The sequence below is a fragment of the Nuphar pumila genome, chromosome 2 (assembly GCF_984573655.1).
Source record: "Nuphar pumila chromosome 2, dmNupPumi1.hap1.1, whole genome shotgun sequence".
In the NCBI taxonomy this organism is placed as follows: domain Eukaryota; kingdom Viridiplantae; phylum Streptophyta; class Magnoliopsida; order Nymphaeales; family Nymphaeaceae; genus Nuphar; species Nuphar pumila.
In genome coordinates, this window is record NC_143250.1 from 39335749 (window position 1) to 39479927 (window position 144179).

Consider the following 144179-nt stretch of genomic DNA (forward strand, 5'->3'; position numbering starts at 1 on the left):
AAAAATCAGTGCCCTCCCGTAATTATGAAATTTCCTAAGTTTAACAAAAAAAGGAGAAACCACCTTTTTGTAATTATTAGAAAAGTTAAAATATTGTTTTTGAAAATTTCAAAAACTGAACCACAGAATCAGTAAATAACTTAGGTTCTTAAATATAATTTTTGATAATTAACTAGACTGAAATGAAATGGAACAAAATATACTTTATGAAATTTATTTTAAGAAAAATGACCCTTCTTCTTTATCAAAATCGAAAGCCCTAACCGCTCTTTATCTTTGAGTAGGGGTGGCAAAATTTGACCCGACCCGCCAACCCGCTTCTTTAGTCGAGTTAGGGTTTGGCTTAAACGGGTTCATGTCGTAAATGGGTCAACCCGCCTAACCCATTTATTAAACGGGTCGTGTTTGTGTTAGGGGTATGCCGCCAACCCGTTTGACTGATTTAATAAACGGGTTAGGCGGGCGGGTCAACCCATTTACATGAACCCATCAACCCGCAACCCGTTTATATATATATATATATATATATATATATATATATATATATATATATATATATATTAACTTATCTAACCCTAACTCCTAACTTTACACTTTAGTCACCCACCTAACTTCTTCCTACCCAGCAGCAGCCGAGAGCCCAAGACCTCTCCTCTCCAGTGGTGGTGTGCGCCTATGCGGTTATCGTGTCTATGTTATCAGGTCGACTCGTTTAATAAATGGGTCACTGTGTCATGTAATCGTGTCGTGTCAACCCGGCCCATTTATTAAACGGGTTAACCGTGTCATGTCGGGTTACCCGTTTAATAAATGGATCGTTTTCGTGTTTGCCACATCTGACCCGTTTAATAAACAGGTCGTGTTCTTGTTGAGGTATTCTGACCCGCCAACCCGCCGACCCGACCCGATTGCCACCCCTATGAGAGAGAGGAGAATCCACGTCGCTCTTTTTCTCGGCAACGGGTGGCAACCCGATGTTTTTTTCTGCAACGGGTTGCAGCCGAGTGCTATTTTCGGTGAGCCGCCGGTTCCTATTCCGTTTGAGAAAGCGATAGCTGCCGTCTTCTGCAGTTTTTCGATAATGACACGCCGGAATAGATGAGTCACCTGCATGACGACGACCCGTCGGAGCAACCCGTACCAGCATCGGCCTGGCGTTCTTCAGCCGCCTACGACGTTTGGGTTTTCCGGGAATAACCCGACGAAGTGGAGGAACCCACTAAATCGATTTAGGCGCGCTCAGTTTCAGCATCGGCCAGAGTTGGTCTGACGTTTGATTTTTTCTGGCGAGAGGAGCACTATCCGGTCGGTCTGTCGAAAAAACCCCTTTCTGAGGTAATTTGTTCCTTTTTTTTTTCAACGACCCATCCCCCGCCCTTTCGCCTCTGGAGGCGATCTCCGGTGAGAGTGTTATGGGTGAATGCCTCTCCGGCCCAGTCGAAAAGGAAAAAAATTTGTGAAAAGCCCTCTTTTTGGCAGCAAACGAAGCGGCTTCCTCTTTTTGTTTTGGTTTCTGATTTGTTTTGTGAGCAACAAAGGACTAAAAGCCCTTTGCTTTTTTTTATCACAGAAATCAGACACTGGGGGCTTGTGTCACCGGACACGACTTTACCGATTTCTGGTGACGGGTCTTAATGATCGTCGTTCACCAGAAAAACTAAGGTATATATATATATATATATATATATATATATATATATATATATTTTATTTGAAAACTTTTTCCTGATAAACCGGGTTTTCCCAAAAAGTGATTTTTGATCATGTTTGATAATGCAAAAACAGAAAAGTCTGACTAACCTTAATCGCTTATACTCGCGTGCACACGTTCACCGACAAGGATCTGTCGAACCTGGCTTTGATACTAATGATGGGAAGCGGCCTTGCACGGGACCAATTTTGCAATGGGACTAAGGCTTCACAGTTACTCTAGAAATTGCCAGGGTGTCCTAACTCTTAACTCATTCACAAACCAAAATGCTTTCTCACTAAACTGTGAATGCTTGTATGACTTCTTGTATGTCATTTCATATGTTGTTAATCATATCCTTTCACTGCATTTTATACTTAGTGAAGAGTTCTAGTTTTGAGACATAACCCCTAAGAGAAATCCCTTCATCCCTCAAGAGACACGTCTCTTGAATTTGAATATTATGACTGTTGAAGCCTCCGTGTCCGAACTCTTAACTCATTCACAAACCAAAATGCTTTCTCACTAAACTGTGAATGCTTGGATGACTTCTTGTATGTCATTCATACGTTGTTAATCATATCCTTTCATTGCATTTTATACTTAGTGAAGAGTTCTACCTTTGAGACATAACCCCTAAGAGAAATCCCTTCATCCCTCAAGAGACACGTCTCTTGAATTTGAATATTATGACCGTTGAAAAGCCTCCAACAATTACCTTATGGCCACACGACCTTACATAGTGCACCTGTGTGTGTTGGGGGTGGCAGTGCCAATTTCTCATGCATAAAGATTTGGAATGCAACGGTTAAGGGTGTGTTTGTTTTATGCCCTCTCCTGTAAATGAGAGGGGGTTATACAAACATCTCTACTTGTATGGTAGAAACAGTTAGTGCATGTCACCTTATGTTGGGCGGATGCAAGTTCAAATTCCAATGGTATAATTGTATAATTGGTAGGGGACCATCGAAAAAAAAACATCTCTACAAGAAATGTGTGACAGGGCCCACATAATAAATGAAAAAGCATATTTCTTATGAAAACGGATTCACAACTCTCCCTTTGTGGAGACACTTTCCATCCTGAGCATCCTTTCCAAAAGAAGTAGTTGCCCTTGGGTGGGACTAACACGTACCATAAGATAGCTTAAAATATAAGCAGAGACAGTTTTAACTTTAGCTTCTTTCTTAATGGAGGCGGGTAGCACAAAGAAGGTATAATAAAACCAATGGCATTGATTTTTTCCCGGCAACCTCTCACAACTAATTCAAGCATGTTTAATGTTATCATTGTCGATGGTACATCTCTTGAAATCAAAGGAATAGGGAATTTTGAAAGAAATCTTCAAAATTCTAAAAGTTAGATATATTCCTAAACTAAATTTGAATCTTCTATCAGTATCTCAAATATCTAATCATGAATGTAGTGTCTCTTTCTCATCAAATGGTTGTTGGGTGCATGATTGCTAGTCAGGAAAGCTGATTGGGGATGGTCATAGAAAATGAGACCTCTACTACATGGATTTTTTGGAAATACCCAAAAATACATTTTGTTGTAATGTCGAGAAATTAGATCACAAGTTTATGGTGTTAAAGTATATGGATGTCATATATATATATATATATATATATATATATATATATATATATATATATATATATTGTAATGCCCACTAGGGGTAAATTAGTCTTTTTTTTTGTAAATACGCATCTCCATTAGGGACTTCTCTTTTTGTATTTTTATTATTTTTGTTTTCTTGTTTTTTCTTTATTTTTGTATTTTGTTTTTGAAATGGGCCCACATAGAGCCGTTGGGATCCTCTCTAACGATCACAAATGTGACGGTTGGAGGGGCTCCCAACGACTCTATTGGAGCTCCTTTGCTTCCACTTGTTGTATAAATAAGTGGACTTGTCCCACTACAATGCAATGCTTTTTAGAGCATTTTCAATAAGAAGATTATTTATATTTTTAAGCTCTCTCTCTCATATTATGTGTTGGTCACTTGCCACTTTGTAGCCTATTGTATTTTGCCCATTAGTGGCTTCTTGCTTGTATGCTTGTGCATCTTTTATAGTCACTTTGTGACATTGTTCTTTGCCTAGTGTTTCATTACATGGTAACAAAGCCACTAGTTATTGGAAGCATTATTGGGACTACTCTCTCTTATTTGGAAATACCCAAGAATACATTTTGTTGTAATGTCGAGAAATTAGATCACGAGTTTATGGTGTTAAAGTATATGGATGTCATATATATATCTATATATATACTGTAATGCCCACTAGGGGTAAATTAGTCTTTTTTTGTAAATACGCATCTCCATTAGGGACTTCTCTTTTTGTATTTTTATTATTTTTGTTTTCTTTTTTTTTCTTTATTTTTGTATTTTTTTTTTGAAATAGGCCTACATAGAGCCATTGGGATCCTCACGTTAGGATGTTATATTTTACTGTCAATCTTGTTATGCTGTGTAGTTTTTGACATCTATATAATTTGTTTCTCAGTTATATATATATATATATATATATATATATATATATATATATATATATATATATGTGTGTGTGTGTGTGTGGAAAACATATATATATTATATTTAATTAATTATATAAATTTATGTGTATTTGTGTGGAAAATAGATATACATACACGTTAGGATGTTATATTTTGTTGTCAATCTTGTTTGTTTCTGTATGTAAATATGTGTGTTTCATAGTTTTTTTCATAGCTATATAATTTGTTTTTAAGTTATATAATTAGTTTCTCAGTTATATAATCAGTTTCTCAGTTATATAATTTGTTTCAACTTGCAATTTTCACGTCTTGTTTCTGGTGCCAGTTGAAGAAGGCCCTTGGTACCACATTAAAATTTGGTACAATATTTCACCCATAGACTGACAGGCAGATAGATCGCATAATACAGACTTTTGAGACTATGCTTAGAGCATATGTCTTGGATTAGGCAAGAGAGTGGGATAGGCATATGAAGCTTGTTGAGTTTTCGTATAACAACAGTTACCATGCCAGTATTGGTATGGCCCCGTACGAAGCTTTGTATGGCAGACCATGCAGATCTCTAAAGTGTTGGGATAAGGTTGGAGTATGAGCCATCCAACACTACTCGGACCAGGTGTGGTTGATCCGGCAAAGGTTGGTTGCGGCACAGAGCAGGCAGAAGAGCTACACTGATTAGCGGCATAGGGATCTCAAGTGGACGATCACATTTTTGTTCAGATATCGCCTACGAAGAGTATGTTCTAGTTCGATAAGAAGGAAAAGTTGAGCCCTCAGTATGTTGGACCTTTCGAGATTCTTGAGCGTGTTGGCGAGTCAGCTTACCGTGTGGCGATTCCTCCTCACTTTTCCTAGATTCATGTCTTCCATATCTCGATGTTGAGGAAGTATGTGCCTAACCCCTCACACGTGATATACTATGAGGCGGTCGAGGTACAACCTGACTTGACTACAGAGGAGAGACCCATGGAGATCATGGATCGCTAGGAAAGGACATTGTATAGTAGAACGATCTCGTTCATGAAGGTGTGTTGGCAGTATCACGGACTAGACGAGTACACCGGGGAGCCCGAGGCCGATATGCGTGATCATTACCCACATTTATTTGATACATTCTAATTTCGTAGACGAAATTCTTTTAAGGGGGTGGGGATATAATATCGTGTGTGTTTTCATAGTTTTAAATTCTGAATTTCTAAAATTTTGGCTAAGTGTTTTATAAAGTTGATTAAAATCATAGAAAATATTCTCAATTATAAGTGATGTCAGCTGGGTTTGGGCATGGCCCAGGGCCCACTGACAAGACAAAAATGAGGCAAATAATATTTGAGAAACTTTTTGTTTTTAACCTTTAAAATCAAGCAAAAATTGAGTAAAATTCAGTTTAAATTCAGGCAAAATTTGGAGGCAAAAATCAGGTAAGTATACCGTTAGATGCATCTCTTAATTCTAAGAGCATTGATATTTCATTTTTCTAAAAGCAAGTTACGGTTGGCTCCAAAATCCTATTTTTTAAAAAATGACCCGCCGCTATTTTTATATTTTCTAGATTGGATCAGATCGGATCTAAGCTGTTTGATCCGAGTTGATATGGATCTAGACCCAGTCCAAGATCCATATTAACTAGCATCTGGTCTAGGTTATGATCCATATAGATTTTGGATATAGATTTGGATCTTGGGTCCAAATCCGGATCTAAAATCCAAGAGTAACCAATTTAAAATTTTAAATTCAATCTAAAGGTTAAATTCAATAAGAATTCCACGTTGAGAGGACTTCTAGAGGGGAGAGACACCGTCTGGAATATTCTAAAAAATAATTATTTAATATTAAATAATTAATAAAATTATTAATTAATTAAATTTCAAAATTTTATTTATTGGATAAGTTGGAGTTCTACGTGGAGTAGAACTCTACCTAGATAGGTGTTCTAGATAGATTCCAAATTAGTTAAAAATAAATAGAATAAAATATAAAAGATAATAAGTAGGAATTGTTAGAGAGAGATAGAGTTCTACATTTTGTAGAATTCTATCCTCTATAGAAAGGACTCTAGAGGGGACGTCACCCTCTCTCTAGATGATCCTAATTTTTTTTAAAGGATCTAACTCGTCTCTCTCTCTAGATTTCATTTTCTACAGAGAGAGAGGGAAAAAAAAGAAAGAGAAAAAAAAGAGAAGAGAGAGGGAAAGAGAGGAAGAAGAAGAAAGGAGGAAGATTCGTCATTTCCACCTATTATTTGATGATTTTTTTGATCTATTTATGTTTCTAATCTAAGGTACGGGTTCCTCTCTAAGTGTTTATGGGAAGGAATAGGTAGAAATCTGATTCATGTATGGATTTATGGGAGAAAGAAAAATCAGAAATTTAGAACTATATATATATATATATATATAAACATTTATGATGCCAAGTAAATATATATATTGGTTGAATTCTTGGTGAAAATTGATTTCTCTAAGTGCGCAATCTGAAAATACATGTGAAAATATTTTCAGATTTGTTGGTCTTATGTTTTTAATTTTTTTAGAAGAAAAATAATAAAGGAAGCATGTAGATAAGTTTTGATATTTTCGTTCATGATATTATGCTTGTAATCTATGGTTACCGAATGTATTTTGCTGAATATGTATATATATATATATATAAGCTTTGGCCTTGCTAATTTCAGCATAGGCGTATTTTCATTCATCATGTTAAAAAAAAGGAATATTGACTGGTGTAATATGTTGTTATTTTCTGCATATCAATATCCTTGTTGAAAATACATTGCTTTGCCGATTTTTCTGTGTTCAAACTGCTTGTTGTGTCATGTTATGCTATGCAGGCCAGATTTGCATAAGTTGATCTCACATCATTAAATCTGTTTTTTTTTGTCATGTGGACTGCTAACAAATTTACCTTTGCGTCATTTTCTTGACTGTTATCGAATTCAGTTACATGTTGGTTTGTTGTCTAATATCACACGTGATTATATGTCATGTTGATGACTGTCATCATATTTGACTCTGCATATTTTTTTAGAGGGTTGTTCAGGGCAGCGCATTGTTGTGCACTTGTGCAACAATAGCATACTGTTAACAGCATAGCATATGGTTGAGCACTTGAATGCAGCCGCAACATGCTGTTGTGCAGCAATAACATGCTGCTGACATGTTGCTGCCCTCTCTAGTACAGTAACGACATGCTGTGAACACATGTCAATGGGCATGATTTTTTTTTTTATAAATGTCAGCTACCAATATGTATATACGTGCATGACAAGATCTGCTCCAACATATGTGTATGCAGTCTCGACAAATCTGCTGTCCCATTTATGTGCAGATCTGAGCCAGACTTGCTGTAATACGTATGAGCAGATCTGGATCAGATCTACTGCAATACATGTGTATTTAGTCGGGATAGATCTGTTGTGTCCAATTTGTGTGCAGATCTCATCCATACCGTTGTAATATGTGTGGGCATATCTGAACCTGATCTGCTGCAACATAGGTATATACTGTCTAGATCGAACTGTCGTATCTCGTTAGTAAGCAGATCTGATCCAGATCTACTAATTATATATGTATGCAGACTAGATCAGATTTGCCATATCATAAAGTTGAAAATCTGGTCTGGTTTTGCCGAAATATATATTATTTTCGTTATGATTTAAAATTTGTCTTGTTACATACCTTAATAGCTGATTTTGTTTGGCATTGATTCAGACTTGAATGTTTATGCTCATGCATCTGAATGCATTATGTACTAATTGAACTACATGTCCATGCAATTATAAATATTTTTATGTTTTGGCTTTATCAGTTATGCAGCCAACTTGTTGTTTAGGATACACACATGTATTCTGGGGGTCTGGTTGACCCATGTACATGATTATGTTCATGTACATGGATCAACTAGCATATTGAAAATACGGATTTTTTCGTAATGGCCAATCCATGTACATGAATGTGGTTATGTATATGGGTCAGTCTCAATGGTTGGACTTGTAAAAAAAAAAATCTGCATAGTTGTCTAAGTGCATGAGTTTAGTCATGTACGTAACAATTTGAAGTAATACGTAAAACTGATTATGATTTGATCATGTTGGAATAAATGTGCATATCATACGCATGAAAATTCTAAAGTTATTTTGATGTTTGCATAAATATAATCATGTACATGTTTGAATGTTTATGCATTAAATGGATCATGATAATGTATGTTGCAAGTATCTATTCGCATGCATATGAAAATTGTTTTATATGTGCATTCATGTTGTGTATGATGAAATGTGCATTGTGGACATGTTTTGAACCAGTGTGTGCATGCTCACTAAGAATTTTGCACAAGATGTATATATCACTTGAGATGCTTTTGTAGTCAGATGTGAACCACTACAGGCCATGTGGGCCAGAAGCATGTGTTGCTCAAAAATTTGTTTTTATGCATTGTAAAATTCATTTTAGAATTATTGGCTTTCTAATTTAATTGTACTATTAAAAATGGTATCGGGTCAGGTCCCGAGTTAGGTTTTGTATGTTATTTGCAAAATGATTCTTGTGTAAAGAACTTGAATTTGTTAAAAAGTTAAAAGAGAAATAATATAATTAATTTTCTTCTTATATGTTCTTTCTATAATATGAGAATCTTAGAGAACAATTTTGAGAAAATTGTGAAGATACTAAAACTCCATATGCGATTGTACGCCTGAATCCGATATAGTGGTTTACCTCTCGACCATGATTTTAAAAAGATTTCAACTACTTTGCCTTGGGGTGGGGTTATTGACACAACAATTATTATTGGTATACCAAGAAAGTGCTATCAGTGAATGTTGATTTTCCTGATGTCGCGACATTAGATGTTGATTTTTAATGTTTTGATTAATGATGTTGATTTTTGATATTGATCGAGGAACAAGTGTGAAACCCAATAATAAAATACAAATTGTGTGTTAAGTTATAACTAATAACATATCTTGAACTTCAAAAATTATTGTGCCTATTTTGAATATCTACAGTTTTGATGAAAAGTAAAACTAAAATTATGTACATTTAATAGGAACATACATAAAAAAAACTGATAATAACTTAATAAGTTATTCATGCATGTGCATTAAATCATTGATCTTTACTGTTTTGTATTAGTTCATGCATTCATACTTATTCTATTTTGTATAAAAAATGTTATTGCATAATACTTTTTTAAATGCTTGAATGGTAAATTAATTATGAAATTGTTGTTATATTTATCTGTTTGCATGAATTTGGTTTATACTCTTTCCTTTCTGTTTGAATTTTTAAAAGAATTTGTACAAAGAATCTCTAGTTCTTACCCTCAATTCAAAATATTTTTTTCAAGACCGAAAGCTCAATGATGTGAGTGAATGCTACATGTGGCCTGCGAGTTTGCATGACATGTTCCTGATATTCTTGAAAGAGTGGTTTTATGTTACAAATTATTTATTTATTTCTGTTTTCATGACATTCATTTTATTGGTTAATAAAGTCGGTTATTTCCTTTATTGATTCAATGCACTATCCCTGTGGTTTGGTAATTATTAAATCTGTGAAACTCCGAATCCTTGGGTTTGATTTTCGCAATTGTTTAAATTTTTTTTTTTTACTTTTCACAAGGATAAGTTAGGGTGTGAGTTTCATCTTACATGCTATCATTAGAAGGTTAAAAAGAAGCTTGGCAACTTGGTACTTGCATTACATGCCTATGATAGTTTCTATACAACTTAATTGGAGAATAGGTCAGCACCCCCGTTCATAAAATACATTGGACCAAGGATTCAACCAAGATCATAAAATCAATTTATGAAGGAAACACAGCCCATAGTTCAACGATTTTTTCCGCATTGACCCAAGTATCGAACCAAGATCATAAAAACTGGGGTATAGAGACCCCAATCAGAGAGCATTTTCCTATCATATATTAGACAAAGAGAAGTTGGGGAGGGCACCACCTGCACCTATGTGGCAATACATTCACTTCACAATTTTGAATGCTGCTACCAACATCATCTTCACAATTTCAGGTGTTGAATATTGACTCTGGGAACCCATATCTTCACAATCTTGAATGCAGCCACGATCGGTCGTCTTCACAATTTGGAGTGATGTCTCCATGGATATCCACCTTCAAAAGCTTGATCAAGCACATCTTCCATCCGCTTGGCCAGCAGCACCTATTTATCATAGAAAAACATTGTCAAATATAAAAAGAAACGGAAGCAAAGTTGCAGAATTTTGACCATAATTGATACAATGTGTAGGCAAGTTCGACTTCAGAAGTAACTCGATCCCAGTTCTAGGCCCAAAATACTTCTTAAGGCTTGAGGTGTCTTTTGCCAAGTCACCAATCATCAACAATATATATATATATATATATATATATATATATATATATATATATATATATATATAGAGAGAGAGAGAGAGAGAGAGAGAGAGAGAGAGAGAGAGAGAGAGAGAGACTTGGGGGTTAACTTCAGATAAATATGGTTCTCAAGGTCAACTACATAAATGGGACAAGTTTAGATACTATCATAACAATTAAAAATGTCTGAAAATAAATTTTGGAAGAAAATATCATCATAATATTGTGAAATTATCCTGAATCATTTTGGAGATTTCCTTTTTATTATTAAAAATGGCATACCTGTAAAATTGGTGTGGATGACTTTGCAAGGTAGATCACTCTTCAAAAAATGTATTTTCCCTCTTTAAGAAAAGCTTAGAAAGCGATCCCAAGATATGCAGGATTATGACAAAGCTGGAAGTTTACTTTCTCCTCCAAAAGGTAGATATGCCAAAATTCTCCATTTCTTACCTCTTCCTGTTTTATACTTTTTCCTTTCCTTGCAACAAGGCTTACAGGGGCTATATTAACAAAGCTTGAACATGAACACAGAATATGTGGAGAGATAAAAACTCCGTGTTTTATATTTTATGGGATTTGTATCTTGGCAATTATCCAAACCTAAGATTATAAAATGGTGTAGAAAACTACCAAACACTAAAACTGATTCTAGACACAAAAGAATGGCCTCCAAACTCCTCTATACAATTAAGGCAAAAAGAAGTATACCTCCATGGAAGCAAGAACAGCCGATGGCACTTCAACCAAGTCTTTGACGTTCCTTTCTGGCAGAATAACTCTTTTGATACCATATCGATGAGCTGCCAGAATCTACAAATTGAAATAAAAAAAAGTTAAAATACTTTTTATCATAAAGAAATGAATGTTTGTGTGTATGGCTTATTTTTGTAGCACTATACTATCTAGCGGCCCATTAAGTTTCTACTATGCGCTTAATGTTGTGGGTCTGACTGCACAGACTTAATATCCATAACCTTTTTTAGTGGAGAACATATCAAATTAGGAGATTTTGATGTTTACACAGGTTTTTAAAGAATTGTAACCCACAATGCACCAAATTTCACAATTAAAAAGAATGAATCTTTACATCAAAACAATTAGATTCAGACCATACTTCTTAGAACACAAACTATGGAAAACACATACAATATTTGATTGAGCAAACAATACCAAGAACCTTGACTTTCTATTATATAATATAGTCTATCCATAGTACCAAAGAAAAAGCGTGCACACACAACACACACAAACTATTAGCAGCACTTTAGCCTGAATTTTCACACCTTTTCAAACATGCAAATAATACATAATACAGGAGACTGATACAATAATTAGTAAATGCAACCACCATGTTGACTGTATATATACTAGGCTCCATAAACTATTTCCTATACAAAATTTGATGCAATGCAATGGAAACTGTTATGCAATCATACTGCTTTGACAGCTAAGGAAAAGAAAAACACACCTTATCCTTCACGCCACCAACAGGCAACACTAGACCCCTAAGGGTTACTTCACCAGTCATTGCAGTATCAGCCCGGACTTTCTTCTGACTAAAAAGAGAAACTAATGATGTCACCAAAGTAACCCCTGCTGATGGCCCATCTTTGGGAACAGCGCCAGCAGGAAAATGTATATGAATGTCTTTCCCCTCTAACAAGTTGATTTCAGATGCTGCTGCAAATGAAAGATCAGCTGCCCTAGCCGTGACCTACAAATGAAGAGATAAACTGAAAAAGGTAAAAATCTGAATAGGCAATTAATTGTAAGCATTCAAAGTAAATGCACAACGAGGATCACCTAATTTAAGCTATGTTGAAAAAAATCTATTAACTGGAATGACTATGATTATTCGATGTCAACCACACTGAATGATAAATTAATTACCGAATTAATTGAGCTCTTCCAAAGTGAATAAGAACTCAGAAGTCTTGATTAGGCACAAGTGCACGTACCACCATTCAAGTATTCCATAAAGTGAACCACGTTACAAACAGAATAAAAATTATGGTCTGGTTGAAGATTAATCATGATTAAATAGCATTAACCATGATGTATCATTTCATTTACCCTTTATCATCAATAATTCTGGCAGATAAAAGCAATTTTTCCGAAAAGAGTTTTTATTATGACAGTTACACTTGTTAACTCACTAATAAACGAGACCTGTTATCTTATGAGAACATAAGCATCTCACACCAGTACACCCATGTTGGAATAACTCTTCCAACCTTAGCATGCCCAAGAGAAGTGACGAAACACATCTATGATGTGTTGGAGAAGCATGCAGTGGCAGTTTTGTAATATCACCATATCACAGTGGCAGTTTGGTAATGTTACGGCTGGTGGTATCATAAGTCTCATGTTGCATTTGGTTCCATCCTACAACTAGAGTATTCTATTTCATTGTGATAATTAGAGTGCCATTTATATCGCCAAAAATCCTAAGCCATGAGGGTACTAAACATTTTTTAGATAAATTGGCATTTTATGTAACAGACATATTTAGACAATGCTATTTCTTTGTCTTATTTGAGACCTGTACATCAGATTGCAAACATATTCACAGAGCCAAACTCACCATGATTTCTCTTTCATCTTATGTTTGAGGAGAGTATACAAATATATTGTATCATATACTGCGTGTACTATGTATATATTAGGTAGGAGCATTTTTGTCATTTTTATTTTACATGGGTATTTTCATCTTTCTACCTTTTTTGTTGTTTCTGTTCTTAAGTAATCTTTTATAAGGGTATTTTCATCCATTAATGAGTCACGTGGATCAGAAGGGTTAACAATGTAACTTGTATATATACACTTGAGAAATAAGATGAAACCCTAATGGCCAACACCTTCCTCATATTTCTTCTTGTTGCAGCTTGAATACTTTTCACTTCTCATTTCATTCTCATTTGTTTCCCGCTCACTTCCACCTTGCTTTTCATTTGCTTTCTATTATTATATATTATTTGCAGTCATAACAAGGCTTATATTCGCTTCCATGAGGCTCCTTGCTCCCACATTGCTTCCATGAGGTTACGTTATCAAGGATGAAGATGAAGATGAAGATGAAGTAGAGAGGAAGCAAGAAGTTCGTCATATAATAAAAAAGATCTCTGATTGAAGAGCATCTTTTAGAACATTAATGATAAAAGAGGTAATGCCAATCATACTGATGTAAAACATGGATGAAACAGAGAAAGTAAAGAAATAGATACCCATGTTAATGCTATCTGTGCTGATTCCTTGATAACGTCGCCAAGTTGCCCAGTTAAGTGCAAGTCACCCTTTCCTACCAATGCCGTAACCTCAACAAACTGAACTTCACCACCAAATGAGGTCCAAACAAGTCCAACAGCTACTCCTGGAGTTGACACACGTTCTGCAGTTTCTCTGCCATCAAACCTAGGAGGCTGCACAAGTAACGTCACAATATGGCATTAGTGAATGACACTCGTGTCTCCACAGAAGAGCATGAGAGACTAAATTCATTAGTTGAAACAAGCATGCACAGAAACATCTAGATAATGCTTCTGTAGGAATAAAGAATTACCCCCAGCACTTTTTCAAGCATTGGCTCATCTATTATCATTAGGGGCGAACCCCTGAGACTATTTGATATATCATGACCTTTTACCCCCATGGGCATGATTTCCAATTCTACTTCTGCACCCTCTGCAAATCTGGTTCCTTCAAGCAAGGATGTTGTAATTGGGTGAACTTCATTGCCAACTGGAATAGAAAAATCCTGCTCAGCTACTCTGACAGCAGCTTCACGAGCCAGGGCAGCCAAGTTTCTCTCAAGGCCTCTAACACCAGCTTCTCGTGTATATCTCTCAATGATAAGCCTGACCATATCCTGAAGAACAAGCATTATCAAAACCATGACCAAAGCAAGCATTATAAGCACATATATCACTTGATGGAGTCAAGAAAGTAATTGATATATTGTCAATGAAATAAGCATTGTTAAAAATAACTTTTTTTTTAACCTTGTTTAGGGTCATCTATGCAGATCAGGAACCCTCAAAACATAGAAAAGGGATGAACTGCTAAGGAGAATGTTAGTACAATTTCTGAAAAACTAAAATTCCAAGTTGCAGCCCAAGAGAAAAAAACCCTGAAAAGCAGTTGGTTTTTGGTACTATATTGGTAAGTATAAACTTTATTCTTTTTTTTTTGGACAGTCCAAGGGAAAACACATTGGCTAGCCTCCTGTTGGTAAAACCCTTTGACGTCCCTCCTGCCCACCGGGGAGTACACCCAGCTTCGACCTTGTGGCAAAGGACACCACCCTTGGGTTTCGAACTTGTGGTGTCCCGTCAAATTGGTGACATTCACAAGTAGGCCCTACCAGATGAGCGGAACCCTTTGTTGGAACGTGATGATTCTGGACCAGATCTGGTCCGATATTTGTAATTTCTTTTTTAATGTGCGACCATATTACCCTTTTCTCTTGGTTGTATATTTTATTTGTTTAAAGGTATTATTGTCATAATGTACAATTGACTGTATTATAAATATTTGTGATTAATGAAACCCACGTTAAGCAAGGATTCAACGTGGGATCGCTGCAGCCCTAAATCCTCTTCTCTTCTCTTCCTTTCTTGGGTAACATGATTGAGGTTTGTTCACGATCTGATATTTATGTTATGGTATCAGAGCAAAGTTTATCGGGATCGTATTGTTTCGACAAAGGTGACTAGATCGATCGGTTTGATTTCTTTATTTGTTCTTCTTCTTTCTTTTTTTTTATTTCTCCCTGTCGGTTCCTCTTCTTTCCTCCTTTCTTCTTCAAGATCACCATTCGTGGTTGATCAAATCTGACGACAATCAGATCTGAATCAAGATTCAAGATTGTTATTCGTAGTTGATCAGATATAACGTCAATCAGATCTGAATTAAAATTTATATATTTTGTTGAAGAGAACTGATCAGATCTTAATTAGATTCAGGAATCGTTGCTTATTTTCTATTAGATCTGACGTTATTAAAAAAAATTGTTCAATCTGACGTCGACATATTGGAATTCCTGTTGCATTATCTGATCCTGTTTTATTTTCTTGAATTCTTCACTCATGGATCCCACTTCTAATCTTTTATCTGTCAATTTCCTTGGGTAACTTGTGTCTGAAAAGTTAACAAATTCTAATTTTTTCACCTGGAAATGCCAAATAATTCCTTTTATTCGGAGTCATGATCTTTTAGGTCACCTTGATGGAACAATTTCGATCCCACCTCAAAATGTGATCCAGGAACAAAAGGATGAGAAAGGGGTTGTGGTGTCTACCTGTAATAACCAATTTTTTTTCGTTTATTTCCTTCATAAAATAATGCGAAAACATGCAAATGGGCCTAGGATCCGTATTTCAGATCCAGGACCCATAAGGGGCATATATATATAATTAATATCATATATATATATATATATAAAAGAAAGAAATAATAAATATAAAAATTTAGTGCAGGGATCCACAGTTGGATCCATTTGGATCCAACTTGTGGATCCACATTGTTGGTAAGACACGGATCCACACCGCAATGGGGTGGCATGGATCCAGACTGTGTCTGGATCCCGGGTCTCGGTCTCGGTCTCGGACCCGGGCCACGCCCCCCGTAGCAAGTAAGTAACGAAAAAAACAAAAACAAAAACAAAAACAAAAACAAACGAACATATAAGGCAACCCGATACGGGTTGCCTGATAAAAATGACAGGGGTAGGGTTCAGAGTGAACCCTAACCCTCGCAGGACGAAAATCGCAAAGAGGGAGGGGAGCTGGAGCGCAACCGTCGGATGATGGAAGGGGAGCTCCTTCCTTTTCGGGAGACCCCCCTTCTACAAAAGGGGCCTCCTTGTTCCTCCTCTCTATTGTCCTGTCCTTTCCCTTGTGTGCAGCAATCACTGATGCGGGCCGACGAAGCCAGTCCCCCAGCGGAGCAAGGTCACCGACGCCGGTAACCTCTCTGTCTCTGTCTTCTTCCCTCTCGATTTCACACGCAACAGCGGGACCTCCGGTGTCGGCGACCAACCACCCGCAGCAAACACCTTTTTTTTTCCTCTTCCTCTCGGAATCCCCTCCACGGCGTCGGAGCAGTCGAGGCCAGTAGAATCGCTCTCCTTCTCACGATAGCCGCAACCCTCAAACGCCGATTTTGAGGTACGGGTTCTCTTTTGATTTCAAATAAGAATGGGAACATAGGTTTGTATCCCATGCAATAGTTTGGTAGGGTTTCGGTGTTCTTACAAATGTATTATTTTCAAGCTTGCTTTGGGTTTTCGTAACACCCAAATCGACAGATTTGGGGAATTTCGGTTGCTGTGAATTCTAATAAAACAAAAGAGTTAATAAATTTTTATTTCATGTTAGGGCCCAGGCAGTTAGTCGGCTGGGTTGAGGTGGGTCTGGTTGTGTGCTAGACCCAGTTTTGGCTGGGCCACTTGTTCTTAAAAAAAAAGGATTTTTTTTATTTATATAGATATATGTGGTGTGTTTCCTAAATTCCCAAATTTCATTAATTGTGTGTATTTCAATGCATGTTAAGAATGGGATTTTCTCATGTTTTAACTAGGTATCATGTGCACGAACTGTATATCATTTTAAGTCTTGGTGTCAAGTTTGTTTCAACCATACATAGTACTGGTGTATTTATGTATTGAGGATAGGTGTTTCAGAATAGTCGAGTTTTATCTGAAATGCATCGTGTTGGCAATTTTAGTATTTCCAGTTTTCCATGGGTAGTCATGTGGTTGTGTACTGTGCACGTGTTGTATGTGGGTAGAAATTTCTAGTGATCCCACTTAATGATTTTATTTCTCAAAATTTACAAATGTTGGTTTTGGTGTTTATTATTCCAAGATCTATGAATCCTTCAAGACAATAAAATTTATGGATAACTAACTCAAGCTCTAACTTTTGTTGTTTCTGCTGCATAGGACCGCTTTTCATATTCCAACAGGCATATAAATTGTGAAAAGACTTCAAAATTTTAATTCACAGTAGAAAATATGTACTTCACTACTGTACTTCATGATGATTTGTTGCTGGATCTGGTTCCAAGCCAAACTCAGAACAAAATTTATAATTCTCAATTCTTAACTCACTGTAAATGATTGGCCGTGTCATCTGTGTTGCTAAGTAGACTAAGTTGTCCTCAGCTAGTGTAGCCTGAGAGTAATATTTGTCTAAATCAGAGGTTAAGTAGTCAAGATTCCTCTCTAATTTTTTTTATTACTTCTTTGATGCTTCACCTTCTACATATAGCTAGTAGCGGAATCCATCAGTCAGAAATCGTTGGTTTATGGAGATATTGCCAGACAACTTAGGTTTGGATTTCTAAACCTCTGGGTTAACCTGTTGATCCAACTAGCATATTTTGATGCTTTGTGTATAGCATCTTTTCCAGTTAAAGATTTATGCTTGTATGATCCTTGTTCTAACAAATATATATATATATATATATATATATATATATATATATATATATATATATATATATATATATGCATGGACAGTATGTATGCACATGCTAGAAATACGCATGGGTTATTCCAAAAAAAACATAGTCCATTGACAGATATGTGTACGTGTAAAGAGATCTTGCATTGGAATATACATGCAATCTATTGTGATTATACAACATACATGATTATGCATACGTGACATTATTCAAATCTGAAATTTTACCTTTGTATGCATGATAGATTTCAGATTGTGGTCATGAACACAAGTGTTGATTCCAATACATGTTATGAATGAAGAGTTTTGGGTGTAAACCTTCTCTCTATATGTTTATGTCTATATTAAATGATGCCTTTGGCACGTGCACTATTACCAGAATGCTCACAGGTGTGATTAAAGTGCGGGCTATGCAAAAGAATTACATTTAACATGAATATGTGAACTCATACGCATGCATGAGAATATTGTTGTTTAATGCACATTTCTATATTGACGTACATGATCGTGCATGAAAAAGGCATGTGGAATGAATGCATATGGGCATATGATTGATGATTTTTGCTTGTGAATGCATTAATGGTCAATTGGATCATCAGGGGTTGGGTGAGCCTCGAGAACAAGTTGTTCTCTGTTTTAGTTATTTTGATGCATTGCACAAATCAGAAGTGATATTATGGTTTTTACTGCATTGTTCTTTGTTGCTACGGACTATGGTCTCCTAAAGAGCTTTACATGTTGTTTTACAAGCTTATGTTATTAATTTTTGTATGTTGATTTGCAAATGTAAAAGAAATTAATTAATAACAAGATAAAAGAAAGTAAAGAACAATATAATTCATGTTCTCCTTGATGTCCCTTCTTTATTGTGAGAATCTTGGAGGTTGCAGTTTGGGGAAAACCGTGAGGATATAAAAAACTCCGTGTGCGTTGTTGTTGCTCCTGGACCCGATATTAAGGTTCTTCTCCGAGCCACGGTTTTAGGGAGAGTCTGCCACTGTACTTGGGGGTGGTGTGTTTGACACAATTGTTGTTGTTTTGGTATACCAAGAAAGTGGCGCCATTGGATGTTGTTTTTCATGGTACCCCCGACATTGGATGTTGTTTTTCAATGTTCCGATGTATGGTGTTGTTTCTTGATATCGATCGAGGGCTAAGTTCGGAACCCAGTAATAAAATACAAATTGTGTGTTAAGCTACCTTGGGAACCTAACTTAACCTCGGGGATTTTACCCGTTTGGTGTATCCGCAGGCAATGATAATTTATTTAAAAAGATGAACTTAAATTGTATGCATTTAATAGGGCATGCATATGGAAAGATAAAACTTTAATGAAAAATAATAAAGTATTCATGTATTGCACATAAATCATGCATAATCCTGTTATGCATTAGAATATGCATGTTTTACCTGTTCTCTTAATTGTTACATGTTGGTGGATGGATGATGTTTAATCTCTAATGTCTCACTTATTTAAATTGTGATCTCTGCTATTGCTTAAATGATCTTTCATTGTTCCCTGTTATATGAATGCTTAAATCGAATTATGTATTTGTCAGCATTGCATTTCTCTAAATTATTGTGTGGATCTTATTTATGTTCTTTTTTCTTATTTGATTCATTTGAAGAACCTGTACGCATGATTCTTTGAATTCTGGCACCCTACTTTTATGGGTTTTTTTCGCAGCCTCAGGTGATCAGTGAAGTAGACTCGCTTCTGAGAGGATACGAGAGTCACATTTGTTTTAGACTGCTTCATTTACGGACAAAGTGACTCTACTTTTGTTTCTTTTAGTTCTTTTTATTTCCTGCAGTTGTTACTTCACTTTTGAATTGAGTATGAGACTTTTATTAATTCATTAATAAAAGAGTTTAGTTGATTGGTTATGGATGATAAATGTAAGTTTGTTTGTGGTGTGTGGTTATCCAATTGAAATTGAAACTGTAAGGACCCCGGGTCTCTGGGAAGTTTTCCGCAACTCTTAGGAAAAAAAAATCTGTATTTTTCAAAGGGTATGAGTTGGGGTCGTTACACTACCACTACCATTCGGAATACAGAATATATTTTGTGGATGAAAAGGGATAAAGCCCTTGTTGCATACATTACGTCAACATTATCGCAGGAGGTACTTTTCGAAATTCCAGATGATTGCACTACTGGACAGTTATGGGCACACCTTTCCCATACGTATTCTCAAATTTCTGAGGCACGCATCAAGAATCTCAGAAAGTAATTTCATGAAGAAAGGAACAATCAACATTATGGAATACTTCAACAAGATGAAACATATTAGAGATCAGTTTATATTGGTAGGTGTAGACGTACCAAAAAAAGAGATTATGGAACAACTTCTTAGTGGCCTCCAGAATATCATGTTATCTCCACTACTCTGCAAGGGCATGATGAATTACCCAAATTGGATGTTATAAATGTTAAACTGTATCTCTCTTATATATATATATTTATATATATGTAAATATATATGTTTCTCTCTCTTCTTGTAAAACCCGCAAGGGTATTATAGTCATTTCCCCTCTTTTGTGCATGTTCATAATTATGAATATGCTGTAATGTTTTTGTACTTTTATTTTTTTCTTTTCCTTTTTTTCTTTTCATTTTCTTTTTCTTTTTCTTGTTTGTTGACTAAAGTCAACTTGGAGGGGGCTCAACACTAGCTCTTGGGCCTCTCCAACGGTTAGAATTCTAACCGTTGGAGGGACTCCAACAATAAGTGGAGCCCCTTGCTAGCTTATAAATAGGGGAGTTCCCCCTTTGTAAAAACTACTTCTTGGAGCTTTTGTTCTCCATTCTTCTCAATAAAAATTCTTTATATTTTATATGCCTTTGTGTTTCTTTATTGTACCTTTGTGTACATTTGTTCTAAGTGTTCTTGTGCCTTTGTGCACATACCTATTGGTGGTGGTGTGCTTATAGCACACTTTATCTCATTTTGAGATATTTTCACATGGTATCAAAGCAAGGTTGAAATTTGAAGATCGTGTGATTCCTCGTATTTGCTAGTGCCTCAAAAAGCATGCCTTTGGTTTCTTGGTGAAAGGCGTGGGGGCTTCTCTTCCTTCAATATTTTGGAAGGTTTTTACGTCAAGTAAGAGTTGAAAGTCTCTTTGTGGTACCTATTTTTTCTCCACTCTTCCCTCTCTAATGGGTGAAAAAGAGTCTCATTTTTCACTTGGTTTTAAATTGAATGACTCCAACTACCATGTTTGGGCCGAGAATACGGAGGCTCACATTAAGGGAAAGGCCTTTGGGGATACATCAAAGGAACCATTCCCAAACCCGAACCTAAGATTACCATTATTGAGAGGGGTGAAATCAAAGTTCTTGATGGTGAAGAGAGAGAGAGAAAGCCTTTGAAGAATACAACAAAAAGCATGAAGAATGGGAGATGAAGAATTACAAAATTCTTTCATGATTATTTTCTTCCGTTGAAACGAAAATAAATGCCAATATTTTGAAGTGCAAAAAAGCCTTTCAAGTATAGGAGTATCTTGAAAGAATGTATACTTCAAGAGATTTGTCACATAAATACTATCTCCAAAAGAAGGCTTTAATCCTTCAACAAGGAGTAATGTCCGTTAGAGAGTATTTTGCCGAGCTATCCACTATTTGGTATGAACTTGCTCTCCAAGAACCTAAATGGAGTGAAGAGGCTATTGAATTGAGGGACAAACAATTAGAAGAGGATCATTTCTTCAACTTTTTAAATGGGCTTAGACCCGAGTTCAAACAAACTAGATCCTCCCTCTTGTCTTCTTTTTCTTCTTCTCCGTTGGAAGATGTGCTTACCAAACTAAGTGGAGAAGAAACTAGATTGGGGATTAATAAAACCAATCTAAATGTGTTGGCCGTTCCCTCTAAGGATAAGGATGAGGGTGCTTATGCCGTCTCAAGACCGGGAAATAATGTTAAAACTTATAAACCCCCTCATTTCAACAAAAATCAAGGAGGAAGAAAAAATGGTGAGCATTATGGAAGAAGATATTATAGTAAAATCATATGCCACTTTTGCAAAGAACCGGAACACATTAAACCGGTATGCCCTAAATGGAAAAAGATGGTGGCTATGTTTACTACTTTCCAACCAACCAAGGAGGAAGGACCATCAACTTCCAACAATGCTACTTTGTCTCTAAATCAAATCATGGAAGCTCTTCAACCACTTCTCAAGGAATCCGTTTTCGGAGCCTCCATGACCACCTTCTCTCCTCCCGGTAAGATTCTTTGGCTCTTAGATTCAGGTGCATCCTTTTATATGACTCCAAATGTTTTTGCACTTTCTAAATACTCAAAAAATTTGTCACCCTCTTTTGTCTCTACTGCGGATGGGGCTTCTCTTGAAATAAAAGGATTTGGTGATTTTGAAAGACAAGGTTTTTCTATTCCAAAACTAAATTTAAATTTGCTTTTCATCTCTCAACTATCGGATCATGGGTGTGATATCAAATTATCATCAAATAAATGTTGGACACAGGATCGCTGGTCCGGTCCGTGAAGTTGATTGGGGAAGGCTCTAGGAAGGGAGATCTTTACCTTATGAAATTTCTTCAAATTCCAAAACCCTCTTTTTGTAATGTTGCCCAATATAAAGATATAAATGTTTGGCATAAACGCCATGGGCATCTAAATATTGTCAAACTTTCTTATTTACATTTTGCTAAAACTTTATGTAAAGACAACTTCAATTGTAATGATTATATTCTTGGTAAAATGAGAAGCTTACCTTTTGGACAAAGAACTATGTTTTCAACTAAGCCTTTTGAAATTGTGCATTCGGATGTTTGGGGATCGGCACCCGTAGTGTCTAAGGGAGGGTTTTCGTATTATCTTATTTATGTGGATGATTTCTCAAGATATAGTTGGATATACTTCCTCAAACATAAACGTGAGGTTTTCTCTACTTTTAAGGTTTTTTATATGATAATACAAAATCAATTCAATAGTAAATTACAAATTCTTAGAACCGATTCCGGGGGAGAATATCTCTCAAATGATTTCAAAAGTTATATTGAAAATAATGAGATTGTTCATCAAAGGTCTTGCCCCAAAACACCTCAACAAAATGGGTTGGCCGAACGAAAACATAGACATATAATTGAAATTACAAGGACTTTGCTCATTTCTCAAAAAATTCCAAAAAGATTTTTGGCAGAAGCGGCCCTTGCATCGGTTTATCTCATAAACCGACTTTCATCCAAAATTTTGAATCAAATATCTCCATATGAAACCTTGTATAAAAAAGAACCCGATTATAATAGGTTAAGAATTTTTTGTTGTAAATATTTTGTTCTCACCGACAAGAATGATAAACTATCTCCCAAAGCTATTCCATGTGCATTTTTGGGATATTCGAAAACACAAAAAGGTTTTAGGTGTTATGATATTAAAAATGATAAACTATATGTTTCAAGAAACATAACCTTTTTAGAAAATATGAGTGGTTTTGAAGAACACAAAACTCATGAAGATAATGCCGATTACTCTTTCTTGTTTGAACTATTATCTAGAAATGAAGACTTTTTTAGCGATGATGAATTGAATGAGAATGAGGATATCAGTGAAAGTATTCCTCAAACCATCCAACATGAATAAGAAATGATAATTGAACCAATTACCTATACACATAGAGATAATACTTTTAGAAGTGCGATAGAGAAATATAGTGACCCTAGTGAACCTTCCAACCACTCTCGAAGAACCGAAAGATCTAGAAAAAATTCTTCTAGATTTATATCCTATGAGTCTTTTTCTCCAAAGCATATGGCATGTCTTAGTGTCATTCACTCATATCAAGAACCTAGAAATTTTGAAGAAGCTAAGAAAATGATAGAATGGAGGGATGCCATGGATAACGAACTTAGAGCCCTCAACAAAGCCAAAACTTGGGTTTTTCAATATCTTCCAAAAGAAAAGAAAACAATAAGATGTAGATGGGTTTTTAAAGTCAAAACCAAGAGTGATGGCACTCTCGAAAGATATAAAATCCGCCTTGTCGCAAAAGGATATAGTCCAGAATACGGCATCAATTACAAAGAAACCTTTGCCCTCATTGAATGAATGATTACTGTAAGATGTTTGATCACCATTGCATCTATTAAAAAATGAAACATTTACCAAATGGATGTTAAAAATGTTTTTTTAAATGGGGACCTTAATGAAGAAGTCTACATGGATGCACTTCCTGGTATGGACATACCAAAGGGAAAAGTCCATTTGTAAAAAGTGCTTAATGGTTTAAAACAAGCCCCTAAGGCTTGGTATGATCGATTTAATGAAGTAATGGTTCAAGATGGTTTTACTTCATGTTACACTGACACTGCTTTGTTTGTCAAAAAGTCTAATGCAGGAATTGTGATTTTAATGTTGATAACAGGTAGTGACATAAAGGGCATCAGAAACATTAAAACCACTTTAAAAGAAAGGTTTGAAATGTCAGACTTGGGGTATCTGACTTACTTCCTTGGTATCGAGGTAGCCTACTCTCATAGAGGCTATTTTTTGTCTCAAACTAAACTTGCAAGTGAGATTCTTGACAGATCAGGTATTACTGACGCTAAAATCTATCTATGAGACCCCTGAAATTGTGGGATAAAAAATAAAGATCGATAATGGGATACCTTTGGAGGATCCTACCCCCTACCGGTAACTTGTGGGGTCTCTAATGTATCTTAGCATCACAAGGCCAGACATCTCTCGTGCAGTGCATACTGCAAGCCAATTTCAGCATGCTCCTACATCCGTCCATATGAGCGTCGTTCTCCGAGTTGTCAGATATATAAGCGAAACTTTAAACAAGGGAATTTTTCTTTCCTCATCTTCTAAGTTAAATTTAATTGCATATACTGACTCTGATTGGGGAGGTGACCCAAATAATCGTCACTCCAATACAGGATTTTGCATTTTTTTAGGTGAATCCCTGATCTCATGGAGATGCAAGAAACAAAAGAAGGTGTCTCTATCATCTATCAAAGCAGAATATCGAGCCATGGCTTCTACAACTATGGAGATTATCTGGATTCATCAGTTGTTGCAAGACATGAGAATTCAAATTCAAGAACCCACAAAGTTGTGTTGTGATAATAAGGGTGCAATCTATATTGCTAAGAATCACACTTTTCATGAGCGGACAAAGCATATTGAGATGGATTGTCATTATGTCATAAAAGCATATCTACAAAAAGTCATCGACCTTCCTTATGTGACTTCAGAATATCAGTTGGCAGATTTCTTCACCAAGGCGCTTTGCTCTCCAAGATTCAACATTCTCCTTGGCAAACTTTCGATCATTGCGCCCTAAGTTTGAGGGAGGGTATTAAACTATATCTCTCTTATGTATATATATTTACATATATATATTTACATATATATATCATATATATATATATATGTATATGTATCTATCTTTATATATATGTAAATATATGTCTCTCTCTTCTTGTAAAACCTACAAGGGTATTATAGTCATTTTCCCTCTTTTGCGCATGTTCATAATTATGAATATGTTGTAATGTTTTTGTACTTTTATTTTTTTCTTCTTTTCCTTTTTTTCTTTTCATTTTCTCTTTTCTTTTTCTTGTTTGTTGACTAAAGTCAACTTGGAGGGGGCTCAACACTAGCTGTTGGGCCTCTCCAATGGTTAGAATTCTAACCGTTGGAGGGGCTCCAACAGCTAGTGGAGCCCCTCAAACTTTCGGTCATTGTGCCCTAAGTTTGAGGGAGGGTGTTAAACTATATCTCTCTTATGTATATATATTTACATATATATATATATCATATATATATATATGTAAATATATATGTTTCTCTCTCTTCTTGTAAAACCTGCAAGGGTATTATAGTCATTTCCCCTCTTTTGCGCATGTTCATAATTATGAATATGCTGTAATGTTTTTGTACTTTTATTTTTTTCTTCTTTTCCTTTTTTTCTTTTCATTTTCTCTTTTCTTTTTCTTGTTTGTTGACTAAAGTCAACTTGGAGGGGGCTCAACACTAGCCGTTGGGCCTCTCCAATGGTTAGAATTCTAACCGTTGGAGGGGCTCCAACAGCTAGTGGAGCCCCTCCAAGGCCCCTTGCTAGCTTATAAATAGGGGAGTTCCCCCTTTGTAAAAACTACTTCTTGGAGCTTTTGTTCTCCATTCTTCTCAATAAAAATTCTTTATATTTTATATGCCTTTGTGCATTTGTGTTTCTTTATTGTACCTTTGTTCTAAGTGTTCTTCTGCCTTTGTGCACGTACATATTGGTGGTGGTGTGCTTATAACACACTTTATCTCCTTTTGAGATATTTTCACAACAAAAGCCAAGCTTCTTGGATATAAGAATACCCTGAAAATGATGATGGATGAGACAGGTAATACAGAATCTTATAAAGTCCTCTCTACTAATGTCAGCTGTGGAAGAGTATGGGGAGGATGGATAGGAAATAGAGACCATGGTCGTGCAGGGAACCAGGGAGGCAATGAAGGTCGCGACTTGTTACTTCCTCCCAACGCACCACCTTTTGCAGGATCCCAGGGACGTGGTCCATCCACTTGTTTTCTCTGTAAAAAGCCTAGACATATTAAAGCTCACTACTGGTACAACAATAAAAAAAATCAGATTCCTGCTCAAAACAATAAGGGACAGCGAGCAAATCAAGAACTGGAAGGTCAGTCCTCACAATCAAAACCTGATCTGAATTTACTTTTGACAACACTTTTTGGGCTGAATTTAAAGCAAAATGATCAAGGAGTTTGATATATTGATTCTGGAGCTGCTAGCCATATCACAGGAGATGAGGGTAAGCTTTCTATATTAGTTCCTTATTCTGGAAAGTCTAATATAATTGCGGGAGATAGTACTCGTCGTCCAATATCACATATTGAAACTCTTCTATACCTCTTTCTCATTCTAATACTCTTAATCTCTCTAATGTTTTATTAGTTTCCAATATTACAAAGAACCTTGTCGCTGTTTCCAAACTTGTTGATGATTTTAATCTTTGTGTTATTTTTACTCCTGCATATGTCAAGGATCTTCACGTGAAGAATACGTTCGCTGAGAGAGAATGTGCTGGTAACATGTACATCTTCAAAAAACAACCTCAAGTATTCACCGCCCCTGCAATGAAGATTGTTTTTGTATCTTGTTTCTTATCCAAAGAAAATAAGCCAATTGTTTGGCATAGTCGGCTAGCCCATTATGGTTGTCCTTTTATTGAAAAGTTAGTTTCTGACAATTTAATTCCTAAACAAAGTCTTAGTTTTGAATTTATTGATTCTTTTTGTCCTAGTTGTCAACTTTCAAAAAGTCATGTTTTACCTTTTAATATTCTTAATAAAATAGCCTTTAAATTGTTTGAGATTGTTTATTCCGATGTTTGGGGGCCTGCTCCTGTTAGTTCTTCTTCTGCCAGTCAATATTATGTTACCTTCATTAACGGTTACTCCAGGTTTACGTGGATTTATTTCATGAAACGTAAACATGAAGTATTCCAAATATTTCGTAAATTCCATATCATGGTCAAAAATCAATTTGTTGTTTCTATTGTTAACTTCCAAAGTGATAGAGGTGGCAAGTATTCATCGAAGGAATTTGTAGACTATCTCCAGTATAATGAAATTACACAAAGTGTAAAACCCATGTTTTTATGAGAAAAAAACAAACAAAAAAACCTGGACCGGGTCGGATCCGCGTGGCGAGTATTCATTGAAGGAATTTGTAGACTATCTCCAATATAATGAAATTACACAAAGTGTAAAACCCATGTTTATAAGAGAAAAAAACAAAAAAAAATCGGATCGGGGCGGATTCGGATCTGACCTGGATCCAAACCCCTTTTTATCCCCCCCCCCACCCGTGCTTATTTAAAGCATGCAGAGGAGGGTTTGCATTACCCAAAACCCTCCCCTGCCCTTTCTCTCTCCTCATTCGCCCGACACCCCCACTCACTCTCCTCTCCCTTTTTTCGGCCATCTGACGTCGGTAGCCACACCCACCACTAATCCCTGCCCTCCCTTCCGCTCGTGTTCTAGCACCCGACGCCGGCGACCCCGAGCACACCCTCTCTGTCGCTCGCTCCCCCTCTCCTGTGCATGTCCCAGCTCCCTGACGCCGGCAGCCCCTTGTTCGGTCTCCTCGCAGGTAATCTCTCTCTCTCTCTCTCTCTGCATTGTCTTCTTCTTCTGGCTTTCTGGTCAGCTGTAGGGGGCGGAGCCCCTGCCTCTGCCTGGGGGTCTTTTCGGCAAGCAGGGGCGGAGCCCCTACCTCCGCCTCCTAGGTTTTCCCGGCAGGCAGGGGCTTTGCCTCTGCCCCTTCTTGTTTTTTCGACAGGGGCCTTCTCGTATTCTGTCAGGTAGGGGCTTTGCCCCTGCCGCCCTGTTTTTCGGCAAGCAGGGGCGAAGCCCTTGCCTCCGCCGCCTCCCTTTAGAGAGGGAGGGGCCTTGCCCCTGCCTCTATACTTTCTGGCAAGCAGGGGTGAAGCCCCTGCCTCCCTCCCTGCTCCCTCTGCTCTCAGTCTTCAGGGAAGGGGTTACGCTCCTTCCCTTTTGCTCACTGAAGTCGGGGAAGGGGCTGTGCCCCTTCCCTTTGCGCATTTGTGACAGGCCCCTTCTTTGTTGACCATCAGGGTGCGGGAAGGGGCACAACCCCCTTCCCTTTTCTTTCTCTTTTTCCGGTCAGCGGGTAGGCAGGGTCGATGCCCCTGCCGTCGCCTTCCTTTTCGATCGACAGGTAGGGGCGATGCCCCTGCCGCCCCCCTCTTTGCTGATAGACAAGTTGTAACGATCCCAACTCATACCTATGAAAAAGTCGCATTTTTTTTATACAAGTGCGAAAACATTTCCAAAGACCCGGGGTCTTAGACATACTTAATTAAAAGTAAAGAAAGCAAAAAGAAAGACAAAAGAAAAGAGCCACGTCGTCCAAAGAATTTGTCATGTAGTCGTGTGGTCCTCTCGTGACTTCTCAAAAGCAGGTCACCCCACTAGACATCTGAGGCTGCGAAAAACACAAAAAGTAGGGTGTCAGAATCTAAAGATCCTACGTACAGGTCCCTCTAATGAATCAAATAAGTAAAAAAACATAAATAAGATTCATGCAATATTTTAGAAAGACATAAATATAACACATTCATAATTTAAATAATCATTCATGCAATAGAAAACATTTATTAAGCATGGGGGAACATTTAATAACAACAAAGATCACAGTTTAAGCATTAAGACATTTAACATACATTAGGGAACAATATCATGCATTCACCAATATTGCACAATTAAGGGAACAAGTAAATATGCATGATCTAATGTATAACAGAAATATGTATGATTTCAATGCAGTGGATGCATAATTTATTATCTCTAATCAAGTTTTCTTTTATATGCATGTCCCTATTAAGATGCACATACATTTAAGTTTCACTTTTTATTACCATTGCCCGCGAATACTCAAAACGGGTAAAATCTTCGAGGTCAAGTTAGGTTTTCAAGGTAATTTAGCACACAATTTGTATTTTATTACTGACTTTCAAACTTAGCCATCGACCGATATCAGGAAACAACACCATCAATTGAAACATTAGAAATCAACATCTAATGTCGGGGACACCAGAGACATCAGCATCCACAAGTGTTACTTTTCTTGGTATACCAAAACAACAGTTGTGTCTACACACCACCCCCAAGCAAAGTGGCAGAAACTCCCTAAAATCGTGGTCAGGAGAAAGAACCTCAATATCGGGTTCAGCGGCAATAACAATGCACACGGAGTTTTTGTATCCTCGTGGTTTTCCCAAAACCGCAATTCCAAGAGTCTCGTACTCCAGACGAGACATCTTAGATAGTACATTACACTGTTCTATTATTTTTATTAAATTATTATTATTTCATTTCTTTAATTTGCAATTCAGCATGCAAACAAAGGCAACAACTCGCATCTACCCGTGCAAGAGTCATCACGGGACTCCCGTCTATGGAAACACCTAAAACAGTGCAATGCAGTGCAAAATATTAATGTGATTTTTGCGATGCATTTAAACTAAATAAAGGAGCAAACCACAACTCGAGGCTCACCCGGCCCACGATGATTCATTTCAATCATCGATGCACCATATGCAAAAACCATAACACTATCTCACATGTCATGAATAACATATCCCAATGCATTACTTTTGAATGCTTTACCATACCCATTCATATATACAAATTTAAAGATGTACATGAATTAGTAAAGTTCACATGCATGCGCATGAATTTACAATTTCATATTCGGTGCATGCTTTCATTCAATACAAATGTTCATGTCCAATGCATGATTTCACATACAAATCATTTTAAGTAAACTTATGAACCCATCATACAGTCATGTAATGCCATATCAATTCCATGCATTCAATTCCATGCATGCTCATGCATAAGAATACAACTATGTGTTAACACTTTTTAACTCAGCATAGGATATTCAGTTTAAGCATTGAAAACAGCTTGTACGACGACAACCGAAAACAATTATATGTTGAGCTAAATCATGGCAGCACTCTTACATGTCTCTGTCATACTAATTACATCGGTGTATGCCTAACAACTTTGCATGTCCATATGCATTTTAATCACCTTGTTCACAGGTATGACCAGATGCATAAACATTGAGCAGGTACGCAGCTAAACAATCAACATATATGATTCACTTAAGCACTTACACATGTGTAGTTATATATTTATAAAATCAGAGAAAAAAAAGAACCTGTGCAAAAAAAATCTGGATTAACATATTATATATATATATATATATATATATATATATATATATATATATATATATATAATGTGTTCTTTATGTTTTTTTTTTTCTTTTTTTGAACAAATGACTCAACCGACTCGTTGGCTGGACCGGACAGGCCCATCACCTGCCCAGCCGAACCTGGTTCGGCTGGGCTTGACAGATCATGCTGTCACCCAGCTGAACCCGGTTCAGCTAGGTCGACAGCACCCAGCCCGCGCTGTCAGCAAACAATAACTTCTCCCTTTTTTTTTTAAAGAAAACATTCAGCTACACCTAGCCGAGCCATTCGGCTGGGCTGCCGAGTGCCTACCCCAAACCAGGTCCGGTCTGGTCTGGACCGACCAGGCCCCCAGCCGAACCTGGTGGGGGCTGGCAAGTCATGTCAGTCGATCATGGTTCGGCTGGTCCGCCAGCCAGCCCACCAAACTTATTTATCATTTTTTTGTATATATAAAAGGCACCCAACCGAACTGGCTGGGGTTGGGGTTCTGCTCCAGCCCAGCCGACCCAGTCGGCTGGGCCTGACAGTCACTACACAGGCCCAGCCGGGCCTGTGGGTATCCTGGCAGCTAGCCAAGCACCACTCGGCTGGGCTGCCAGCCAGCCCAGTACGCTACACTAAGAGTTTAGTTGCAGTCTTATATATATATATATATATATATATATTTTTGAAAAACTAGGCAAGCTGGGCTGCCAGGGCTGCAACAGTCTAGCCAGCCGAGCACTCAGCATGGCTGCCAGACTGTCCAGCTGCAGTGTACCTGCATACCAAGTATGTGCTTATATATATTTTTAAACCAAATGTGGTCATAAATCAACACATATAAATATTGTTAAAACAGCAGATCCTTGGTTTGGCTAAACATGAAAGCAGTATACAGCATTAACGACATGTCTCATAATACCAGTAAAAAAAAATTGATTGGTCATGATCTGCAATACCTAATGGTAACTCATAAACAACCAACAGTTCCACTACATATACTTTTAGATCAAACTTTCCAAGTAGTATAATAAATTTGCTGTCATATCACCACACACACATATAGCTAATATATATACATTCTTTTGAAAAGCAAAAACCTGGCTGGGCTTAGCCGGCTGTCGGGCCTGCCCAACCGAGCCTAGCTCGGCTAGGCTGCCGAACAACCCACTGCTTCCTACCTCTGCAGAAAGCTCTATATCTACTCATAACCAGCAAAATCATGCCTCTCACGACCCATAGTTTAGACTATTCGTGGGGATCAATTTTTTCTTTTATAATAAAGCATGCATCCAGTAAGTAAGCAACTTTTATCATAAATAACATTCTGTTTTATTATAAAAATAGACATATACAAAATTTCAAATGAAAAGAAAAGTGAAAAGAACCATCAACACACATGAATCCTCTTTTATGTATGTAAGGGTAAACATCCATATTTCCGCATATTATATGGAGTTCCATCAAAATATCGCACGGAAATTCCACCTATATTCAATACCTAACTCGATTCAAGAGAGGAGACCCGTATCTTATTGAAAATTGGAAGAGACAAAAAAAATAAAGGTTGAATGGCTGGAGAAGAAAATTCTTCTTCTTCCTCCCTCTTCCTCACTTTTTCTCTTTTCTCTCTCTCTCTCTCTCTTCTTTCCCCTTTTCTTTAATTTTTTTTTTTATAAAGTGAGGGAGAGGCCCCTTCTACAGCCCTTTTTAGATGGGATGGAGAGGGAGGGTTTCCCCCGTGGGACCCTCTCTCACCTTCCTTTTCAAAATTTCCAAACTTAAAATTTTTTGACTTTTCTAAAACTTTCCATTTTTTTAGAGTCCTTCTTAAACTCTCTTAGCTCTTTATAGGTAAGTATGAGGACCCATCTTAGGAAGCCCTAATTTCAAACTCGGAATTAATAAAAATTAAATAATTAATTTTTTTATTTATTAGTTATTAATTGTTTAAAAGCTTCCAAAAATAGTCAAATTGACTAGGAAGACTTTTTTATACTTAATTAACTCCAATTTAAGCTCCTAACTGAATTTAAAGCTTGTAAAAACGTTGGGCATTGGATTCGGATTCGGATTCGGATTCGGATCCAAAATCCAAACCCATACCCATACTCAAAACGAAAATGGATAAAGATCTGGATTAAATCCAGATTAAAGTAGGTCTTAAATAAGATCCAAATCCATAATAATTCGGATCATACGCATTGGATCCAACCCGATCCAACTCTGGATCTGTTTCGATAAATTGCTAAATTTTTGAAAAACTGCGATTTTCAGGCCAACCAGAACTCGAATTCAGAAAAGTAAAATATCGTTGCGTTCAAAATTCCGAGACGCATCCAACGACATATTACACGAATATTGAATTCTGAATTTTGCCCGAAAATATCCCGAATTTCACTCGCATTTCGCTTGCATTTGAAGGTCGAAAATAAAACTCTTAATCTCGCTTTGATTGGCTCGTTACGACCTTGTCGATGGGACCTAGGCCAAGCCCAGACTCAAAGACATCATTCTAAAAATCGAGTCTCAAACGATTTTTCTCCCAGACTTAGCCAAATTTTTAAAAATCTTATGAAATGACTAAGTACGAAAATACGCGATATTACACGACCAGGGGCTGCGTCCCTGTCCCTCTCCCTTCTGTCTAGGCGACAGGCAAGGGCTGCGCCCCTGCCCCTCCCTCTCTTTTAGACAGTGTTGCGGGCAGGGGTTGCGCCCCTGCCCCTTTTTCTCTATTGATCGGAGGGCATGGACGTGCCCCTGCCCTCTTTTGCGGGCTTGACCCCTTTCCTTTTTAAAAGCTTATATGATTCTCACAGGGACGCCGACAAATGATATTTTATGTAATGGGTTGCTTATTTGTATTTACAAACTTACAGTGAGTCACTGGAAGTTTGAAGGGGGTGTTAAGATTAAATGTATTTTTTTTGTATATATATATGTATATATGTATATTGATTATTTGTATATATACATATTTATGTATATAGTATAGAATATACGTATACATTCATATGTATATGTATACATATTTCTATATATGCACAATATATATATATATATATATATATATATATATATATATATATATTGAGGACTAAGTCAAACAAGTTGACTTGGTCCCAATGGCTAGAATTTTAGCTCTTGGGAGGCTTCTCCTTGTTGGCTATTGAGAGGACTTCCTCTCTTCCTCTCCTTTACTTCCTTCTCTATTTCTCCTGTATAAATAAAGGGTATGTGTGAATGTGTAAGGTTGAGAGAGTGATAGGCAGTATTAGGGTTGTGTAATATTTTTCTTTAAGTGCATTGTAGTAAGGTTTGAATGTAATTTTATTTTGTATTTCTTTTAATGTTCATTATAAATAAAATTGTTTATTTATATTTTGATGTGTCTTTTAATTCTTGAGTCTTGGAGATCGTCATGGAATACATTGGAATCCGCACCATTTCGTGACAGTTTTGATATCGACAAAAGATGCATTCGTGTTTCTAGAAATGTTGTTTTTGATGAACTCTCATTTCAGCCCATTGCTAAAAATCTTGAAAATGATATTCGAAAGTCCCTGGTTGAGCAATGATCTTTTTGCCAATGGTGATCGAATATTTGAGGACTTTATACCACCTGATTCAACTCAGCACAATACAAGAGATGTTAGTGATAATCCAATCAATATTGATGGTGCCATATCAAGTAATAGATCATGGGAATGCGATACAAAGATGGCATGGTATATCAAAGAAAGTCAAGATTGAATCAGATGGAAACTAAACAACAGGATCAGCAGCCTTATGATAATCAAAGTTATCACGTCTCTCCATGAGCTGATGTCAGAAAGTCTGTCAGGGTTCGACATCCAATTCAAAGGTGGGTAAGTTATGAGAACTTCAGTATAGATCATCAGATTTTCTTGACAGAAATTCAAAAGCAAGTTGAACCTAGATCATTCATTGAAGCTTATCAAAATAAGCGATGGATAGAGGCAATGAATGAAGAAATGAATGAATTACATGAATGTGAAACTTGGGATATAGTGAAACTTCTACTTATAAAGAATGTTGTTGGATCTAAATGGGTCTACAAAATTAAATATAAACCAGATGGTAGCATTGAAAAATACAAGGCTCACTTAGTGGCAAAAGGTTTTACACAGGAACGTGGTCTTGACTATGAAGAAACATTCAGCCCAGTTGTTCAAATGGGGACAATTTGAATAATTTTATCCCTAGCTATAAATCATGGATGGTCCTTAAGCTAACTTGATGTCAAGAATGTCTTTTTACATAGGGAGCTCAAGAAAAAAGTATATATAGAGCAACCGTCAGGGTATGCTGAAAACGATGCTAAGAAATATGTATGCAAGTTGAAGAGAGCGATTTATAGGCTTAAACAAGCATCTCGTTCTTGGTTTGAAAGTTTTTCTTATGAGATTCAAAAACATGGTTTCTATTGGTCACATTTGGATCATTCTTTGTTCATTTACAAAGGCAAAGACTTCATTACTATTCTTCTCATATATGTGGATGACATAATTGTCACAAGTAATTCAGATTCACATATACAGACGGTGAAAGACCTCCTAAACAAAAGTTTCAAAATGAAAGATTTAGGGGTGCTGAAATATTTTCTTGGTGTTGAAGTCGACAAAAAGGAGAATGAATTAGTTATGACTCAGCATAAATACACTATTGATCTGTTGAAGAAAACAGGTATGGCCAAGTGTAAACCATTGTTAACTCCTTGTCCAATTCATTAGAAACTTAGCATGTTTGATGGTGAGCCATACCAGAATCCTGCTGAATTCAGAAGCATTGTTGGTAGTTTACAATATCTGACTTTCACTAGAGTAGATATTGTTTACACTGTGAATCAAGTATCACAATTCATGCATGAGCCTAAAAATGTCCATATGCAAGATGTAAAGCGAATTCTAAGACATCTTAAAGGAACCCTGGGTGATGGTTTAAAATATTGAAAACGTGAGGATGAAGGTATGTTAATTGTTAAGGCGTTTTCTGATGTTGATTGGGCAGGAGATCCAAACGAGCGCATGTCGATTTTTGGTTATTGTATTTACATTAATGGTAATTTAGTTTCTTGGTTCAGTAAGAAACAAAAAAGGTTGTGGCTAGATCAAGCACAGAGGCAGAATAGGTCCATGGCAACAATTGCGTCAGAATTGGTTTGGATTAGATATTTGCTGAATGATGTGAGAGAAAGGATTTCCAAGTTTACTCTATTTTGCGACAATCAGAGTGCAATAAAAATATCTTTAAATTCTATCTATCATTGTCGCACAAAACATATTGAAGTTGATCAATATTTCATCAGAAGCAAAATTGAGGATGGAGAACTAGAAGCACAGTTTGTTAACACTGAATTTCAGATTGCAGATCTATTTATAAAAGGGTTGTCAAAGCACAGGTTTTGGTTACTCAAATCCAAGTTGTCCATGGAAATAGACATGTACAACTTGAGGGACACTATTGGAACATGATGATTTTGAACAAGATCTGGTCTGATATTTGTAATTTCTTTTTTATGTGTGTTGAACCATATTACCCTTTTCTCTTGGTTGTATATTTTATTTGTTTAAGGGTATTATTGTCCTAATGTACAATTGACTGTATTATAAATATTTGTGATTAATGAAACACACGTTAAGCAAGGATTCAATGTGGGAACGTTGCAACCCTAATTCCTCTTCTCTTCTCTTCCTTTCTTGGGTAACATGATTGAGGCTTGTTCACGATCTGATATTTTTGTTACTCTTGTGGGCAAGTATAATTTTGTTCTCATTCAATAATTTACAACATTCACACTTAAAACCAAGTGATCAACTTTGTAGGGTTCGTGGATGAGCTTTTAAACATAAATAAGAAGAAAAAAGGTTATCCTTTATGCATGAGAAGGGTTCAAGTTATTCCATATGAATATAGCATTGTTACATGAATATTTTAAAATAACCACATTAATAAATAACTAATACCTCAGGTATCTGAAGGACTTGAGAGTTCAACCCATGGTTATCCAAAACACGTGGAATTAAGTGCCGAATGGCTATTTTTAGCTTTTCTTCTTGTGTATATCCAGGCAATTCAATAACCTCCATCCGATCCAAGAGTGGGGGAGATACAGGCTGTACCCTATTGGCAGTTGCAATAAAGATCACCTTTGAAAGGTCGAATGGAACATTCAAGTAGCTGGTAAAAGTAGATCAAGGAACCACCACAGATTCTAAAGCATCAACAAATTCATAACATACCGTAGCTAATCCATAACGACTATGGTTAGAAACAATGGAACATGCAACAAACAGCAAAACCAAGAACAACCTTGAACCAAGTGCACGGGGGAATATACTACATGAACTAATGGCTGGGTGAGTCAGCAAGTTATAGAAGCGCGATGGTCAGACAATAATAAATTCTAATATCTAGAAAAGTTGTGACTATAGCAAAAAGGTTTATGACCTTTGAAATATCAATAGCAAAAAGGTTATCGAAACACATTCTCAGATCACCCAATGACATCATAATCTTAAACGAGGATACTGATCATTGAAAGTCTGGTTCTGCTCTGGGTCAAGAACTTCCAACAGAGCTGCAGCAGGATCTCCCCTGACATCAGAACCAGTCTTGTCAATCTCATCCAACAGCATAATTGGATTATTTACTGCTACTCTCTGCAAACATTGTACCCAAAAAAAAGAGGAAACAACCACTGAGCTAAACCCAAGAATAAGCAGTCAGCATATTAAAAGTTCAACATGCTATACAATGCAAAGAAAAAAGAAAATGAAGCAAATTCATGTGAAATTAAGGTATATGAAAACTAATGAAAAATTCTGAATGGCCAACAAAAAATACATACAAAGAAAGCTCATTTATTTTCCAAGTCCTAAATTATTACAAAACACAAGGACATCACACAAGAGAAAGTGAAAGTTCAAAATGATGCATATAACCATCAAGGATTGGAAAATGACAAAGACTAGAATCAAAATGCCAAAAATAGATAAAAACAACAAAGACAGTCATGATGATCATGATGAAGGTTACAAATTCAATATATATGTGTAAAAGTATCTTCAACAAGATACTTTAGCCGATAACACAACAACCTTAAGAATAAATGTGTGAACATACACACCCAAGAACACTTGTGCACAACAAACACAACACACCGAATCACAAATGTGGACTTGCACCCATAAGTTTCATAAACACTAAAGAGGTTGGGCTACAATCCCAAATCCCTTAGGGAAATACAAGAGGAGCTGCCCATATAAATAGGGCTTGGAGGAGGCCTTGGGAGGGGCTCCACATAGTCGTTGGAGCTCCTCCAACGGTCACAAATGTGACCGTTGGAGGGGTCCAACGACTAGTGGGTTGGGCCCCTCCCAATGCATGTACAATGCATTAAATGCAAAAAACAAAAATACAAAAAGAAAAAGAAAAAAAGAAAATACAAAAAAACATATTCTTGAAAAAGAATATGTGTAAAATTCCTAAACTACCCTTACTATGACTATATATGTTTTATATATATAATTGGTAAATACATATACATATATTATATATATGTATATGTATTACCTTATATATATAAAATATATATACGAAATTACAAGTTTGATTACATAATTTAACACCCCCCTCAAACTTAGGGCAAGATGATCGATAGTTTGCCAAGAAGGAAGTTGAACCGCGGAGCGCACAGGGCTTTAGTAAAGAAGTCGGCCAACTGATATTCGGACGTGACATAAGGAAGGTCGATAACTCCTCGGAGATATGCTTCACGAACATAGTGACAGTCCATTTCGATGTGTTTTGTCCGCTCATGAAAGGTGTGGTTCTTTGCAATGTAGATTGCACTTTTGTTGTCGCAGCATAGCTTGGTGGGTCCTTCAATTTTGATCCCCATGTCTGCTAGCAGTTGGTGAATCCAAACAATCTCCATGGTAGTAGTGGTCATGGCACGATATTCAGCTTCAGTTGAGGAGAGCAACACCTTTTGTTGCTTCTTGCATCTCCACGAAATTAGTGAGTCTCCTAAGAACACACAAAAACCAGTGGTGGAGTGACGGTTATTTGGGTCACCTCCCCAATCTGAGTCAGTATAAGCAATCAATTTTAAATCAGAGGAAGAGGACAGAAAAACTCCCTTATTTAGAGTACCCTTTATGTATCTTACGACCCGTAAGATGGCACTCATGTGAACGGATGTAGGTGCATGCTGAAATTGACTTGCAGTATGGACTGCATGGGATATATCTGGTCTGGTAATACTCAGATACATCAGGGACCCTACAAGCTGTCTGTAAGGTGTAGGATCCAATAGGGGAACTCCATCATCAATTTTCATCTTTGCTCCTACTACCGCAGGAGTTTCACACAGCTTCTCATCTGTAATACCTGACCTGTCAATGATCTCAGAAGCAAGCTTAGTTTGAGATAAGAAATATCCTCGAAGAGAGTAAGCCACTTCAATTCCCAAAAAATAAGTTAAAAAACCCAAGTCAGACATTTCAAATTTATCTTTTAAGATAGATTTTATACTTTTAACCCCGTTAGAATCACTCCCAGTGATGAGCATGTCATCAACATACAGAAGTAAAATAACAATCCCTGCATTGGATTTTCTAACAAATAGAGCAGTGTCAGTAAAACAAGAGGAAAAACCATTCTCAATCATAACAGAGTTAAATCTATCATACCAAGCCTTAGGAGCTTGTTTTAGGCCATAGAGTGCTTTCTGAAGATGAAGCACCTTTCCCTTAGGAGTCTCCATTCCAGGAGGAGCATCCATGTAGACTTCTTCGCTTAAATCGCCATTTAAAAAGGCATTTTTCACATCCATTTGATAGATGTTCCATTTGTTGATAGAGGCAACGGTTATAAGACATCGAACAGTGACCATACGAGCTACAGGAGCAAAAGTTTCTTCATAGTCAATACCATATTCTTGACTATATCCTTTTGCAACCAAGCGAGCTTTATACCTTTCAAGGGATCCATCACTTTTAGTTTTTACCTTGAAAACCCATCTGCACCCTATTGTTTTCTTGCCTTTAGGAAGATTTTGGAATTCCCAGGTTTTGGCTCTTCTCAGAGCCTCAAGTTCATTGTCCATGGCATTAATCCATTCAGGGCATTTACGTGCTTCTTCAAAATTTCTAGGTTCTATATAAGAGTGGATGGCACTAAGGCAGGCTCTATATCTTGGTGAGAAAGAGTCATAGGAAATGAACCTAGAAGGAGGCCTTCTACTTCTCTCAGTTCTACGAGGGATCACTTCATTCTGAGAGGCACTGGAACTGACATCATTATATCTGTCAAGAGCACTCCTAAAATTGTTTTGATCTCTATGAGAGTAGGTGATAGGGTCTCTAGGTAATTCAATAGGTTGATGTGACGAAGGAGACACGGAGATGTTTTCCTCGGTTTCAAGTTCATTTGGGTTACCTTGATCTGACTCATTATCACTAGTATCATCGTCCTTATTCAGTAAATCAAATAAAAAAGAGTAATCCATATTCTCATTATGGGGGTCACAGCTTTCAAATCCACTAACATTTTCCAAAAAACTCACGTTCCTGGAAACATACAACTTATCACTTTTGATATCATAACAACGAAACCCCTTTTGGGTTTCAGAATAGCCAAGAAAGGCACAAGGAATGGCCTTTGGAGAAAGTTTGTCATTCTTATCAGTAAGAACAAAACACTTACACCCAAAGACCCTTAACCTGCTATAATCAGGTTCCTTATCATACAGTTTTTCAAAGGGAGAAATTTTGTTTAAATTTTTCGATGGAAGTCGGTTTATGAGATAGACAGAGGTAAGAGCTGCCTCAGCCCAAAGATTTTTTGGAATGTTTTGAGAAATGAGCAAAGTCCTAGTTGTTTCAATGATGTGCCTGTGTTTTCGTTCGGCTAACCCATTTTGTTGAGGGGTTTTTGGACATGATTTTTGGTGAAGAATTCCAAAATTTTCAAGATAACCCTTAAATTCATTTGAGAGGTATTCTCCTCCAGAGTCAGACCTAAAAATTTTTAAACATCCATTGAATTGATTTGAAATCATCATGTGAAAATTTTTAAAGGTTGAAAAAACTTCATGTTTATGTTTAAGGAAATAGATCCAACAAAACCTAGTATAGTCATCCACAAAGATTACATAATATGAAAAACCTCCTTTAGACATTACCGGAGCCGGTCCCCATACATCGGAATGGACAATTTCAAATGGTTTTGTCGTAAACATGGATCTTTGAGGAAAGGGCAAACATTTCATTTTCCCAAGAATGCATTCATTACACAAAAAGTCACTTTTACAATGATGTTTAACAAAAGGCAAGTACGAGATTTTAACAATATTGGGATGACCCAATCTCTTATGCCATACATGAATGTCTTTGTTTTGGACGACATTGCAAAATTGACTCTTGGGAACTTGAAGAAAATCTACGTAGTAGAGGTCTCCTTTTCTAGAGCCTTCCCCAATCAATCTCCCGGACTGGCGATCCTGTATCCAACATTTATTAGAAGAAAATTTTATATCGCAACCATGGTCCGAGAGTTGGGAAACGGAAAGAAGATTTAGGTTAAGGTTTGGGATAAAACGAATTTTTGGAACAAAGAAGTCTTGTTTTTCAAAATTACTTATTCCTTTAATCTCAAGAGATGTACCGTCCGCGGTTGATACAAAGGATGGAAAAGCACTTTTAGAAAAATTTGAAAGAGTGCAATAACTAGGGGTCATGTGAAAGGATGCCCCGGAATCTAAAAGCCAAGATGTCTTACCGGGGGAAGAGGATGACATAGCGGCTCCGGAAGTACCTCCCTTGAGAAGAGGTTGTAGGGCTTCCACGATTTGTTGAAGAGAAAGAGACTCACTTGATAAAGGGGGTCGTTCTTCAACTTGAGATGCCATAGCCGTTGCAATCAATTTCTTCCATTTAGGACACAAGGGTTTGATATGTCCGGGTTCTTTACAATGATAGCAAGTTACTTTGCTATAGTCTCTTTTGCCATATCGATCATTTCCTCCTTGACCTTGATTCTTGAAATGAGGAGGTCTATAGGTCCTCATGTTATTTCCCGGTCTTGACACGGCATTAGCCATTTCACCATCTTCTTGAGTAGAAGAAGTAACAAGAATGCTAGGGTTATTTTTGTCAATCCCCATACGGGTTTCTTCACCACTTAGCTTGGTGATAACATCTTCGAGTGAGGGGGATGTGAAGGCGGAGAGAAGAGAGGACCGAACTTGTTCAAATTCGGGTCTAAGGCCATTTAAAAAATTGAAGAACCGGTCTTCTTCAAGTTGTTTGTGCCTTAATTCGATAGCCTCACCACTCCATTTAGGTTAAAGGATTGCGAGCTCGTCCCAAATAGAGGATAATTCGGCAAAGTACTCCCGAATGGTCATGTCATTTTGTTGGAGAGTCAAAGCTCTTTTTTGAAGAAAGTACTTGTGGGATAGATCTCTTGAGGTGTACATTTTCTCAAGATATACCCAAGCTTCGGAAGCCCTTTTAAATTTGATGATGTTGGCATTTATCTTGGTCTCAACAGATGAGAAAATCCAAGATAATATCTTGAAGTTCTTCATTTCCCAATCATCATGTTTCTTAGAATACTCTTCAAGGGCCTTTTGTCTTTCATCCCCTTCAAGAATCTTAATATCACCTCCTTCAACAATGGTAATTTTGGGTTCCAGTTCCGGTATGGATCCATAAACGTAACCCCAAAGCCCCTTTCCTTTAATATGGGCTTCCATATTACCGGCCCAAACATGATAGTTTGAGCCATTAAGCTTAAACCCAAGAGAGAAATGGGAGTCTTTTTCGCCCATTAGAGAGGAAAGAATGCAAGAGATAGTATGTACCTTAATTACTTTTTGCGTATTTCTTGACAAAAGAAGCTCCTAAAATATTGCTCGAAGAAGATGATCCTCTTAGATTTCAAAAAACTTGAAGGCACGCTTCCCGAGGAATGCAAAAGAAGGCGAGTCGCAATTCTTCTTCTTCAACGAGGCTCTGATACCATGTAAAAGTATCTTCAACAAGATACTTTAGCCGATAACACAACAACCTTAAGAATAAATGTGTGAACATACACACCCAAGAACACTTGTGCACAACAAACACAACACACCGAATCACAAATGTGCACTTGCACCCATAAGTTTCATAAACACTAAAGAGGTTGGGCTACAATCCCAAATCCCTTAGGGAAATACAAGAGGAGCTGCCCATATAAATAGGGCTTGGAGGAGGCCTTGGGAGGGGCTCCACATAGTCGTTGGAGCCCCTCCAACGGTCACAAATGTGACCGTTGGAGGGGTCCAACGACTAGTGGGTTGGGCCCCTCCCAATGCATGTACAATGCATTAAATGCAAAAAACAAAAATACAAAAAGAAAAAGAAAAAAAGAAAATACAAAAAAACATATTCTTGAAAAAGAATGTGTAAAATTCCTAAACTACCCTTACTATGACTATATATATTTTATATATATAATTGGTAAATACATATACATATATTATATATATGTATGTGTATTACCTTATATAAATAAAATATATATACGAAATTACAAGTTTGATTACATAATTTAACAATATGAACCCCTTAGGACTTGGTAGTACTGTATCTTAAACAGTCTAACAAGTATTCACAAGTGTAATTAAAAGTAGCCAAAAGTGTATGTGCTACATAAAAAATGTCAACATGAGACCAGCTGATTAAAAAAGTGAGCACTTGAGGACTTAAAACACCATAGCAATAATTGATGATCCTCCTCAGACCTATCCCCAAGTATGAGGCAAACAAAACCACTCTGAGTTTTGTTCATGTAAGGCTGATCATGGTCCAGTTTGATCTAGGACTAGCTTGCTCCGATCCTAACCCACCACCAGAAAGATAGATCTGGGTAGGCACACTGCCAACATTAGTCTAAGAATTCCAACAAAGCCAAATACTCTTCGCTAGCCTGGCATCCAAATCTTAATATAGGAACAGGGGAAGCACTAAAGCCTTTTAGGAATGATAGATATGTGAAAAAGTGTGTCAGTTTAAAATTTCATACAAACTACAAAAATCACAAAGGTTATTGTATCCTATAATAACATGATATGACTATTCCAATACAACAATAAGAACATGACTTCTACTTTTGGAACAAAACCTCCACAGAAAAAACTATTGCACTGTATGTGAGAAATCACACCAGAATATGTCAATGCAGAAAAGAGAGAGAAGAGAAGTTGTGTAAGGTGCGTCGACTGATGATTCAATTCTGTCATAACAGTCGTGTCCTACAATCTCAATATATATATATATATATATATATATATATATATATATATATATATATATATATATCCAAGATACAACGTGGGTCGGGTCTGGTATGTTACATTAGACCCAAATACACCAAAATGCGTGGGTCGGGTCTGGTATGTTACATCAGACCCAATAATAACATATACACGATATGGATCAGGTCCTAGACCCGTATTCGAATGAAAACAATACACAATCTCAATACCCTCCCTCAAGTTGTGCATGGTGTTGCACCATGGACAACTTGCTCTTTAAGAACCAAAATTTTACACTTGTAAGGCCCTTGGTGAACAAATCAGCTACTTGATCTGCTGTCGGGATGTAAGCTGGTTCAACCTCTTTGTCTTTAATTTTCTATCGAATGAAGTGCTGATCAATTTCTATATGCTTCGTGCGACTGTGATGAATAGGATTGAAGGCGATCTGTATAGCACTCTGGTTGTCACATAGGAGAGTGGTGGGCAGAACATTCTCACCTAATTCAGTTAGAAGATGGCTCAACCACGTAGCCTCGGCTGTGGCTACTGCCATAGATCGATATTCAGCCTCAGTGCTGGATCGTGCAACTCACTGTTCCTTGTTGCTCCAGACCATTAGGTTCCCATCAATGAAAACGCAGTACCCTGACACCGACCACCTGTCATCCGGGTCTCCAGCCCAATTTGCATCTGTATACACAACTAGTCAGTGCCGTTCACCTTTAGTTTTAGTTTGATAATAAACTAGACCATCCCCAAGAGTTCCTTTCAAGTATCGAATAATCTTATTAACGACATTCATATGCTCTGTGTGTGGTTCGTGCATGAACTGTGAGACTTGATTTACTGTATATACAATGTCTGGTCTAGTGAAGGTGAGATATTGAAGCATACCTACAAGAGTGCGATAGTATTTGGGATCTCCATATGTTTCCCCGTCCTGGAACTGAGCTTATGGTTGAGTACACTAGGGGTAGAAAGAGGTTTGCAATATGTCATTCCTACCTTATACAATACATCCAAGGTTGTAATATCGCGTATTTTCACACTTAGTTAAAATTGAGATTTTCGAAAATTTGGCCGTCTGAAAGAAAAATTGTTTGAACCTCAATTTTAGACCGATGTTTTTCAGTTTGGGCTTGGCCAAGGTCTCACCGATTAGGTCGAGGCAAGCCAATCGAAGCGTAAGAAAGAGTTTTATTTTCGACCTTTAAATTCGAGCAAAATTCAGGTTATTTTCGAGCAAAATTCAGAATTTGATATTCGTGTAATATGTCGTTAGATGCGTCCCAGAATTATGAGTGCAACGATATTTTATTTTCCTTAATTTGGGCTACGGTTAGCTCGAAAAACACATTTTTTCAAAAATTAAGTAATTTGTCGGTTCGGATCCAGACTTGGATCGGACCGGATCTGATGGATCTGATTCAAATTAATATGAATTTGGACTCTATCCAAGACCCATATTAATCTGGTATTGATCCAGCGCAAGACCCATTTGGATTTGGATCTTGAATATGGATCCAGATCCAAATCCATGTCCAACAATTTTTCTAACTTTAAATTCATTAGAAATCTTTAAATTGAGGTTTATTAATGTTAAGAAGCCTCCTAGGTTAATTTGGTAATTTTTGGAAGCTTTTGAAAATTTATTTAATATTTAACATTAAATAATTAATTAATTAATTTAATGTAATTCCAAAAATTTAATTTGATAATTCCAAGAAAAAGATCATGAATTTGTATTCCATGCAATGTTTTGGTAAAAATACATGAGAAAGGAGTAAATCTAGATATTTACTCCATTAAGGGTTTGATTTCTCTCTTTTTCAAAGTTTATTTATGGGGAAAACTTATATTTTTGTACTTGATATTGTGGATCCCTAAATCGGAATAGATTGTCCATAAGAGTGAATGTGTTTGTACATTTATTCCTAATTGAAAATGTAATGCCCTAAAATTTCAAACTTGCGAACCTTTCAGAAAACAGGCAAAAGACTAGAAAAAATCTTTTTCCTTTTAAAGTTTATTTATGAAATCAATGGAAGACTATTCTTTTGTTGAATTTAGAAAGGCAAACTGACAACTTTGGGCACGTTAGCTAAAAGAACCAAAAAGTACAAAATTCGGATATACAAAGAAAAACTCGTGACAAAACCCAAAAACGTCCAGGACGCTAGCTAAGAGCAGAAAAAAGAAAATCTTGAAGTCATCTTGCCATCGCGTCATCGCCCGTAGTGTACCTAATCATCACCTATACCCATAGAATGAGTTAGTTTCGCAAAAAACTAGTAGGTGCACAAGAGAGACTAGAGAAAACTGAATTAAGTACATTTAATTCAGCATGCTACGCAGTTTAAAGCAGATCAACAGTTAAACAGGTAAGCAGTTCAAAGCAAGTAAGCAGTGCAACTGTAAAAATGTAGCATGACGATTCATTTGATCGAAAATTGTAAACTATTACGCAACAAGCTTGTTTTCGTTCTTAGAACGGGATCTCTACATTTAATCATTATCAGGTCATCGTTTGTCACTTTCACTATTTTTAACAAACTCTTTGTCCTGAACAACCTTAATTTATTCTCATCTCTCAAGGCCTTACGCGGCCAACTGTCACCTGTCACGACTCGCTTAAGGCGTCATACGTTCTTAGAAAAAGCCCACACTTCTATAGAAGGTCCAAAACATGATCTAAAATCAATAAAGATCTGATTCTCACATCTGAGTCTTGCATGAAATCATGCTAAAACAGAAAGCCAAATCTATAGATTCATAACTGACTATTTCAATCAATCTCAGAAGATCATCTCAGCTCACCATAACTTTTTATGGTAATCAAAATTCACAAGTTCCACGTCGGATCGCTTAGTCTGGGAAATGTACGATCTCACAAGGAATTACCACCGCAGATGGTATACCTGGTCTTGGATAATACACTTCTTCGCAGGAGTTCACCGTCTTTACGACTACCCGCTTTTGGACAGGGTACATCCTCACAGAGAACTACCACTCTAGCCAATTTACCAGATCTTGATCGTACATACCCTCACAGAGAATCCTTTGGGAACCCGGTCCTCAACAAATGCCATATCCAATAAAAATTATTATGATGCACGCATCAACACAAATGACTGCTCTCAGGGTCGATAGCCACTATTATAATTAACAAGATCAACGCCGAATCACCTTGTCTAGGAAATGTACAACCTCGTAAGGAATTACTGCCCAAGATGGTATACCAGGTCTTAGACAATACACTTCCTCACCGGAGTGCATCGTCTTTGCGGCTACCCGCTCTTGGACAATATACATCCTCACAGAGAATCTATCACTCTAGTTGGTTACCAGATCTTGATCATACGTACCCTCGCAGATAATCCTTTGGAGATCAGGTCCTCAACAGATACCATACACAGTTATACATGCATCAATACAACCGACTGCACCGAACAATTGACCGCTCTTGGGCTCAGTAGCCACCAATATGGGCACAAGCATGCATATCAACAATATGCATCGTATTACATCACATGGTAAAACAGATCACAAGATTACACATTCCTCCAATAAGGTTCCATGAACCATGAACATTTATCGCATGCTTTCAACATTTCTTATCACGTGGCATTTCAATCACATCATACAGAAGCATATAATACTACGCATCGTATCATTGCTAAAAAAAACATTGCATTCCTCAAATAGGACCTCAAAGCATGCGTAAACAACACATGAGAACACGCAGATATAAATCAACTAAACATCAACATATATAATTCCTACGTAGTTCAATAAATTTACGTAGGATTCAAGTTATATGTGCAAATATTTAAATCATTGCATCATCATATGCATTCACAATTTTTAACTCAAAGCACATCGTATTCGACTTTTCTAGCATGTAACTCACGCACATATCTTCAAGACATTTTAATCAAATATTCATAGTACTTATCAATCATGTTATACAGTTATGATATATTCACACAAACAATCATAATGCAATATTCTGCAATACAACTATATAGGCGTGACATGTTATTTACCTGCATAAGCATCATAATCATAAGAATCTCAAAGACACCAAAGTCATACGTAATTTCATCGATAAGCTTTTACTTGACAAAAAATACGTATCCAAAACACATGAAAGTCTCATGAGCAATCAACCAGTGTGAACAAACTTTATGTTTCGATATTACTGGCCTGCGGGTACACGCAGACAAAACGTAGAAACAACTGAGACTAGTCCAGGCGTCTGTTATTCTATGTATTTTCAATAACTCGAATAGCTAGTTGAGTCTGCACCTAAGGGAACGGCTTTCAGCCGAGAGAAGATTCCCCAAAGGCAGGTAAGGGGCAACGGATGCATCCAACTTCTGCAGAAGTCCATAGGATCTACCACTTAGGATAATGTCTGATAATCCCTTCCTCTAACTCCAATGACTGAGGAGGCCAGATCTTTGACCGTAGGGTGGTTGTTAACAACCTGTCCATTGGAGTATTGTACCGCTATGTCCTCTCCCTTGACAGACAACAAGAAGCAAATGGGTGCATTAGGTGTTGCTTAACTAACGACCCATTCTATGCCGTGGTCTTTCAACCACTCGAGCATCTAGCCTGTGAAGGTGATCAGTCACCATTTTATGTGATTACAGCATTATGCATTTAGCACTATTCGAGGTCGCATGACCGTCTCATCCGATCATCGCAGTACTAGTGTGTACTGCACGACTACAAGTACTCTAGGATGAAAGGGGTGTAGTTCCTCAATAGGAACCTCAACAAAAGTGTTTCACAAATATGCAACGTTTCTCAAACACTGCTTTGCAGGATTGCTCACTCGAAAAGCCAAGATCCTTGCTAGGGATCCCTCTCCTAAGACGATGATGTATCGTTAAGCCTCTAACTCAACTCTTATCGCAAGAGGGAGAACGGTAAATGCTCGTTACATCCCCCACAAGGATGCCTTTAGAACCTGCAATGAGCGAAAACTTGAGTGACATCTGCAATAGCAAGGCATTAACGAAACATTTGCAAAAGCAAGAGACTGGGCGCAAAGCGCGACGACAAAGTAAAGACTGACAAAACGTAAAGGACAAGGATCGCAAAACCGCGTCCTTGAGTTAAATGTATACTAGTATAAATATATATAGCTATATATATTTATTTAATTGCCCTTTTTAGTTAATTAAACTCAATTCAATTGTCCAAGTCCTCCGTGCAATCTTCCCCTACCTTCAAAAGTTACAAGCTTGTTGTCGCCTGCGGGTGTAAACGATTGACGGCTCGGGTCGCGGAGGGCGAGCGGGATCCATCGTACGAGCTGCAAAAGCGACAGTCTTAGCAAGCTAATACCAAAAACAAAAGGTCAGAGGCACTGTCGCACCTGCTATAAGCGCAAGAAGCAAGGGCAGGAGCAGCATGCCTCCAGCGAACCTGCTTTACGAGCAAGAAATAGGGGTAGGGGCTGCGAGCCCCTGCTGACCTGCTGTCAGCGAAAAACAGGGAGGCAGGGGGTTGCACCCCTGCCTAAAGAAGATAACGAGGGAGGCTTCGCCCTGCCTTCTGAAAGAGTAAAGAGGCAGGAGTGAGGCTCTTGCCTGCAAGCCACTAAGGGGGAGGCAGGGGGCTTCGCCCCTGCCTGCTGAATATGCAACACTAAAAGATGGAGTAGGGAGGGGGCTCGACCCCTCTCCTGACCAAAAGAGGGAGGAAGGGGGTCTCGGCCCCTTCCCAACGAAACACGGAAGCAGGGAGGGGGTTGACCCCTTCCCTGCACAACAAACAAGCAGGGAGACGGCAGGGGCTGGCCCCTACCGACCCATCCGAACATAGGGAGGTGGTAGGGGCTCGACCCCCTGCCCACCCAACGAGAAAAAGAAAGGAAGACGGCGACAGGGCTCAGCCCTAGCCGTCGTTCCCGAACTCAGGCAGGTGACAGGGGCTCGACCCTTGCCAACCTACCGAGAACCAGAAGAAAGGAGGTGCCAGGGGTTTGGCCCCTGCCGACCTGCCTGAACAAGAGGCAGGCAGGGGGCCCTGCCACCCAGCCGATCAAGGCACAAGGGCCACCCAGGAGCCCAGAAAGGAGGCGACGCAGGCGGCAACCCTGCCGCTTGCCGAAAAGGAGAGTGGGCGGCAGGGGCTTGGCCCCTGCCGGCCTGCTAGAGCTAGCTAACGACAGGGCATCGCCCCTGTCGTCCCTCCGAAGAGAAGACATAGGTGACTGGGGTTTGGCCCCTGCCGGCATGCCGACCCGACGCAGGCAGCAACCCTGCTGCCTGCCAAAAAAAGAAGGGCGAAGAAGATGAAGACAGACGAGGGGGAAAACGGAGGCAGGAGGTCGACAACCTCCTGCCAGCGTCTCCAACAAGAAAACAGCGAGAGAGGGAGTTACCTCGGAAGACGACAGCAATGGGAGAGTCCAGGGACGGCTCAGGAGATGGCAGCGGCAGCGCGACCTTATTCGATTGGAGAAAAGGGGCGAATGAAGGAGAGGCTGCTCTCGGGGTCACCAGCGTCAGGCTCCGACGAGCAGAGGGAGCTCCAATGTCGGGGGCTCCTCTGCAGAACCAAAGAGGCACGAGGGAGAGGGTAATAGGGTCGTTGGGGGTTGCTCAAGGAACCGATCGTGAGGTGGCCTCCGGCAAGCAGTGGGTGACCGAGACGGGGGGTTGGCTGAGACCATCGATGCATGAGGTCGGACAGGAGGTCCTGTCGTCAGGACTCGTGACCACATCAGCGTTACGCGGCTAAAGGGGGGAAGTCGCCAGTGGCTGCTAGTCGACAAACGTGAGGAGAGGGGGGTCGAGTAGAGAGGCATCGCCGGCGAGGTCGCAGAGGGGAGGCTCGAGGAGGTTGTCAGCGCCAGGGTGTTTCGATGAGCCGAGAGATTGCAGCAGGGAGAGGGAAGGTACAACAGGAAGGGGAGACTGTCATCGGCGAGGGTGGGCTCCGGCGGTGCTGTCGCCGGTGGCTGTGTTTGTCGACGACGGCTGATCGAGGAAAGCGACGAGGAGAGAGAGAGAGACGAGAGAGCGAGAGGGGAAAAGGGGGGTTTCTCTTTGAAACCCCTACCTCGCTGCCTTAAGAAGGCATGAGGGAGGTGGTGCCTCCATTGGGTATGGGTCGGGTCCGGGACCGGATCCAACCCGAATCCAAGTTATTTTTTTTCGTGTTTTACATCCTACCCTCCTTAAAAATAATTTCGTCTGCGAAATTTCGAATGCATTCATTGATCAAAATACAAGTCATGGTACTTTTCCCTGATATCTGACTCTTGCCTGCAAGCCACTAAGGGGGAGGCAGGGGGCTTCGCCCCTGCCTGCTGAATATGCAACACTAAAAGATGGAGTAGGGAGGGGGCTCGACCCCTCTCCTGACCAAAAGAGGGAGGAAGGGGGTCTCGGCCCCTTCCCAACGAAACACGGAAGCAGGGAGGGGGTTGACCCCTTCCCTGCACAACAAACAAGCAGGGAGACGGCAGGGGCTGGCCCCTACCGACCCATCCGAACATAGGGAGGTGGTAGGGGCTCGACCCCCTGCCCACCCAACGAGAAAAAGAAAGGAAGACGGCGACAGGGCTCAGCCCTAGCCGTCGTTCCCGAACTCAGGCAGGTGACAGGGGCTCGACCCTTGCCAACCTACCGAGAACCAGAAGAAAGGAGGTGCCAGGGGTTTGGCCCCTGCCGACCTGCCTGAACAAGAGGCAGGCAGGGGGCCCTGCCACCCAGCCGATCAAGGCACAAGGGCCACCCAGGAGCCCAGAAAGGAGGCGACGCAGGCGGCAACCCTGCCGCTTGCCGAAAAGGAGAGTGGGCGGCAGGGGCTTGGCCCCTGCCGGCCTGCTAGAGCTAGCTAACGACAGGGCATCGCCCCTGTCGTCCCTCCGAAGAGAAGACATAGGTGACTGGGGTTTGGCCCCTGCCGGCATGCCGACCCGACGCAGGCAGCAACCCTGCTGCCTGCCAAAAAAAGAAGGGCGAAGAAGATGAAGACAGACGAGGGGGAAAACGGAGGCAGGAGGTCGACAACCTCCTGCCAGCGTCTCCAACAAGAAAACAGCGAGAGAGGGAGTTACCTCGGAAGACGACAGCAATGGGAGAGTCCAGGGACGGCTCAGGAGATGGCAGCGGCAGCGCGACCTTATTCGATTGGAGAAAAGGGGCGAATGAAGGAGAGGCTGCTCTCGGGGTCACCAGCGTCAGGCTCCGACGAGCAGAGGGAGCTCCAATGTCGGGGGCTCCTCTGCAGAACCAAAAGAGGCACGAGGGAGAGGGTAATAGGGTCGTTGGGGGTTGCTCAAGGAACCGATCGTGAGGTGGCCTCCGGCAAGCAGTGGGTGACCGAGACGGGGGGTTGGCTGAGACCATCGATGCATGAGGTCGGACAGGAGGTCCTGTCGTCAGGACTCGTGACCACATCAGCGTTACGCGGCTAAAGGGGGGAAGTCGCCAGTGGCTGCTAGTCGACAAACGTGAGGAGAGGGGGGTCGAGTAGAGAGGCATCGCCGGCGAGGTCGCAGAGGGGAGGCTCGAGGAGGTTGTCAGCGCCAGGGTGTTTCGATGAGCCGAGAGATTGCAGCAGGGAGAGGGAAGGTACAACAGGAAGGGGAGACTGTCATCGGCGAGGGTGGGCTCCGGCGGTGCTGTCGCCGGTGGCTGTGTTTGTCGACGACGGCTGATCGAGGAAAGCGACGAGGAGAGAGAGAGAGACGAGAGAGCGAGAGGGGAAAAGGGGGGTTTCTCTTTGAAACCCCTACCTCGCTGCCTTAAGAAGGCATGAGGGAGGTGGTGCCTCCATTGGGTATGGGTCGGGTCCGGGACCGGATCCAACCCGAATCCAAGTTATTTTTTTTCGTGTTTTACATCCTACCCTCCTTAAAAATAATTTCGTCTGCGAAATTTCGAATGCATTCATTGATCAAAATACAAGTCATGGTACTTTTCCCTGATATCTGACTCTTGCCTGCAAGCCACTAAGGGGGAGGCAGGGGGCTTCGCCCCTGCCTGCTGAATATGCAACACTAAAAGATGGAGTAGGGAGGGGGCTCGACCCCTCTCCTGACCAAAAGAGGGAGGAAGGGGGTCTCGGCCCCTTCCCAACGAAACACGGAAGCAGGGAGGGGGTTGACCCCTTCCCTGCACAACAAACAAGCAGGGAGACGGCAGGGGCTGGCCCCTACCGACCCATCCGAACATAGGGAGGTGGTAGGGGCTCGACCCCCTGCCCACCCAACGAGAAAAAGAAAGGAAGACGGCGACAGGGCTCAGCCCTAGCCGTCGTTCCCGAACTCAGGCAGGTGACAGGGGCTCGACCCTTGCCAACCTACCGAGAACCAGAAGAAAGGAGGTGCCAGGGGTTTGGCCCCTGCCGACCTGCCTGAACAAGAGGCAGGCAGGGGGCCCTGCCACCCAGCCGATCAAGGCACAAGGGCCACCCAGGAGCCCAGAAAGGAGGCGACGCAGGCGGCAACCCTGCCGCTTGCCGAAAAGGAGAGTGGGCGGCAGGGGCTTGGCCCCTGCCGGCCTGCTAGAGCTAGCTAACGACAGGGCATCGCCCCTGTCGTCCCTCCGAAGAGAAGACATAGGTGACTGGGGTTTGGCCCCTGCCGGCATGCCGACCCGACGCAGGCAGCAACCCTGCTGCCTGCCAAAAAAAGAAGGGCGAAGAAGATGAAGACAGACGAGGGGGAAAACGGAGGCAGGAGGTCGACAACCTCCTGCCAGCGTCTCCAACAAGAAAACAGCGAGAGAGGGAGTTACCTCGGAAGACGACAGCAATGGGAGAGTCCAGGGACGGCTCAGGAGATGGCAGCGGCAGCGCGACCTTATTCGATTGGAGAAAAGGGGCGAATGAAGGAGAGGCTGCTCTCGGGGTCACCAGCGTCAGGCTCCGACGAGCAGAGGGAGCTCCAATGTCGGGGGCTCCTCTGCAGAACCAAAGAGGCACGAGGGAGAGGGTAATAGGGTCGTTGGGGGTTGCTCAAGGAACCGATCGTGAGGTGGCCTCCGGCAAGCAGTGGGTGACCGAGACGGGGGGTTGGCTGAGACCATCGATGCATGAGGTCGGACAGGAGGTCCTGTCGTCAGGACTCGTGACCACATCAGCGTTACGCGGCTAAAGGGGGGAAGTCGCCAGTGGCTGCTAGTCGACAAACGTGAGGAGAGGGGGGTCGAGTAGAGAGGCATCGCCGGCGAGGTCGCAGAGGGGAGGCTCGAGGAGGTTGTCAGCGCCAGGGTGTTTCGATGAGCCGAGAGATTGCAGCAGGGAGAGGGAAGGTACAACAGGAAGGGGAGACTGTCATCGGCGAGGGTGGGCTCCGGCGGTGCTGTCGCCGGTGGCTGTGTTTGTCGACGACGGCTGATCGAGGAAAGCGACGAGGAGAGAGAGAGAGACGAGAGAGCGAGAGGGGAAAAGGGGGGTTTCTCTTTGAAACCCCTACCTCGCTGCCTTAAGAAGGCATGAGGGAGGTGGTGCCTCCATTGGGTCTGGGTCGGGTCCGGGACCGGATCCAACCCGAATCCAAGTTATTTTTTTTCGTGTTTTACATCCTACCCTCCTTAAAAATAATTTCGTCTGCGAAATTTCGAATGCATTCATTGATCAAAATACAAGTCATGGTACTTTTCCCTGATATCTGACTCAGGCTCCCATGAACATTCATGTGTAACATGAGTAGTTTACAACAACCCAGCAATGTTGGTACATAAGCAGAACGTGTCAAGTGACTTAGCTTAACAATGCAAAATACAACTACGAAGCAAGAAAAATTGTATACTAACAGCGTGCTGATATCCAAAGAAAAACCCATGACAAAACCCAAAAACGTTCAGGAAGCGAGCTAAGAGCAAGAAAAAGAAAATCTTGAAGTCATCGTGCCATCGCCTGTGGTGTACCTAATCATCACATGTACCCATAGAATGGGTTAGTTTCGCGAAAAACTAGTAGTAGCACAAGAGCGACTACAGGAAACTGAATTAAGTACATTTAATTCAGCATGCTACGCAGTTTAAAGCAGATCAGCAGTTCAAAGCAAGTAAGCAGTGCAATTGTCAAAACGTAGCATGACGATTCATTTTATCGTAAGTTGTGAACTACTACGCAACAAGCTTGTTTTCGTTCCTAGAACGGGGTCTCTACATTTAATCATTATCTGGTCATTGTTTGTCGCTTTCACTATTTCTAATAAACTCTTTGTCCAGAACAACCTTAATTTATTCCCATCTCTTAAGGTCTTACGCGGCCAACTGTCACCTGTCATGACTCGCTTAAGGCGTCATACGTTCTCAGAAAAATCCCACACTTCTATAGAAGGTCCAAAACATGATCTAAAATCAATAAAGATCTGATTCTCACATCTGAGTCTTGCATGAAATCATGCTAAAACAGAAAGCCAAATCTATAGATTCATAACTGGCTATTTCAATCAATCTCATAAGATCATCACAGCTCACCATAACTTTTTATGGTAATCAAAATTCACAAGTTTCACGTCGGATCGCTTGGTTTGGGAAATGTACGACCTCATAAGGAATTACCGCCCTAGATGGTATACCTGGTCTTGGACAATACACTTCCTCACAGGAGTTCACCGTCTTTACGGCCACCCGCTCTTGGACAGTGTACATCCTCATAGAGAATCTACCACTCTAGACGGTTACCAGATCTTGATAATACATACCCTCGCAGATAATCCTTTGAAGATCAGGTCCTCAACAAATATCATACACAGTGATACATGCATCAATACAACCGACTGCTCTGAACAATTGGCCGCTCTTGGGGTCAGTAGCTACCAATATGGGCACAAGCATGCATATCAACAATATGCATCGTATCACTTCACATGGTAAAACAAATCATAAGATCACGCATTCCCCCAATAAGGTTCCATGAACCATGAACATTTATCGTATGCTTTAAACACTTCTTATCACGTGGCATTTCAATCACATCATACAAAAGCATATAATAATATGCATCGTATCATTGCCACAAAGAACATTACATTCCTCAAATAGGACCTCAAAGCATGTGTAAACAACACATGAGAATACGCAGATATGAATTAACTAAACATCAACATATGTAATTCCTACGTAGTTCAATAAATTTACATAGGATTTAAGTTATATGTGCAAATATTCAAATCATTGCATCATCATATGCATTCACAATTCTTATCTCAAAGCACATCGCATTCAACCTTTCTAGCGTGTAACTCACGCACATATCTTGAAGACATTTTAATCAAATATTTATAATACTTATCAATCATGTTATAAAGGTATGATATATTCACACAAACAATCATAATGCAATATTCTGTAATACAACTATATAGGTGTGACGTGTCATTTACCTGCATAAGCATCATAATCATAAGAATCTCGAAGACACCAAAGTCATACGTAATTTCATCGATAAGCTTTTACTTGACAAAAAATACGTATCCAAAACACATGAAAGTCTCATGAGCAATCAACCAGTGTGAACAAACTTTATGTTTCGATATTACTGGTCTGCGGGTACGCGCAGACAAAAAGTAAAAACAATTGAGACTAGTTCGGGCGTCTGTTAATCTATGTATTTTCAATAACCCGAATAGCTAGTTGAGTCTGCTCCTAACGGAACGGCTTTCAGCCGAGCGAGTATTCCCCAAACGCAGGTAAGTGGCAACGGATGCATCCAACTTCTACAGAAGTCCATAGGATCTACCACCTAGGATAATGTTTGGTACTCCCTTCCCCTAACTCCAATGACTGGGGAGGTCGGATCTTTGCCCGTGGGGTGGTTGTTAACAATGAAATGAAATGGGGATCTTCGAAACACGAGCTTAGATTAACAAGAGCAAGTGTCAAGAATGACACTAAAGCATAATCCTTAAAAAGGGTATAACTGGAAACAAAATAAAAATAAAAATATATTCTTTATTGATATGAAAAACCAATTGCTTAAGAAGCATTGGAGTAAAATACAAGAGGGGCTGCACCCCTTTATATACACAGCTGAAAGAGGACTCAATAGAGCTGTTGGGCACAGTCCAACAGCTCTATTTAGAGTTGTTGGAATGTGTCAGTCCAACAGCTCTATTAAGAGCTGTTGGACTGTGTCAGTCCAACAGCTCTATTGCTAGTCAAGTCTGTAGAGGACTTGACTAGCAACAGTCATTCTAGTTCAAACTGAACTAGATGACATAAAGACAAAAAATAAAAATAAAGGAAAAAAATTACAAAAATGAAAAATGTATTTATATATATAATAATATAATATTATTATATATACATATATGTACAATTTTACATTTTAACACTCCCCCTCAAACTTACGGTACAATGAGCGAAAGTTTGTCTAAGAGAAAGTGAAATCGGGGAGCAGCAAGAGGCTTTGTAAAGAAGTCTGCTAACTGATATTCTGAAGTGACATATGGCAGATCAATTATCCCGTGTAGATATTCCTCTCTGACGTAGTGACAATCCATTTCGATGTGTTTGGTGCGTTCGTGGAATGTTCTGTTACTGGCAATATAGATCGCACTTTTGTTGTCACAACACATTTGTGAAGCCTTTGTTGCTTCAACTCCCATGTCAGCAAGCAGTCGTCAGAGCCAAACTAATTCCATGGTCGTGGTTGCCATGGCTCTGTATTCAGCTTCGGTGGATGAGAGAGATACCTTCTGCTGCTTTTTACACCTCCACGAGATTAATGATTCCCCTAAAAAGACACAAAAGCCAGTGGTTGAGTGTCTGTTATTGGGATCACCTCCCCAATCAGCATCAATATATGCAATTAAATCAAGAGAAGAGGAGGAAGATAAGAAAAGTCCTCGTGAAAGAGAGGACTTGATGTATCTGATAATACGCATGACTGCTCCCATATGAACAGAAGTAGGAGCATGTTGAAATTGACTTGCTGTATGAACAGCATGTGCTATATCTGGTCTGGTAATGGATAGATAGGAAAGTGCCCCGACAAGCTGTCTGTAAGGAGTAGGGTCTGCAAGAAGTTCTCCATCATCAATCTTCATTTTAACATTAACAACTTCTGGAGTGTCGACTTTCTTATCATCAGTAATACCAGACCTGAAAACAATATCAAAAGCAAATTTAGTCTGAGATAATAAATATCCTCTAGGAGAATAAGCAACTTCAATGCCTAAAAAATATCTCAACAAACCCAAATCAGTCATTTCAAAATGAGATTTAAGAAGTGTTTTGATTGTTTCAACTCCCTGTTTATCGCTTCCGGTGATGATCATATCATCCACATAGAGAAGAAGCACAATGATCCCTGCATCAGAATTCTTAATAAACAAAGCAGTGTCAGTCAAACAGAATTGAAAACCAATATCAATCATAACACGACTAAACCTATCATACCAAGCTTTTGGTGCTTGTTTAAGTCCATAAAGAGCTTTTTCTAAGCGAAGGACTTTACCCTTAGGAATACTTAGACCAGGAGGGGGTTCCATATATACTTCTTCAACTAGCTTTCCATTTAAAAAAGCATTTTTGACATCCATTTGAAAAATAGACCATTTTTTGATAGAAGCTAAGGCAATTAAGGTTCGGACAGTAGTCATACGAGCCACCGGAGCAAAGGTTTCTTCATAATCAATCCCATATTCTTGGGCATAACCTTTGGCTACTAAACGGGCTTTATATCTTTCAAGAGTACCATCACTCTTGGTTTTAATTTTATAAACCCATCGACATCCTATAGTTTTCTTCCCTGGAGGAAGATCTTGAATATTCCATGTAGAAGCCTTTTCAAGTGCATCTAATTCAGCTTTCATGGCTTCTATCCATTTGATATCATTTTTTGCTTGAAAATATGTGGATGGTTCTTCATATGAGTGAATTAATGCAATAACTGCCCTATATGTGGGTGAGAAAGACTCGTATGATACAAACTTTCCTGGAGGCCTCTAGATTCGGGTTGATTGTCTAGTTGGAATGTTAGAATATTTCTCAAGTGCACATGGAGGATTAGATTCTTGTCGCCTGGAATATTGAATACTAGTATCTCTATGAACTTCTTCATTTTCAACATTAAGATCAATAATTCTTTGATCATCATCAAAGTTACAGTCAAGGTCATATTCATCAGATGTTGATGTTAGATCTAGCAAAAAGGAGTACTCAGTGACGTCTTTTAATTTTCTAAACTCAAAGAAGCTCTCCTTTTCAAGAAAGGAAACATTTCTAGACACATATAGTTTATTATTTTTGAAGTCAAAACATCTATAACCTTTCTGGTTTTCAGCAAATCCTAAAAAGGCACAGGGAATCGCACAAGGGGAAAGTTTATCATTTTTGTCAGTAAATATGAAACATTTGCACCCAAATATTCTTAGTCTAGAGTAGTCTGGAGAAGTGTTCATAAGTTTTTCAATGGGAGTGATATTTTGTAACGAAGAAGATGGCATCCTATTAATGAGATAGGTGGCAGTTAAGGCAGCTTCTGCCCAAAAGTCTTTCGGGACTTGATTTGCTATTAATAAAGTCCTAGTGGTTTCTATAATATGGCGATGTTTTCGTTCTGCCAGTCCATTTTGTTGAGGTGTATAAGGACAAGATCTTTGATGTGTGATGCCATGCAATTTAAGATAATTTTGAAAATCTGTGGATAAAAACTCTCCCACTGAATCTGTGCGAAAAATAGTAATATCATTTTGAAACTTGTTTTTAACCATATTATGAAAAGTTTGAAAGTATGAAAATACTTCAGACTTATGTTTGAGAAAGTACATCCACGTATGTCGGGAGAAATCATCGACAAAAATAACATAGTTTGTATCACTTAGTTTCATAGGCATGATGGTGACTTTATCATTGTCATCCATCGATTACAAGGAGAGAAAGAATAGGGATAGAAGAGAAACAAGAAGGAAAATGAAAAAGAAAGAAAAAAAAAACAATACAACAAGATGTGAAATCCTCTCCAATGAAGTGATAAAACACTTCTCTTCAAGTGGCGAACACTTTTGCAAACGGGCACGGAAACCGAGGCAGATTTTCCTCAAGATTTAGTACTTCTGCGGCTTTGATACCATGAAATGAAATGAGGATCTTCGAAACACGAGCTTAGATTAACAAGAGCAAGTGTCAAGAATGACACTAAAGCATAATCCTTAAAAAGGGTATAACTGGAAACAAAATAAAAATAAAAATATATTCTTTATTGATATGAAAAACCAATTGCTTAAGAAGCATTGGAGTAAAATACAAGAGGGGCTGCACCCCTTTATATACACAGCTGAAAGAGGACTCAATAGAGCTGTTGGGCACAGTCCAACAGCTCTATTTAGAGTTGTTGGAATGTGTCAGTCCAACAGCTCTATTAAGAGCTGTTGGAATGTGTCAGTCCAACAGCTCTATTGCTAGTCAAGTCTGGAGAGGACTTGACTAGCAACAGTCATTCTAGTTCAAACTGAACTAGATGACATAAAGACAAAAAATAAAAATAAAGGAAAAAAATTACAGAAATGAAAAATGTATTTATATATATATAATAATATAATATTATTATATATAAATATATGTACAATTTTACATTTTAACAAACAACGTGTCCATTGGAGTGTTGTACTGCTCTGTCCTCTCCCTTGACAGACAACAAGAAGCGAATGGGTGCGTTAGGTGATGCTTAACTAACGACCCATTCTATGCTGTGGTCTTTCAACCACTCGAGCATCTAGCCTGTGAAGGCGATCAATCATCATTTTATGTGATTACAGCATTGTGCATTTAGCACTATTTGAGGTCGCACGACTGTCTCATCCGATCATCGCAGTACCAGCGTGTAGTGCACGACTACAAGTACTCTAGGATGAAAGGGGTGTAGTTCCTCAATAGAAACCTCAACAAAAGTGTTTCACAAATATGCAATGTTTCTCAAACACTGCTTTGCAGGACTGCTCACTCAAAAAGCCAGGATCCTTGCTAGGGATCCCTCTCCTAAGACGATGATGTATTGTTAAGCCTCTGACTCAACTCTTATCGCAAGAGGGAGAACGGTAAATGCCCCTTGCATCCCCCATGAGAATGCCTTTAGAACTTGCAATGAGCGAAAACTTGAGCGACATCTGCAATGGCAAGGCATTAACGAAACATTTGCAAAAGCAGGAGCCTGGGCGCAAAGCGCGATGGCAAAGTAAAGACTGATAGAATGTAAAGGACAAGGATCGCGAAACCGCGTCCTTGAGTTAAATGTGTACTAGTATAAATATATATAGGCATATATATTTATTTAATTGCCTTTTTTAGTTAACTCAATTTAATTGTCCAAGTCATCCGTGCAATCTTCCCTATGTCACACGGACTCGGCTAAGGAGGTGCCGCACCCGAGTCGACACGCCCCGACACGGGTGCGGACTCGGGTGCGGCTTCGGACTCGGCCCGGACTCGGTCAACGCCGAGTCGGACTCGGTCAACGAGTCCAGGCCGAGTCCGTCCACATTTTGGACTCGGTCAACTTTGACCGAGTCCAAAAATGTCCCTAAAAAACCATTTTTTTATTTTTTTTGCTTAAAAATATATATAAAAAAAGGCACAGTGCAGACTGTGACTATGCTGCCTGACTGTGACTGTGCACAGTCTGTGCAGTGTGCACAGTCACAGCCTGTGCACAGTCTGTGCCTGTGCACAGTGCACAGTCTATGCCTGTGCCTGTGCACAGTGCTGTGCAGTGTGCACAGTCACAGCCTGTGCACAGTGCTGTGCCTGTGCACAGTGCACAGTCTGTGCCTGTGCACAGTGCACAGTCTGTGCCTGTGCCTGTGCACAGTGCTGTGCCTGTGCACAGTGCTGTGCCTGTGCCTGTGCACAGACACACAGACTATGCTGTCAGCTGTGGCATTTTAAAAATAAAATAAAATTATATATATATATTTTTTTTTGCCGAGTCCCCGTGTCCAAAAATTTTAAAATTGTGCCGCACCCGTGTCGCACCCGCACCCGCACCCGCACCCGCACCCATGTGACATAGAATCTTCCCTTACCTTGGGGAGTTACAAGCTTGCTGTCGTCTGCGGGTGTAAACGATTGACGGCTCGAGTCACGGAGCGTGAGCGGGATCCGTCGTACGAGCTGCAAAAGTGACAGTCTTAGCAAGCTAACACCAAAAACAAAAGGTTGGGAGCACTGCCACTTACCCAACGTGAAGGAAACAGAGGCAGGGGCATCGTGCCCTTGTGCACCTGCTAAAAGCGCAAGAAGCAGGGGAAGGGGCAGCGTGCCCCCGGCGAACCTGCTTTACGAGCAAAAAACAGGGGCAAGGGCTGCGAGCCCCTGCTGACCTGCTATCAGCGAGAAACAGGGAGGCAGGGGGTTGCACCCCTGCCTAAAGAAGACAACGAGGGAGACTTCGCCCTGCCTGCCGAAAGAGCAAAGAGGCAGGAGCGAGGCCCTTGCCCGCAAGCGACTAAGGAGGAGGCAGGGGGCTTCGCCCGTGCCTGTCGAATATGCAAAAAGGCAGGGGCTTGGCCCCTGCCTGACGAACACGCAAACGGGCAGGGGGTGAAGCCCCTGCCTGATGCCATAAAAGATAGAGTAGGGAGGGGGCTCGACCCCTCCCCTGACCAAAAGAGGAAGGGGTCTCGGCCCCTTCCCAACGAAACACAGAAGTAGGGAGGGGGTCGACCCCTTCCCTGCGCAACAGACAAGCAGGGAGACGGCAGTGACTCGACCCCCTACCCACCCAACAAGAAAAAGAAATGGAGACGGCGACAGGGCTCAGCTCCTGTCGTTGTTCCCGAACTCAGGGAGGTGGCAGGGGCTCGACCCTTGCCAACCTACTGAGAACCAGAGGAAAGAAGTTGGCAGGGGTTCGGCCCCTGCCGACCTACCTGAACAAGAGGCAGGCAGGGGGCCCTGCCACCCTGCCGACCAAGGCACAAGGGCCACCCAGGAGCCCTCTGCCAAAAAGGAGGCGACACAGGCGACAACCCCTGCCGCCTGCCGAAAAGGAGAGTTGGCGGCAGGGGCTTGGCCCCTGCCGGCCTACTAGAGCTAGCTGACAACAGGGCATCGCCCCTGTCGTCCCTCCGAAGAGAAGACATAGGTGACTGGGGTTTGGCCCCTGCCGGCATGCCGACCCGACGCAGGCGCCAACCCTGTCGCCTGCCAGAAAAGGACGAAAAAGATGAAGACAGACGAGGGGGAAGAGAGGCAGGAGTTCGGCGACCTCCTGCCAGCGTCTCCAACAAGAAAATAGCGAGAGAGGGAGTTACCTCAGAAGACGACAGCAATGGGAGAGTCCAGGGACGGCTCAGGAGATGGCATCTGCAGCGGGACCTCATTTGATGAGAGAAAAGGGGCGAAGGAAGGAGATGCTGCTCTCGGGGTCACCAGCGTCAGGCTCTGACGAGCAGAGGGAGCTCCGACGTCGGGGGCTCCTCTGCGGAACCGAAGAGGCACAAGGGAGAAGGTAACAGGGTCGTCGGGGGTTGCTCAGAGAACCGATCGTCAGGTGGTCTCCGGCAAGCAGTGGGTGACCAAGACGAGGGTTGGCTGAGGCCATTGACGCACGAGGTCGGATGGGAGGTCTCATTGCCAGGACTCGCGACCACATCAGCGTCAGACGATTGAAGAAGGGGGGAAGTCGTCGGTGGCCGCTACTCGACAAACGCGAGGAGAGGGGGTCGAGTAGAGAGGCATCGCCAGCGAGGTCGCAAAGGGGAGGCTCGAGCAGGCTGCCAGTGCCAGGGTATTTCGATGAGCCGAGAGATCGTAGCAGGGAGAGGGAAGGAACAACGAGAATGGGAGACTGTCGCCGACGAGGGTGGGCTCCGACGGTGCTGTCGCCAGTGGCTGTGCTTACCGACGATGGTGGGTCGAGAAAAGCGACGAGGAGAAAGAGAGATGAGAGAGCAAGAGGGGAAAAGGGGGGTTTCTCTTTGAAACCCCTGCCTCGCTGTCTTTAGAAGGCACGAGGGAGGCGGTGCCTCCATTGGGTCTGGGTCGGGTCCGGGTCCGGATGCGACCCGAATCCAAGTTTTTTTTTTGTGTTTTACAGAAAATCTGCATAAACAACATTATTGGTTTATGAATCTATGCAAATCTGAACATGCTTAAATTATTGAGTGTGAATATGCATATGAATGCATACTTGAAATATGAAATTGTGTATGCATGCATAACTAAATGAAAATATGCATACGTGAGATGTGAAAATTTGCTTATACATCCAGCCTGAACTTGAGTATGCATATGCATGCATAATCAGAAATAAACGTGTATGTTTTCACATGTTTAGAAATTTTCAAAGGTGTACAGGTATGTACTGAAAGTACGCAGCAGTACCAAATGCCAATAACTGATGGCACCAAATATGGTATCCTACCCGTATCAAAGTAGTGAGGTGACTAGTCCCGAGAACTTTTTAGTGTATAGAATATGTGGAAAGGATATATCGCTTTCCTTTTCATTTTTCACGTGGGTACTGCAATGATGAAGAGCCTAAATAGATGGTTAACCAATATGGCAGCTTTATAACTGAATCTAAGAAAGAAAGAAAAGGAAACAAAGAATTGGTCTCCTCACATGATTTATAAAGCCAAAGTGTACTAGATTGCTTAATTGGCTTTCTCTTATCCAGCCATTCCATTTCAACCATGTATGTCTCCAACTAACAGTCCATTAGTCCATTTATGCAAAACTACACAAGGAACTTCAAAAAAATTTGTGAAAGAATTCCACAGGTCAATCCCTTTATCAGAGTTGCTAATTTTTCAACTTAGACCCTCATGTATGGCATACTTACTACCTTCTCCTGCATCATATAATTAAGACCCACTACATAAGGCTCATCATCTTACCATGATGAAAAAAAATCATAACCATGTCATTGACCTCCTCAAACCTCTGCATTCAATGAACCACTTTATGATGCCTATGGCAATCCACCAAACTTACTCTCATAATAGAACAACATCTAAAATGGAATCTCACACTACTACAGTTTTTTTGAAGCTCCACTCCCTGTTTATAAACCCCATGAAGGTTCACCGAACAATTAACTGTTTTAACTCTTTAACATTTTCACTGCTTCTAAACAAGAAAATTACATAGATGAACTTGACCTGCTTAAAGCAGCAACAAAACATCCTAAAGTTATCTGGCTCAAGATATGTAAACCAGATTTGTCACGGGACCGTCAGGCTGATTCGTTCGTATATTAACTTGATTGGAGTTTAATGCTACTTAGGATTGACTTGGGTTAGACTTATTATGAACTTTGGAAATTAGTTGGAAGCCCAACTCTTTTCATGGTGCAAATTGCATCTGATGTGCTAATCGCAATATCATATTTTATATTCAGAATGAATTGCATGTTAGGACCAGCCATGCGACTAATGACATGCAGAATCTATTTGTCCAAAAGGTTCTCAAGTTAACTTTTATGTAAAAGGAGTAGAATATAAGTATGGGTTCCTATACACATTATTTATCTAAGTGGTCACATTAATGCCTGTTGAACTTTATTTCTATCAGAAATCTCGCAACCCACCATAGCTAACTGATCTGTAATGGTCTTGACTTTATTCATATACTCTATGAGAGATATAGAGTCCTTTCTCAAAATTTGAAACTCTCTTTTCAAATACAAAATTCTAGCATCTGAGATCTGGGAGTACATATGTGTCAATTTTTGCCAGAGCTCCATAGCCGAACACTCATCTGGAATGGCCACCAATACCTCCTGAGACAGAGTAAAGGTAATGTAGGTCACAACTACCTGATCTTTTCTCCTCCACGCCACAAAATTTCGGAGACCTCCCCTTTATCATCTCGCTCTTCCTGTAGAACAAATTCTGGCGAGACATGAACTATCCCATCAAGGTGTCTAGAGAGATCCAAACTTTAGCCGAACACTCATCTGGAATGGCCACCAATACCTCCTGAGACAGAGTAGAGGTAATGTAGGTCACAACTACCTGATCTTTTCTCCTCCACGCCACAAAATTTCGGAGACCTCCCCTTTATCATCTCGCTCTTCCTGCAGAACAAATTCTGGCGAGACATGAACTATCCCATCAAGGTGTCTAGAGAGATCCAAACTTCTAATGAAGGGCAAAATTTGCCTCTTCCAGGTTAGGTAATTCGAATTGTTGAGTTTTTCATAGATAAGTTGGCCAAGGAAGCTCGATGGAATTGAAGGAGAGTCCATAAATAAAGTGTAAAAGAATTTGAAGGAGACAAGTAATAAAATAGCAAAGCAGTCCAAGGATTAAGAGGAGCAGTCTGATGCAGCTGTCTATCTGCCTTTTTCTTTCAGTCCTCTTCCTTTTTTTTTTGAGGAAATCAGGTTCGCTGCTCAGACGTTGAATAAAAGATGCTGCTCATACGTTAAATAAGAGACATCCAGGAATGGTATTTCTCACGCGGTTGAAGGACTGCACAGGCAATGGTTCTGATCTGCACAGAGTATGATCAGACTTGCCACCGACTCCAAGAGTGATAACACAGATTTTAAAAAAATTTAACTGAAGAAAGGAATTTAAATCTGACGTAACTGGGAAGACGCCAAAGACACATTTACGATAAAGAAAGATATATATATTATTTACTTTTTTTTTTGTTTTGATTCTGACATAAACAGTCAGATCCCGTGCTGAGAAGAAGACGCAAATCTGATAAACTGGTCAGATCTTGAAGAACCAACAGAATCAGATTTGATGAATTGATTAGATCTGGAAAGGATGATCAGAAAATGTTTAAATCAAGATATTAATCTGAAGAAGACGATACCAAAAATAAGAGAGATAGAAATCAGATCTGAAAAATAAAATAAGATCTGAATCCGAGAATCAACAAATCAGACCTTAAAGAGAAGACGTTGATTAGAGCAAGACACACGATGAAAGATAGGAGACAGAATCACGATAACCTAGAATTTGAAGATCGATCTCTCAAGACATGCCTTCTGGGATCAATTTCACGCCCTTGAACAAAGATCAGACGAAACCATGCTCTGATACCATGTGAGAAATTACACCAGAATATGTCAATGCAGAAAAGAGAGAGAAGAAAAGTTGTGTAAGGGGCACTGACTGATGATTCAATTCTGTCATAATTCATAACTAGTCGTGCCCTACAATCTCAATATATATATCCAAGATACAAAGTGGGTCAGGTCTGGTATGTTACATCAGACCCAAATACACCAAGATACAACGTGGGTCGGGTCTGGTATGTTACATCAGACCCAAATACAATAAAACAACCCAGACCCAATAATAACATATACACGATATGGATCGGGTCCCAGACCCGTATCCGAATGGAAACAATACACAATCTCAATACTGTACCATTAACATGGGCAAGAAGTGCCTTAAATCTCAGGCAGAAAGTTGAGCCCAAGCTTATCTAATAAGGTAGGCCATAAAAGTCAAAGCATATTGCTGACTGATAGGACCGAGTCTCAGGCACAAGTTCAGCTTCTCATGTGTTTACAACTCAGACCAAGGGATTCATTCTTACTCAGCCTGCTCAAACAACTTGAGGCTAAGCCAAGTCAACTCAATTGACACACATAACCATATATGGTTATGCATTTTCAGCCTGCTCAAACAACTTGTGTTTATATAAAATGATTATGCACAAACTTCATAAAGCAAAGTGTACAACCAATAAAAAATGAGACCTATTCAATCCCAGTTGTGTCATAGTTTAAAGCTATGTCACATGGGTGCGGGTGCGGGTGCGGGGATTCGGCACTTCCAAAAAACCCGGGTGCGGGGGTGCGGCAGGGGCAAAAATGTAATAAGTAATATATATATATATATATATATATATATATATATATATATATATATATATATATATATATAAAGGGGGTTGGGGAATAGGCGGGGTTTTTTTTCAAATTTTGCAGCTGTGACAGCAGCTGTGCTGTGAAAAACTTACTTTATGCTAGTCTGTCAGCAGCTGACAGACTAGCATAAAGTTTTTTTAAAAACATTTGGAAGCCCATTTGGGCAAAATTTTTTTTTTTTTAAATGGACATTAATGATCCTGGGTACGGTCAACGCACCCAGGATCGAGTTGACCGCACCCGGTGCGGCACCCGCACCCGCGTCGAGTCGCGTCGACGCGGGTGCGGCACCCTCCTAGCCGAATCCCTGTGACATAGGTTTAAAGGTTAAAGCTTAATCAACTAGTCCACCCAGGCAAACAAAGCACATTCTTTACATCACCTGGGCCTTGAAGAAGCTAGATACCAGGCTCAAGCCTAACTAAGACATGCCAGCTCTTTCAACTGATTAGGCCAAGCCTAGCTCACCCAAGCAGAAACTGAAAAAAAATGTGGTTTATGTGTGTCCATGCCAGTGATTCTCAATTCAGTTGGGTTGAGAAACATTCATGTTAAAGTTGTATAGACATACATACATATATATTACTGATTTTTATATGTAATAGGTTATGCCCATTATGGGCATTTTGGTCATTTCCCTCCTATGTAATAGGTAGCACCCATTAGGGGGGCACTTTTGTCCTTTTATTTTTCCTTTTTATTTTTGTATTTGTGTTCTTGTTCTACCCGTTGAAACTAGCTCAGTGGCTAGTTGGCTAGCCCCTTGGGTGGTTTGTAATCTCTATAAATATGGGGTCTTTCCCATATTGTAGTAATGCTTTTCATTAATATATTTTATTTATTTTATGTGTGTTCTTGCTCATAAGTGGCTTCTGTTCTTGTTTGTATTGGCCCATAAGAGGCTTGTTATCTTCGTGCACATTCTTGTAATCTTGTAAGCCCGTAGTGGCATCTATTTGTGCACCTTTTATATTTCATTACATAGTATTAGAGCATTGGGGTTATCGAGGTTGAGGATCGTGTGAACGAGGATCGCGTGGAGGTGGTTGGAGTAATCAAGGGTTCATTGCTTCGGAAAGCACGCCATCAACATCCTCCAACTTCTTCTTTTCTTCACAATGGCCGACAAAGAAGTTGTAACAGTTGTTCCCATCAAATTCAATGGGACCAGCTATAACATGTGGGCTACCGCAATGAAGAGATTTTTGGTTGAGAAAGACTTGTGGCAATATATTGATGGTTCCACACCGGAACCTCAACCTATTCTCACTAAGTCCATTGTGGGAGAAGATGGGTTGACCAAGGAAGAAACTCTTAAAGAGGGAAAGAGAAAAAGCTCTCTTGGACTACAAAAAGGCCTACAAAGAATGGGAAGTTGGTCATGCCAAGATTCTCTCCCTTTTTTTGGGAAGTACGTGAAGGGTTATGTTCCAACATCCTCAAATTTAAAAAAGTCGATGAAGCATGGGTCTTCATTAAACAAACCTACACACAAATGGGACTTGCATAACCGCATCTACAATCGTAAACAAGGGGATAAGACCAAGCATATAAGCCTCCACACTTTACTAAACCCAATTACGGAAAGCCACAAAATGATGATGAGAGGAAAAAGATTATTTGACATTTGTGGGGAACCGGAGCATATCAAGCTCTATTGCCCTAAATTCTCAAAGGAAAATATGAGAAGAGGGTGGCAACGATAGATGCTTCTCAAGTGAAACCAATGGAGATACCAAATCAATTGAAACTGACGTTGTCCCAATAGGTGGAGACCCTACAACTACTTCTCAAAGGCTCATCTTCTTCCTTCACAAGTGTCGCAGGTTCCTCGTCCACACCTCCTGGTAACATTTCTTGGCTCTTGGATTTCGGTGCTTTTTTCGTATGACTCAATGATTCTTTACTATACGATTGTGAGACTAATTCAAGTAGATCTAATGTTTTTACCACCGATGGTTCCTCTCTTGACAAAAAGAATTGAAAATTTCAAAAAAAAATTCAAATCTTTCTATTTCTACGTTTAGAATTATTCCAAAACCTAATTTGAATCTACTTTCCGTTTATCAAACAGTGGATCATGGTTGTAATATCTCATTCTCATCAGACCGATGTTTGGTACATGATCTCCAGTCCAAGAAAGAGATTGAAGAAGGCCATAGAGAAGAAAGTCTTTATTACATGGATCAGTTGATTATTTCATAAAATATTTTTTGTTACAATGTATAGAACATGGATATATCTTTGAGGCATTAAAGGTTAAGACATCCTAGCACATCTAAATTATCCAATGTACCTCATTTGAAAAAAAATTGTAATGAAAGTTTTATTGGACTGATTGCATTCTCAAAAAGATGAAAGCTATTCCTTTTAAAGAGAGGGCATTTGAATTAGTACACTCGGATGTGTGGGGTCCGGCACCTATTACCTCAAAAGGTAGATATATTTATTATGTGATTTTTGTAGATGATTACTCTGTTAAAATATGTGTACTCGTACACATATATGTATGATGAAATATAATCCTTAAATGTACATATATTTATATATATATATATATATATATAAAGATACGTATACATATATATATATATGTATACGTATCTCTATTTTTATATATAAATATATATATTTTCTCTTCCTAAAATACCCTCAAGGGTATTCTTGTAATTTGTCATTTTACGCATATTCCAATTGGAATATGCATTGTAATATTTTTCCTTTTTTTGTTTTTTTATTTTTCATTTTCATACCATATTGGGGGCCTCCCAATAGAGACGTTGGGAGCCCCCAACGGTCACAAATGTGACCGTTGGGGGCTCTCCAACGTCTCCTTTGGGAGCCCCCAATGTGGTCCCTTTGAAGTGTATAAATAGGGGCTCTCCCCTTTGTATTTATTACTTGAGGGAGCTCTTGCTCCATTGTAATGGGGTTTTCACCCCTTCTCTTTCTTTCTTCAATAATATTCAACTTATGACTTTAAGTCATTTTCCCCTTTTGTGGGTTTATGTGTTAGCACATTATGTGCTTGTGTTGTTCCCTTTAATGGGTATATTCGCACTTCATGTGCATGTGTATGGGTTCATTGTTGAACCTAATGTATTCCAAGTCATTTTCTAACATACTCCTGATATACTTAGATTATTTTTTTAGGCACAAATACGAAGTTTTTGAAACTTTCAAACTTTTCACAACCTTGTTAAGGGCTTATTTAAAACAAATATATCTATTTTTCACTATAATTCGAGGGCGAGGAATTTATGTCAAATGATTTCAAAAAATACTTAGAGACCAATGGTATTTTGCACCAAAAATCTTATGCCAATACACCTCAACAAAATGGATTGGCTGAGAGAAAACATAGACATATAGTAGAAACCAATGTTGTGTGTATCATACCATATTGTACGATACATTCCTGTATCGTACGATACAGGGTCATCATTCTTAAAATCTGCCCAAATCGTAAATTTTCAGTTTTGAGTTTTAAAGACCTCTTAAGGGTTGACTCCCTCATTTGTGAAGTCATTAGAAAGGTATCCACGCATCCTAGGACTCGTGAGAACGATTTGGAAGTCGATATGTGCGAAAGGAAGAGGGATTTTGCAGTTTACTAAAGTAAAAGTGCATTTCCATAATTTTTCCACTCAAGGAAGTGAGTTAAGGTAAAAAATCTTTACTATGAGTACAATTACAAAGCTACCCTAAAAAAAAATCGCCTCGAAGGGTGCTGCCCTATACAACCCCCCGCCAACTTACCGTGAAATTGGATCCACGAAAATTAGAGATTTATATCAAGGTAAAAATCAAGCTCCACACTCCTCCAACAAAGATGGCATCAGATGATCCGTCGTGGCAATGAGGCACTCAAGTAATAAGTGAAAACCGATTGAAAATCGAGTGCAACTATTGCCATAATATTTTTGTTTATGTAATATGAAAGTATGAGTCTTGTGGCATGTTCTTAATTGCAAGATATTTAATATTTTGCATTGTTCTTGTGAGATATGAATGCAATTTTATCTATGATTCTACAATACTTGATGATATCTTATGCAGCTCATAGAGACATAAATGTTTCATATGTGATTTTATGGTTGTATTTTATGCAATTCATCATTGTTTCATGTGATATGATTTTTTTAAAATTTTTACTATTTTTCTTTTTATTTAGAATTTTTTTATTAAAAATTTATGAAATTTTATGATACAATACGATACGATATGGTCTTAATTTGGGCCCAACCAATACGAGTAATGATACGATACTTACAATGTAAAACCACCCAACGGATTCGTCAGGTTGGGGGGGCAAAAAAGAAAAATGGGGGGCGGTGAAATAGGAAGACAGTTCCTCAACTGTCTCCCTCAATCACCGTAAAAGGGGGGTGAGGATAAACCTCACCCCCCACGAATAGCGTGCGGAGGGTGAGGGTTATCCTCACCCACAGTGAGAGCACGGTGCGCCCTCCTCCCCCCCTCGATACACAAAGAGTGAGAGAGAGTTTGAGAAGAAAAAAAATGAGATAAAGAGAAAGAGAGTTGCAGAGAGAGGGGGAGAGAGTTACTGGAGCAAAACGGACAACCACCGCAGGTACATATCTTTTTCTTTTTCCTTTCCATTCATTTAGAAGGCCGACAATCATGGCTGTCAGTAGGTTACATAAAAAAATAAACACGGACAACAAAGTCGGCAACCGAAAAAAAAAATGAGAGAGAAAGAGAGTTGCAGAGAGAGGGGGAAAGAGTTACCGGAGCAAAGCCAACGACCACCGCAGATACATATCTTTTTTTCTTCTTTTTCGTTCATTTAGAAGGTCGGCAACCATGGCTGCCATGTAACGACCCCAACTTATCTTCGTAAAAAGTGATTTTTTTTAAACAATTGCGAAAACAAAACCCAAGGATCGGGGGTCTCATAGATTTACATATACCAAACCACAAGAGATAGTACATTGAATCAACGAAGAAATAATCAACTTTATTAATCAATAAAATAAATGTCATAATAGCATAAATAAATAAACAGTCTATCACAAGGAGCCACTCTGTCAAGAACTCAGAACATGTCATGCAAAACTCGCAGGCTCAATATAGCAAGTAACCCCATCACTAAGCTCTCGGTCCTGAAAAACAGTTTTAAAAGATGGGGTAAAAACCAAAATCCTTTGTACGAATTCCTCTAAAAATCCAAATATAAAGAAAATAGCATAAACCAAATTCATGCATAATTTCAAAGGAATATAACAACAATTTTCGTAATCGTATCATGAAACAACAATTATCACGCAGAACAAAAATAAGCATGAATGCGTAAACTAATGAATAATAAAAATGCATGATTCAATGCACATGCAATAATAACTTACTAAGTTATTATCAGAGTTACTTTTGTATGCATGTCTCTATTAAATGCACACAATTTTAGTTTTCACTTTTCCTTAAACCCGCAGATACTCAAAATGAGCACAACATTCTCGAAGTCCAAGTTAGGTTCCAAGTTGTAGCTTAACACACAATTTATATTTTATTACTGAGTTTCACACTTGTTCCTTGACTGATATCAGGATTCTTCACCTTTCATCGGAACGTTAAGAATCCTCACCTAATGTCAGGACATCAATCGAAATCTTCAACCATTAATATCACTTTCTTGGTATACCAAAACTACAGTTGAGTCAACAACACAACCCCCAGGCAAAATGGCTGAAATCTCCCTAAAACCGTGGCCGAAAAGTGAATCACCACATCGGGTTTAGGGGGCACAATCGCACACGGAGTTTTAGTATCCTCACCGTCCTTCATGACTGCTATCTAAGATTCTCACACTGTGAAAGGGACATCAAGAGATTAATTATACTGTTTGGTCTCTTTTACCATTTTAAACAAATTTCAAGTTCTTTACACAAGAACCGTTTTGCAAATCCACATGCAAAACCCAACTCGAACCCTAACCCGCCACATTTTAACAGTGCAATTAATTTTGAAAAAACCAAAAAAAATTCAGAAAATAAGTTTTGCAATGCATAAATAGATTCAACAACATTGGAGCAACACCTGCTCCTAGCCCACACGGCAGCAGTAGTTCACATCTAAACACAAATGCTTCTCAAAGTGAGTTATGCATTTTTTTGCAAAATTTTAGTGAACATGCAACACACTTTTTTCAAAACATGTCCACAATGCACATTCAATCACACAACAAGAATGCACATGAAACCAATTTGCATACGCATGCGAACAGATGTTTGCAACACACATTATCATGATTCAATTCATGCATAAACTCCCAAACATGCATATGATCATATCTATGCAAACATTAAACAAATTTCAGAATTTCTATGTGTATTACATGCTCATTTACATCATAATAATTGAATGCATAACATGCACAATTAAATCTAAAACATGTATATGGCACCATACAATCCATATGATTCAAATCCAAACATAGCTCCATTGTTCAGAAAAATAACATACCAACACTGCTAATCTAAGCAAAATCCATGTGACATAAATCATGGAACTCTGCTCAGATTGCACAAGACTTACCATTCGACAAATCTGATCGGAATACATATGTGCAATTAGTGTCAAATCCAATCAGATTGCATGTGCAGAAACCATGCACAAAACTGGACAGCTTGTACACCCACAAAGAGTGGCCAAAACTGATCTAAATATAAATATCTATCAAACTGCACAACGGCATGATGTCGATCAGCATGTCACTGCCGCACTAAGGCACACAACAGCATGCTGTTGCTGCCAACAGTGCACAACAATGTGTTGTGAACAACACATTATGGCTGTACACAAGTGCAACTCGGCTGCCAATATCAGCTTGACAAAAACGAGCTATAAGCTTCCAAAACAGATCACATAATAATATATACCCAAGTTCAGTGACAAGCTTCATGACGGCATACAATTTGAGTTATGACAGTCAGCATAGCAGTGCTAAAAACGGATTTTTATACGATGAACTTAAAGCTGATGATAGTCACTATATAACCGAATAAAAATAAAGTTTGCTAACAGTCTGCAATCTTTCAAATATATATATTCAGATATGCTGCTAAACAAGTATATATATACAAGTCTGATGACAACCAACACTTCGAACAAAATATTCAGTTTGAAAACAGTCATCAAGACATGCACATAGAAGTCTGATAACAGTCCTCATTACTGCATATATAAATTCAGTTCTGATGGTGGACAGCATAATCAGCAAAGAAAAACAGTTTTGACATGCATAAAAACATCAAAACCAGTTTTGATATGTATAACAACATCAAAACCAGATTGTAAAATGTTAATTCAGATTGATGACAGTAGGCCAGAAATCAGCCAATTAGATGACCAAAAATATAGTCTATCAAGTCTGATTATGGGTCAATGATAAGACCAAAATTATGAGTTCAGCAACAGCTTGATAACTTCTCAAAAAGAAGGATTTTACAGCAGCCAACATGTTGACATCAAACACTATTTTGATGTTAATCCGAATGGTAGCATCAAAATCGTCATGATGTCAAACTTCGTACCCCAAAATCGTGTATGAAAATAAGTGATCACATTCATCTGTTTGATCACAACCAACCCAAAACAAATCTTGAACAAAAGAAATCAGCAGGGCAAAATATATTCAGCAAGAACAATTACATGCGGAAATAAACATGTTACATATGTTGGTATTCTCTTTGAACATGAATAATAAAAACAAGTCTATGCCAAAATCAGCAGGGCCAAATATATATATTCAGCATAGAATACACTCGGTAACTATCAATAACATGCATACTCTCATGAGCATAAACAAAATATCGAAAAAACATATCTACATGCTTCCTTTACTTTTTTTTCTCATGTAAAAATAAAATTATAAGTGTTGACAAATCTGAAAATATATTTCCAGATTTGTACACAAAGGAAAATCGATTATCGCAAGAAATAAACATATATATACATATATGTATATAATCGATATTATATATACATATAGGTGTTTTTTTTTGTATTAAACTTCAGATTTCTCCTTTTTCCTCTAATATGTATACATTAATTCAAATTTATGCCAGTTTCTTCCCGTAAGACTCAGAGAGAAGCTCGTACCTTATTTGCAAGTGAAAAGAGACCGAAAAAACGATGAATGTTGGGTGAAAATGATGGATCTTCCTCCTTTTCTCTTCTTCTTATTCTTCTTCCTTCCTCTCTTTCCTTTTTTCTTTCTTTCTTTCTTTCTTTCCTCTCTCTCTAGAAACACGTGTTTCTAGAGAAAGGGGAAAACCAACCACTTTTTATAATCCATCTAGAAATTTTATTTTCCTTATTTTATCTCTAATTAATTTATTTTTATCTCTAACGAGGAGATACGTAAGAAGGTAGGCGTTGCACCCATTGAAAATAAGATGAGAGAGAATCGTTTACGGTGGTTTGGACATCTTCGACGAAGGCCTAATGATGCTCCAGTTAGAAGGATGGAGAAATGGGAAAATATATTAGTTAAAAGAGGTCGGGGTAGGCCTAGGAAGACATGGATGGAGGTGATAGGAAAGGATATGAATGCTTTGAACCTCACCGAGGACATGGCATTGGATAGAAATGAATGGAGGAGAAGGATTCATGTGGAAGACCCAGAATGATTTTCTTTGTTGGTTCATATCGCCGACCCCAATTGTTTTGGGATGAAGGCGTAGTTGTTGTTGTTGTTGTTGTTGTTGTTTTATCTAAAAGACCCCTCTAGAGGATGACGCCCTCTAGAGGATTCTTCTTATAGAAAATAGAGTTCTGCTACCTTTGGTAGAACTCTATCTCTTCTAGAGTTTATCCTCTCCTTACCGCCTCTTTTTTTTTATTTAATCATTTTTATTAAGGACTTATCTAAAGGGTGACGCATGGTTGCCAGTTGAGGAAGCGGGAGCGGGAAGCGATACGGGAAGCGGGAGCGGGAAGCGAGGCACTTTCAAAATTTTAGGAAGCGGGGAAGCGTGGGACTACTTAGGAGCGATTCGGGAAGTGTCTCGGAAGCGACCTAGGAAGCGTCTCGGAAGCGACCTAGGAAGCGTCTCGGAAGCGAGTGGGAAGCGAAAAAAATAAAAATAAAAAATAAAAAATACAAAAAATTGAAAAAAACAGGGGAAGCGTGGGGGGAAGCGAGGGGGAAGCGTGGGGGAAGCGTGGGGGAAGCGAGGGGGAAGCGAGGGGGAAGCGTGGGGGAAGCGTGCTTCCCATTATAGGGAAGCGCGTCCCCCATTAAAGGGAAACGCGTCCCCCATTAAAGGGAAGCGCGCTTCCCAAAAAAGGGGGACGCTTCCCCCCACGCTTCGGAAGCGCGACGTTTCGCGCTTCCGAAGCGCGCTTCGGGGAAGCGCGCTTCCCCTTTTAGCTAGGCGCTTCCGGTAACTCTGGGGTGACGCCCCCTCTAGAGAACTCATCTAGGTAGAGTTCTACTTCATATAGAACTCCACCTTATCCAATAAATAAATTCAAATTTTATTTAATTATTATATTTTATTACTTATTTAATATTTATTTATTAAATAATTTATTTTAAAAATATTCCAAAGGGTGCCGCCCCCCTCTAGAAGTCTTCTAGTAGTAGGATTCTACTCAATTTAACCTTTAATTTGATTTTAAAGTTTTAAATTGGTTATACTTGGATTTTGAATCCAGATCCAAATCCATATGGATCTCCACCTGAACCAAATTCTAGTTAAATATGAGTCCTGGACTGGGTCCAAATCCATATCAACTTAGATCAAACAGATCGGATCCAGTCCAATCCAATCCATAAAAAAGTAAAAATAGAGGCAGGTCATTTTTGAAAAATGCATTTTTTGGGTTAACCGTAACCCGATTTCAAAAAAATGAAATACTAATATTCTCAGAATTACGAGACGCACCTAAAAGTATACTTAGCTGATTTTCGCCTTTGAATTTCAACTGAATTTCGCTCAATTTTAAAGGTTAAAAACGAAAAGTTTTACAAATATTAATCATCTCATTTTGGTTTGTCAATGGGCTCTAAGCCACACCTGGACCCAGCTGACATCATCTACTTCCAAGGTTAGTTTCCTCAATTTTTATCATATTCATTAAAGTACTAGGTCAAAATTTCATAGTTTTCGAATTTAAAAACCATGAAAAAACACATGATATTACATGCCGGCAGGTTACATAAAAAAAAACACGAACTTGTTACCGAGAGAGAGAGAGAAGGGAAGGGGTTGTGCCCCTTCTGCCTTATACCCAGCTACTGACATGGTTTACCCAGACCGAACCAAGTAAAAAAAAAAGTCGATCGAACCGGTCTGGTCTGACTCGGTCGTACCGAATCAGACCAAACCGGTCTAGGTGTGAACCAAAACCAAGTTGGGTTTGACCAAGACCGACTCCGTCCGGTTTAGTCCAGACTGAGTCTGGTCAACTGTTTCGGACTCGACTCGGTTGATCAAACTGATTCTGACTGAGTCTGGTTTGACATGGTCTCAATTCCTTGCTTGAATATGGACCAGACTGGATTTGGGTCCAGTTCAATTCAGTCGGTCTGGACCAATCCAAGTTGAACTGGATCCAAACAAAATTGGGTCTGGATCCTGTCCGACAAATCTAGATTCAGATCAGAACTGAATCTGAATCCAACTCATATCTGGATGAATCAGTTCTGGATTCAGATTAAAACTGGGGTTGGATCCATATCAGAGTTGGATCTGGATCCAACTCATAGCTGAATGGATCTGGATCCAACTTATAGCTGGATGGATAAGTTATAGATCCAAATCAGAACTGGATCTGGATCCAGTTTGTGATTAATTATGACTTTTGATAATCCAATTGAATTTTTAAACCAAACTTAGATGGGTCGAGACTAGATTCAGTAAACCTAGTACTCTAAACTCAGACCGAACCTATTTTGACCTAGGATGAGTCAAGTCAAATCATAAGAGTTGAGATGACCAAATTACCCTTGTGTGTACTCAATATTTGATTAAGTAAAATAAGATTAACTTTGCACTCCGAACTTAGAATTGAGTGAGGTTTGTTGCGTTGGACTCGTATTGTAGAGGGAAATCTTCTTGTCATATGGTTCTGGTCAAATCAGGAGCACATAAATCGAGGTACGACGAGTCAACTCATGAGGGGTATTTTGATAATTTTTTAAAAATATAAAGAAAGTATATGTATTAATATAAACATGAATGTGTGATGATCAGATTCTATTGTTAGAGCCACTTGAGACTCAATTGCGACCAGAGTACAACATTCATATTCGAGGTAAGGGATATTATAAGTAACCTTAGTTATGAATAAACTATATTGTGTTGCATGTTATTATTATTGTTGTATATTAGCATGTTTAGAAATGTAGCTTTTGAGTGTGAACATGATATGTATAGAATGACCATGCATGAGTTTATTACAATGAGATGACTATATGCACATGTCAGACGTGATATGTGATGCACATTAGAAAGAGATTGTTTTATGATAACATATATATTATAATCTGCAAATAACATGTATTATGATTAGCCTTGAGTCCCTTGAATATGGTCGTGCCATTTGAATTTTATATTGAGATTAGCATGCTTAACCCCTTAAATTCTAGAAGTGGTAACCTGTGAAAAGAGCCACCTGGTTCGCGACCAGAGTGTAGCCACGATAGAGAATGGGCCGCCGGTAATTTAACGACGTAGAGCCTCTACCTCGTTGCATGCTTAGCATGATACAAAGTATGAACCTTAATGTCATTCTGAGATTGAGAATAAGATCCGTTGTGATTATTTTATGATAGCACTCGTGGGAGAACAAGTGAAGCACGAGCTTGAGAGTAAAGTTTAATGTAATGAACTTAAAATATGACTTAGGGTTATATTCACACAGTATTTGGGACTCTAAACAACCATGCATGGTTGGAAGTCATTATGGTTAGGATGTAGCATGAACCATGCCGAGTTTGAGTCTAACCTCTCGGCTAGCTACCGGTGGGGTCTTCCTTGTTGTTTCACTGCATTGCTTGGTGATCCGGGGATCACTAGGAGTGTATGGTTCATAGTCTCACCAACAATGTAAAATTAGGATGTTCTACTCGGGTTGCTACACCTATAGACAGCTATGACCGATATAACCGACTTAGTGTTATAGTCTGATGTGAGTGAGTATTTAATTGAGAGAGTTAAGGAGAAATTTTAAAACATACAAACCTTGTGTGGTGTGTCGAAAACTAAACTCAGACTAGGGACTTAGAGCCCACTAGAGTTGTAAGTTAGTCATTTATTGCTTATATTTATTCTTTACTGAGTTGTAGACTCACCTCCTATATAATTACAATTGTAGGTTTCAGGCACACTAGCATAGACAGAACGTGATCAGCTACTCCGACTTTGCAACATAATATTTGTTAGTTTTGTTTTCTTGGCGTTGAAACTCATGTAGTTATTATTTTCATATGTTATGAATGATGAACTTTGTTAAAGAAATTGAGTTTATTAGAAAAAAAAATAGTTATGTTTTCTCTATGTGAACTTTGTATGCTTTCCCTCTAAAAAGTAATACCAACCAGACTTGAACTCTCGAGGTCCTAAATTAGGGTGTTATAAAGTGGTATCAGAGCCAGGTTCACACAAAAAAGTTACATCATTCATAACAAGTTTAATGACATAGAATATAGAATAAGTCTTTGCTCGCTAAAAACACGATAGTGACTAAGTTGTTTTGTGATTAAGAATAGCTAGTGAGTGCGATAATTAAGGAGACCCTGGGGCGCAAGGACCTTCTGAGCTGTCAGTCGTAGGGAGAGAAGAATTTGTCATTGTGATAGCAATGGCTACTGGAGTAATGACAAGCATGGCTCAAATAGTACGAGAGTTAACACCCACAACCCTCGTCAATCTATATCATAGCCGGGGAAAGAGATGTGTACCGACAGAACGACCTCGACACTACTCATGGGCGACGACTACAATCCTAAGGGCGATAGCCACAACCCTATGAGCAAGGGACCCACCAGTCCCACCTTCAGAAAGCTCGGTTAGTGCATGAGTGAATGATGAGAGACTAGATGGTGGCTCGAAGAGAAGTCGCAAGGAGAGCATCCCCTAGCGCGAACTTTGCGCCTCGGGAAGGGTCCAAGATGGCTAGTGCACGGGGACGACATATGTCTCAGACCAACTATGTGGCCGCCATGAGCGCAGCCAATATAGAAGCTTCAAACCCGACCATGGAGTTTCTTGGCGAAAAACGAGAAGGGCGGCGATTCAGGCAGCATGGCACGCTACGCAAATTAATGAAAGCGACCAAGGACTAGCACAAGGACAGGCGGCATTGGGAAGTTCGTGGGAAGAAGACAAGGATGGAGATCCCACTGTTACCCCCGCCTAACCTACCTATATTCTCGCTTCACCCCCATACAATATGGGTGCCCTTCCTGTGCTTGAAAATCTCACTGTTAACCCTATGAAAATCTCTCTAAAAAGAGATTTTGTGTATAAACACAATGCTCAAAACACGAAGTGTGCACGAAGGCACAAAGGAGAACTCTCACAAGTGCACAAAGGCACGGATACAAATGCTCGAGCATAAAAAATATCAACTTCAATATATTGGGTCCCAAGAGGGGACTTTACAAAAGGATAGCAAAACTTAAAGGGGATCACCCCTATTTATAAGAGAATGGAGCAATGGGGGGGCTCCAATACACATGTTGGAGCCCCTCCAACGGTTAGAATTCTAACCGTTGGAGGGGGCTCCAACATGTTGAGAGCCCCCCATGTCACATCAAACCAAAAAGAAGAAAAAGTAAAAAAGAAAAAAGAGAAAAAATACAACAAAAGAAAAAGGGAAAATGTACAATCATATTCTCAAGTGAGAATATGTGTAAAAGCTGTGAAATTACATAAATACCCTTATCGAGTTTGAGATATATATTTATATAATATATACTTAGATAGATACAGATACATATATAGATCTATATATGTATATGTATCTTTCTATATATATATATATATGAATATATATATATATAAGAGACTACATTTTAACAAACCCCACCTCACTTACTCTCCCACTTCGCCCCCATACAACATGAGTGTTCTTCTTGTGCCTCACCCTCAACAGACGTGAAGAGATTCAGGAAGAGAAGCAAGCTTCGGATGGATTGAGGAGTGAGAGAATGTTTGTGTCTATGAATGTTTAGACTTGTTAAGCAGTTATGTCTTGTCTTGTTTTATTTTCTTCTTGTTTTGTCTTGCTTTATTTCCTTTGTATACTGAGATGTTCTTAATGAAATAGAATGATTTTACCTGAATGAGTATCATAAATGCATACATGTGGTGAAATTTTGTGCGAATATAACCTAACTGACTTAAACAATGATAAATTCATTACATGATGATTTCAATGCATCATATATGGCTACTCGTAAGGGAACGTCCTATCTATCTAAAGACACTTTAGCCACCAGACGAGAGATGGGGCAGTTGATGCAGTGACTGGTGATGTAGAATGCCTTGGCGGATCATCCCGGAGGGTGCCTTTATCATCTTGTACCTCAGGAGGTGCAACAATTCAGAGAGTGTCTTCGTCTTTTCATACCTCTGAGAGGCATGCTCCACGTAGTGGTAGAGAAGAGAGTATGGAGATCCCACAAGGATCACCGATGAGAAGCTCAAGAGAAGAAAGCATGAGGATACCTCTTGAGTATACTACAAACCGCATCCTATACAAGCTCTTGCAAACCACCCGAGCTCAACAAGGACAATCCCAAACAGTCATTTCAGAGCCGAAAGGTTCAAGAATATGCAGCCTTCACTTTTTTACGGTACTCCTGATGGCGTCACAGCAAAGAATTGGCTCATGCAAGTGGAAAAAGCCTTAGATGTCATTCGGTGCTCGGAGGATCAGAGGGTATGGATAGCAATGTCGAACCTAACCAGCGATGTGGAACATTAGTAGAAGACCATCCGAGACACTCTAGAGCAGGACACTTATTTGTCTTGGTTCACCTTTGTGGGGAGGCTCTAAAGGCAATTCTTTTCGAAGTGCTAGAGGATGAGGAAGGAGAAAGCATTCAGGAAGCTGAAGCAAGGGGACATGATTGTAGCCCAGTAATGGCCCAATTTAACTTTCTTTCCCGTTTCGCCAAGTCCTTGGTGGCGAACGAGGAGAAGTGCAGACGCTTTGAGAAGGGCTTGAAACCCAAAATCCTGAGGTTAGTATTCGTGTACTAGATTAATACTGTCTCGACTGTTAGCAAACTGTTTATAATTTGTGTTGATGTTGTCATGTTTATTGGCATTGAAAATAATGTTAATACGGTGATTGCTGTCAGCACCAATTTGAAATTGATTTTTTTTATGTTGTATATTATACTGGTTGACTGTTGTCAACCCTACACATGTTGCTTTTGTGTTTGGACCATACTTACATATGCGTTGACATATAAACATATGCCATGGTCAATGCTTGCCGATTTCTCAAACATGACAAATCTGGTTCAAATCTGCCATGTTTGCAATGGCCAGTGAATATCCTCTTTTTGCCATAATCCTGAATATAGTTATAGGTCAGATTTGTGTGCTCATGCATGTAGACAGACTTGGGCAGGTCTGCCGACTTGTATATGTTGGCAAATCAAACCAGATTCTGTCGTATGCATAAGTGCACAAATCTGGTCAGACTTGTTCATTTGAACACGTAGATCTGGTTCAGATCTGTCAAGTATGTGATGCTTCAATGTTTGATTCAAATTTGTCCTGTTACATGCATGTACAACTGAATATTGTTGGTCCTAATTCAGACTTAGTTGGTTATGTTCATGCTTCGGAATACCATGTTTTTAAATTACATGCTCATGCATTAGAATGCAATGGTTTGAATTACTTGCTCATGCATATGCATATTATTATTGGTTACGTTTTATTGATGTATTTATGCAGCCAACATGATGTGTTGGCTAATATATACATACTTTATGGTCTGGCTGACCCATGCACGTGCTCTTGATCATGTACATGGATGAGCTAGTGCCCGGTACAGGCTGATATGAACGTAATATTGGGTTTGGCCGACCCATGTATGAGCCAACATGCTAGAAATTTGTAATTTCAGCATTGGCCGACCCATGTATGAGCCAACATGGTAGAAATCTGTAATTTCAGCATTGGCCGACCCATGTACATGAGCCAACATGAATTTGACCATGTACATGGATCAACCTCGGTTGGTGGTGCAATGAGAAATTTCTGTATAGTTGATTTAGTACATGAATTTGATCATGTACACGTTTAATATTAATGTACACATTCTTTCTGAAATGATACATAAACATGATTTTGATTTTATCATGTTTGCTACATATCATACGCATGAAATTTTCGAAGTTATTTTGATGTTTGCATAAATATGATCATGTGCATATTTGGGTGTTTATGCATGAAATTGATCATGAGAACGTGTGTTGGAAGCATATGTTTGTATGCGTATGCAATTGGCTTTATATGCATTCATGTTGTGTGATTGAATGTGCATTGTAGACATATGTTAAAAGAAATTGTGTTGCATGTTCACTAAAATTTTGCAAAAAAAATACATAAATCACTTTGAAATGCGTTTGTGGTCAAATGTATACCACTGCGGCCGTGTGGGCCAGGAACAGGTGTTGCTCCAATGTTGCTGATTTTAAATTATGCATTGCAAAATTTATTTCTGAAAATTATTCATTTTTCTAAAATTAATTGCACTGTTAAAATGTGGCAGGCTAAAGCCCAAAATTGGTTTTGCATGTTGATTTGCAAAACGGTTCTCATGTAAAGAACCTGAATTTGTTTAAAAAGGTAAAAGAGACCGAACAATGTAATTAATCTTTTTCGTGGTGTCCCTTTCAGAGTGTGAGAATCTTGGATGGCGATTTTGAAGAAACCGTGAGGATACTAAAACTTTGTGTGTGATTGTGCCCCTTAACCCAATATAGTAGTTCACCTCCCGACCACGGTTTTAGGGAGATTCAATCACTTTGCCTGGGGTCGTGTTGTTGACTCAGTTGTAGTTATTAGTATATCAAGAAAGTGGCATCAGTGAATGCTAATTTTCCTGATATCCAGGCATTAGATGTTGATTTTTAATGTTTCGATGGATGGTGCTGATTCTTGATATCGGTCAACGAACAAGTGTGAAACCCAGTAATAAAATACAAATTGTGTGTTAAGCTATAAATGGGAACCTAACTTGGACTTCGAAAATGTTGTGCCCGTTTTGAGTATCTGCGGGTTTAAGGAAAAGTGAAAACTAAAATTGTGTGCATTTAATAGGTACATGCATACAAAAGCAACTTTAATAATAACTTAATAAGTTATGCATACATGTGCATTGAATCATAAATCTTTGGTGTTCTGCATTAGTTCATGCATTCATGCTTATTCTGTCTCACATGATATTTGTTATTGCATGATATTTGTTTAAATGCTTGAATGATAAGTTGATTATGAAAATTGTTATTGTTATATTCCTCTAAAATTATGCATGAATTTGGTTTATGCTATTTCCTTTCTGTTTGGATTTTTAGAAGAATTCGTACAAAGGACTTTGGTTCTTACCCGTCTTTCAAAAACTGTTTTACAGGACTAGGAGCTTAATGATGGGATGACTTGATATATGGAACCTGCGAGCTTCGTGTGACATGTTCTGTGTTCTTGACAAAGAGGCTCATTATGACATAGATGATTTTCTATCTCAGCTTGACATTCATATTATTGATTAATAAAATTGATTATTTCTTCATTGATTCAATGTACTATCTCTTGTGGTTTGTTATATATTAAATTTGTGAGACCTTTGATCCTTGAGTTTTGTTTCCACAATTGTTCTATAAAAAAAAATCACTTTTTACGAAGATAAGTTGGGGTCGTTACAATGTTGTTGACTCAACTGTAGTTATTGATATACCAAAAAAGTGACGCTAGTGGATGTTGATTTCCCTAATGTCCTGGCATTAGATGTTGGTTTCTAATGTTCTGATTGATAGTATTGATTTCTGATATTGGTCGATGAGCAAGTGTAGAACCTAGTAATAAAATACAAATTGTGTGTTAATCTACAACTGGGAACCTAACTTGGACTTCGAGAATTTGTACCTGTTTTGAGTATCCGCAGGTTTAAGAAAAAGTGAAAATTAAATTTGTATGCATTTAATAGGGACATGCATGCAAAAGCAACTCTAATAAATAACTTAATAAGTTATTCATATACATTGAATCATACATATTTACTTTTGAACATTAGTTCATGCATTTATGCATATTTAGCTATGCATAATATTTGGTTCTGCATGATATTTTGTTTAAATGCTTGAATGGTAAGTTGATTGTAGTAAATTGTTGTTTGTGATATTCCTCTGAAATTTGTGCATGAATTTGTTTATGTTATTCTTTTACTGTTTGGATTTTTAGAGGAATTCGTATAATAGACTTTAGTTCTTACCTATTTTCTTAAAACTGCTTTACAGGCACGAATGCTTAGTGAAGTCCTGACTAGCTGGCTGGAGACTGTGAGCCTTGTGACTGGTTTCTGGTTTCTGACAGGGTGGCTCTATTGATATAAAAAACAATTTTGATATTTTAGTTTGTTTGACTCTTTGATATAAATAAATAAAGTTTAATTTATTCTTCTATTAATTTACTGCACGGTATGGTTGTGGTTTGGTATATTAAATTTGTGATGTCCCGGATCCTTGGGTGAGTTTCCGCAGTTGTTTAAAAAAAAAATCACTATTTTTGCGAGGGTCAGTTGGGGTTGTTACACTTCTATTACCATGCACATGAGTGTTGTGATGAGAATTATTACATATCTTCAAAAATCTGTTTTTAAGGGTATTTTATTATCTTCCCCCTCTCTACTTGAATTAATTGCATATTATGATTCTGATTGGGGAGGAGGTCCTGTAAGAACCACAAATTTTACATTAAAACTTAAGAATTATGTGGATTTGGGCCTAGGATCCGTTATTGGACCCAAAAGAAAATTTCGGATATTAGAATATTTTAGTAATATTATATAATTAAATATTAAAGAAATTAAATACTTCAAATACTCGGTTCAGACCCAAGTGGATCCAACCTTTGGGTCCACTGCTGTTTAAGCGACCCGGACCCAAATCAAATTTGGGTCCAGCATTTCGGGTCGTGGTTCGGACCCGGACCCGATCCACCCCCCCCCCCCCCCCCTGTTAAAAAAATTAAAGAGGGGTTAATAAGGGGGGGGCAACCCGATATGGGTTGCCCGATAAAATGCTTTTGAGGGGAAACCCTCTCCCCTGCGATAACGAGTGTTAGGGTTCAGCCGAACCCTAACACCTAAGATGATGGGAGGTGGGGAAGCACCCCGCAGCCGCCGGGCTTCCTTCCTTTTTGGAAGGTCACCCACCTACAAAGGGGGACCCGAACCCTTTCTTCTCCCTCTCTCGCTGTCCCATTCTCTCTCTCACCCTTTTCTACCTTTCTAAACCTCCAAGCTCCCTCCAATCCCAAGCCGCAGCTCGAGGCCTTGCAGTGAGGAGCCAACCTCGCCGGTGGTGGTGCTGTCCAGGCCGACCGACCCCTCTCGTGGATGCCGCAACAACCTCGCCGGATAATGGTAGGTTACTGTTTTTTTCTGTAGGTAACTCGCGTGTTGGGGGTGTGAATGAGTGGGAAGGGGGGGATCGAAAATCCCCAAATCACGAGGGGTGTTGTGACAGTTGGGGGATTTCGGTAAATCCCACGCCAGAAAACCCCCAAACCCTAACCCTAAAGTCTCAAATCCACATCGATTTGGGTGGGTTCAACTCTTGGTTGTATACTGTAATACATTTTATGAGTTTTAGTTATACGAGTTGCCATTATGATGCACAAGTTGTTAAAATATGAAATGGTTCCTAAATAATAGAAACTCTTTTATAATAGAAATTTACTTATAACAGGTTAGCCGATCCCTTGAGTATGGTTCATTTAAGATTACGTAACAATGGTTATCAAATTCCTGTGATGCATAACTGAATCTGTGTAAATGAGTAAGGTCTAACCTGTTATCAGATTTTCTTTCCAGTCATTTTCTCTATTAATATGCTGTTATCAAATGCTATTAAGACTTAATACCTATGTTTTAACTACCTGTAACCATACTTTATTCAGTTTTATCAGAATTGAATTCCTCTGATTTCATGTGTACAGTGATGACATTTGTGTATCATTAAAGTAGGTATACTTTAGGAATTTCCTGGTAATCATACATATAGTCAAGGTTTGAACTCTTAGGGTGTTCTATAGAAAATGGATGTGGGTCTTTCCTGAATAAATCGTATTAGGAACTGTGATAAATCACTGTGGGATGATTCATGTTTCCATCTTGTATATGCATGATTCATGATTTATTGATCGGAATTGGGGACATGTTTTAAACAGTAAATGGTGAGTTTGCATGATTGACATATTAAAATAGTAAATTAGGAATGTGTGTTTTGTTGAAATAACAAATCTCTAAGTGTATGACAGTATAGAGATGTTATGCTATTTTAATGGTTATAATACTAGAGCAATACGTTAATTTGGGGTTTTCTATTAAGTCCGTAGTTTTCTATTAGTTGTTAGATGTGATCAGATCTGAGAACTTGAAACCATGTATAAGAGTGTATAATTGTATGTATGCATGATGTTGGGTGAAATTCTATATGTCACAGTCCCATAAGTTTCTTTCTCATAGTTAAAGTATTCTGGAAAATGATGCTGAACTTAGCATAGTTTATAATCAGCCTATGTTGATTAAATTATTATGTAAACCTATGTTAAACATCACATAATTTATGTTGACTGATGCTAATGGTTTCATCCTGTAAAATATAGCATGTTTATGCTGGCCGATTGACACTATTCCATTATGTAAACCCTAACTTGTTTAGGCAAATTCCTGTTAGCTTATTTTGTCTATGTATTATGTTGGGAGATGTGGCATGCTTATGATAACTCCTGTCAACTATTGAAGATACTGGTAGTTACCAGGTTTGTTGGAAATTGTCATAATGAGACCCTACATGATAATAAATTATGCTGAGCATACATAGAAGTGGTTACATATTAGATGAACACATAACTTGGTGTACACTGAAATCTTTAGACATGTGCCTTGTCTAATGGGCAAGACAGATTGGACTACCCGATCCGGGTTAAGTACCTAATGAAGGTGTGTGGTCTGGTTCAAGTATGTTGGTAAGGAAATTAAATAATAACTTGTGTGCTTGACTGGTTTAAAGGCACCGGAGCACTGTGGGTGGGTTATGTAATTAAAATGACTGAGACTGTTATATACACCTGGGTAGAATGACTAAGGTTGAGAATCCTACTACTATGATAATAGAAAGAAGTTGGGGAAATGCCCCATACTTCGGGAAATTAACTAATGAAAAGAGTAACCCACTCAGTTTCGGGCTTACCTTGGAGAGGGTAAGTGGTACAAAACTCTGGGGACATGTGTTTGGTTTCGAGCGTAAAGCGACTCGTTGGTCCCAGTCCTCAGAGTCGGGGGACCCGGACTACCAATTGTGTCCTAGGCGGTAGTTCCATGTTCTTCTGCAGAAGTTAGGGATGCATCCTGTCTTGGTTTTGGCCTTTGGGAGTTTCTCTCGGTCACTGGCCGCTCCCTTGGGATTTCAGTCACAGTTAGAATGTTCGGGTAAATAATACAACCCTGAATAATATACCCCCGAACATTCTCTTCTGTGATGGTTGCCTTGGCCCGTGTGTACCCGCGGGATAAGAAAAGATAAACATTAATTAGAACAGTTAGGTATCACTGTGTTGGAGTCATTAAAGAGACATTTGCAAATTCTTTCATCATGCTTTATACTCGGTGCTTATGATGAATCGACATCTTAAACTGTGCATAGATTAGTTAATTGAATTCATATTAAGGATGTTATGTTGATGTTATTCATGTTAGTGTAAGTTCTGCTTTAATTGCTTAATACCTTACCTGCTTAATTGTTGTAGTCGCATAAAATGTTTCTTTGTGCTTAAGTATAACTGTTACATAATCTACCTTTCTATTTAGACATATGTTTGTTATTGCTGTTGCTTCGAATTCCTTAGGTGTTTATGTTTAGACTGAAATTTAAATACGACACCCACATCACACACCTGACACATGATCTACTTGCAAGAATAATTACAGTTTTCCTACTTAGACGTGGTAGTCTAATTCCTATAATTTCTATTATTTTCAGGAGAAGAGTAGTTCTATGAGCGATGCGGGATGAGGCGCTGACCGAGACTTGATCCATTTGTTCCCTGGCGGTTCTGCTTACTTTCAGATTGAGATTTTTGTTTTGAGACTAAATGTGAAAACTCTGATGTTGGATTTTAGTATTATTAAAGTGGAAATAAATGGTGTGGTTTGCTTTTACCTTCCTGTATCGTTCTGAAATGCTTAACCCGAGAATTATTAGTTGTTTCCGCTTGAAAAAAAAAAATCCCTAAAAATTTGGGTTAAATTTCGGGGCGTTACAGGTCCCAATGATAAATGCACAACTATTAGTTTCTGTGTCTTTATAGGTGACTCATTGGTGTCTTGGAAGTGCAAAAAATAGCATAAAGTATCTCTATTATCAACAGAAGCAGAGTACCGCACTATAGTTACCATAACATTAAAAAATTTGTGGTTGAGAAGACTACTGGAAGATGGGGGTGTATTTGTAATTACCTTCAAAGTTATGTTGTGACAACAAAAGCGTCATCTATATAGCTGGCAATCATATGTTTCATAAAAGAACTAAGCATATTGAGATGGATTGCTATTATGTTCATGAACAATATTTAAAGAAGACTATCACTTTTCCCTATATAGCATCGGAATATCAATGGGTCCATTTGTTTTTACTAAGGCACTTCAATCTCCCTAGTTCCATTTTCTACTTACAAATTTTTGGTGTTACCACCCTAAGTTTGAGGGAGAGTGTTAAAGTTGTATATATATATATATATATATATATATATATATATATATATATATATATATATATATATATATATATATATATATATATATATATATATACTAATTTGTATATGTAGTAGGGCATGGCCATTAGGGGCATTTTGGTCATTTCTCTCATATGGAATAGGTAGTGCCCATTAGGGGCACTTTGTCTTTTTATTTTTACTTTTAGTTTTTGCATTTTTTATGCATGTTCTAGCCATTGGGACTAGCCCAACTAGCAGTGGCTAGTCAAACTAACTGTTGGACTATCCCAATGACTAGTTGGCTACCCTTGTGTGGTATGTAATCTCTATAAATATGGGGTCTTTCCCATATTGTAGTAATGTTTTTCTTAAGCATTTTCATTAATATATTTTATGTGTGTTCTTGCCCATAAGTGGCTTGTGTTCTTGTTTGTATTGGCCCCATAGTAGCATTTATTTGTGCATCTTTTATATTTCATTACAAGTCAAACTTTACAACCATTACTTGTGTTCTTGTTGGTATTGGCCCATAAGAGGCTTGTTATCTTTGTGCACATTCTTGTGATCCTGTAAGTCCATAGTGGCATCTATTTGTGCACCTTATATTTCATTACAAGTCAAACTCTACAACCATTACCATATATAGATTAATAAATTCAGAATTACAAATATGGCAGTTTGTATGATGGCTAAACTTAATATGCATGCATCAATGTGAGTGATTTTTCATCTGCATGATGAGTAAGCATATGACTTTGCATTATCACGAACCCTACAAATTGATTGAAATCATAGAAATAACAATTGTGGATAAAAAATCTTTTTATAGAAATTCAACTTTTAGCTAATTAGACGACAAAAAATACAGTGTCTATGCTAGCCATGGCCAAGTGTGCTCCATCAAATAGGACACATATAACACCTTGGGTAACCTCAGCATGGGCAGAAATTTGACAAAAATTGTGATGAATAATGAGGGATGAAAAATATGGCCTATTTGGGACAGCCCAAACTGTGTCCAAGCCCCAGACATGGAATATGTAATAAGGGGTAAACAAACAAAGCCACATAATGATCATTCTGACCTTCAAGCCATCGATAAGGCGGCCTGGCATGCTTCCGATATAAGTCCTCCGATGGCCCCTAATATCAGCCTCATCTTTCACACCTCCAAGGGATATTCTCACAAACTTTCTGCCCAAGGCAGCAGCAATCGATGATACTAAAGATGTCTTACCAACACCAGGTGGTCCAACAAAACACAATACAGGACCGCTAGCATCTGGCTTCAGCTGCATAATTAGGCATCAGGTAAATGGACATCATAATAACTAAATACTTCCAACCATGAAGTGTTAGAAGTGTTTCATGATATTCAACAAGGAAATAAGTGGGACATAATAGGTGAACCTTTCGAACGGCCAGATATTCAATAATCCGTTGTTTAACTTTCACTAGACCATAATGATCACTGTCAAGACGATCCTTGGCAGCTTTCAAATCCAATTCCCGATCCTCACTGGATATCTGCCACGGAAGGTCAGCAAGAAGCTCAAGATATACCCTTGAGCTACTGTAGCCAGGTTGTTGTGGTTGCATTTTCCTCAGCCGCCTAGAGAGAGAGAGAGAGTCAGCTCCAGCACTACAGAAGAGAACTTCCAACCGAAAATATTTTTAATTTGCTGTAGTTTTCTTATCATACATTAAAATAACCCAAACTATAATGATATCGAACATCCATGACAGTATGCAAGGTTACATGGCATCTGCAAGCAACACATCTTGTATAAAAATGGCATTTGGATGTACCTTAACTCTCTTTGGGCATGCTTCCACACATTTGGTGGCATTCCTGCAGTTTGCATCTTTCTCTCCAGGACAGCCACATCATCTTCTTCATCATCATTGTCACCAAGCTCTTCCTTTATTGCTCTCATCTGAACATAGTACATTGATGTGGGATCATGCAAAAGAGAAAAAAATTTATGCAATTAATTCAATCTGGTCAAGTCTGTTCTAGGAGTGCTAAAGTTCTTGTAACGCATACTGTTCCCACTTGATTCATTAGAAATTTATTTATCAAGTTTCTAAGAACATGAAATGGTCATAGATATCTATGGCTTCACAATCTAAGGAATTATTTCATTTGTCCAAACAGGATAGTTCAAAATGACATTTTCACAAATACATCTGACTAGAACAAATATGAGCTCAGCAGTTTCTGAAGTTCAAGATTCATACACTATTACTGGGAAGAATTGTTGTAGAATAGACTGGACTCCAGATGCATCAACCACAATGTGCACAACTGCATAATATATTCAATCAGATGCACAAAGTGCACAGATTTTTCAAACATCAACTCAAAATGGCTCATCTGACTAGAATAGTACTTATATCTGATTCTCACACTATATGGAAAACTACATGTTTAAGTTAATACTAGTCTTATTTTACATTATTTGTAATCATGGTACATTTTCATTACTGTTGTGTATGCTACAATTAATTAGACCATAAATCTCGAAACACATCAAAGATAATCTTAAGAAGTCGAGATGTAAAAGGAAATGGAAATAACTTCAAGTAATTGATTGGCCACGTAGGTATAAAAAAATGTTAAAAAATTGTAGTTAAACCATAAATCAAGAACTAAGAACTTACATGTTTTACATTCAATTCAGAACTATAAACTATTCATCTTAAATATCTAAAAGGAAAAAGACTTCAAATGAAAATCAGGTGAGAAAACCAACCTGCTGACGCAGAAGAAATTCTTTCTGAGATTTTGATAGTTGCCCCTCAACCTTTTGAGTAATCTTTTCTGCTACTCGAATAGACTGTTAAAGACAACAATCCATTGCAAATTTAAATGAAACTGTATATTGTACCTGGATGCTACAAAAGATGAATGAATACAAACCTAGGTTGAAAATCTCTAAGATATTGCAACTTCATGAATGCTCATGTTCAAAACGAAGATAATCCAATTTTCACCTGTAAATGTCGGTCAACTAGTTCAGTCGCTTTTGAAATCCTAACTTTCAGATCGACTGAATCCAGCATTGATAGCTGTTCCTCGAAACTAATTTCAAAGCTTGCAACAAATATATCTGCCAATCTGTGAACAGGCACTGTCTCAAGGAGGACTTTGGCTCGCCCAGCAGTTTTCTGCTTCTGTAACACCAAAAAGATACTCTTACCCAAATGCAGCTGCATCTAATCTAATATATATGGCAAAAGAAAAGGTGGCAAAAGAAAAGGATTGATCACGCATTGATAATCCTAGAGTCTTGTTCCATGAAATCAAGCAGATATATCTAAGTAAATCCACAGAAGTAACTACATTTTCAACAATAAGAAGAACAAGAAGATGTTCAAATCAGTAGATAACAGGATGTTGATGAGCTTTGAAAGTTAAGAGCATACGAGATCGTTACTGAGACAAATCAGCTTACAGGAAAAGATGTTTACTTGCATTTCACACCTTATGGAATCAGAAAACATGCGTGTAAATATCCAATGGTAGATAGAGCACGACAGTAGATTTACAGTTTCTAGCAGCACATGTATTAATAATGCATAAAAAGAAGGCAAGAAATAAGCTATTGTTTCTGTCACATTTTCAGCAGTATGGGAAACCATTCTGAGTAGAAAGTTACTGCATGGACCCAAGCCATGAGCAAATAAATGCATGCAAAACCAAGGGGGATAAAGGGAGTCATATATAAATATGTCATCAACAATACAGAATCAGTTAACAACGCAAGTAGACAGAATAAAAACCAATTGTAATCAGTAAGTAGCCTGGTCCAACACCAGTCACAGGCCTCAATAATCGTAATAAGTACATTAACTCCCAATAATCAAGCTTCAGTCCATGCATGCTAAATAAACAATAATATCAAGAACGTGGATTTTATGACGATAGTGGGACATGAACATAACTAAAGCTGGTAAATTCACTAGCATCCCTGCACTATCACCTGATGCTTGTACGTCATCTACAAATAAAGCAAGGGCATGATAATACTTAATGCCTCAGGGTCAAAAGACTCAAAATTTACCTGCTCAAGAACAGAGATCAATTCCATTGCAGTAGCCTTGAATCGGCGAGATAATAAAAGAAGATCGGGGTCTTGTTCTGCCTGCTCAATCTCTTCATGAAACAATGAAGAAGAAATCATCTCAGTTTTCGCACAGATAACATTAACAACACAAACAATTCAGTGTCACTAACCACTTCTACAAATTCACCAAACAATAAAGCCAGCTGGTAAGCATTAAAGCATATCTAACAAGTAATAAAGCTCCCAACGCATGTGAAGACTGAAAACCAAACAAGATCAACATCAAAGCTCACAGCTAAATAATTTAATCATACAGTTCTCATTGCATTAAACTTGAACTCAGAACTAAGAACAAGTTGCTGCTTCTGAAAAAGGGGGAAAAGGAAAAATTTAACCTTCAACCATAGACTCTAAAGATTCCCTAGTAAAAGAGGATTAGACAAAGGATACCATGAGAAGAGTAGATAAAAAACACATGAAGGGATGGCAAGTACGTAGCTGATCCAATAATCAAGTAGCAAATTTTTCCAGTGAACTTGATGCTCACGACAACGTAAACATTTACAATGAAAGGTTACACAAAAACTTTTTTCAATACGCATAATGAGAAATCTGTATTAATGTTACAGATACTCTGAATGATGTTATGCACAGATCCTCATCCATAAGCAACAGGGATTAATATGAAGCATCACTGCTGGTTAGAGAATAGTGCATTCACGGCACAAAAGCTCTGAGCATGAAAGTTATTTACTCGTTCCTATGCACTCAAAAGATAAATGCAAAAACAATAAAGATGAAACTGTCATCAAATTCTTTACAACTTTGCAGTCCTTAAAAAATTTAGAGATAAAACCATAGACAAACATTTTAAGGGCAAAGGCAAGTAGAATTATCAAGGCATGGCGTTCAAAAACATCAAAGATTTACACAGGCATAAAACAGAGGCATATTACCAGCCTTGGTCATATCAAGACGTGAGATTTGTGCAATGTAGTATGTTCCTCTTGCACTAAGTTCTTGAACACTGAAACGACATAATCCTTCAAGAACAACAATGTATGTGACCCTCCCACTTGGTTTCTCCACTCCTCTTGAGAGATGTAAAGCTCTGGCAGCAACGCCTCTGCAAAGGCAACACATACATCAGTGCCTCCGTAGAACACTCTACTTTAAACATATAATATTTTCTGCTAAACTACCACATGGATCAAGATCAGATTTTCTGTAAAATAATTTACAGTAAAATCAGCACTACAATGCACAACATTAGCATTCACAAACACTGGACATCTAGGCCATAGTTCTAGCAATTGTCTTGAATGAATTAAACACAAATACATCAGACAAGACACCACAGAGTCTTATCCAAATGACTTTCAAATATGTATAGTAGACACCAGAGTGTAATGCCCCCAAAATTTTATCCTTAATTATTGTTGAAATATTGAAATTTCAAGACCAATTTTTTTTTTGTAAGTATAAGTAAATAAGATCTTATAATGCAAAAACGATTTTCACAAACGGTTAAGACTTTGGGTGCAGTTACACTAAAGATAACAATCAAATCAAAATGTATGGGATATACACATTTCAAACCATGTCCAATATAAGACTGAAATATGAAGAGTTTTAATTTCATTTTAAATCAGAGTATAAAAACAATAGTTTCGTCTCTACATGATCAAGTACTTAAAACAAAAAGATCATGTCTACCAAGATCGTAAGAGTAGACTCTCGAGGATGCAGTTCGACCAGTCTTTCGCTCCAACTACTCATCATACTTTACCTGAATTATCTATCCTCCATAAAACGAGGTCAGACTCGCTAAAGTCTGGTAAAGCAACCCAAATTCAAACTTAAAAAAAATATATCAAGCATTTAAAGATAAAGACATGATATATTATTCATCAATCAAGTGACAGACAAAGGGACAACATCCCATAAGTCATCCATTCAAACATTTAAACATAAGGCATTTAAAAGCATTTCATCACTTAATATTTCATTCAATATAAAGTCACGTCATAAAGCATATTCATATGCATTCAAGACATACAAGTCATCGCTTGAATATATACATGCATCTAAGACATTCAGGTCATTGCATCATTTTCATATGCATTTATAATTCTTATAAACAATAGGTCAAATCATATTTGACCATTCAAGAGTGAAACACATGCACGTACTCCCTATGTAAATCAGTTAGACATTTATGATACACATCAATCATGATACATAGGTGGGATATATTCAAATCAAACAATCATAATGCAATTATTTGCAACAAAATTATGTAGGCGTGATATGTCATTCACCTAGTAAGTCAAAATTAATCATTTGTAAGCGTGATATGTCATTCACCTATATGCTAACATAAGCATCACAATCATAACCTCATATCAAGATCTAAAATCAATAAGGATATGATTCCTACATCTGAGTTCAGTATATAATCATGATACAATAGAATAGCCAAATTTATACATTCATAACTGGCTATCTCAATCACTTAGAAAATTATCACAATTCATCATAACATTTCATTTAATCATATAAATATTCACATGATTTCGGATCGTCTGGTCTGAAAAATGTACAATCTCATAAGGAGTTACCGCCCTAGACGGATGGTCTCCCTGGTCTTGTACAATGCACTTCCTCATAGAAATATACTGTATTCGCAGGCTACTTTCTCACAGAGACTTACCACTCTAGCCGGATTACTTGATCTACTCATGCACACCTGCATAGAGAATCCTTTGAGAACAGTTCCTCAACGGGTACCTTATTCAGTGAAAACCATTGTCATACATGCATCAATACAATTGACCACTTTTAGGGTCGATAGTCACCAACACGGGCACAAGCATATATACAATCAATAGCAAATCATAAGATTTTAGGTTACCACTTCAGGGCACCAACTCATATCAATTCAAATTGATCTAATACAAGGTCATGAGCCACTATCTGGGCTTGAACATTCAATTGATCTCAACAAGATTTATCGCATATTTTATTTCATGCATCAACCAACAAGCATCACATCAATGCATGATATCGCCAAGCGGGTTCTAAGAACCATAGTTCACTTTTGAACAAAAAAATTTATCATATGTGTTCGTAGATTAAACCTTGAAGCATGCGTAAACAAAACATAAATTTCATACATGTGTACATGAACATGCACATTTCATAATACGAAGCAACTAAGCCTCAATATACATAACTCCTACGTGTTTCAAGATTTGCACATAGGATAAAAGTCATATATGCATGTTTCACCACATGAATCGATATGCAAAGCAAGCATTCATGCATAATGTGTCTCACACATAGTATATATATATATATTAATATCATTAACATACAATTCACTTAAATCATGGTTTATTCATAAGAGTATGGGACGTATCAGTCCATGCATAACGGTATTTGCATAATCCTATCATGAACATGATTCTATCGCACATACTTTCGTGCACGATTCGTTCATAACATATATGGCATGTTTCACAAAAATATCATTTCGCACAAACAATTTAATTTAGTTATGTTATCACATCAATCGTGCAATATTCATTTCAATAATGTATGCTCAAACATGTACCTGTAGCAAACACACTCCATATTCCGCTATCTAAAATCATGACGAGCATGATCTCTTGAACCACAATAAGAAAAACACCTTTATTCTCATATATTCAAATCATGCTTAGCATGATCTCCGAACTACAATCACAACAGTCCTAGATATCCACAACTAAGTGGTGTGTGTGCACATGCAGTGTTGCAACACAACATAGACAGTTTGATATATATATAACAGTCTTAGATATCCACAACTAAGTGCGGTTTGTGTGCATAATTTGTTTACACTATTAATGTAAAGAACGACAAATCGAAACCCAAAAGACCGAGGGGTTTCGGAATTTGCAAAGACCGCTCAAGTAACGATGCACCGAAACCTTGGTGCACAAACAAAAATGCCAAAAGCTTGTTAAGAATACTATGAATTGTGTCAATCACTAACTTATCCCCTACAGTTAACCTTAATTTGCATATAAAAACTCCTTAGCTACTTTCCCAACCTTGAAATCATTATAGAGATTCATGTCGCTAGATGAAACAAACAAACTCAATCCATTGTGCTAAAAATCATATACGAAGATTTCAAGAACAGTCATGTAGATGTGATAAAAAAAATGAAGGTGTTTGATAAGATTTAAAATCGGTGGTTGGAATTACAACAAACTGTGATAATTTAAAAATCGAATTTTTGAAGTAAAATCGATTGCTGCAAAAAGGAAATTTTGTTGGGGTTGGAACCAAACTCCAAACATAGATTTTCCGTGGAAAACTTAAAATCTGATGGGGTTAAAAAATCGAACCCCAAAACTGATTTTTACGTAGTGATTACATTCATACTAAAACAAATTTTTGTACTATGACTAAAAATAAAAACCACACAAAGATTCCAGCTTTGATTCAAGATTTATCTCAATAGAAAACCAAGTGCCAAATGATTTTTTCTTTTTCAAACCAAAACAGATTTGTTTGCCATCATAAGAATCCGACTATTGTGACTTTAAAATAAACCGCAGTGATTAGAATCAATTTGTAGTGGTAAAAATCAAACTCTTGTTTATTGAAATTGACTACTAAGATTAAAATCAACGGTTGTAATTAACCCAACTGCAGTCATAAAAATCAAATGGTTCGGGTTAAAACGCATTTGCTGTAGTTGAAATTTAACTGCTGGGAATATAAAATTTCAGTAATTTAAATTGTGGACAGTAAAAAAAAGACAAGTCACAAATCTACAGTTATACTAAGAAGAAACGTTCATTTGAATAAGCAAAAGGTAAACAGAAATTCAATCATAGACCCAGCGAGCGAGAGGTTCCTGGTGCTCAAATTAGTTTATGAAGCTACAAAATCAAAGTAGAATAGTCTAGAGATTTAGCAATACATAGTACAGGATACAGTTCTAGGCGAGCACAAATCCGGTTTTCAAGTATGTGGCAGCTACGTGAGGAGAAGGCTACCACAATCCTAGTCCAGAGTTTTAAACTCATGCATGTAACTAAGAAGCATTGCACTGATGCATTGACCAATCTGAGCATATGAGAAACAAAAAAAAATTGGATATACGTCTCATTAGATTTGATTAAACGATGAACATATAAAACACAATCTAAGTTGCACACTAACTAATCTTTACCCACTGTATAATGATCACTTTTCCAGCAGAAAGAAAATGAGAATAGCCTTCTAAGTAACAAATAAGTTCAATGAACAATTATGCACACTTCATCAAGAATGAACACTCTGCATCATAACCCCATCGTCTAAAAACATGAAAAAGAAAGGAGAGAAGAAACAAGTGCCAAGAAATCAAGTGTGTGCACAAAAAAATATGCACACGCTTCCATGAGAAACACTGGTTCATTGAACTGAACATCTAAACGAATAAGTAAAACTGTCAAAGAACTCAAAGATTGAAGACCACCCAACAACACACAAAACCAATCTGGGCAAATAATTCAGCACCAAGAATCTCGCTAAAAATCAACGAGGCAAATAAAATTAATCCATAAAATCAAAAGCTAAAACAAGAGCTCGCTTAATTCAGAAAAGCACACCCACTTTCCCATACGAAACTTCTTCTTCTTAACAGGACTGGATTTGGGATCGGCAGGCTTTCTAGACCCACCTGAAAAGATACACAGGGCATATGATTTATGAAACTGGAGAATTGGGGAATGAAGGAGAGAGCAGGAAGAGGGGAAGGGGAACGAGAGGGGGAAGGGGAAGAGAATGGGGTCAGCTGGGTGTAAAGAAGAAAAAGAGAGAGGAGGAAGGTCAAGTGCCCTAGTGGGCCCCACCTGACCTCTCTTTACAACCCTAGTGCGTCTAATCCCAACGGGTTCTTATTTGGATCCATTTTGGATTGGATCCAAATAACCCAAATATATATATATATATATATATATATATAATTAACTTCTAAAATTTTAAAACCAAAAGTTCATTTAATTAAAAATTGTTATTTTATTACAATTACTTTCAAAAGTTCAACTTAAGCTTAATTATCGTTTTATTTATGATTCAAAGGTCCATAAAATTCTAGGTTTGGATCTAAACCATGTGGACTCCGGGTCCACCCTAAAATCTATAATCTTTTTTAAAAGGCATTTTTCTTATCTTCTTAACACCAAAGTAGCTATACTAATTCTCAATAGTTCATAGTTTTGGTACTTTCTAAAATCATAATTTATTGATTAAAATATTTTCTGTAAATTTTTTATGACCAAAATACCCTTCATTAAAAAAAATTTCAAAAACCACCAAAATGCATCTAGTTAAGTTTAAAGCACCTCGAAAACACCTAGATGAGTTTGTGACTCACTAAAACAATTAGTTTTCATGACAATTTAAATATTTAACAATATTTTGTCTGAAATAATTTTTGAAAATTTTATTTTACCCTTATCGGTCAGAAAAAAATAATTGAGCATATAAAATGCCCATAATTGACATTTAAAAGATAGAAACACATTTCTAACATGAAGATAAAGCTTATTTCTTTATTCATTTATAATAACCAAATTTTACAGGTTTTACACAAAGGTGTCAAGCATCAAGGTACCAAGAGGATATTCTCGACACTAAATTCAGCCAACAAATCAATTCCTGTATATCTGACTAGTCTCCATCTACTCGATTATCAACATGTTAAACCAGGTCTATCTAAGCCAGAGCTACAAGTTCATACTCAAATCAAGGTTATATCCTAGATCCTACCATGGAATACAATATGATACAATGTTAACACATTGTGTCAAAAACTCAAAATAATTTGATGGCTGCCTTTACTCCTTACTAGTGTGGGCCTTTTTTCCTAATACTCTCCTACCATCTGTCATTGTGATGCAGCTGCGTTGGAGGAGGAGTGAAACTAATGGCCCACCATGAATCGGTGTGGCTGAACTTCTTTATTATTTCAGAAATGTTCAATAAGAAATGGGAATATGCAATAAACAGTAAAGACACGTAAAGGAAAATAGCAATCAAATAAAGAATAGGAAAACTGCAGAAAAGAAGTCGGCTGAAGCTTTTTTTAATCTTCTTCCCCTCACGCAACCCTAGACAGGGCTTCTTAAAGACTGTTTACTGGACCGGGTCGTGGATCCAGATTTGGATCCGACCCACGATCCGGGTCAGTATCTCTTTGCAGCTGGTTCTGGGGTGTGCGAGCTCCACCACGCCTAACGTAGGTGCGCAGGGGTACCTCCCTGCGTCGTGGCTCCGTCTCTGCAAGTGAGTCATCTTCACGGGGTCCTTCATCTGCCCTGTGTGGTGGATCGAGTGGCACGATGGGCCCAATCGGGTCCTGCCCTGCATCATTCTCCCCTGGTTGGGAAGAAGTCGGCTCTGTCGACTTGTTGTTGCCACATTAAGCATATAGATCAGCCACGTTGAAAATAGGGGAAATATGCCAATCATCGGGCAGCTCAAGGAGGTAAGCATTCAAACCCAATCGCTGAAGGATCCTAAAAGGGCCATACTTCTTAGGACTTAATTTGCTATAGGTGCCTACAGGAAAACGCTCTGGACGCAGATACACCCAGACGAGTTGACCGACCTCGAACTGGACATCACGACGACTCTGATCTACAAAAGCTTTGTAGGTCTCATAACTTTCAACAAGTTTGGCCCGAACTTGTCTGTGAACGTCACGCATATACTCAACGGCATCAAAGGCATCCGGAGCTGGAGCTGAGAGATCTGACACAGGGGCTAGGTCAACGACATGGGTGGGAGACCGACCATACACTACTTGGAACGGAGATTTACCAGTAGAACGGTTAATGGAGTTGTTATAGGCGAAGTCGGCTTGGGGCAATACGAGATCCCAAGTTTTGACATTTTCGCCCACTAGACTCCGTAACAAATTTCCTAAGGTGCGGTTCACGACTTCGGTTTGGCCATCAGTCTGGGGATGATATGCACTACTGAACTGAAGCTTAGTTTTCAACAAGGCCCATAACGATTTCCAAAAGTGGCTCATAAAACGCGTGTCGCGATCGGAAGTGATTGTATGAGGTAGACCGTGGAAACGGGCAACATCCTTGAAATAATATGAAGCGACTAAAGAGGCATCGGTGGTGCGCTTGCACGGAACAAAGATAGCCATTTTGGAGAACCGGTCAACAACTACTAAAATGGAATCAAAACGACGTGGTGTGCGGGGAAGGCCCACGATAAAATCCATGGATACATGCTCCCACGGTCGTTCAGGAATGGGTAACGGGGTGTACAGACCACTATTCTGACGATGACCCTTGGACACTTGACATACATGACAGCCTTGGATAAACTTGACAACATCTTTGCGCATTTTGGGACAAAAGTATCGTTCATCTAAGAGAGCGAACGTCTTATCATGCCCGAAATGCCCTGCTAACCCTCCTTCATGTAATTCAGAAATCAACTGAAGTCTAAGCGAGAAATTGGGTACACATAATTGGTTACCACGGAAGAGGTAACCATTATGAATACAAAAACGGGGGTCGAGGTTGCGATCTGAAGAGGTGCACCCTTCCCAAACTTTGTGAAAATCAGGGTCCGTAGGGTATAACTCTTTGCATTGCTCAAAACCAACGACCTGCACCGACATAGTCATCAGAAGGCTGTTCTTCCTACTAAGAGCGTCAGCCACCTTGTTCAGGGTACCCGATTGATGCCGAAGCGAAAATGTGTACTCTTGCAAGAAGCTGACCCACTTGGCATGACGAGCACTCAACTTTTTCTGACTGTTCAGGTACTTCAATGCCTCATGGTCCGTGTACAAGACAAATTCCTTATAAATGAGATAATGCCTTCAATAACGAAGGGCTTGTACAACGGCATAGAACTCAACATCGTAAGTGGAGTATTGGCACCTGGCCTGAGTTAGCTTCTCGCTAAAGAAGGCGACAGGCCTACGATTCTGACTCAAGACGGCGCCAATCCCCACTTTAGAGGCATCACATTCCACCTCAAAGACTGCACTAAAATCTGGGAGGGCTAAGACAGGAGCACTGGTCATTTTGTCCTTGATGATCGTAAAGGCTTTGCTAGCCGCTGGCGTCCAATGAAAGCTAGTACCTTTTAAGCACTTCGTGATAGGGGCCATAAGGGTACTAAAATTTCTCACGAAACGTCGGTAAAAGGTGGCTAACCCGTGGAAACTACGGATCTCTCCTATAGTCTTTGGGGTAGGCCAATCGACAATCGCTCGGACTTTAGCAGGGTCTGCCTTGACGCCATCAGAAGACACAATAAACCCTAAGAACACGACGCTGGATGTCATAAACTCACACTTCTTGGCATTGGCATACAATTTTTCCTTTCTCAAAATATCTAAGACTTGACGCAGGTGACTCAAATGATCAGACAATGAAGGACTATAGACCAAGATGTCGTCAAAGTAGACGACAACAAACTTCCCAAGACACGGACGCAAGACTTGGGTCATCATGTTCATGAAGGTACTGGGGGCATTAGACAACCCAAACGGCATGACTAACCACTCGTACAATCCATCACGTGTCTTAAATGTCGTTTTCCACTCGTCTCCTTCGCGTATACGAATCTGATGATACCCACTTTTTAAATCAATTTTAGAGAAAATGGAGGCACCGGATAACATATCAAACATATCATCTAAACGAGGAATGGGAAAACGGTATTTGACTGTGATGCGATTGATCGCACGGCTATCGACACACATGCGCATGGACCCATCTTTCTTAGGAGTGAGTAAGGCAGGCACGGCACAAGGACTAACACTCTCACGAATAAAACCTTTTTGCAGTAATTCCTGAACCTGTCTTAACAACTCAGTGTGCTCGGAGGGGTTCATGCGATACGCGGGAAGGTTGGGTAGACTCGACCCGGGCACAAAATCAATGGCATGCTGAACCACCCTTGTTGAAGGTAGTCCATCAGGAAGGTCATCCGGCATAATGTCGCGGAATTCCTCGAGAAGAGGGGCAACGTCCGCGGGAATGGACACAGATGAACTCATCACTGGCTTAGCCACCAGGGCATAACAATAGCCATCCTCCTGGCAGTGGTCCAGGAAAAGCCGGTACGAGAGACCGGCGAGTCGGGGGACTCGCTCAGGTTTGTCCACTGTGGGGAAACCTGTCTCCCGGATAGGTAGAAGGACGATCTTATGGCCATTAAAGATAAACGAGTAAGTGTTCTTGCGGCCATCGTGAGTGGTCTGGCGATCAAACTGCCAGGGACGTCCCAAAAGAATGTGACACGCATGCATAGGGGCCACATCACACCACACCTCATCGTGGTAGTGTTCCCCCATGGAAAACCGGACTAGGCAACGCTGAGTGATGGGAACCTCATTTCCTTTCTTGAACCAGGCCATCTTATAGGGTTGGGACAACTTTTCGGTGTTGAGTTTCAAGGTAGACACCACACTCTCAGACACCATGTTCTCACATGCTCCGGTGTCAATGATGACATCACAAGCGTGACCCTCACAGTTGCACCGGGTCCTAAAAATGTTATTCCTTAGCCATTTCGATGGAGCCGATTCTCGGGGTGTGGTCAACACATGACGGATGGACAACAAACTTTCGACGTTGCCGTCGAACTCTATAACTCCCCTCTCATCCTCAACCTCAACTGGTGAATTGTCATCACTATCACTCTCACTTGCAGACTCGACAATCCCTTCAACCAGATGGGTGTTCTTGCTCATGGTCGGACACTTGGACGCGACATGTCCTAACTCTTGACACCTAAAACAACGAAGGGTCGACTCAATAGGTTTGGCTTTGGACCGGGTGTGAAAAGTTGGACCTGATTGGTCAGGTTTGCTAAGGTTTGTCCTAGGTTTTGAATCACTAGGGGAGCTTGCTCCCCTGGTTGGGAAACTGGGCTTGGGTCGGCTGGAGGGCTCATTACGGGTCGTCCGATATTCCTGCCTCCGCTTCAGCTTGTCCTCGATGTTCATGGCATAACTGCTGGCTTGATCTAATGTTTCGACTGTGACACAACTAAAATCATCAGAGATAGCAGGGCGGAGACCCGAAATGTACCTCGTGACCTGCTGACGAGCTGTTTCCTCGATCTGCACCCGCAGGGAAAGACGATGGAACTCCGCGGTGTACTCGGCTACAGTTCGGGAACCTTGGCGCAGGGTCAGGTATTCCTTGTAGGCTCGCTCGGCGTGATCCGAAGGCACGAACTTGGACTGCATCAGTCTTTGCATTTCCTCCCACGACTGTACGCGCTCTAATCCCTGCCGCTCCCTTGATCGTTGTAGCTCCACCCACCATGTCTGTGCTAGGCCTCTCAATCGTGTAGAAGCTAACGAGACACGACGATGTTCAGCAACTGTGTGATAATCGAAGAAGAACTGCACTGCATAAGCCCAGTCGAAAAACTGCTCCGCATCGAATCGCCCCGCAAACTCCGGAAGATCCAATTTCACGCCATAGGTGGAGGAGTGGTCTGGTGGTCTCTGTTGTCGCGGCTCCACTATTGTTGCAGGATGCTCGTTCCAGAAGATGTCGTCGTCCCATGCTGCTTCATTGCCCGTATGGCGGTATTGTTCGCCGGGATGCTGGTGCTGTCGAACTCTCCCGATGGGGGGTCGGCGGTCGGGGCGCGCCGGTTCCTGCTGACATTGCCTCGGTCGGGTTTGCCCGTGGGCGGGTACCATCTGCGGCCGGTATTGTGGTACTGGAATGACGGGAAGTCCAAGGTTCGGGGGAGGGTTCGATTGAGGTTCTGGTTCCGGACGGGTAGAATTGTTATAGTATGGTTGTGGGTTAGGAGTATGGAGTTGGGCCGAATACTGGGTTGGGTTTTGGGTCAGGTTTGGGTAAACAGGTTGGTTTGGGTTTGGGTATGGGTATGGGGCTTGATGGGTATATGGATGGGTTGACTCGCTCGATGGGATGTGGTTCGGGCCCACTCCTACACTAGTCGTCGGACCCAGATATGGATGGGAAGGATCGAGGTTCGAGTTTTGGGGATAATAGGCTTGGTCTGAACTCGATCCCCGATCCAAGAGATTATGGGTCTGGTTTTGACCCGACTCAAATCCAAACTGGAGCTCCGTCCGGGTCCGATATGGGTCTGGGTCGGAAAGGGGTCCATCATGGGGATAAAATCTAACGAGTTGGATCTGGTTCGGGACAGCCCGCGAACCGGACCCAACGGGGTAAGCTGGTTGAAGGGGTTCTGGCGCCAGGCCCGTTCCCTGAGACCCAACGGACGGTCCCAGTGACACGGGCCCGGGCCCTGTAGTCAAGAGGGCTGGATCGGATCCCCCTGGGTTCAATCCAAACCGCAGGGCCCCCCCTGTTCCAGCGACTGCATATCCGCGCGCTAGGTCGGGGGGGTAGCCGATTGCTTCACCGGGTCGGGTCGACGGAATAGGGCCCGATGGAATACCCAGAGAACTGCTGGGGCCCTGTCGTCCCATCCCGGCCTGTAGTACCCCCAGTGGCCACGAGCTGGGGCCTACCGATGGGCCCAGCGTAATGCTGGGTCCCGATGGTTCGGGCTGGCCTGCGTCGTGGTCGTGGGGTGCTGGCACCCCAGAACTGGGCCCGAGGAAGGACCCAGTGGGACGCCGACTCCCTGCGGGGTCGAGTTTATTTGTGAGGCAGCCATGGTGGCTAACTGCCTTGAGTTCGGTACCCCTACAGAGGAAACGTCGCCCCTTTGAACGCCCCGAAGTTGCTGGAACGTACCCGGATTGGGAGTCTGCATCGGTGCCGTTGGGAGCGAAGGAACATGACTGTGCTGGAGTTGGGTCGACGGACAGACTGACGACAGAACAGGGTTCACGCCTGTCGCTGCGCCATCCACCCGATCTGCGCCGGCGACTGGTGGCCCGGATGCTTCAAGGGTCACCAGTCGTTCATCGAAACCATCCATTCTCTTTGATAGACTGGCAACATCCCTGCTCATCCGCAGCATATTTTCTTGGATTTTTGTAAGTATACCCATCACACGCAGCATCGGATCTTCGCTGCAAGCCTCCTCACGTTCCTCGCCGCGTACCGGATCGGTCCCTGCTTCAAGAGCCATCTCGCTGGTGAAGAAAGGGTGCGGCTCTGATACCACTTTGATGCAGCTGTGTTGGAGGAGTGAAACTAATGGCCCACCATGAATCGGTGTGGCTGAACTTCTTTATTATTTCAGAAATGTTCAATAAGAAATGGGAATATGCAATAAACAGTAAAGACACGTAAAGGAAAATAGCAATCAAATAAAGAATAGGAAAACTGCAGAAAAGAAGTCGGCTGGAGCTTTTTTTAATCTTCTCCCCCTCACGCAACCCTAGACAGGGCTTCTTAAAGACTGTTTACTGGACCGGGTCGTGGATCCAGATTTGGATCCGACCCACGATCCGGGTCAGTATCTCTTTGCAGCTGGTTCTGGGGTGTGCGAGCTCCACCACGCCTGACGTAGGTGCGCAGGGGTACCTCCCTGCGTCGTGGCTCCGTCCCTGCAAGTGAGTCATCTTCACGGGGTCCTTCATCTGCCCTGTGTGGTGGATCGAGTGGCACGATGGGCCCAATCGGGTCCTGCCCTGCATCACATTGTGTAGCCAAAAACTCCAGGTTGCCCTGGGTAGGACTAAATTCATTCAATATATGACCAAAAGCCACTTGACCCACTCTGTCAAGCCGCCAAGACATTTTATGCTTTCAAGAATTGATGTTGCACAAAGAAAAGCTCTTAGCCTGCTTCTGAAAAAAACTCTTGCCATGAATAACACTACAGAAAGACAAAAGCGAAGCAGTAGAATCCCCATGAAGTAATGTACAGGTCACTGGAGGTTTGGAGTAAGACTCAAAGAATACAAAGATCAAAACTTAGAAAAAAGGTTGCATAACCAATAAAGACATGAATCTAATTAACAAAGAATGATTGAAGCTAGAAAATATGCTCGCACAACCACTAAGCAGATCGTATTGAACTAAAGTTGACGACTAGCAAATTTTATCTACCTGAAAATATAATGTCCAAGAAACAACTATTATAATTTACACAAAAATTCATGGCATCAAAATAATCCCATCCAAATATTCCTGATGCATGATGAATTTCAACATCTGGACTTACTCAAAACAATCTAGCTATTGCTCGCAAAAATGTGCAGTTGCTGTTATTAAAAAGATAAAATGACATGTTTGGTGTTCTTTTCCAAACCTGGCATCCAAGTAAGGGCGACTTCTTTTCAGTTTGTTAACACAGACGCACACGCACGCATGCAGAGAGAGAGAGAGCATACACACAGTGGACTTGAGTGTACCATGCCAAAAGCACGGAAGCAGATCAGGTCATGCTGAGCGTTTTTGCTCATGCTGACATCGTGGCCATCCGATTTGCATTTTAAAAAGCTTAAAAGTCAACAAAACCACGTGGCATTCATCCAAAATGCAAACAGACGGCCACGATGTCGGCATGAGCAAAAACGCTCATGTTCAGCATGACCTGATCTGCTTCCCAAAGGCACAACCTAGTAACATTTGGAAGCTGCTTTGACACGGATTTCGATAGAAACCTGTAGGACTGGGTCCCCCCAACCTAGACCATGATAGACCCACTAGGTTCCCGCTAGAGGAGGATATGTTGCACAGTCAAAACCGAACCCCTTGTGTTTGTGTGCTCCAATCACTTTTAGGCCATAGCAAGGCCAGAAACTGGCAAGGGAGAATCATCCTTGCCAAATGCCAGTACCCCACCATGCTTCTAGCATCATGGTGGCCAGAACAAAACTACCACTATGCTTTACAAAAGACAAAACGAAACGCAGAAGCAAAATCAAATTCACAACAAGGAGGAGTGTGGCTTCGGTGCTCGCTAACCTTGTGTGCCAATGCATAGTGTCACTCTGATTCTTCCCATCTTCCTTGGGCAAATCTGATACAAGAACTGGAACTTTTGGGTCGCTCCCATCTTCATTAGCTTCACCAACAACAGTAATATTCCAAAAGAACAAGAAAAAGACCATTCAAAATCATGCCACCTTTACGTACTCAAAGCTTGGATTGAGAAATTTTGAATATGGCGTGAAACACATTCAAGTAATGAAAGGAAGAGAAATTTAACAAACTCAACAAAAAAAGAAAAAGAAAAAAGTGGAATCTGTGATAGAAATGAACCATTAGACGCGGCCTCGACTTCGCGAACAGGAACCACCCCAATCAATCCCTTCTCTTCCTTCTGCCAAAGCTCTTGTTCCACCAACTTCACACTGAACCAAAACTCCCAACAAAATTCACAAACATAACCAAAATCAATACTTCTCAACGAATTCATAAAAAACCCAATTCAAACCATCTCTTAACTCACTTTACACTTAGCAAAATCTCCCCACGATTCCTCAATCCACACAGACACGACTCCACCCCACTTGACACTAATAAAAACTCGAATAAAAACAGCAACCCCACGAAAGAACCCATCTCACAGCATGAACAAAAAACCTCCCAACAAAGTAGAAAACCCAAAAAAACAGAATCCAAACCGAATTCGTTCCTTCTCAATCAAATCAAACCAAACAAAAAACCCAAAGAAAGGATTCACCACCCATTACAGTTCACGTGAAATCCCCCAAAAGAACCTCGAAAATACTGAAAAAATGACTCGGTAAACGTACGGACAACCTGCTAGGAGTGGTACAACGGATTCGAATAATGGCGCCCGGCAGCAAAACCTTGTTCTTGAAGGGAAGGATGGCCAACCGGTTGGGCAATTCCACGGTCTCTGTCGCCATTTCTCTCGGGAATCTTGGGGCAGGTGGAGAAAGCTTCGAATTTGGGGAATTAGGGCTTCCTGCGGCTTCAGGAATCCACAAATTCAGACTGTCTCAGCTTTCAAATCAGCATATATGGAGAGAGAGAGAGAGAGTTGGGATTTTTTTTTCAGGTAGAGAGCTGGATGATGTAGAATTTTGAGGGCCATACCAGAATTGGACTCATCGAGTTTTAGTTTTAGTAGTAAATGGCTTCAAATCTAATTTGGAAGTTAATAAACCAAGCTGAACTTAGATTTGATATAAAAGATCTGCACTTTGGCGTGTAAATTATATAAAAATAAAGCCTCTAAAGTTTTTTTTATTTTTACTCGGAAAAACCGCCCCAGGCAAAAATTTACAAAAAAGAGTTTTAGAAGCTTTATTTTTAGATAATTTACACACCAAAGTAAAATATCTAAAAATAAAGTTTCAAATTTTTTTATTTTTATTTTTACCTGGGTGGTTTCTCCGAGTAAAAACAAAAAAGTTTTAGAAGCTTTATTTTTAGATAATTTACACGCCAAAGTGCAGATCGTCATTTCTCTAAAACTTTGGAAGTTCAATTTGTAAACGTCAAACCACATTTCTTTTTACACTTTTAAAGCTTTATGAGAAGCTTGTTTTTGGAGAATGCTAAGTTTGAAGCTTTATAAGAACTTGAAGTTCATTATTTTGTAGATATGCTTCTCGTGTTAAAAGAGTTGAACTTTTTAACACATATTTATTGTTATAAAACATAAATATAATATTAGTATTTATAGGCACAAATTTTGAACTTTTTATTCAAGTGATAATACGAATTTTATTTTATTTTATTTTATGTCACTTTTTGCTATCTTTTGTTGTCTTTTTAACCTAACCTTTTTTAGGATTCATAAAGACTTAATTAATAAGACAATTTTTTTTTTAAATCACTCTTTGCTGCACACTTCACACATGGCTTCTTGTTCTTGTGGCAGGATCATAGTTGCATAGAAACTCCCTCTACCTCTTCATTTCCCGTTTCAAGCATGTCAGTGCCAGGTACTGGTGCAAAATTGGTTTCAAAGACGTTTATTTACCATCCTATAAATAAAAGAAACCCATTTTTTTATTTTTACTCAAAGAAACCTTCCCAGGCACACTGAGACCTAGCTGCGCTCAGCCGATCGTACTTACGCTCTCTGTCCATATCAGCGTAAAATTCTGAGGGCTTACCCCTCCACCTCAGGGAGTCGTCAAGCTTTCAGCTTTGGCAAGGAGGTGACACTCATGGGATATGAACCCAAACTGCCCGTTAAATGCCTAGGACCCATCCCACTACCCCAAACCCCTTGGGTCAAAAAAGAAAAAAAAAACCATTTTTATTGTATAAGAAACTCACCTCCAATTATATTAGAAACAATTTCTTATACAGTTGAAACCATTACCAAACCTAGGGGTGAAAATTTCTGACACGACTCGCCAACCTGCTTCTTAGCCGGGTTCGAGTTTGGCTTAAACGGGTTTGTGTCGTAAACGGGCCGACCCGCCTAACCCATTTATTAAATGGGTCGGGTTCGTGTTAAGGGTATGCCAACCCGCCAACTCGTTTAACCCGTATATTATGTATTCACTTCCCTCTCCCTCCCTCTTCCTCCTTCTTCTTCATCTCGGTCGTCCATCGATGACCTCCGCCTCGTCCTCTCCTAATCTCTCCTCCTTCCTCGCCTCCGTCTCCAGAAACCCTAAGTCGCTGTCGCCCAGGTCGTGCTCTGCATCGCTCCCGGTCGAGAAGCGCCTCGGGGCCTTAGGCCCTCGTCGAGCCTCCACCAGATGGCGCGGGCATGGGATTGGCCCTGCCTGTGCAATGGATGTGTCCATCTCTGAGCAGCAAGGTGACGAGCCGTCGTCTGTCGTCGGTGATGGTCGAAAGTGGATTCTGGTGGTTCTGTTTGTAGCGCTGCCCAAGGGGGAGAGGAGGGTCATCATCTAGAATGGGGAGACAATCATGTTCTTGTGGTACAAGGATGAGATCTTCACGATTGAGAATTGGTCGCCAGTCGAGGGCACCTACAGCGAGCGAGGGCCTCCTCAATGCGAAGCTCACGCAGGTTTTTTACCCGTTTACCCGAACCTGACCCGCCAACCCGTTTACCCGACTCGACCTGTTTATTAAATGGATTAACCATGTTGTGTCGGGTTACCCGTTTAATAAATGGGTAGGGTTTGTGTTTGCCACAGCCGACCCGTTTAATAAACGGGTCAGGTTTGTGTTGAGGTATGCTGACCCGCCCACACTACTCGCCAACCCGACCCGATTGCCACCCCTAACCAAACTCCATTACATTGTTTGGTGGTATCAGTCATTGTAATATGTTATACACAAGGACTGCTAATCAAAATACAATAACATATTAATCTAAAATGACCCTTTATTTTACGTAACACGGATCCCATCATTTCAAATAGGATGGATTGATGGAATCAAAGACAGTATCATGATGTAAATCAAATTACAATACAACATGATATACATGTAATACAATTGATTCAAATCGTAACAGGGTTCAAGCATGTCATGTTTTGTTTTAAACCAAAATCCAGACGAAGGCAACAAATCAAACATATGCATAGAACAGAATAAGAACAACAACAACAAAATCATGTTAATATTCTGTAACAGGCTAAGGCATATAAAAATACTCCACTTAGAGAAGATTCGCCCCCACATACGGTGCAAATAGGGTCTGGTGTCCTTCCCCCAGGATACAATAGCCTTGATGATTTGAATCAGTGCACTCTGATGATAGATCACCCTTCGAAAACAACATCTGTGAACGACTGCTGCAAAACCCCCTTTTTCGAGAAACGCTCTTCAGAGAGAAAGCAAAAGAAAACAAAGAGAGAGAAAAAAACACTGTGAAGAGTCTCTAGCGTATTCGTAATTGCAGCCCTCTAACTACGTTTTATAATCCCTGAACGGATACTAAAAGGTGAAGAAGACTCGTTACCTGTTACGAAGTAACATGACCCGTCAACGGAACAATCTGTTATTCATTTCTCTTTTCTCATTATTTAATCCAAATAAAAATAATTAATGCAGAACAAAAAGAACATTGGACTTAGATATTGGATATGGCACCCAAACTCGAACCTGAACCCAGCTCGATACGGCATAGTGGGCTGGCACACGCGCGTGTGTGTGTAGTAATCATCTCATCCCCTTGTTCTTTGGAACAAGTGATAGAATCTCCATGTTAGTTATAAATCCCACAACCTTTTTGAGATTCTTCCATATGGGACTATTCCACATCATCAAAGTCTAAAAAAAGCTCCATAAAGAAATGGTCCCCAAATTATTTTCTTCTTTGAATTAATATATTTTTCTGTTCTTATATCCAACATTGTCTCACAAATTCAAAGAATAAAAACAGGAGGAAACAAGGATGCGATATGGAGTAATCTGCAGCAGGACATATCATGCTTTCAGTATTGGTACCTTTCGGTTTGAACCACTACCTTAGTTGGTTAACTTTACCCCCACAGAAACGAAGTGAACTAATGTCTTGAACTTGAACTTTTGATGTATGAGTATCCATTAGCAACAACATGATAAAAGTTCTTGTTGTAATCTTTAGGGACAGTGCGTTAAAGGTCATGCGCCTGAATCCTGTTTCATGAGTGACTTCAGAAATAACCCAATTCCTTAAACTGCGGTCACACAGTCACACTCACATAGGTGGGCTTCTCCAGAGATGCACTACTAATATCTCGCCTAGAAGACTTTGAACCCATTCAGAGTTTTCACTCTTCTTTTACTTGCAGCTATAACACATTTCCAGAGTAATTAGAGAAACGGACACAGATACATAGTATCACATTAGAAAGGTGTTATCCAGTTCATCCTACAACTTATTATTACCTCATTGAACCTACTTTGTAGGATCTCCACTCAGATAGGTTAAGTTGTCACTGTAGATGAACTACTGATGAGTTTCAGTCTCATCCCCTCTCTGGATTTCAAGACTAATGACTTATATAGTCCTTTTTTTTATGGATCAAGTGTGTTCTCTTTTGATCCGACATAGTCTACAACAACCACTAACTGAGACACCGGTTCCCTTACAGATTTTATTCTAATTTGGATGTGTTTTCTCTGTTTTTTATTATAGTTTGTGCTTTTGATCTTTGCAATTGTAGTCATATTATCACAATGCCCAGATATTGCAGGAATTGGTTTGCTCATTAAAGAAAGTTCCTTTAACCATTCACCTTCCATTTCTGTGATATCTAAAGCACAGAGCTCAACCTCAAAAGTAGACCGTAACAAGATGGTCTGCTTTACTGACCTCTAGACGACTGCATCGTCACCCAAGGTAAATATACCTTGTTATGCCATAACTCCTAGAGTTCATGGCTATCCTGCTTGCATCACTATATCCCTCAAGAACGACAGAGAATCTCTTGTAATGTAAACTCAAGGAAATAATTTCTTTCAGGTACCTAAGTACCCTGTCCAATGTCTTCCAATGAGTGCGATTTGGACAACTTGTGTATCTACTTAATTTTGTCACATAGAACGAAATATTTGGTCCCGTGCAATTTGCAAGATACATCAAACTTTCAATAATCTGAGGATACCTTAATTGAGACACAGAAACACCAGTCGTATTCTTATAAAGATGAGTAAAAGGGTCATATGGCATTGCTACAGGTCTTCTTTTGTCATAGCCAAATTTTTTAAGTATTTTCTCAACAAAGTGAGATTGAGAAATAGTTATTCCATCAGCTGAACGAGTCAGCTTTAAGCCTAAGATCATATTTGCAATTCTCATATCCTTCATATCAAATTTACTACTAAGAAATGACTTTGTCTCATTCACAATTCTCATATTGGAACCAAATAATAGAATATCATCTACATGCAGGCATAAAATGATGCATGCATCACTTTTAACTTTGTAATAAATATATTTATCAGATTCATTGACCATAAAGCCAAATGATAAAATAACTTTATCAACTTTCTCATGCCATTGTTTAGGGGCTTGTTTCAATCCATATAATGACTTAACAAGTCTACAAACTTTATTTTCATTATCGGGAGCTACAAAACCCTCAGATTGATCAATATAGATCTCTTCTTCAAGATCGCCATGCAAAAAATGTAGTCTTTACGTCCATTTGATGGACCGAGAGATCATAAATGGAGGCCAATGCAACTGAAGAATAGGTGTCAAAATAATTTATTCATTCTTTTTATTTGAACCCCTTGGCAACCAGTCTAGCCTTGTACTTATCAATGGATTTATCTGGTTTTAACTTCTTCTTAAAGATCTATTTGCACCCAATAGTGGAGCTACAACGAGGGAGGTCAACCAGTTCCCAAATGTCATTAGAGACAATGGAGTTCATTTCACTCTTTATGGCTTTTTTCCAATGTCTTGCTTCAGGTGGAGTCATTGCATCTTGGAAAGTGAGAGAATCATCCTCGATCAGGTAAGTGATATAATCACTTCTCAAATCCTTGGTAATCTGTGGTCTCTTGCTCCTTCTTGGTTCAACCACTTTCTCGAACTCATTTGGTTCAGAATGAGAACAAAATGACTCAACCCCCGCATCTGTCATCCTTTCCACATGTTTGAGAATATAACTAGATGTTGAAGGTACATCTAAAGAAAAATGGTTCTGAGGTACACCAACTTTCATGAAAAATACATCATTAAAGAATGTCGCTTCTTGAAGCTCAAAATAAAGTTTACATCTATGCTAGATATCCCAGACTTAATAACTAAGAACTTATAGGCATAGTTGTTCTCTACATAACCCCAAAAGACAACATCTATGGTTTTAGGACCCAACTTTTTTCTGTTGTGCTCTAGGACAAGTACCTTTGCAAGGCAGCCCCACACTTTGAGGTATTTTAAGCTAGATTTCCTATTTCTATAGAGTTCAAATAAGCTAATATCCTTATGCTTCTGGGAAACTCTATTCAGAATATGACAAGCCGTATTCAGAGCATTCTTCTACATATATAATCCAGAACTCCCAAGTAGAGCATTTATCATATCAGTTAGGGTTTTATTCTTTCTTTCTGCAATTTTATTAAATTGAGGAGAATATGAACCAGTAAACTCATGAACTATGCCAACGGATTGGCAATATTTATCAAGTTTGTTAGACATATATTCTTCCCCTCTATTAGACCTCAAACTTTTAAGTTTTCTACCAGTTTATGTTTCTACTTCATTCTTAAAAATAAGAAACTTATCAAAAACTTCATCTTTTGATTTTAGCAGATACACATAACAACATTTAGTGTCATCATCTATAAAAGTGATAAAGTACTTTTCATGATTTTTAGTTAACACTCCATTAAACTCACAGATATCTGTGTGCACCAAATCCAATATTTTAGAATCTCTATCAATCGTATAAAATAGTTTCTTACATTGTTTTGCTTGCACATAAATTTCATATTTTTTAGTTTTATCTATGGAATATTCAGGAATCATCTTCAAGTTCATCATACGTTCTACAAAATTAAAATTCACATGACCCAATCTATTATGTTATAAATCAGATGATTATATATTGTAAGCAACATTAGACAATAAATTAAAAAAAATATCATTATCTAATTTATTACTGCAAACATGTTCAACATGAAGTTTAAACATCTAAATATCTCTTGCCAACAAATATTTTAGAATGCAAAATAACAACTTCATTACATTTAAAGTTAAATTCATAACCATCTCTAACTAGACATGAACCACTTAAAATATTTCTTCTAACTATAGGTACATGGTGCACTCTGTGTAGAGATAAAACTCGTCCTGAAAGAAACTTCAGGTCCACGCGTCCAATCTCCAATACCTTTGCAGTCGTGAAGTTCTCCATAGTCACAGATCTACCTTTAGCAGCCTGGTAAGAGGCAAAGACAGACTTATCAGCACAAACATGCACATTAGCCCCAGTATCAACCAGCTACTCAGTTGGCTCATAAACATGATAGATTTGAGAGTTAACAAAAACATACCCAACGCTGGTCCCAATGACCTCAGTCACCATATTGACTTGAGGAGTACCATCTGTGGTCCCATGAGCTTTGGCCTTTTTGGAAGAATATTCCTTGGCCCAGTGTCCAACCTGTTCACAGTTCCAACAAGGTTTGTTCTTTGTTTTTTTCTAGATTTTGGCCTTAGGTTTGAATTATTTTTTTATTGCAGGTTTTAACTTTTTGTCCCTTGCCTTTAAATGATCCGGTCATCATATTCACTTTAGGATGTTCAGTTGGCATCACAACTTATTTATGACTCCTATGCTCTTGCTCAATGTCTATGGATATCATAAGATCATCCAAGGAGATCTTTCCTCTACGGTGCTTGAGATACATGCCAAAGTCTACCCAAGATTTAGAAAATTTTTCCACGATGGTCATTACTTGCAACTTCTCAGGAAGTTTCATATCAACCTCAGCCAAATTATGAAGCAATAATAGAAACTCATGTGCATGTTCAGTGACTGACTTGTCCTCAACCATCTGATATTTTAGAAACTTGGCAACAGAGTACTTATCAAGAACTTGATCTTCGATATTGTACTTTTTGTCAAGTTGATCCCATATGACTTTAGCAGTGGTAAAAGAAGAACTGTATACATCGAACAAAGTGTTGGATAGAGCCAACAGAATGCAACCACGACATATACCATCCTTCTCTTTTCACTCTACAGCCGCAGTAATAGCGGTGAGATCAGGATGATCAGTCTCAGAAACTGAAGGGCATTCAAACTTTAGAATAGAAATCAAGCCTATAGTCGTGAACCATATTTTCATGCGTGTTGCCAGCACTTGAAATTCTGACCGGTAAAATTTTCAGGCATACCGGACATGTCTACTTTCGGTATAAACTCGATGACATCGACATGCTTCAAATCTTCTCTAAGACTGATAGAATCAAAGACAATGTCATGATGTAAATCAGATTACAATACAACATGATATACATGTAATACAATTGATTCAATTCGTAATAGGGTTCAAGCATGTCATGTTCTGTTTTAAACCAAAATCCAGACGAATGCAACAAATCAAACATATGCACAAAATATAATAAGAACAAAAATGAAATCATGTTAATATTCTGTAACAGGCTAAGGCGTATAAAAATACTCTCTTAGAGAAGATTCACTCCCACATACGGTGCAAAGAGGGTCCAACATCCTTTCCTTAGGATACAATAGCCTCAGTGATATGAATCGGTGCACTCTGATGATAGATCATCCTTCGAAAACAACCTCTGTGAACAACTGCTGCAGAACCCCCCTTTTCGAGAAATGCCCTTCAGAGAGAAAGCAAAAGAAAACAGAGAGAGAGAGAGAAACACTGTGAAGAGTCTCCAGCGTATTCGTACACACAGCCCTCTAACCACGTTTTATAATCCCTGAACGGATACCGTTACCTGTTACGAAGTAACGTGACCCATCAACGGAACGATCCATTATCTATTTCTCGTTTCTAATTATTTAATCCAAATAAAACTAATTAATGCAGGACAAAAATAACATTGGACTTACATAATGGACATGGCCCTAAAGGGCCAATTACCCGAACCCGAACCCAAACTCGAACTCGGCTCAGCTCGATACGGCGCGGCGGGTGAGCGCACGTGTGGTAACCATCCCATCCTCTTGTTCTTTAGAACAAGTGATAGAATCTTCACGTAGGTTATAAACCCCACAACCTTTTTGAGATTCTTCAATATGAGACTATTCCACATCATCAAAGTTTAAAAAGAACTCCATAAAAGAGTGATCCTCAAATTGCTTTCTTCTTTGAATTAATATACTCTTATCTTCTTACATCCAACATGGGTTCCATCCTACATTTAATTTTAGCCATCCAATCAATGGTTATGATTGATTCACATTTTCACTTAAATGTGGACTGATTCTAGCTGCCACATGGTTCAAGTGGATGGCTAGGATCTACATAGGATGGAACTCATTCTATGTCAAATGATGGGATCCGTGTTCCAACTCACACTTGAGGAGAGAGGAAAAAGAGAGCTTGAAGTGCATCACAACATCCACCCACTCGCTCCATCAACATCCATGCAAAAGCTTCAGAAATTGTTGACAGTTTTGTCCAGTCAATATATTGAATGTATTGTGTATTGATTGTTGAATTTAGGGTTTATTGTTTTATGCAAGGGTTGTGTTGCTGTGTTTTGTTCTTAGCATTCCTTTTATCTCAATAAATATATGATGTCATTATTCTTATAAGACAAATGATGCTATACAATTTTCAAAAACTCATATCATGGTTGAGAAAACTGCATACCAAAATTTTTACAATCACGTTTCAATTAAACTGTACCTAAAACATCTGAAGGCCTTGCTTTCCCATACCTGTGTCCCGCACTTATCTTGTCAACTTTGAGTGGAACAACATTGGAGAAAATGGGGAATGGTTTTCTCCGCACCCTGTTTGGCTGCACCTAATAAGTAGCCAATGATCCTTCATGTCTTTACGAGTAAAATATGATTTTCAAGTGCACATAAAGAACGTTGGTGAGAATTAGGTGGAAGTTGGGCCCTTTGAGAGCATTGGGGGACAGTTTCCATGATTCCAACAACTATATAACCCACATATCTTAATTTCTTTTAATAATTGTATAAGGTCTTGAATATTTTAGGGTACTTTGGTTGCATCTGTGCTTTTGAATCATATAAGGTTTAGAAAGTCGATCTCATTTGAACAATACGCCAAAGCAATCAAACATAAAACTTTTTGGGCACCGAGAATCTTAAAAACAAGCTTTACAAAAAGTGAGTTGTCACAAATCTCAAATATGAGATTTAGAAAGCGAATCTCATTTATTTATGTAAGATTCACTTTCTCATGAATTTTATAAGATTTTGAAAGTGAATCTCTTTTGAACAGTATTTTTACTTTTCAAAAACACAACCAATGAACCCTTATATTTTATTCGCATCTTCATAAAAGGAGACTTTTTGGGGTTTGGCACATGGAAAGTAGAAACATTTTAATCTACTAATTGGATTTTCTAACTCTTATCAAATCCAATTAAATAAATAGTCAATACTCATATCTTACAGTAGGGTTTGCAGATTTCACTACAAAATATATCATAAAAAATGCTAAATACACCAAAGATCTCTTTGTTAGCCCGTTTGGATTGAAGTAAAACTTGCTCCATTAGGTTTTGTGCATGGATTCCATCCATGGAGAAAAGAGCAGGCTATTTGACGATAAAAAAAACTGAGAAATGAATTACATAGATTAGAAATCATTTTTTATGCAGCATCGCTGCATGCTTAACATGCAGCTTCACATCTGCTGATCATCCATCTCAATATCTTTTGAGATATCTGGAGAAATGTTAAGATGAACAGCTGTCAGGCAACGACTATGCATATAATGTGAAGTCTATAGCTGAACTCAATAACCAACATATTGTGTAAGGCCTCTTTGGTTACCCGAGTGGCAGTGGGCTCGGGGAGAAAGTGCTGACCTCTTCATCGCATGTTCAACTCCCACCCGGAGGGTGTCTCTAACTGGTGGCTTGGTAAGGGCTTTGGTGTTGGTGACCCCATCCACAGTTTACAGGGGTTAGGGCCTGTTAAGTGACCCAGTTCTTTGGGGGCTCCTCGTCATTAAAAGCCAAAAAAAAAAAAAAAAAATTGTGTGTGGGCACTTTCTTTAGTACAAGGCGATTCCTGAAGTCCAGGATTCCAACATATCAGTAAATGGGTGTGTTTGTGTAAGAGGGAAGTTGATGGTAAAAAGATATTTATTGATTATGGTTCCTAGAAATCCGCATCATGACGAGGAATTACTTTTCATGTCTTTTTATGACAGGAGAAATACGGTCTTTAAGGATCGCTGGGATCCGTGTTTGCTGCCTCTTTTGAGGATTCTTCACCAACACCGTTATATATATATATATATATATATATATATATATATATATATATATATAAGAACTAATGTGTGAACCACAATTTTGATGGTTTTTATTTCTTTTCTCTTGAATCTAACCACACGGATGTGACCCACATGCTTGATTTTATAAGAATTCATTCTTAAATCATCTGATTTTGATGTATAAATGATATTTTTTTAGGGCTTTAAAATCAATGGCTATTTAAGTATTTAAAAATTATATATTTTTTTATAAAAATACATTATTCAACGGTTGATTCTTAGCAAATTTATAATGCCAAGCACGGTTGGATTTGCAAAAAAAAAGTATTGAAAACACCCATATTTTTAGTTCTCATATTCTAGTGACTATATATACATATATAAGCATCAAGGATATGGTAAAATGCATATTTAGCTGTTCAGGCTTCAAATATTTAAGATGAATTATGAACTTTTTTAAAAGTTCACTCAAATGACAGCTTGAATTACTTTTTATTCACTTAACTCTAGTTTAACTCCTTTTCTTTTCTTTTTGGTTAGGCAAGCTGAGAGAGATAACCTTCGCTGTATTCAAACTTGAGACCATGTAGTTACGATAATCTGACCTTAACCAATGTTGTCTGGTACTAGACCTTTGTTCAGTTTTCAAATCGAGTTAAGGAGTCTGCCAATTCCAATTTTGAATTGAATGGAATCGAATTAGCCAATTTTTAACCAGCAGATGACAAGTAAGAAAATATAAAAAAAATAAAAAATATAAAAAAAGTATTTTATACTACTTTTAAAATTTATTTTATAAATAAGCTAAATCAACTTAGTTTCATATGAATTTTTTGGCAATACTATTGACCTTAACCATCAAACTATCTCATTAGACCCTCATCTAAGGGTGGCCAACCGGCCCGCCATGGGCCGGGTTTGGGCTATAATTTTAAGCCCGAGCCCGTTAGGTATCAGGCTGAAACCTGGCCTGTTATATATGTGGGCCGGACTCGATCCTACTCATGGGCTATCGGCCCGGCCCATTGAGCTTGAATTATTTATTAAATTTTTTAATAATATTATTTTTTTAAAAATTAACTATTATATAGTAACTTGAATAACTATTATTATTTACCTAATTAGTTACATGGGAACTTGTTATTTGTTAATTATTACTATTTACTTGAATTAGTTACACTAATTAAGAATTAGTTGCATGGTAACTTACTACTCTCATTAACCCAGAATTTCAGTCAAATATTTATGCATTTTAAGATTGGATTAGGCCGGCCCAAACCCACCCCGCTTCACATTAGCTCGTTGGGTCAATGGGCTGGGCCATGAGCTTCTCTTCAAACCCCAGCCCGTTACGAACCGGGCCAAAACCATGTTCGTTTGCCTGATGGCCCACCCCTACCCTCATCTAGTTAACTTTTAAAAATAACTATTTTAACCTTTTTCTTTATAATGATCAAATCTCACTTTTGTGGCTACATTAATTAAGAGTAAATAATAATTTCGCAGTGTAACCAAAGGAGTAATTTCTGGAAAAAAGATGAGTCATTTTCTTTAAACATAAAACATTTGAGGTGGCCAAAAGTAACTTCATCATATTCTAAGCGTCTATATGTAAATTACCCACATACTCCTTAGAGAAAAGCGTCAATCCATCACCAAGGACATAATAATCATTTTCTTACGTTGTGATGACAACCAGCGCCGTATTTTCGTCCAGATATTTTTTTCCTCCCCTCCCAAAAACGGTAATGAAATTGGAAGCCGTTTGATTTTGAACTTTGAAGGTGGTCTAAATCACGTGAAGTTGTGGCATCACCGTAAATTTCTTGAAGTTGGATACTTCTTTTCTACAGCCCACGCGGTTGGGAGATTGATCAGACGCCTCCCGGCACCGTCTAAGATTTTCGTCAGGTCTGTCTGACAAAAGATACTTTAGGGATGTAAACGGTTTGGGTGCAACTCGATACCGACAAACCCAAATCCGACAAAAACCCAAATCCGACAAAATATCCGACCCAATTAAGTGTAAATACCAGGTTTTAAGCTAGTCAGATTCGGGTTTAGTTTTATCTTTTTCTATTCAAATCCGAATCCAACTCCAAACCCGATTAAGTAAGACTTGATAATGCCTACTGCTTACGTCCCTAATGACACTTTTTCGTGATCAATGGATCTGGATCTTTACCCTTACCCAACCCGACCTTGATCATTCTTGGTAGGAACTGGACCAAGAAAATAAGATATCCTGCCCTCAATCTACGTCTGAGTATGTTATATGGAGATTGATCAGGACCCGAGATAGGATCATTGGCATGGCAATATCTCGACTCCTTAGGTTGGTTCCAAATAAGAGAATGTGTCCCAATTGGATCCCAATCCATACCCAGTTAAGGTTCTCAAATCTAAATATTTGTCAGTTCTATTGCAGCATATATACAGCAGGGATGATAAGACAGCTTAACTGGTATAATTAGGGATGGCAGTGCACCTGTGGACAAGGTCTCCAACCCCGCCCCGTCTCAAAATTCTTTCCTCCATCTCCGCCTTCATTCTTGCATGGGTTTTGATTTTAACCTTCATCCCCGATTCAAACGGGGCGGGATGAGGCCTCATTTCTCTTCGGTCCACTGCCATCCCTAAAGGTATTTTAGTTGTTTTACTAATGGGGATCGGAAATGGGTCGGGGAAAAGCATAAGTCCATCGTCACCTCCATCCCCACACGGGTTTTTATTTTAATCTTCGGGGCCACATTTTTCCCAGTCTCTTGCCACCCTTAGGTATAATTGCACTATCTTAGCCAAGGAGCCCACTCGCATAGCTTGCTTAAATAAAAAAGTGAAAAAAATATCTAGAGATATCAATGGTTTCAATTGGGATCGGATATGACTAATACTGTATTTGGCTAATGAGATGGTGGCTAGACAGATTCAAATTCATATTCAAATTTGGATAGTGAAAAGCTCGTACTAAATCCACTTTTTTACACTATAATGGATTCAGATATTTGTGATATTCAGTAGCAAAAAATAAAAACTATTTTCACATCCTATTATAATCATATATGGTTTTTGGCTTACCAAATGCAATTAAATGAAATCATACTAGGTCGAATATTGAATAAAATCAGATTCATCGACATCTTTGTAAGCAACAATGATACATCTCTTCAAGCTATGGAAATAGTTAGGTTTATCGTTTGACAGCGGAGCAAGAAACTTTGACGTTATCTTCAAAGTTTAAACTAATGGTACCACCGTGGGGGTCGCCCTCTTTGGCCAGCGGGTTGGTTATGTGGGTGCTGTGACGAAGGAACCAAATCAAACTCTGCTAGCGCACGTAAGACAGAGTGATCGCGGTCCCCACCCAGGGTTTTCTTCCCTTCAGCAAGGATTTCTTGTCATAAAAAACAAAAAAGTTTAAACAAACGGTGAATGGTTCACGTTGGAATCGTCCACCCTACACCCACTCGTGACATACCTTTCAAGAGGAAATCACGCTGATATGCCAAAACTGTTCATAATAAATAGCTGTTTTTTTTTTTTTGTGTGTGTGGCCTAGTAGAGCTTTATCCAAGGAGCTCTTGGATAAAATATGCTTAATATCAACTTTGTTCACGAGACAACCTTGAAGAAACCCAAGAAATCTTTCTACCCAACTAAAAGTCTTGTTGGCATCAAAGTCTAAAGCTAGGCCACTAACCTTTTTCATCCATCCCTCCTTTGAAACCCTTCACCAACATGGACCAAAAAAATGACTAAAGTGCACAAACCTGCTGCCCTTCGAGTTCCTAAGCCACCAACTTTTTTTTTATTTTCTCTACAAGGAAAAGAAGCCACCGTTATGGTTCGGACATCCTGTTATGGACCAAGAGGTGCCACGTTATTAGTGTCTCTGTTTCCTTGTTTGCAGTGTAAAACTCTATAGTTTCTCCATGTTTAGACCAAGAGATGCCACATTGCATGATATAGTTGCTTTTGACTTCAAACATAAAGCAAAGGGATGCAAACTTCAAGTATCTCATTGGTGACATCTTTCAACTTTGAACACTTTAAACCGACCACTGTGGGCAATGACTCACCTACTTTATACCCTAACATTTACTCCTGATTTTGATTTCAACGGTCAAATAGGGAACCGGATCAGGTCATGCTGAACATGAGCTTCTTTTTTGTTCATGCCAACATCGTGGCCGTTAGTTTCGTATTTTGAAAAGTTAAAAAGTCAGCATAACAGTTATATGCTACGTGGCATTCATCCAAAATGCAAACAGACGGCCACGATATTGGCATGAGCAAAAAGCTCATGTTCAGCACCACCTGATCTGCTTCTGTCCAATAGCCACTATGAGCCTTTTCAAGAAATTCAGAACTTTCCTTCCCCTTACCTAAAGATATCATTTCATCTTGACATTGCTATTTAATAACAATAAAATATTTATGAATCAACGTTTCAATGATACCATATGTACATGTGAGTCTTGCAAACGTTTGTTTTATCTTTTAGAAAGTAGGCCAGCAAATTATGCACCAGAGGCATGTGGTGAAAGATAGAAAAGGTGAATTTCACATGCCAAGGTATCAAGTCCAGCACGGCTGCTTTTGGTTTGTTCTGTTTTGTTTTTCTTGTTTTTTGATATTTACATCGAGAAACCACCCGGAAGTTTAGAGCATAGTGACAAATATCGTGAGATTTATGAAAATCTCGCGATAATATCGTGAGAAATTGCTTGAAAGTTTAAAACGGCAATTTCTCACGAGATTTTCAAAATCTCGCAAGATTTATGAAAAAAACATAAATACCGTGATTTAAATGCAATATTTACGTTTTAAATGGCTATTTATCGTGAAAAAATGTGTATTTTTATTTTTAAATATTTTTACTAAGATTTTCTTATAAAAAATAAATTTTATATTTTTTAATTTATTTTTTTATTGCCGAGATTTTGCCGAAAAAAATACGAGATTTATGAAAATTTTTCAATTTCTCACAAGTTTTTGAAAAATGAGAAATTGCATTTTAAAACGTTTGTCACTATGGTTTAGAGACCCAACCGTGCTTGCTTTGCCTGCCGTACTTAAGACCGATGTCTTGTTTTTCTTGTTTGCTTAACCAAATTCCAAAAATTATCTCATAAAAATACGAAAACACATGCCAAGTAGCACTATAGGAAAATCAATCTTTAATCAAGCTCATGAATGCTGCTAAAGCTGCCCTAAATCACCACTAATTGCTGAACAGTGATTCATTAAATCACCACTAGAATGCTCTAGATTTTCAAAAATAATACTTAGTAAAATTTTTATGGATTTTTTTTCCAGCAAAATTTAGAAAAAGTTTTTAGCAACAAAAATAAACGATAATGAGTCATCGATTTTAGAAAACACTAGGCAAGTTACATGTACGTAACCAAACACTCATTGACCACCAAAGTATTTTATTTATCAAAATGAGTTATTTATCACAAACATTACTGCCTGTAAAAACAATATTATATGAAACTAATTTTATAAATAAAAATGTTTAACACTATCTAGAGAAACCCTAAAACTTGATGCCGCCCTGCTTCGCATATCATATCGCAGGTTCAGTACATGTACTTCCCATAAAACGGGGTCAGAATCATCGCTGATCCGGTAAAAAAACATTCAAATTCAAAGCAAGTATACAACAAACAACAACAACAACTACTCCTTCATCCCAAAATAATTGGGGTCGGCGATATGAACCAACAAAGAAAATCATTCTGGGTCTTCCACATGAATCCTTCTCCTCCAATCATTTCTATCCAATGCCATGTCCTCGGTGAGGTTGAAAGCATTCATATCCTTTCCTATCGTCTCCATCCAAGTCTTCCTAGGCCTACCCCGACCTTTTTTAACTAATATATTTTTCCATTTCTCCATCCTTCTAACTGGAGCATCATTAGACCTTCGTCGAATATGTCCAAACCACCGTAAACGATTCTCTCTCATCTTATTTTCAAAGCAAGTATAAACTATGAAAATAAAAAAAAAACCTCTTAAGGCCGCAGTTCAGAACAACATCACTCAAGTACCCACGACTTAGCGTATAACACGAACAACCTCTTTAGGGCTATGATTGAAACATCATATCTAAAGTCTCCACGACTTGGAATATCGATATCTCACAAATCCAATCAAGTGCGCCTCAAGCTTAACGTAGTTGTGCGGATATAACTTGAGTCTTTTATCCAATCGGTCAAGCAATGTATCGCTGACTATACCTTTCACAAGGTTATGCATGAGTCATAATAACAACACACATTCATTCATTCATCGCTACACTTATAACTAATGCATTGTTTTGATATTAACTCGTTCACCCTTGGTACACAAGAGAACTTGTCTTCGATATCAAACAAAGCTATTTGAGGGTTTATTATGTTATGTATTTTGTATACCCTAAATGACTGAGTGACCCTGTCCATGGTGGGACGCTAGTCAAAAGCTTATATTGAGATAACCTCACTATGCCAGTTCAGATGCATCATTCTACTGTAGTAGTGAGGTTCAATCCCTAAATCTTAAGGATAACTTGACCTCCAAACCTCCTGAGTGATAGGAGGTCCCTTGAACTCTTTGGTTCATACATAATTCATGTCACTTGCGGTTGTACCATCACTATATGCCACGACGAGCATAAGTCCTGAAAGGGTTCGACAACATAATCTCTTTTAATAGGACTTTAAATGCTACTTGGGCAAACTAATGCATTGTGCACTAAAGGAAATATGTACCCAACCCCATTCAGTATCACGAAGCATGGGCAGCCTGTGTGGTCCAGAGACTATCGTTATGTTTTATTCTTATGTATGCAAGACTTCGCTCTCAACATCTACAATCTTCACGAGCGCTTCACCCCTTTCGGCTAGACAACCAACTCCGACACAACAGCCCTTACAAGTCTTGTTGTATAACAATATTTCATATGAGCATACATAGACAACAATCACTTTGGATTGACTACTCGGCGTATATACCTGCAATAAGCATTGGCCTAGTCAAGACACAATGACTACTCTGGCATATCTACCCTTACGAGTATGGTGCCCTTACAGGTGAAGGTGAAACAAGTCATTTAGACAGAGTTCTGACAACAGTGCATCATCGTGCCATTCAAACTAGCTCAGGCAAGTATTTTGCTAAAAAATTTGGTAGCACTTCCTCTTTTTGACGAAGGAAGCATGACAATCATTTTTTCTTATAGAAAGTAACTTGTTAGAATTTTGGCAGCACCTCCTCTTTTTGATGGAGAAAGCATTACACTCTTTTTAAGCTAGGTGAGCATCTTTCAGAAAATTTGGCAGCACCTCCTCTCTTTGACGAAGAAAGTATTTCACACTTTTAAACTCGGTGAGCATCTTTTCAAAAAATTTGGCAGCACTTTCTTTCTTTGATGGAGGAAACACTACACTTAATCGAAAATAGATGTGAATCGTTGTGTGTACTTTGCATCTACTATGGTTTGTTGAAAACCCAGGCCTTAGATAGGCCATACGCAAGTGACTTAAGTATTTACATAAAAGCGATTTTGCGCAAAAAGCAAAACCTTTTCAATAAGGGTTTCTTTTGCCAAACAAAGTCTTGATCGAGGATGGGTATATGGAATCACATTTGGCAATAGGAGTGGATCTCCATAGGAGTCTGTGCACAATATAGCGTGACAGCGTAAGTAAAGTATATATAAGGTCATGCTGGTAAAACTGAACTAAATAACTTGCAGAAAGCAAATACATATATATTTGTGAAAAGCAGGGGCCTTAGCACCGATCAACACGATGACAATCTTAAATAGATATATATTGAGAAAAGCAGGAGCCTTGACACCGTTCGACGTAACATTAATATCAAAAACATAAGAAAATACATATATATTGCGGAAAGTAGGAGCCTTGGCATCGTTTGGTACAACGACAATCTCAAATACATAAGCAAATATATATATATATATATATATATATTACGAAAAGTAAGAGCCTTAACACTGTTCAACGCGATGACAATCTCAAAAGCATAAGTAAATACATATATATTGAGAAAAGTAAAACTTTGGCATTGTTTGGTGCGTAAACCTGTCCAAGCTAGGCGACGGTGCTCAAACGAGGTAGTTGAGGCACTCCTAGGTTGTAGTTGGCATGTCCTTTATGTCCGGTACGGTCATAACCAAGAGTGTCTCTTGCAGAACTCAATGGTTGGGCAATACGATGAGGTTTAAATCAAAACCAGATTGGACCTAGTTTAAGTCCAACTGGGTTTGACCCTACCTCAAGTGGGCTAGGCTAGGTCAGATGAGTTGGACCTAGTCAAGGAAATGATAGAGGAGGTCAAGCAGTCAAGGCTAATGGGTTTTGTTCCAACTAGGTTTGATTTACGTCAGGTGAATCCAAGCTCACCTCAAATAGACCCAGTTTAGGTCAAGTGAGCTTGATCTAGGCTAAGACCAACATAATGGTAGATAGAGAAAAGCTAACCTGATAGGTCAAGTGGATCTTGACCAATTGGGCTCAGTCTAGACTGGGCAGGTCCAAGCTCATTGCAAGTGGGCTTAGTCTAAATTAGAACCAAGAGAGAGAAGAGAGAAAGAGGAGAGAGAGAGGGCTAAATTTTTTTCTAAAAAGAGGGGGTCTCCTTTTATTTATAAGCAAAAATATAGATCTTGGATCTAGATAACCCAGTGATCCAAGAACCAAACGTGGCAAAATAACTAAATGACATCTATGGCCCTGTGGGACCCACTTAATAATTTCATGAGATATTTATGTAGGGGCCACAAGATATTTTTGTAGAATCCACCAGATATTTTTGTGGGGCCGCATATTTTTGGAGTTTCACCGATATTTTTTTGTAAAAATATGTAAATACTTCATTTTCTTCAAAGAGAGAGTTATGGCTCCCTGACTGTTTGAGCATGTATCTCCGAGGATATATACGTCTTAAGTATAATTGGTTTGTTAAAATTTGTTTGTTTGATATTCTGGGTTAATATGATAATTTTTCATAAAATACCTTAGTTTTATTCAAAATTTATACTAAAAAATTGTGAGTCAGCTAGTGGTTGGGCTTGTGTTTGACTCTTAAAGAGCTCATTCAAACTCATAAGATAGGCTTGGCATCTAAGTTTTAGACTAGGCCTCCAACCCTTTGCATCCATCCCTCCATCGAAACCCTTTTACATATTTGGTCCAAAGAAATGAAGCGATGAAACCTACTGCCCTTACAAGTTCCCGAGTCACCAATTTTTTGTTTTTTTATTTATAATGAAAAGAAACCACCATTATGGTTCGGACATCTTGTTATGGACCAATCGATGATGTAGATCTTGTTATAGGCTAAGGCTAGGGCTAGGAGACCCTTGTGATTTGGCTTGTATCAGACTCCTAAAGAACTCACGCAGACTGTAAAATAAGATTGGCAATTTGCATGTACGACTCGTGAAGAGCTCATTCAAACTCGTAAAATAGTCTTGGAAGCCGAATATCAACAACAGGTTTTCGGCTTGGCTCCGCTCATATAGGCTCATAAAATCTAAATGAATATAGTTTTTCTATATATTTTACTCATACATGGAATATATTGTAAAATAAAGAGTTAAAATGTTGAGCTCACAAGCAATAGATTTGAAACAATGCATTGTGTTTGTAGAAGGGTTTATCTCATTTACTTTCTTCATTTCCTAACATTTAAAGCGTAGTTTCTTAAAAAAATTTACGTCTCTCGTTTACCTTCTTCAGTGTTTCCTTGTCCATATGCATTCTTAGTTTCCTAAAAGGTTAAATCTAGTTTCCTAAAAGATTACCTGTTTTTTTTTACCTTCTTCATTGCCTTGTCCATGTGCAATGCTATATTTGAGTTTGAGAAGAGATTGAGACTCGTCCTGAGCCTCTTGGCTACTCGAGAGGTTGAGACTCGTACTGACTGCTGTAAAAGGTTGGAAGCTACTACAAAATGGTATCATTGATATCACATTTTTTGGGTTTGTCTAACAATCTCATGAAACTTCTATCTTTTCTATTTCATGAAAACAAGAAATACGATGTTCTAAATCAGTTGTTCACTCTTTCGATCTCTTCTATCTTGCAACGAAGAAGTGAGTTCCTCACATAAGCATACATCTTCCTCAATCGACTAATCAAATGATTTGTTGCTGGTCACTTGGTTCTTCATCCTCCAACTCGTATTCATTTTTTTCTTAAAGGCAAGCTAACGTACCACTGGGTTTTGAACCTGCAACATCCCACCAAGAGGAGGCGTGCACTGAAAGCTCCTACCAACCACGCAGAGCCCCCTCCCCTGTTGGTGCGCCGAGTGGCATTCATGGACCGTCATGTCAAATAATTAATTTTGGTCATTTGGTCGAATGAGCTCCACGTATATAAACACGTGGGGCTCGTATCCCCATGCGTGTCAGCATCACTTAGCATTGGAGTCCAGTGCAGTTGCAAAGACTTAAGTACTATATTTCGTCATGAAACGACGATTTAAGAAAAGGACAAAAATGTCTTTCATCCAAAAAAAAGAAACGACAGTTTGAAAAAAGGACAAAAATATCTTCCATTCAGAAAATCGAGGATGATGTTAACTCTTCAAAGTCCAAACATTCCATTTTCGCCCTAAGCAGTAAACTTTTGCACCATCTGCTGTAAAAAAAACTCTCTTTGATGAGGCACCCTTTAACATCGTCTACTGCCACCAGAGCACCCTTTGCCATCATTTGCTGCCATTGGAGTACCCTTTGCCATCGTTCTACTCAGTGGCAGCATTGTTGCCACAATCAACTGCATCTACCTTGTGGGTGTTTCTCCTCCACTGTCGGATTACCAAAACTTCTATCGTTTCGGTGAGTTTCGTGTAAGGTTTCATTATGCAAACAAATCGATTTGTAAATCTGAATGCTAAATCTTACAACTGGTTGTACTATTCATGCTAAATCACACTTATTTTCATACTGAAACAAATCGATTTGTACCTATCCACCTTCTGAGCGTCGAAAAATAGTTAGCATAATTTGTTCTTATGAAGGCCAAACATTTCAACGATATGTACCTATGAAGGCTAAATTTCTACAATGATTTGTACATTGGAATGCAACAATGATTTATACATTTAATGCAGTAACGATTTGCATGTTCGATGCATCAACAATTTATACGTTTGAAGCAATAACGATTTAATAAAATTACCATGATTTGTACTTAAGTTTGATACATCGTACAACAATGTTTACATATGAAGCCCAAACATTACAACGATATATACTTATGAAGGTTGCAATTTCTACAACGATTTATAAGTTTGAAGCAACAACGATTTATACATTTAAAGTAGTAGCAATGCGTATTTATGAAGTTACCTCGATTTGTACTTAAGTTTGCTAAATCTTACAATAATGTTTACTTATGAAGCCAAATATTGCAATAATTTGTAATGTTGGTGATTATTTAATGAATGAGATAATTTATATTATTATATACTTGAGGAGACAATTGTAACATATAATAATGCAGTTAAATTTATGTGTTGTGTAGGTTAACACTACCTAAAGCTCGTCAGACAAGAAATTCTCCGCCATTCGATGGGATGACTATTAGAGAAATTATCCACCAATCTCATCTATATGAGTGTTATGAAAGGTACCAAAATATAATGAAGATTGAGAATGATAAAGACAAGAACAAAACATTGAAATTGTATAATGCAGAACATTATCTATCAGATATTAAGACTGAAGAGCAAAGGAAGCATGATAAAGAAATAAAGATGAAGAAAAAGAAGGATGATGAAGAGAAAGAAAAGCAAAGGAAGAAGAAAGAGGAGAATGAAAAGCAAAGAAAGAAAATGCAAATGGAGGATGAGGAGAAGGAGGAGGAGAAAGAAAAACAAAGGAAGAAGGCGGAGGAGAGGGAAAGGCAAAGGAAGAAGGAGGAGGAGAATGAAAAGCAAAGGAAGAAAATACAAATGAAGAAAGAGGATAAGGAGAGGGAAAGGCAAAGAAAGAATAAAGAGGAGGAGGAAAAGAAGGAAAGACAATTGAAGAAGAAGAAGGAAGAGGAAGAGAAAAAAAAACAAATAATGAAGATGGAAGAGGAAAGACAAAGGAAAAAGCATCAGGATAAGGAAGATAAGGAAAGGCAAAGGAAGGAGAAGGAGGAGGAGGACGAGGATGAGAAGAAAAGGCAAAGGAAAAAGAAGGAAAAGGAGGACGAGTAAGAGAAGAAAAGGCAAAGAAAGAAGAAGGAGGACAATGAAAAGAATTAAAGACAAATGAAGGAGAAGGAGGACGAGGAAGAGAAGAAAAGATAAAGGAAGGAGAAGGAGGATGAGGAAGATAAGGAAAAAGAAAGGAAGAAGCAGGAGGAAAAAGAGAAGGAAAGAGAAAAGAAAAGAAAAAAGCAGGGAGGCGGAAGAGAAGGAAAGAGAAAAAAAGAAGCAAGAAGAAAAAGAGAAAGAAATGAAAAGAAAGGAAGAAATTAAAAAGCAGAGGAGGGAGGCGAAGGAGCGAAGGAAGGAAGAAGTAGAAAAACAAAGGAAGGAGGCGGCAGAGCAAAGGAGCAACAAGAAAGGCAGAGGAAGAGGAGAGAATGAATGAGGAACAAGAAAGACAGAAGAGAGAGAGAGGAGGAGGAGCGAATGATAGAGCAACAAGAAAAGCAGAGGATGGAGGAAGGGGATGAAGAGGAGAAAAATGTGACCAAGGTACGTAAATCGATCATGTCTGTCACGATTTACTGTGATAGGTATTATTATGTATAACGATTACTGTGATAGCGATTACTATATATAGCGATTACTATATATAGCGATTAATGTGATGGCGATTACTATGTATAGCGATTACTGTGATAGTGATTAATGTGAACGATTTATTGTGATAGGTATTATTATGTATAATAATTACTGTGATAGCGATTACTATGTATAATAATTATTGTGATAGCGAGTATGCAACGATTATTATTTATAGCGATTACTATATACAACGATGTGTAAAAGTACAAATTAGACTAATTTTGATTTGATACAAATAATATGCTATTTTGTGTTACACGGAGGTCAGAAGAGAAGTAGAGCACCAAGTGAAAAGCTCAGAGGGCGGTGTTAGTGACCTGTAGTTCTGTCGTGGTATGAACAACTGAGTGAATATCAAAAGGATCAATTATAAAATATGCACTTCGGTGACCTTCTAGACCAACATTATTTTGAAACGTGCTGGAACACCATGACCCACCTGGTAAATAAGTGAAATCATAAGACAAACACATTTCAGTTTAATTCTTTTGAGATTACCATGACTCTAAAAGATGTGGCACAAATTACGAGCCTTAAGTGCCATGAAAGTGCTTTCCTATTATGAAATTCAAACTATAATGCAAGGGACAAGTGCATGACCCTTCTAGGAATGTCGATGGAAGACTGAAGTCAATGTATTTCTGGTGAAAGCAATTCCACATCGATGAAAGTTTCTTCTTTCCGTAATAAATGGGAAGGCCGGTCTGCTGCATGTGTATCTGAAAGAGCTGACCAAGAGCTGCACGACTTCCTTCTTTATTTTTTGTACTTACTTTATTTTTTGATTTGTCTGGTTTAAGGATAAGTTACTTGTGGCTACAGTTCTTGAAAGACTTAGATGAAGTCGACAAGTATGCATCGGGTGCTGCTATGCTCATACACTTATACAATTAACTTTACTGTGCGAGTAAGGGTACAAAAACCATCATAAGGTTTTGGCCATTTGTCTAGGTAATTGTTTATTATATATTTTATAGTTATAGACTAAGATCGTTGAAGGTTATAGTATTACTAATATATTGATTTTATAGGCCTGGTTGTGAGAGCATATTGTCGCCTTGCGTCCTCAGTGTGACCCTGCAATTTGTGGTTTTTCAAAGATCGACTAATGGGCTAGAATAAATGTTAAGGAAGATAATGCTAAGTTCATTTTAGATGGTTTGTAATTAAATGAGTTAAATGGTTTAAAATCGTTTACAATCGTTTCAGCATTTATCATTCATTAGTATAAATCGTTGAAATATTTAACATTCTTAAGTAATCATCACTGCAGAATTTTGTCATCGTTCGTACAACTCATTCTAATGTTTAACATTTTAAATAATGATCATTGCAGGATTTGTATTCCTTAGTACAAATCGTTATCGCTTTAGCATTTAACTTTCATTTGTGTAAATTGTTGTAATTGTTAGCATTCTTAAGTAATGATCATTATAGGATTTTGTATTCCTTAGTAAAAATCGTTATCGCTTGAGCATTTAACTTTCATTAGTGTAAATCGTTGTAATCGTTAGTATTATTAAGTAATGATCATTGCAAGATTTTTTCTGTGTTAGTATAAAGCGTTATCATTTTAGCATTTAACATTCATTATTGTAAATTGTTGTAATATGTAGCATTCATTAGTGTAAATCATTTTAATACAAAGCTCTCATTAGTAACAATCGTTGTAATATATTTAGCACTCGTTATTATAAATCATTTTAATATTTAACATTCATTAGCATGAATAATTATGTCTATACCTAAACCATAATCTCAAATGTAAAGGTTGTGTGGAGACCGTATGGAGATGAGGAGGACGAGGACCAAGAGGTTGTTGCTCAGGCTGCGAGACTATCTAGCTGCGATATATGGCTGTTTAGCAATTATGAAGCCGAGTTGCAACATGGTAATTGAGTTCTTCTACAAGCTGGCTTGGGACAATCTACCCCAAAGCAGTCTGTGAAAGTGAGAAAAAAGATGAATAGTGGTGGGGCCAGGAACGTGAATTGGCACGAACACTTCAGGGAACAATTGGATAGCTGGAACAAAGGAGGTGTTAGTGCCATAACATATGATTATAAAGAACGATACTATGACCCTAACTATTTCAAAAAATATTGGAAACCCATGCGTCAAAATCTGGAGATTGAAAATAAGCAACGTGAAAATGTTGGGAACCCATGCGTTCCTCCTGTCCCCCATCATGTCGTCTCCCAGCATAGAAAACACATCTATCGTGTCCCTCTGGCTACAACAACGATTCTCTCAGTTGCAATACACGATGAGGAGCAAACACAACTCACAAAAAAGAAGATAGTCTCCGCCACAAGGTTGAAGATATTGGAGAGGGAGAATAAGGAGTTACAAAAGCATGTGAGGAATTTGAGGAGACAAATGTGGTCACAATATGATATACTAGTAGAGATCATGACCAGTGTTTATAATAAGATCGAGGAAACCAAGAGGCCACCGAGGAAAGAGAGTCCACCAAGAAAAAGAAAGAGCCAATTTATATGTCATAGTCCATTTGAGTCATCAAGTGCTACTAAATAAACATTATATGATTTTTTTATTTCGATAATTATTTATTATAATTCTATAATTCTTTGTTGTAATTCTATAATTCTTTTTTGTAATGTGATATTCTATACAACAACTACGCCTTCATCCCAAAACAATTGGGGTCAGCGATATGAACCAAAAAAAAGAAATTCATTTTGGGTCTTTCACATGAATCCTTTTCCTTCAATCATTTCTATCCAATGCCATGTCCTCGGTGAGGTTCAAAGCATTCATATCCTTTCCTATCATCTCCATCCAAGTCTTCCTAGGCCTACCCCGACCTCTTTTAACTAATATATTTTCCCATTTCTCCAACCTTCTAACTGGAGCATCATTAGGCCTTCACCGAATATGTCCAAACCACCGTAAACGATTCTCTCGCATCTTATTTTCAATGGGTGCAACACCTACCTTCTTACGTATCTCCTCGTTCTGAATCTTATCTTTTATTGTATTTTCACACATCCATCTAAGCATCCGCATCTCAGCTACACTCATTTTTTTAATATGATGTCTCTTGGCAGCCCAACATTCTGTACCATATAGTAAAGCGGGCTTAATAGTCGTCCTATAAAACTTTTCCTTCAACCACAATGGCATTCTACGATCACACAACACTCCAGTTGCACTTTTCCATTTCATCCACCCAACCTTTATCCTATGATTTACATCTCCATCAATTTCTCCATACTTTTGAATGATGGATCCCAAATATTTGAAATAATCATTCACCGGTATTTCTTGCTCACCAAGCTTCACTACACTCCCATCACTACTTCGTTGCTTACTAAACCGACATTCCATATATTTAGTCTTACTCTTACTCAACTTAAAACCTCTAGCTTCCAATGTCTGTCTCCATAATTCTAACTTAGCATTAACCCCAGCTCTAGACTCATCAATGAAAACAATATCATCAGCAAAAAACATACACCACGGTACATTTTCTTGAATTGATCTCGTAAGCTCATCCATCAATATCGCAAATAAAAAAGGGCTTAAAGCAGATCCTTGATGTAACCCAACCGTTATCGGAAAATTGGTTGTCACCCCTCCACAAGTGCGGACATTGGTTACTACTCCTTCATACATATCTTTAATTATACTAATGTACTTGAGAGAAACACCTTTCTTCATCATTGTCCACCAGAGAACGTCCCTAGGTACTCTATCGTATGCCTTCTCTAAATCAATAAAAACCACATGCAAATCTTTGTTCCTCTCTCTATATCTTTCAATAAGTTGTCTAAGAAGATGTATAGCTTCCATAGTTGATCTTCCAGGCATAAAACCAAATTGATTCTCTGATATCATGACAACCTTCCTCAACCTAGACTCAATCACCCTTTCCCAAAGTTTCATAGTATGACTCATGAGTTTTATACCATGATAGTTTGTGCAATCTTGTATATCACCCTTATTCTTATATAAAGGCACCAAAGTACTCTTCCTTCACTCATTAGACATCTTATTTATTCGCCAAATCAAGTTAAAAAGATTTGTCAACCATTCTAAACCTTTCTCTCCCAAGCATTTCCAAGCCTCAATAGGTATACCATCTGGGCCAACTGCCCTTCTTGATTTAATTTTCTTCAAAGCCTCTGCAATTTCTTTCTTTTGAATCTTGTGCATGAAGTCACAATTTATCTCATGAAAAGGAATGGAGAAGTCTCCAAGATCTTGAGCATGACTATCATTAAATAGCTTATCAAAACAATCTTTCCATCTCTCCTTAATCTCCTCATCTTTGACTAAAACCCTTTGCGTTTCATCTTTGATACATCTAACCATACCCAAATCCCTCGATTTCCTATCTCTCATCTTTGCAAGCCTATAAATATCCTTCTTGCCTTCTTTGGTATCCAACTTGTCATAAACTTCCTTATATACCTTAGCCCTCGCGTTTCGAACTACTTTTTTAGCTTTCTTCTTTGCTATCATATACTTCTCCAAATTCTCATTATCACGACTCTTACTTAGATTTCTATAACACTCTTTTTTAACCTTAATAGCTAATTTGACATCCTTGTTCCACCATGATGTATCCTTACCTAGTGGTGCACCGCCTTTAGACTCACCCAATACCTCCTTAGCCACTTTTCTCATGCCACCCGCTATCTTATTCCATATTGATTCTGAATCCCCCTCGAGACACCAATCAACTTCCTTAACTACCTGCTCTACAAACATTCCTTGTTTAGCTCCTTTTAGTGCCCACCACTTAATTCTAGGATCTATCCTATGTCTATCCCTTGTGAGGCATTGTCTAATTCTAAGATCTAAAATTAAGACTCTATGTTGTGTAGCTACACTTTCTCCCAGTATAACCTTACAATCGATGCAACAACCCCTGTCTCTCTTTCTAAGTAGGAAAAATCTATCTGACTAGTATTAACCCCACTTTTAAATGTTACTAGGTGAGACTCCCTCTTCCTAAACCAAGTGTTTGCTAAGATCATATCATAGGACAAACAAAAATCTAAAATCCTTTCTCCACTTTCATTTCTTTCTCCTATACCATAGCCTCCATGAATACTCTCAAATCCATCCCTACTAATGCCTACATGTCCATTAAGGTCACCGCCGATGAAAAGCTTTTCTCCATAAGATATCCCTTGTACTACTCCATCTAAATTTTCCCAAAATTGATGCTTAATGGAATCATCTAAACCTACTTGAGGTGCATAAACACTAATAATATTAATAATATCCGTACCTAATACTAATTTAATAAGTAAAATTCTATCACCCTTCCTACGGACCTCAACTACATTATCTATAAACTGACGACTCATAACAATCCCTACTCCATTCCTATTCCTATTTATTCCTGTATACCAAATCTTATATCCCCAAGGTTCTATCACTTTTGCTTTCTCACCTACCCATTTGGTCTCTTGTAGACATAAAATATCAATCTTTCTCCTACACATAACATCTACTAACTCTACCAACTTACCAGTTAAAGACCCTATGTTCCAAGTGGCTAACCTAATTTTATGGTCTTGGACTAACTTCTTTACCCCCACCCATCCAACAAAGTGAGGGAACCCTTGCCTATTTGACACCACATCCGGGCACCGGTGTGACGCGTCGCTTCTGGGCGACGACCTAGCAACCCTTGCCCATTTATCACTGCTCCCGGACCTAGAGAGTACAGCGCGTCGCTCAGTAGGGAACACCCCAACGAAATTCTCATATTGGTTCATTTTCATAGGGTATGACTAAGTTTTTATGCTGGCTGTCACAGGCCTACCGCAACCCTCCTCCTTTATCCGGGCTTGGGACCGACAGTGTATAACTAAACAGTTATACACAGGCAGAGTTCTGTAATGTGATATTCTATAAATGTATAATTCTTTTTTAAATAAGCATAACACACAAGTGCCACTGAAACAATCGTTGTAATGTTCGACCTTCATAAAAAAAATTAAAGAAGCGTTTAGCGTTGTGTACTGCGCAAATTATGATTTGCTTTTATGAGCTGTTTTCATATCGCGATTTACATAAACATTGATAAAAGGCTGAAATGATTTATACTTATAAGGACTACGTGCTATCACGGTTTGCTTGATTCCGATTGCCTTGCAGCCAGTTCTATAAGAGATCATGATTTGTTTTTTTAAAGAAGGTGTTCTATGACAATCTGTACAACCATCCCATCTAAACCCATCAAATAATCAAACCAAATACGTTTGAATATCCTATTGTGATTTTCCTTTACGAGCTTTGTCCAAGCAAATGATACGTTCCATCGTGATTTACACAATGACTGATTCATAAATGTTGGAAAAGAAAAATAGACAAATCGACATGATGTTTAGACTTAGTAAAGTACAAATTGAATAAACTTCAACGATACATACATCATTGTGTAAATTACTCTGGGACAATATCTGGTATAATGATTCAGATACAATATATGTATAACAATTTATCTTATCGTGATTTACACAATGATTGATAAAAGGTGAAAAGTAGAAAAAAATAAAATAAATCGACACGATGTTTATTGGTGAAGTACAAATCTAGGTAACTTGATAAATACAAATCGACTTAGAACTATAATTCTTTAAGTGTCATAATATAATAATATTTTTCATATCATGATTTGCTTTTATGAGCTATGTCTATGTGAACAATATGTCCTATTGCGATTTACACAATGACTGATTAATAAAAGACAGAAAAGACAAACAATAAACAAATCAACATGATGTTTATACTTAGTAAACTACAAATTGAGACTTAGTTGCAAATCAATTTCACTGTAATGATACGTGCTATTGCGATTTGTTTGATACCGATTGTCCTATCGTGAATTGCTTTTACGAGCTTTGTCTATGTGAATAATATGTCCTATCACGATTTACACAATGACTGATTCATAAAAGGCAGAAAGAAAAATAAATAAAAAAATTGACATGATGTTTAGACTTAGTAAAGTATAAATTAAGGTAATTTCAATGATACATCATAAACAAGCAAAGAAGATGAAGCCCGCACAACTGAAGCCCACACGACTGTAGCATATTTGTCATGAAGTATATTGAAGATTAGACAAATATTTTTCCAACTGCGAAGGATGGTTTGTGAATGATGGAAGGTTCGACAGTAGGAATAGATCAAATAGATGGTCATCAACATCACCCTCTGTCTATCATGCATAATATCTGTGCTTGCTTCAGTATGATGACAACGATTGAGGATGATTATGATTGTTATATTATGCGTAAGCTTCGATATACTTCACGACAAATGCGCCACAGTCGCATGTGTCAAGAATATATCGATGTATACACAGAAGATAACCACCATAATCATCATCGAAGATTATATAGATCTTTTCTCACGGTGTGAGACAACTATGTTATCAGCATCAAACCTCATCTATCAAGCACACGTAGAAGGAACACAGAAGAACAAAGAAGAAAGAAAAATACAAGGAAGAAGAAGGAGAAGAAGAAGAAGAAGAAGAAGATAAAGGTGGAGGAGAAAAAAGAAGAAGAAGAAGAAGTTGCGCTACTGCAAAACAGATAAAGATAGATTAAATAGATTAGGGTTTTAGACCTGGACAACGAGTCGAGTCGGGTAGGGTTTTGCATAAAATATGATTTTACACAGATCTATATTAGGGTTTTACAAACATATTGATATCGTTCACAAAGATAAACAAAGTCATATCGTTGTCGCAGTAACTTCATAAATACAAATCGATGTATTGATAATTATTTGTTGGGATTCTATAATTCTTTATTGTAATTCTATAATTCTTTTGTATAACGTGACATTCTATATGTGTATAAATCTATTTTAATAAATGTAGCACACAAATGCCACTGAACAAATCATTGTAATGATCGGCCTTCGTAAATAAAAATTGAATAAGCGTTTAGTGTTGTGTACTGTGAAAATTATGATTTGCTTTTATGAGCTGTCTTCCTATCGTGATTTACACAATGATTGATAAAAGGTTGAAACAATTTGTATGTATAAAGGCTACGTGCTATCACGATTTGCTTGATAGAGTTTGGCTTGCAACCATTTCTATAAGAGATCTCAATTTATTTGTTATAGAAGGTATTCTATCACGATCTGCACACCCATTTTTATAGAATTTAGGGTTTAAGGCTTTAGAATTTAGGGTTTAAGTTTAAGGTTTTTGGGTTTTACGGGTTTAGGGTTTAGGGATTTAGAATTTAGGGTTTAGAGTTTAGGGTTTAGGTTTAAGGTTTTTGGGTTTTACGAGTTTAGGGTTTAGGGATTTAGAATTTAGGGTTTAGAGTTTAGGGTTTAGGTTTTAGGGTTTACAATGTAGGTTTTGGTGTTTAGGGTTTTAGGGGTTTAGGGTTTAGGGTTTTATGTTGTAGGGTTTAGGTTTTAGGGTTTAGGTTTTGGGGTTTAGGTTTTAGGTTTAAGGTTTTTGGGTTTAGGGATTTAGAATTTAGGGTTTAGGGTTTGGTGTTTAGGGTTTAGGGTTTAGGGCTTTATATTATAGGTTTTAGGTTTTGGGTTTGAGGTTTAGGTTTTAGGTTTAAGGTTTTTGGGTTTTACGGGTTTAGGGTTTAGGGATTTAAAATTTAGGGTTTTAGAGGTTTAGGGTTTAAGGTTTTATGTTGTAGGGTTTAGGGTTTGGGGTTTAGGTTTTAGGTTTTTGGGTTTTATGGGTTTAGGGTTTAGGGTTTTTGAATTTAGGGTTTAGGGTTTAAGATGTAGGTTTTTGTGTTTAGGGTTTAAGATGTAGGTTTTGGTGTTTAGGGTTTAGGGTTTAGGATTTATGGTTTAGGGTTTTATGTTGTAGGGTTTAGGGTTTTAAGGTCTAAGTTTTGGGGTTTAGATTTTAAGTTTTGGATCTATCTAAATTCTAAATGGATCCTCTTAAATAAATAAAATTTGGGTTCATTTGATAACCAAATAAATTTAATTAAAAATATATATGTCGATATGTATCTCTCTATATATAATTGTTTAGATTGAGTTTGGATTTCATGAGAGCTAAATGGGTCTCACAACCAACCCAATCCAATCACTCCCCCACCTAAACCCATCATACAATCGAATACATCCTATCCCACCAAATCCGTTTGAATATCCTATCGCGATTTGCCTTTATGAGCTTTGTCTAAGTGAACAATACATCCTATTGTGATTTACACAATGATTGATTCATAAAAGGCGGAAAAGAAAAACAATAAACAAATCGAGACAATGTTTAGACTAGACAAAGTAAAAATCAAGATAACTTCATAAATACAAATCAATTTACAACTTGATACCGATTTAAGTAACAGTTATAAATCGATTTCACTGTAACGATTTGTACAACCATGAACATAAAGCATAAAAGATTTGTTTTATCGCGATTTGCGTTGACGTGTTTTATCTATATGAAAGATATGTCCTTTCACGATTTACGTAATGACTGATAAAAGATGAAAAAGATAAAAAGATGAAAAATAAATAAATTGACATGATGTTTAGTGGTAAACTATAAATCTTGGTAACTCAATAAATGCAAATCGACTTACAACCAATTTTTTTTAAGT

General features: G+C 38.8%; 1 protein-coding gene across 1 annotated transcript; it reads right to left on the reverse strand.

Annotated features, from left to right (window-relative positions):
* Positions 1–9882: 9882 nt before the first annotated feature.
* On the reverse strand, positions 9883–110977 carry LOC149845303 (lon protease homolog 2, peroxisomal-like). Its single transcript, XM_089995679.1, has 17 exons — positions 110734–110977; positions 110230–110321; positions 109933–110032; positions 95980–96149; positions 95021–95112; positions 93951–94130; positions 93710–93793; positions 92763–92890; positions 92364–92565; positions 92039–92245; positions 37356–37486; positions 36791–37004; positions 14135–14440; positions 13800–13994; positions 12044–12289; positions 11284–11385; positions 9883–10381 (listed from the first exon to the last, which is right to left on the reverse strand). The coding sequence occupies exons 1-17, from the start codon at positions 110841–110843 to the stop codon at positions 10298–10300; spliced, it is 2643 nt and encodes an 880-aa protein (XP_089851805.1). The 5' UTR covers positions 110844–110977; the 3' UTR covers positions 9883–10297.
* Positions 110978–144179: the final 33202 nt, after the last annotated feature.

Bases quoted from the DNA above. Each gene is read 5' to 3' on its own strand.
- LOC149845303 (XM_089995679.1), bottom strand. From the start codon at position 110,843: ATGGCGACAGAGACCGTGGAATTGCCCAACCGGTTGGCCATCCTTCCC. The intron at 96,150-109,932 runs GTTAGCGAGCAC...TTGCCTTTGCAG, and splicing joins ACTATGCATTGGCACACAAG to AGGCGTTGCTGCCAGAGCTT. The intron at 11,386-12,043 runs GTGTGTTTTTCT...TTCAATTTGTAG, and splicing joins TTGGTGGCGTGAAGGATAAG to ATTCTGGCAGCTCATCGATA.